The sequence below is a fragment of the Rhinichthys klamathensis genome, unplaced genomic scaffold, assembly GCF_029890125.1.
Source record: "Rhinichthys klamathensis goyatoka isolate OS25496 unplaced genomic scaffold, OSU_Roscu_1.1 h1tg000051l_1, whole genome shotgun sequence".
Taxonomy (NCBI): domain Eukaryota; kingdom Metazoa; phylum Chordata; class Actinopteri; order Cypriniformes; family Leuciscidae; genus Rhinichthys; species Rhinichthys klamathensis.
In genome coordinates this window covers 93,063-214,958 of record NW_026606597.1, presented here as the reverse complement: position 1 = coordinate 214,958, position 121,896 = coordinate 93,063, and the positions used below count along the sequence as shown (strand labels likewise).

At 38.8% G+C, this 121,896-nt stretch overlaps 2 protein-coding genes across 2 annotated transcripts; both read left to right on the top strand.

Moving 5' to 3' along the window:
• Window positions 1-1,813: 1,813 nt before the first annotated feature.
• On the top strand, window positions 1,814-78,248 carry glceb (glucuronic acid epimerase b). The gene is made up of 5 exons (XM_056247933.1): window positions 1,814-1,953; window positions 42,913-43,027; window positions 61,073-61,578; window positions 67,166-67,405; window positions 76,387-78,248. The coding sequence occupies exons 3-5, from the start codon at window positions 61,083-61,085 to the stop codon at window positions 77,409-77,411; spliced, it is 1,761 nt and encodes a 586-aa protein (XP_056103908.1). The 5' UTR covers window positions 1,814-1,953; window positions 42,913-43,027; window positions 61,073-61,082; the 3' UTR covers window positions 77,412-78,248.
• A 35,327-nt stretch (window positions 78,249-113,575) lies between these two features.
• On the top strand, window positions 113,576-120,523 carry paqr5b (progestin and adipoQ receptor family member Vb). Its single transcript, XM_056247932.1, is given in 8 exon segments — window positions 113,576-113,731; window positions 114,006-114,133; window positions 115,944-116,149; window positions 116,889-117,015; window positions 118,005-118,059; window positions 118,335-118,421; window positions 118,671-118,815; window positions 119,617-120,523. Coding segments are annotated over 8 exon segments (1,062 nt in total). The 5' UTR covers window positions 113,576-113,677; the 3' UTR covers window positions 119,877-120,523.
• Window positions 120,524-121,896: the final 1,373 nt, after the last annotated feature.

Below are 121,896 nucleotides of genomic sequence, written 5' to 3'. Positions count from 1 at the left end.
CGAATGGTTTATTGTCCTTTCCTGACACCACTTCTCTGGGTAGCAGAGCTTGCGAACAGTTTTCCCCTATAAGCAGGCCGATATCGCACTCTATCATGGGAGCGATCTCTTCAGCAAGGTTCTCTAGGTGAGGCCATGCTCTTGCTGTCTTAGGTGTGGGAAGATGACTTAAATTGGCAGGGATAAAGTCTCTTGTGTATGTCGTTGGGAGAGGGATTCTCTTGAATGTGTAGAAGCCTCTGACTTGTAGCCCAAATAGCTTTTGACTTGTAATGACTGTGTCCCTGGATGTCAGTGTGGAAAGTTTCAACTGCACTTGTTTCTTCTCTGTGACTAAAGCCTTTTCTTGAAGAACGAATGTGGTGTCGCTCTGACTGTTACTCCCCTCGAGTTTTAATAAAGGCCGCATGAACCCGAGAGGGTAAACTTAGGTGTATTCATCTTCACGCTTCACCGACAAAACTTATGGATAACTTTACCATCTTCTGGGGCTTTCAGACAACAGGCTCGTAAGCCGCAGCACATATCTCTCTGATCTTAGCGTGTGCACCCATACAGCGTCCTCATAGCAACAAAACTATAATTTCCACACGGAACAAAAAATAAGTTCCCTCCTTTTTTCACAAAGTTTTTAACAAAAAGAAATAAACATGAAATTATTATTTATTGGCCATAAGACATTATTTATTTCAATCATATGATTTTTAACCTCTTATATATTTATAGTTTAACTGTGAACCATATTGAACTGAAATATATATGTTGCCTTTGACGGCAGCTTCACACATCTTTATGTGATTCATAATCCATTTTTTGCTTGCAACATGCTTTTGAGGAATGTTTATTGTACATCTTACATTTGTAGCCTATTATTATTATTGTATTGAATTGCATTATATGTTTTGCCCTCGATTAAAATTACAGAGCTCTGCTAAGTCATATTATTGGGAGATATTGTGACAACTGATATGTATATGCATTGTAAGTAGACTGCTATATAGTGTTATAAAAAATCTCATTGATTTACAAGCTATCAGAATTCCATAATTTTGGCCACATACTGGTAAATAAAAACAACTGAACCAAATTGTATAGGCTTTTGTTCAGTTTCAGCCTCTGAATACAATTTTTACTTCTTGCGTGTGAGCTCCATATTTTCATAATATCATACTATATGAGCCATAAAAGCCTGATGTATAAAATATAGGCCTAAAAAATTTATATGCAAACTTTAAAAAAAAAAATACAATTTAGGGTGAATTCAGGTTGATAGGAAAACTTTTTTGCCATTGAGATGACTGGGGGAAAATGTCCCTATCAACCTCAATGCATATTCTATATTTTCTAAAGGTTCTATAAACTGTTCCTTAAAAAAAAGGAAAGGAGATTTTTCGGACAATTATTTCATTTAGTTAATTGTAATAGTATTAATGTAGTTAATAGAGTTGGGCTTGCACAACAACGCACTCTGGCCTGTCATACATGGTTGTAAAGTCTGCAAATTTGCTCATATTTGCTTTTCGGCATTCCTGTGTTTGGTTTGGCAAAACTCTTTGACAGGCTATTACACACTGCAGTTCCCTCAGAGTCTCCTCAATCCTGTAAACAAATTAACAGAAGATTGAGCTCTATAAATTACTCTCGATGTCGAGGATGTCAATCATATTGAACGGACCAATAATGCCGAACATGTCTCACCCTCCGCTTTCTTATTGGACGACGTTTCTTGAGTATGATTGGTCAGTTCAGCGCCGTCAGTAGTGTTGTGATATCGCGATATTTCAGGCATATGTTCTCTCGCTGCAGCGCTGTAGCGGGCTGAGTGTGGGTGCTTGACTGCCAGTGGAGCCACCGTCTCTCTCTCAAGCGAACTGCAACCTGAGACATTGACTGTTTACATTGCCTTTTAACTTTTGAAGGGCCCGAGGAACAGTGTGCTTGAATGTTTCAAAGGTAAGCGAATACTGCTTCTTGGCGAATAGGAGTGTTTTTGCTCATTTATTTGCAGTGCTAACATGTCGACAGTGCGGTGCCTTTCAGTTGAGCACCAGGACTGCTAGCAGCTAGTCTCAGTCATTCTAGTTCGTTAAACTCTTAATTGCTGAAAATCAATAAACGACCAACTCTAGTTCCCATAGCAACATCACTGTACTCGGTCCCTTTGACAGCATGTCCTTGCGACTCTCGGGGAATGTAAAGAAGTTCATGTACCCTTGCTAATCAGTGCTAGTTTGGAATAAACAGAGTTAAAGCTCACATTTGTGTGATGACAGCTCCGTAACATTGACAGAACAACAGAAATGAGCTCTTCTGTCTCTACACGGTCTGTCAGTGTTTGTCTTGCGTGTACGTGGCTTGTGCTCTACTATATCAGTGATCGGACACTGCTCTCTCACTGATAATGAATCCCTGCAGGATTACCTCGTTTTGGCATATGGTTTTGTTTACAAGATAGTATAGATACATTGATAAGTACGTTTTGTTTGACTATCTGCTTTTCACCGAGATGACAACGGTTATTTATGCTTTTATCAGCTGAAGTGGTCCTTGGCATAGTGCAGAGATTACATGTTGAATGAGCACATACCTGAAAATGGAATTACTATTATTATTTGATTACTATTGTATTATAAAGGTGTACACGGTACTGTTTTTATAATTAAAAAAAGTTTAGTCAAGAAATCTAATTAAACACAGGTGTACATATGTGATAAAGACTTTAGACCTAGACTATAGATTAGTCTTTTTTTACGCATTCGCCATGAGGGGACATCATATTACCAGCGCCAGTCGATAAGATCATAGCAACTACATTAATACTACTACGTCTTCTTTATTTATTATATTGGTCAATTGCGGTGAGATATTTTCCAATAGCTATCGTTCACGGTCTATTAATTAGACCACTCATCCAGGTAACTGAACCTGCTCAAGTGTTAACCTATTTTAGTATTATATATTGATAAACTATATTGCTATTTATTTTTAATTAACTATTAGTAGCTATTTTTATGTCCTCATTTCTATTAGTTTTTTAAAAATGTTCTATTATTAACTATTTAACTATAGATATTTTAGTACTTCAACTTGCACTTATTTCAGTTAGTTTTCTACATTTCCTACATCCTACAGGCAACATTTCTAATTTTCTTAAAATTTTTCCCATCTATATAATATTTATATTTTATTTTAATGAATTTCCGCAAAAATTTGCATCGTAAATAGAACAAATTTTTAAAATATATTTTCACAAAAAATATATATTTTATAAACGTAACACTATACTTTGTGTTATATTACTCTGGCATTAAATTACAAAAACAGTCAACACTGCTGCCGTGAGTTTTGTAAAACAGCTACTGAAGGAATGACTGTAAATTTGGCATGATTCTCCTATCTTCTCACGGGTATAACTCATCTCTCTCTATATTATTTACTTCCAAAGTAATGCAATGGCAACTTTTATAAAAAAAAAAAAAAAGTTTGCTTTTGGAGGGAATGGGAATAATAATAGGCTATTTGCTATAGTCTCCATTATAAATCTATAGAAGTTTAGACCTCTGTAGTTCTATACTTAAGCCTTTCAACCTGAAAATGTGAAAATGGTCCATAAAGTGCAAAACCATTCTGGTGAAAGGAGTCAGGTGTTGTAGTGAAGGACGTTTATAGCAAGAATGTTATGAATAGTTCTGTGTATTGTTTCAGATTGCCACTATAGCAGCTAGCACCCAATTTGTGAGTATGCATGCTGGGCTAACAGTATCATTTGTGCATGGCAGACACCTGGAGCTGTAACAAATTGGCTGTGGTATGGGCTTTACATTAGCTAAGTGCTATCTGAAATGGCTACATGGGTCGGTTATAGTTTCAGGGATCAAATGTTCAAACTGGACAGAACAGAGTCATCATTTTTGAGCTGTGTGGAATTGGCAAATTGTCCATCTGATAGCCTCACTTGCAGAAAAGAGTCCACAAAGGTAAGATTTGTGGAACTATTTTTTAGTTCTAGGTTGTGCCAGCTCTGCTGTCTCCAGAAATAAACAAATACATATTCTGTGCTGCTCTTCTTCAAGTAGAGAGCCTGGAGTCACCACTCGGGTGTCAGTGGGGCAGTAAAAAGTAGGTAAAGTCTTCATTTCACAAGTACCGTATGTGATGTAAACCTTGGGGTGGTTAATTTGTGATGTTGTTGTTTTTTTCAACGAACTTTGAAATGTTTCTCTAGAATAATGTCTGCATTTGTGTAGTAGTAGTAGTGTGTTAAAAAAAAAAAAAAATTATTTAGTGATAAAAATTGTGAGGGAAGAATAGCTCTGGGTTTGCTGTGTTTGTTTGTAGGGCTGCACAATTTGGCCAAAGATGGTTGGCGCAAGTTGCGTTCCCAATGTTCCCAGTTGCGTTAATTCACGTTATAAGCAACCCAAACTCAGAGCTGATGCAAAGATGGAGTTGCTCTGAGATGTTAAGAACACAGTACATTTATTTATTTATTAATTCACAGCCTTTGTTATTTGATAATCACACTAAGCCATATCACGATTTCGTTTTTATTTCGATTAATTGTGCAACACTAATAGGGAGGGAGAGTGTCCCTGACTTTAATAATGTGTCTGTACTGTAACCTGTAACTGAGGCAAACAATTCTCAATGGCTATGTCACGTTCCACTGTCTCTGATCAGCTTTATCACATGCAGCACAAAGAAATTAATTAAAACAATCTAAATCCATTTTCTCACATAAGCATAACAAGTTACTCCTCTGATAACAAAACACCACCTTAAATTTTCCTGATCTCTTGCCTTACTTGTCTTTTTTATCAACCTTTTATCACAACTTAACGAGATTACTTCAAACCCCCTATAGTTCAGTTTGATTAAGAGGCATATGATATTTTGTCACACTAATTATAGTGGAAGGTACATGGGAGAATTCTAGTTGATTTTGGCCAAGGGGGAAATTTGGAGCACAAAAGAGTGTAGTAAGAAAATAGGACAAGTAAATTGGCAAGAGCTTGAACTCATTATGAGTCCTGGTTTTCGAAAGGCCGCTGAGAGTATGTTGGTGTTCAGCTTCTGTGGCTGCATTGTTATGTGGGTGGAGGAAGAAGACCTTCAGCTGTTCATAACAATAAAGCACTGTCATAGTCATCATGTGGGGAAGTGTCTACATAATGTCACTGCAGAGAATGCTTTCAGGCTACTATTCAGTACTATTAGTATTTTGTGCTTATTCTCTATGCAAAGCACTTTGAATTGCCATAGTGTATGAAATGTGCTATATAAATTAACTTGCCTTGCCGTTAGTAGTATTCAGGCTTCTATTGAGAAAGCACTATTCACCTGTTATAAAAAAAAAGTGTGTTGATTTGGAAGGCATTGTCTGTGCCATACGACAGAGTCTGTTAATGTATGGTTCTCTGTGATACTGTTGTAAGCAAGCACATGGCCAGGGCCTCCTGTGGGGACTAATAACAGTCAAATGTGGGAAGGTGGTCCCACTTGGCCCATGGCTGGACACTTCCTGAGCCCTTGGACACAGGGGGTACTTGTAATTTGGATCACTTGGATGCTCTTGATGACTGGAGAGCTGGCCAAGGAGTAGTTCTGGTGCAGGCCCTCTGCCAGCATCGCTAATCCACCGCTGCCGCTCTCCCCCCACACAGGAAGGTTTAAAGGAAACTCGAGCGAAAGCTTGCTCTACCGAACTGGGACAGAAAACACTGAGTATGTAAAGGGCGCTAATGGATTTCAGGCATCCGAGATCAATAACACCAGGAGACAGAAAAGGTTTATGGCTTTCTTGTAACCAATATGCTAACTGTGTTGCTTGCTTTGAAATTGACATTTTTCTTAATTGAGGAATAGAAGGCTGTACTTCAGCAGTGTGTATGTTCTTCTGTTTGTTTCCTATGAAAGATAATAGCCATTATTTTTACAGGGTGTGTAAAAATTGAAGTAGGGGCCGCTTTTAAAAGATGAATTCACTTTCTTAATAGCTTTTTCATTTGCTGTATGTACAGATTGTGTGTTTTGTATAGTGAGATACTCAATTATTTTCTTTGTTTTGTATCTTTTGCACCAATAAGTGCCCTGTGTTTAGACTTTAAAAGTAAACATTGTCGGACGCAAGTAATTAGTCTTTTTGAGATTCAAATGATATAAGGCTGGAATACACTACACAACTTTTGCCCAGATTTTTTCTTCATTCTAGACAAGCTGCCTGACACTAGTTATTGCTGAAAGCCAGAGCCAGTGTGCAGATTTAGAGCACTTTTGAACGATTTTACTGAAAATAGCATAGTGTATGATGGGCAGTTGGGCACAGACTCTTGTTTCCGTCCAGTCACACGATATCAAACATGTTTACAGTCGCTAGGACACATTTCTCAATACTTAGGTCACTTTTTCAAAACTCTTCACACAGTGAGCACAACAGAAGTATATGTGGGCTAAACTGTGCATTTATCATTGCTTTGCCACAAAATGCATTCAATGACTACATCTTTCAAATTACATTAATTCTTTTCTCACTTCGACACAACAACCGCCAAAACTCTGTGTACCTACAGGTCAATTTTGCACATGCTTACATACTGTTTTCAAAACTGTTAAACTTAAGTTCAAACCAATAACATAATACAAAACTGAATAAGACAGCATTTTGCCACATTTCTACAGTAATATTGTAATGAAATATATTTCAAATCTAAAAATTAAATGGTATAAAAACAATTGGACATTTGGGCCAACCACAGCTGATTCCTATTGTATCTGAATCAGTGGATGGTGTGTATACAAATTTTTGTGTACTTTGGAATTACTCCAAAAACTCCATCATGTCTAATTCATTCTAGTAACATATATTGCAGTGATTTCTAAACAGTAGAGAGGTAGAAGAAAGAAGGCATTTACAGAGGAAAACATTGTATAAAGTTTCCTGTTGTTAGTGTTTTTTAGGTCATTGTTTTGTGGGTGACAAAGTGTGTTTGTTGGCTGTCAACCTTTGCTAGTGTTATAGAAGAATGTGTTGATTTGAGACATGTACGAAGTGATTCTGTAGTTTTAGTGCATTTTGAATGTGAAACGAACTGCTGTGCCGAGCCGAGCTGAAAGTTGGTTAGGAGAACTGTGTGAAGAGTTTTGAAAAAGTGACCTAAATATTGAGAAATGTGTCCTAGCGACTGTAAAAAACTGTAATATTTCAATATGGTTTTAGAACACATTGTTTTCATTTGCACATGTCTCCTAGCAATGAGACATATGTATGGAAGTAAAATAATGCCAAATGTTTTTGAAACAAAAAAGCCTTTTGAATTGCACTACTTGAAAAAAATAAATAGGCATTGCATTAATGCTTGCATTTTAATGCATTGTAGGCTATTTTTAGGGCTTGCATTTTTATGGGCTGAAATTCAACATGGTTGAATATTTAAGCTGGGAATATTTCAATTCAAAACATTTCAAACACATTTTCATTATTAAAAATGAAATAATCCATATTCACCTTTCATATTTCACTCCCAAAATATTCAAATTGTTTAAAATACAACCTATAATATTCAACGGGCAATTTTTGGTCCATTTTATCTCGCTTTGCAAATTCGCTTCCACAAATTCAGTGGTTCAAATTCGACAGTAAATTCAACATTGACGTCCAGGAACTGCAGGAAAAGCAGAATCTCGAATCTCGTTGACGAAGACCGAGCAACAGTTAGAGCAAGCCATTCATTTATAAAAACTCATTTACAGCAATTGAGCATGCATGCATTAAGTTTTTGTGATGATTATCTGGGTCAGTATATATGCGGAAAAGATGATAAAGACACAAAAGCTGTGTTTGTTTCATTCAATAACTTCATTGTTACTTTCCCTGTGTAGCCTACATGTTATCAGCTTTCTCTACCATCAACGGGATTATAATCGGTTACCCTCAATACCTCATCATACTCAAGGATTCCCCTTCCATCTAGATTAAACGCTTAACGTAGTTTAATGGGCTAATACAGTGGTACAAAAGACAAAACTTGCACCTTATTGGGGATGTAGGCTGTACTATATAGGCTACAGGCAAGCAGATGGACTCAGAATATGAATTTAAAGGTCCCGTTTTTCACGATTCCATTTTTCAAACTTTAGTTAGTGTGTATGTTGCTGTTAGAGCATAAATAATACCTCTAAAATTATAAAGCACAAAGTTCAATGCCTAGCGAAATATTTTATTTAACAGAAGTCCCCTTTCAAAGCATACAGCGAACGGCCGGTTTGGACTACATCCCTCTACTTCCTTTTTTAATGACGTAACTAGAACAGTTTTTTGACTAATCTCCGCCCACAGGAATGCACAAAAAAAGGGGTCGTGGTCTTGTTGCGCTCCTACGGAGAAGAAGCACTTCAGCAGTGCATGCATCTCCAATTGATCCTTCGCTAAGCCACGCCCGAAAACCGCCACTGGCCAATCGTGGCTTAGCAACCGTAACTAGGCGCGGGTGGTCTGTCAAGCTTTCGAGCGAGGGAAACATGCCGACGCGTTGTGCGTATGGATTGTGCAAATCTGATACCCGGTATTCTAAAAGTTTGGACGGTGGGGTGGCATTTTTTCTCTTCCCGAAACCTAAAAGCCAAAGGGGAGAAATCCTGGGCGTGGATCAAGCAGTGTGGAGACCCATTCATAACTAAATGTCGACAGAAAAAAAAAAAACGCCTATTGCTTGGAAATAATGGCGGTTCTTTGTTATTAATGCATATATTTGAACGTAAAATAAGACGATTAAAGGCAAGACGGAGGCTCACTGACATACTTTAAAATATATTTCAGCATTTTGTTAATCGACGGCCTACTAGCGTTACCCCTGTAACTTTACCCCAATCCGATCGCGGCTCTCCCGGTGTTAGATTGATGGATAAGCTGTTTGATTTGTAATTATTAGATTATTTTCACATTTCACTTACTCTGCTGTGCATGAACATAGCTGTTCAATTTGTGTGTTTCCCATGTGAATGGCCTGCTAAGGAGGCGGCTGCTGCTTGCGCTGGGACCTAACGTTATAGGCTTTAGCTTCAATTTTTGATGAAATTATTCTCTAATCGGTTGCATATTATGTCGTGGATATATCCCTCGAATGCATACTGCTGTCCCTTTTGTCTTGCTCTCTCAGATATTTCACCTGTTCGCCAAAAATGACTAATTATCTCCTTGGGAATGTCTGACACCGGTGCATTCACACTGTAATAGACGTGGCAGCCGCGAAAGCTTGACAGGCGTAGCAACAGTAACTAAGGAGGGCGGGGCTTAGCGAAGGGTCAATTTATGGTAAGAGGCGTGACCGTTCCGGGCAACGTGCGATAAGCTGCAGGGAGGGACTTCATAGAACAAGGAAGTCATCGGGCCGTTTTTTGGACAGTGAAAACAGCAGTATACACATAAGTAAATTGTGTGAAAAATACTGGTTTTTTTTTACACGCGAAACATGAACACATGTTATATTGCACACTGTAAACACAATCAAAGCTTCAAAAAAACATGAAGAACGGGACCTTTAACACGCATATTAAGTTTTCTCTTCTATTCTCTTATATATATATATATATATATCTTAACGTTTAATTGAAGTTTCTTGGTGGTTCTTCCTGCATCCACACACAGCAACAGTGTCTCACATAAATGTTATGTAATCATCCCCTTATACATCTTTAAACACGTAACAATATATATAGGCTATATATATATATATATATGTATATGTAGATAGATAGATGTATGCCTATATGTACTGCATTAGATTAAACTGGGAAGGGTTATAGCACTTGCATATTGTTGTCCTATTGTTAGTTTAACTGTGAGTCGCTTTGGATAAAAGCGTCTGCTAAATGACGAAATGTAAATGTAAAATTGGCTTGACATTGGACATCCGCACATTTAGGGACCGTCTCTATTGTACACGTTTCTAACTTCAATAGCAAACTTCAATTTATTTGAATAAATATCAAAAATCTAAAATGTGCACATTATGCCTGACACCTGAACACTTTACAGTTGGTTTTATGACTGTAAGTCGTTCTCTTCAAATGCTATTGAAGTTAGAAATGTGTACCAATGTCGTATGTAACTTTAGAGATGGTCCCTAAATGTGTGAATGTCCAATGTCAAGCCAACTTTATGCCAGTAGCCTATATCACTAGGAAACGCTCAGCATTAAATTTTGCAAGTTAAGTTCATATTTTGAGTCCATCTGCTTGCCTGCGAGTTTGGTCCTTTAGCTATATCACTGTATTAGTCGATTAAGCTACGTTAAGCGTTTTAAATGTCCAACAGGGGAATCCTGATGTATTGAGGGAAAGCTGATAACATGTAGGCTACACAGGGAAAGTAACAATGAAGTTATTGAATGAAACAAACACAGCTTTTGTGTCTTTATCATCTTTTCCGCATATATACTGACCCAGATAATCATCACAAAAACTTAATGCATGCATGCTCACAATTGCTGTAAATGAGTTTTTATGAATGAATGGCTTGCTCTAACTGTTGCTCGGTCTTCGTCAACAACACACACTTTTGCACCTCCTGCAGATGGAGATTCTGCTCGGTAATCTACTGCTTTTCCTGCAGTTCCTGGATGTCAATGTTGAATTTACTGTCGAATTTGAACCACTGAATTTGTGGAAGCGAATTTGCAAAGCGAGATAAAATGGACCAAAAATTGCCTGTTGAATATTATAGGTTGTATTTTTAAACAGTTTGAATATTTTGGAAGTGAAATATGAAAGGTGAATATGGATTATTGAATTTTTAATAATGCAAATGTGTTTGAAATGTTTTGAATTGAAATATTCCCAGCTTAAATATTCAACCATGTTGAATTTCAGCCCATAAAAATGCAAGCCTTAAAAATACAATGCATTAAAATGCAAACATGGTTAATGCAATGCATATTTTTTTCAAGTAGTGCAATTCAACAGGCTTCAAAAACGGCATTATTTTACTTCCATACATGTTTCTTGATCGTTTCTACATCTTGAAAGTCTGGTTGGTAGTGTGTGATACTCGCGTTTAGTGTATTATGCCCAGTTTTTCTTCGTAACAATTTACAAAGTCTGCAAAGACAAGTGAATGATGTGTAGGCCCAGATTTACAAAACAGGGCAAATTAGTGTGAGAGCGCAATCCCATAAAAGCGCAGATGGGAGTGCAAAGTTCTGCAAATGATCTACTGGCGACACGCAAATTAAAGAACACAGACGCAGCCGAATCATTTCCATAATGACAAATGCAATCTACCAAGAGCAGCGCAAATTAGCGTCTGGTTTAAGACGCTTTTTTGGGCGTTAAAGGGTCATGAAACCCTAAACCAAATTTTCTGAGATTTTAACAGAGGTATGTGTGTTGAACAACATTGAAGACAATGTTAGCATCTGTTAGATTTAATAGTAGAGCGAAAATGGTTAAATTTTAGTTTTTTCCAGCTATTTTCGTCTTCCGGGTTTAAAATCTTCATCGCAGGCTGTGACGTGGCAGTGCACAGTGTAGTGCGTTGATGACTCATCGGTCTCTCATAATTATTAATGAGACTGAGTTTTTATATCCTATGAGAAGACACGGTCTCTTAATTATTCATGACACCACGTGGATCTTTCCACAGACATGGCAAACTGTGATATCGCGTAGTAAAGGAGAGAGAGACCATCATGGGACGCAAGTGCCGCAAACATTTTACCCGAGAGAGCTTCGAGAATTGGAGAATGGTGGACTTCGGCCTTGTCGATGACCAATGCAAGTTACGTCTTGCGAGTAATGCGGTACCAAGTCCTGAGGACTTTTCTATCCCTTCAGAGTGTGTGTCTAAAATGTAACCCTGGTCATTTTACTTGCCTTTTGTTAAATAAGCGGTCGTTATGAACATTTTAGATATTTCGATAATATATCAATTGTATGCTTAATGCGGGAGACTTGTGAATGTGTAGTGTTGACGTGCGGGCCGGGCGATACCGTGTTGTGTGTGTGTGTGTGTGTGTGTGTACGTGCAGGCAGGCGAGCCTGCGAAATGAATCGGGGTCAGAGAGAGAAGCGGTAGGATGTGTGTTTGGACGAACGACTGAAAACTCTGAGATTATTGTTCATTATTGATCGTACATTGTACAGAGGTCAAAATTATTGTACAAATACGATAATTATCGTACATCTGGCAACACTGCTGGCTGATGACAGTTCCCCCTCTCCCCTGCCGTGCCACACCCACTCCCTCCCTTCTTCTCACAGCCATCCACGCCCATTTAAGTTGCATTTTTCAAAAAGATTATGAGCTAGACTTGAGCTGATAGAGGGGGGTTTCATGACCCTTTAAATAATGGCGCAAATACCAGTAAATTGACTTGCGCAAAACCTTAGTAAATCACCTTGCATGATTCATTTAAATACCCTTCTCCCATAAATTTTGCATCTAAAAGGGAAACTCCTACACATGCATATGCAATAAGGTCAGCTGCAAAAAAAAACCCTGTCCACACCTTTTCAGCATTGTTTTTTCTCTGCGTTTCTTAGTAAATCCTGACAGAAGTTTTTTTTAATGCCAAAAGGGTTTGTGCTAGCGCAAGCTGTTAGTAAATCTAGCTCATAGGCCTAGTGTGTTTAAAAACGGTTTTAATAGTCGTGTAGTCTATTCCAGCCTATGGTTGGACTGAAATTCTATCTGTTAATTTTTTGCGAATTTGGAATATCAGACCTAAATAATGGGACTGTAGTTTGGCTTCATCAGGCATGTATACACGACATGGGCTACAGTTGGCCTCGCCATTGAGAGCTTTTTTCTGATAGACACATTGTGTAATGTATTCTTAAACAGAAAGAACAATGCTGTTGCTTAATTAAAAGTGCATACTGTCACTGGGGGAACTGGGTTTCATTTCTTCTTTTACTCTGGTCAGCAAGAACAATAAACTTCGTCTTGACTATCCCTCACGTTCATGTCCCATTTTCAAATATGCATTGACAAGCCTTGATCTTAGTATTTCTCTTGGGTCGTCTTTCGTCCGTTTAGCTCTACAGCCAGTGTTAGCAGTCAATGCTGGATAATTTCCGTCTGTTTGGTAAATGACAGTCATCTCATACCTTAAGGTCTGTTCTTAAAAGTCTTTCAAACTCTGTATGTCAGAGGCCTTTAATGAAGCCGTTTTAGTGCAGTGCTGCATTGTTTTTTTTTCTTTCAGATCTGATTTGCTTCTCTTTGAAATGCTGTCTTCTGTAGACCACAAATTGAGTAGCAATTCCTGACTAAATTGCTACGTACTCAAGTGTAGAAAAAGTCCTTTTTTCTTTGTTTATTTTAAAATAAACATGCTCTGCAAGTTTTTCTTTTGGTTTTCTGCTTTGTAGGCTCTAAAAATAATAACAAAACGTTTGTGTTGTAAGCTGAACTCGCAGAGGGACTGTAGACTCATCTTTTGTGCTACATTACATCGTCATTCATTGTCCATGTGGATCATCAGAGGGGGTTTGTTTGTCCTGGCAGTTGAGCCCCTTGCTGTGTCACCCGGGGACCTCCAGCCCAGTTCGCTTCACAAACGCACCCATTCATATTTTAGTAATGCCAGACTGTCCTGACCTCAATAGTTCAAATCCCACCAGCCATGCAACAGAATTTGGGCCCTGTCTACTCATCAAGAAAAACAGTATTTTAATAACAATACAGCTGGTGTTGTTCTTTCTCTTATCTATTGTTTTAGCTGCTGAATGAACAAAGCAAACGGAGGGGGTGTCGGGGGTCCAGTCTAGCAATTTTTATTTGGCAAAGCAGCCACAAGCCAGACTTCATAAGTGCGTGCCAGCTTTGTGACGTTGTCAGAGTTATGGAAGTGATCAGACTGCACACACTGGGTTTTGATTGAGGAGTTCTTATTGGCCTGCTATATTTCCTGCTGTCCAATAAGCTGTCAAGCTATTGACATGACTGTTGGACATGTCACACCCCACCTGCCCTGCTCCGCCAGCCAGCTGAGATCAGATACAAGGGCCTGGATCCTTCCCAAGCTTCTAATTTTTCACTCTCTTTAGTGCTCCATATGGCTGGGCGATATGTAAAAAATATATAAGGGCTGTCACGACTCCTTGAGTAAATTCTAATACTGGATTTTTAAAAATCCTTGATTGCAATTAGTCGACTAATCACACGTTTATATTAATTTAATTACTTAAATATTTGAATATAGGCCTATGCCTTGCGCTCAAGCGCACTCATAAAGCTTGCCGCAAAGCACTGGGAAAAGTAATGATTATGAATGTGTCTGAAAAAATAGCAAGGAGACATTTTAATTGTATATTAATCTAGTGTTTTCTGAGTCAGCGTTGGCTGCAAGGATGCCGCTGACGATGCCTTTAGAGAGAAATGCACCTTTTATACGGTATAAACCTTACATAATCATAACGGATAATTTTTAGTAGGCCTATGCCCGGGAGCCGCCATCATTGCGGAACATAAACAGTGTGACGAATCGACGCATTCCACGTAAATCTACGCCATCGATTGTGTCGACTCATCGTTCTAGCCTAGATATAATTTATACAGCGAAGACTAGGCAGTGCTATTTTACATTTGATTATTAATTTTCTCTACCTGAAAAACTGAAAATCAGTGTTTATTTTATTTGTATGTTTGTTGTATTTGTGCTGTTGCTCATCATTTTTATGATTTGTTTTTATTTTATTACTGACCGTTTACTTTTCTTTAACTACCTCTTAGTTAGGCTAGTATTTTTGGTGTCACAACCTTATTTATTAAAGTTATGGGTCAAAAACAAACAAAGACAATAACTAGGCCTATTTTACTTATTTGTTACTTTATTACTTAATTTTATTTTGTGAGGAGAACTGTTGAAGAAAATTTAACCGAACCCAATGTTAAGTTCATGGTGAAGGTGGACATTCTGGTGGGGATTGTAAGAATGATTAATGCATGCTGATGCCACATAGCAATGTCTTGCATAAAAATAAAACACATTTCATGATAATACGTTTAATTTTCTTAATTATAACATTTGTAGCACTAGTTTTAAACTTGTAGTCAATCTATAATGTACCAGGGATTAAAAAACGAAATGGTTTGTTCTGAGCAAAAACGGATAAGGTTATTTTTTTTCTATCTGGTTCTAGAGTTCTAAGGTCTCCTGTAAAGACTGCTCATAATGAAAAAAAATAATACTTTATTTATTTAGAAATATAAGTAGCCTAATTAAAATGTTATTTGTGTATTTCCTTTTTTTTTATTAGGCTGCAGCAAAAGGATAACTAATTCATTCTGTAGACTAGCCTATTTAAAATCAATATTTACTGTACGTTCACACCGCCGCCGGCGAGAGCGGCAAAATTCGCTCTCGCCGCCCTGTCAGCGACGCCGTGGAAAGATTCGTGGACGCTCTGATGCTCTGACGTATCTTTTTTAAACTTTATTTAAAGGGGCCGCGAAGCAAACAAGCATGTCGATCGTTATGTTTGCAGAAAATTGATCGATGGAAAGAACTTAACAATTATAGTGACATGTTTGATAACGAAATAAACAAATTAAAAGCCATTTGTTTGGTGTGGCTTTTGTGTTCATGTTTAAATGCTATTCTAATTTGCATTCCTGCTGAAAAAGCGTTCTAGCACGAATATCTTGCCTATTAATAATGTTGCGCGCCTTATGAAATTCAAATGATCAACCTCTCCTCTATTTTGCTTGGGAACTAATGTGGTCGGAACCTTTGTTACTTGACTGCGTTCTCTGGAATCCTCTCAAACGGAGCACATCTACATTCCGATTGGTTGCCGCCGTTTGCCGCCGAACCGCGTCATAGCTCATTTCCCTAAAGTTGAGCTGATTTCAACTTCTTCTCGCCGCTCTCACCGTCCAAGACGCGCCGCGCCGCCCTCGCCGGAGCTCGCCGCCGGCTCTCATTAAAAGTGAATGACTTCCGGCCACTTTGACGCTCTCGCCGCCGGCGGTGTGAACGCACAGTGTAGAAACAGGTGCAGTTACATAGACTACTACCATTTATTTCTGTTTAGCCTAACTTTTATTAGACTGCAGATCAAAATAGAAGAATACTTGAATGGGAGAAAGCCTATGGCAAATTTATAGGATCCAGTTTCATTTTCTTTGTCTGCAGAACAAACATAAATTGCATAAAAATTGATAGCAATGTTAAAGGCCTAGCGATTTAAAAAAAAACCCAGCAAATCAAGATGTGTAATTATGAAGAAATATTTGACAAAATTACAAAAATAAGGATAAATGATACATTTAACAGGGAGCGCAGCGCGTCTCTAAAAGTCACATACAAAGACACACATTGTCGTTACAGCAGTCAGCGCCAAACAACGGGCAAATAAAATAAAGATTTGTCTAATTAAAATACAAAAGTTATTCACAGACAAATCTCTGAGTGATTTTCTTTTTCTTTTGTTTGTTTCATTAACATTAATGACAGGTGGCAGTGGGTATATTATAAAAAATATAGGCTTCTGTCAATGCAAGGATCCAATATAGGCTACTGTTACGTTACATATGCGCTTTCTTTCTCAGCTGTTTACGTTCACCTTAGACAAAGTCGGCTGTGTTTACGGTGATATTTTGATATAATTTTGTGTGTATTTGTCCGTTCCAGCACAAGAAGACTAAGTATTTGCGCACTTTATGAGAGGCGGCTCTCTCGATTCCCAACTAGATTTCGATTCCCAACTAGGACTATGACCGAATTGCCTCGATACCATTGAGTATCAAAACATCTCTTGTGGTTTACATTTACAGTACATTTACATTTATTCATCTACGCTTTTATCCAAAGCGACTTACAAATGAAAACAATAGAAGCAGTTAAACTAACAATAGGACAACAGTTCATTTGGTTCAGTACCAAATTTGGTGAGGCATCAAGGAAAACACTAGTTTACGCCGGTTACGCCCAGAGACGTTGCTCACATGTGAGGCTGTAGTGTTGTGTCGAATTCTGACCCCCCGCCAAATTCTGACCACCCTAGTATTGGTAGTTTTAGGATTAGTTGTGGGGGAGGGGTTAAGGATTAGGGGTGATCAGGCAATCAGGTACTGACTTCAACGAGGGGGGTAACAATTTGGCAGGGAGTCGAAATTTGGCACAACACCAGCAACACTACAAATCTGATGAACTAGCCTACTCAACAGTGCACGGAATAAACTATTCTTCGACTGCAATGATGAACTGGAGCGCGTCACAAATGAGACGAAACTTCTTGCCTCAAAGATATGAGAAATAGCCAGGCATATAAAAAGCTTGAAATGTCTACTTTTAAACGAACCAATTCGAATCGAAAACAAATTGTCTCTGATTATGTAATCCAAATGAAAGGTGCATTTATCTCTATAGGCGCGTGCGTGTGTTCACTATACTGCGGAGATGACGAGTCAGCAGCGTCGACTTCATCTTTGCAGCCAACACTGTCTCAGAAAACACTAGTTTATTAATAAACAATTAAAATGTCTCCTCGCTATTTTTTCCAGACGCATTCATAATCATTAGGTTACTTTTGCCAGTGCTTTGCGGCAAACTTTATGCGTGTATTACGCCCCCAGTGGCCTATATGAGGTTTTTTTTAGGTAATAATATTTAATATAATCTTGATAAAATGGATTTCATAAAATTGGTATCAAAAAAAGTATCATTCAGGAACCTGTATCGTAGTAAAGGTATTGATATCGAAAAAAGTTTAATGTTACCCAGCCCCATTCCCAACCATACTAATAACATTTAATTCATGCTCTTGCATGTGAATAGATGTGTATGGGAACAATTGGGCTATGTAAAATATATTTTGCAACTTCCTAGTTTTATTTATTTTTTTAAACTGTCTGTTATAATCGACATTGCGATACTTGGAAGACATCGACGATATAAGATAATTTCGCCGTATTGCCCAGCCCTAGAGCTCCAGTGAGTTTTTAATAGCGTATGTCTGATCGAGCTAGTCGAGGCATCACTGACGGTTGAGTTGAGGTCACACTCCTGCACAGCTGTTGCTGTTACAAAATTTGCTGTTTTGAAACCAAAGTATATCACCTAAAAGAGTCCTGAAGATTTGAAGAGGTTTTCTTTTCTTTAGAAAACATTGTACTTTTTCTTGTAATTTTCCAATTTTCAGCCAAGATATTTTGTCCTCGGACCTCCTACAAGGATCTACTTTCACGCCATGTCGCCTCTCAATAGTTTGCAGGTATGAAGAGAATAAGAATGTGAATGTCTATGAAAGACAAGGTGCAACTGTGTAGAGCTTTGCTTTGATCTTCAGCAAATATTGTGCTGGTGATTATCTTGAAGCTTCTTAAAATCCATCAAAGGCTTGTCACATGAGAGCTTTGGTGTCTATGACAAGCATGAACCCTTTGATTTCAGATAATACAAAGAAAGTTTCACAAATCTGTAGTGCAATTTTGATGTGCTAGATTTGACGTTGGCCTGTTTTGACTGAAAAGGCTGCATTTCTGAAAAGGACAGTTCTGTCCAGACATTGTCAATTCAATTTTGTTATTGCACCTTTCACAATGCATGTTTTCTGAAAGCAGATTTAGAAAGATCAATGCTTTAAACCCCCCAGTGACAAGAGCAAGAAAACTCCCTCCCTTCCTATATTATCTATCCTCTGGATGATACTTATTTGTCCTTTATAGTTCTAGCCATATAATTAACAGACTAAGGCAGTAAAGAGTACTGGAGGAAAGCTTTGAAGTCTTAGGCCATGTTTACACGGAAACGATCTGTAGAGAAAACGCAAAAGTGGCGTTTCGTTTTCACTTTTTATTCTGCGTTTAGACGAGCGTTATGGGGGGGACATCTGCGTGCATATGGAGACGCAAAAGTGTTAGAAATGCGATGTAGTATGCACTCCAGGCGGCTAGGTGGCAATGTGAAGCACTGCCACACAACAACAACAAGTCCGTGCGCCTGCGTACAACCTTCCTTCTACTTCTCTCCCTAGTAGCGCGAAATTGAAAAGACTCTTGGACGTTTATCAGAGCTGCTAGGGCAACTTGAAGGTCCGACGTATGGAAATAATCCGACATGTTGGTTGTTATTTTCCTGTACTAGCGCATGCCTGTGACGTAAATGCGTACGCGACGAGAGCCGCCATGAGCAGATTTGCGTTTTTACCCGTTTAGACGGAAACGCGACGGTGGAGCGTTTTTAAGATTTCCACTCTGGAGGGTGGTTTCACTTTTTTGCGTTTTTAAGCCCCAAAAACGCCGTCGCCGTGTAAACGAAAGGCACATCCGATAAAATATTATTACGTTTTCACCCGGAATCGTTTTCGTGTAAACAGGGCCTTATAGTGTTATTGAAGGAAGGGATGCAGAAAGTAGATGAAGTAGCTCCACACACTGTTTAGGTCTCACAAACACCTCTTGAACCAGTTCATTTAGAGAGTCAGTTAAATGAGTTTAGTTTCTATAAAAAAAAAACCTTTCCATTGTACATTTTTAACAGGCAAACTATTCAACCACAACTATATCAAGCAATTATGTTCTTGGCAACTTAAAAAAATGGCACCTAAATGTTTTAAAGTCTACAAGAACTGATGACATTATCCTGACATTATCCAAGATATTAGTGCATTAAATATACATAAGATCACATTTAGCAGAATAAAGATATTGATCTCAAAAATCTATTTATCATTGCCTGAGTCCCTCAGTGTTTGCAATAAGACTGTATTATGACAATTGATGTGTCCTTGTTTCCAAACTTCTATTTATAAAGTTTGGCAGTTAAACACACTTTTTCCACAGGGAGAAGTAATGCTTTTTTACAGTGCTTCACAGGGGCTTTCGGAAAAATCCCTTCAAAGTGCACAGCTCAATCGTATGCACTTATTTGCCCATCTCTCTGCATGCATAATAGCTCTTTTTTTAAGCGTCCTTTGTGCTGCTTTGTCTTCTTTGGCTGATGGAGTGCTTTGAGGTCAAGAGAACCACTAGGCCTATTTATCAGGCCTTCTTTAGTGAAACCTATAGGAGAGTTCTTGAAAAGGACATTTAGCTAGCATTTTGAAGCTATGCTTAAATGGATCCCTGAGCCTGCTGCCTGCCTAAAAGTAAGTCCTGTTTCATGAGGTCCAAGTATTAGCCTGCTTGCAGCCTTCAGTCTGTTGCAGAGAAGAGGAACAGTTAGGGTCTAAAGGGCGTTGGGCAATGTCGGGCCATTTTTGAGTGTCTTGTCGGCTTAGTGTTCTGCACCGTTGGCTGTAGTTGGATGAATCGGCAGTGAATCTTGTCAGTGAGAGAGATCACCTTGATTGGCTGTTCACCTTAACCGATCAGCGCGCGAGAAAAAAAAAGGAACTGACGAAAGCAAACAAACGACGGAGTAAAGAGAGAACACAGTACAAAATCTTGTCATTTCGTCTCATTTGAAAAGTGATTTTAATAATAACATGGCTTTTTGGAATCAAGATGTCGAAGCTACACGAATCCTTCTGTAATGAACGAGACATTGTAAACAATGGTAAAAACAAGCGCTGCTTGCTTCGTATATCCACAGTTCTAGCTCTTCCGGTTTCTCTTTTTGAATGCTGAATACAGACTACTGCCACCTGCTGATATGGGAGAGTTATGTCCTCTCGCATAGGCGCAGAATTTAGTTGGCCGTAGTCTGTGCAAGCTCAACTTTTTTGCCCTGACGCCGGTGACGCACGCGAGACAACGCCACAGTCGGCTTTCATCAGTGCTAGTTCTTTGGCGTCGGCTTGTTGTATCCCTAAGAGCAGTTCATATGAACTTTTACTCACTTGAATGCTTCAAACTAAAATAAAAATGATCCGAACTGACAATTTCAAGCAGTGGTCTGAGTATGGTTTGCTGTAAGTGAAGCGAAAGTGTGATTCACTTCTAACATGTTTTCTTAATGCAAAACCAAAGAGTAAAGCCACTTATTTCAATCTAACAAGATTGAATTTGCCTCTATATTAAAATATATTGTGTTTTATTTTAAGGCTTTCATTTTATCTTTTAGGTTTTAGAAAATAAAACGATAAAGATTATTTTGATGCCAAGCAACAATAAAAGATGGGCACCTGTGCTGGTGATCATTATTTAGGGTGCTGATTAACCAGCACCCTAAATGCTCAACCAGCATGAATAAAATTTTTTGTCTTTTTTTTTTTGACTGTCCTTATTTAACTCAAATAAAAAATAAAAGTAATCATCATCATAATTCACAAAAATGATGAAAGGAAAATTAACTGAGGCCCTGTCACAGCAAGTGAACAAAAATGAGATTTGAGGCAAGGTGTGGAACAGTGTGACTGTAATAAAAAACCTTTTTCATTTTGTTCACTTTTTGGTTCATTTCAGTTCAGTTCCTTTAAAATTTAAAGGAACTGAACTGAACTGAGTTTGATTCTTTTAAGACTTTGTGGGAAAACATCCTATATCACCTCTTTCTAAAAAAACAGCAACTCTCAAACAAGTTTGCAAAGTTACCAGCTGCGATAATGATCGGAAACGGAATTGTCTCTATTTGATGATTGCTTTCAAAATAAGACTGTTGTTTTTTTCTTTGGCAAGAAATAGAGTTGTTGAGAAAACAGAGTTTTCACCATGAAGTATTTTCCAAGCAGACAGCCTTGAAATAAACCCTGCTGTGCATCCTGTCTTCAGATATTTTGCAGAGAAACACACGGGCATGGAAATCGTAAACCTTGCAAATACGTTTTTGTGCTCGCTTTGAAGAGGAGCAACAGCTTAGAAATCTGTTAATGTGGTGAGTGCCCTGAAAGCCCTCTGACTGAAACATGTCATTTCCACAGGAAGTTTAGATTCAGTTCCAGCAGTCTACATCAAAGAACGCTCTGAAATCTGAAAAAGCTCTCTGTGGACGCAGGATGATATGACTCATATTGGTGGATGATTACTTTGCTGTGCTGTCCTTGTGCTCTCCCGTTAAGTGCCCTTAAAATACAGCTGAGATTTTTCAGGATTAGATTTCATCATGTCAGAATTGTTTTAATAATCAATAGAGCGTTTTATTGGCCCTGTCTTTCTAATTTGCCGTTAGGTGCAGACAAGAGTGAGTTTTTGTATTTTGTACCGTGCCAGTTTATTCCAGGTTCAGAGGGGTTAAAGCACATTTTCACCTTCAAATGACCCACGGTATTTCAGTCATGCACTAAAATTCTTCACTTTGCTCCTCATAGTGCTTTACTGCAGGCACACACACGCGTTCTCAGAAACCCATTGCACTAGTTAGTTGTCTCTCTCCCTGCAGGCCTGTGGAATATTTCAGCCTGTTTGGAGAGTGGGGGCTGGGGAGCCCATGTGGGCTCTCTCACTAGGGAACAGAGTTGTTCGCATGCTCAGTAAGAGGATTTTGCTCCCTGTTGACTGTCATGATGCCAGGTTGGGAGCTCAGCAATGGGGGGTGGGGTGGGGACCTTTTATCAGAAGGTTTAGAAGACAAGTATGGTTGAGAAGTCAAGCGGCTTCCTTAGATCACCTTTAGCTCATTGCTGCTCCAGAGACAAACAGAAAGAAGAAATCTGCATTCTGTTTTATGAATATTCAGGAATGTTTTAGCATCTCCTTGTTAATATCAAAACTAATATCAACTTTCATACCAAGGCCTGGTTGCAAAAACTTCCAAGACTAGTCTTACAAGTTAGTAGTCATAAAAAAAATATATATATATATGTTAGACTGTTCATAAACTTTTTAACTAGTCAGTTATATAAAAATGTAGATTGGTCTTATTTTATAGGCTACTTACTGTAAGACTGTTTGCCCCTTCCCTTGGCTTATTTCTAGTTGGTCAGACTAGTTCTTAGGACACAGTCTGTTTATGCAACTGGCCCCAGTTGACGGAGCTGTAGCTCAACTCACTGTACTTGCGTTCTTGTGTTCCTGTGATTTGTTAATCATTTACTGTGGTTTTTAGTCCTTGATAACCAAGACATCTGGAACACATGAAACACTTTTTAAATCGTTTTGTTGTAAGAAGTTAACATTATCTTCTAGACTGTCATCGTTTTTGTTTTTGAGCATGAGAATGAGTTGTAGTCATGCAAGTATCAGAAATATTTGATCATTATAAATGGGCCATTATTGGCACCACATAACGTATAGTTTTCCATCAAAGTATAGTTCTTAATTTTATAGCTGGCATGGAGTTTCATTTATGAGTGTGAAATAGCCTGTTGTTATTGCAAATTACAAATAAATGATTGTGTATATATAAAATATTCAATGTCTTAAAAAAATAGATAATTTATATTCCACTTTTTTTTCTTCTTTTTTTTAAATGTTGGCATGTCAAGTATAAATATCTGAAACACTAATCAAGCTCGCAGAAAGAAAACCTGAATAAATTGAATATTTATATACATTTCATGTAGGGAGTGTTTTTGAGAGAGTTTGATGAGATGGACCTAAGTATAATGCAGATTTAGCCTCCATGCGTTGATGTTTTTGCATTTGTGCTCATGGTTTCTGTCGCAGTCACTCATGTTCGGCCTGTGAGAACTTGCCATATGCTGCTGTCTGAGCGCATACCAAAGACTTTATATAGACTCTGATGTGTCAGCGCTGTTTAATTCTGTTTTGTTTGCTAGTTTGTCGTCTCTAATTAATGTTTTGAGTGGTTCTGACTAGTCATAATGGTTGTTTGAGTAAGCTCTGTGAAAACACTGGGAAAAGCTCTGAAACGGCTGGCTATAGTGTTGCAAGTCCCTGCTTTGGGATTAAAGATAATTCCTAAATGTCACCCTCTGTCACGCGCTTCATCTTATCCATCAGAAAGGACTTTCTTTGTTCAGTAGTTTTTCTTTTTGTCGCTGTTAGATAAGCTTGGCTAATCAAGCCGTGGCGGTCCTCTGAACGTCTGTGTCTGAACTCTTTCCTGATTCTACATCGGTTAAAAAAACGGAGTCTGAGCTGCCAATGATGAGAATTGGCTTTATGATGAGAATTGGGAATGATTTTAGTGACACATTCATCTCAACTCTGGGATTAATTTAAGATGATTTAAATGTCCATAGAAGGAAGGAGAAAATTAATAAAACGCAGTGAACCTATTATAAAATATTATACTTGACATTGTGCATTTTTGTTTCTGAATGTGTGAATTCTTGCATACCTAACCTCATATTAATGTGCAGTTATTACAGCCTCCTGTTACAGGGCTCCTTTCCACCTTCTTTCATTTGCCTTTTATTTGTGTTCTATATTATATAGGAATTTATCAGTATTGCTCTCTAAATGTGACTTTTATTGTTATCAGTGTCGGTCTAATATGTAAAATAAGCCGCCTATATTTAATCAAATTAATTTGCGCACATGATTGTAGGACCCTACATTTCTAAATGACCAACCTCTTTGTTCTTTTATTTTACAGATGCTATGTTATATTATTCTTTGTTATAGACTTAACAACAAAGACATATAATATAAACAAAGGCACTTACTAAAACCCCTATTTATGTTTTTTTCTACTGCATTTCTGTGTTTACTAATCTAGTTTATATTTTAACCTTGACATTGTGTAATTTTAGGTTTTGGTATCGATCAAAGTACTAGTGTTGTTCTATTGTAAATAGTGGATTAGGTGTAATGGTATTTGTCCCGAACCGTCACGGTATGGACTAATGGTTCTCTGTAAAAATTCTAACCGTACCGTTCTCCACTCACGGTTCGGTACGCATTTGCACCGCGGTTCATCTCAGATCTGATATGGTTTGTTGAAAATAACAAAGCCTATAACAGCCAGTTCTGCTAATGTATGTTTCTTTCGAATGGTGCACATGCTGGCTCCCCAATAATACATTACAACAGCGATAATCAAAAAAATGTGCACAAAGCAGTCACTCTTTGTAAACTTTGTTCAATGAGAGTGCCGTATGCTTGAAGATGACCAGTCATTTACGTCATCATCACCCGGGTGTTCATAGCGCGCGAACGCAGGCGAGACCTTCACAGCACATGTTTCTATCTGTGTTTAAAACTAAACTCATTTTTAAACCCTGCCAATTTAAACATTTAAGCGCACGACTTAAAGAGAACTCGCTCACGCTGTGTTTGTGTGTGTGCGTGTGTGTGTGTTTGTGTGCACACTCATCCGAAGCACGCAAATCTTAGACAGCGCGCAAGTAGGCTAGTTCTCTTTCAAGTGTTGTGCTAGAACAGACAAATTCACACAAAAAATGTGTCAACATGCCCGTCTCGATTATCCCATCAGACATAGTCCGTTATGCCATAAGTGAATTTATACAGTTGAGAAAGACAACACATATGTAACAGTAGGCTATCAGTATTTTGGATATGTGCGTTATGTCAGCAGCCTAATATTCCTGCTGTCTGTGTTTTTAATGGTAATCAAACAAAATACAAGGAAATCACTCACTGCTCTTGATTGAATTGGTTTTGTAACTTTAGTGAGGATTAATCTTTAATTTATACAGTCAAATATGTAATGTTATTTACATTTGATTACTTTTATTCAATTTATGTACCTGAAAACTAATGTTAGACCTACCTGAAAAACCTGAAATGCACAAAATTTAATTAGTATCTTTGCTCTATTTTATTTATTTGTGCTGTTACTTGTAGTTAGATTATTTGTTCTTATTTTCTTTATTTTTATTTGACAGTAGTCCTTTTTCCCCTGAACATAGCACATACCGAACCGTACCGAAACCGTGAACCTAAAACCGTGATACAAACCGAACCGTGAGCTATTTGAACCGTTACACACCTAGTATGGACGTCACAATTCGGTGCATACAGTCAGACAATGAATATGTAGTCAGTCACAGGTGAAGCGGGTCTGCACGGTAATGCAGCGCTGTTTGCTAACCGCCACAACAGGAAAAAGAGCAGAAGAAGAAGAGACAGTCTATGCACCAACCCAAAACAAGAGTTCAGATGGCATGCAAGAGCTTGCTAGTAGCCTATACACTGAGTTACGATTACTTTTTTGCGATGCGCTCCACTAACTTTAAAGTAAGGAATCTGGGCGGCAGAAAACGGCATCCTGTTTGTTTTCTTTATTGCACAAAGCCTCAAAGACCCTTTACCGTATCTGTATGACCATAAGGACAGAGTATTTTTAATTTGGCATTGTGCCATCAGGAATCAGAAATGTATCGAACCGTGACCCCAAAACTGAGGTACGTACCAAACCAAGACTTCTGTGTGCCGCCTTTTGCATAAAAACAGCATTAAGAAACTGACAAACAGTACAGACATGCTAGAAGACTTCCAGCTGTCGTTTGCAGCCTCTGTGCAGAGAAGCTTTGTCACAATGACAAGAATAAGAATTTTCGACAGTTCTTCTGTGCTTTTGGGGTTTTGTTTCAAGCATTTGATTTGTGTGATGTCAGCCCCAGGCTTGGTAACATCCATTTGCTGCACTGAAAAGACCTCAGGAGAGACTGATGGGAAGACTTGATTCCACATGCTCGCTGAAGATCATCATCATCTTTATCTATGAAACTGCTTCTTCCATTCTCTCTCTCTCTCTCTCTCTCTCTCTCTCTCTCTCTCTCTCTCTCTCTCTCTCTCTCTCTCTCTCTCTCTCTCCTCTCTCTCTCTCTCTCTTTCTTTCTTTCTTTCTTTCTTTCTTTCTTTCTTTCTTTCTTTCTTTCTTTCTTTCTTTCTTTCTTTCTTTCTTTCTTTCTCTCTCTCTCTCTCTCTCTCTCTCCTCTCTCTCTCTCTCTCTCTCTCTCTCTCTCTCTCTCTCTCTCTCTCTCTCTCTCTCTCTCTCTCTCTCTCTCTCTCTCTCTCTCTCTCTCTCCACTGTGACAGTCTCTTCCATGGAGTATGAATTATAAATCCTCTCTCTCTCTCTCTCTCTCTCTCTCTCTCTCTCTCTCTCTCTCTCTCTCCACTGTGACAGTCTCTTCCCATGGGGAGTATGAATTATAAATCCTGATATGAATACCAAGCCTTTGATTAGTAAATAATGCCTGGCGCTTATTCAAAGTTCAGATATGGATGAATAATCCTCTCCCTCTTCCTGTCTGCTCCTCAGAAGCTCTTTCTGCTGCAGTGCATTTTGTCCTTGCCCTCATATCACCCTTACAGAGATGCTGTGATATGGCCCTGGCTTTTTGAAGCACTCTTCGCTCAAAGGCTTTTGATTTCAAGCATCAGCTGATAAATATTCCATGAAAGTTCCTTTCATAAGCAAACAAGGTGCAGAGAATGCGGCGCTTATCTCTTTGTTGACAGCAGGAAGACGTAGCCTACTTCCGCTCTCAGGACTGACACAAGGGTTGGAGGTCATGAGATGCTCCTGTGCCTTTGTGTGTTTTCGGGTTTCGTATCTCTGTAATCGGCAGAAGGCTGCCATGAGTAACACTCTGCTCGGGCTGGTGGGTTGCGAGTGGGCCTGTTCGGTGCTGTCACTGAAGCATTAGCCCATCTGAACTCGTCATCAGTGAATAATCGCACATATATCCGGCAGCCAGGCACGAGCCCACGGCCGTCTGACCGAACGTCTGTTTGTTTTATTTGTGAGATCCCACGTCTTTGGTTTGTAAGGAGGATGAAACAGCCTCCCTTTAAACCAGAACTTTGAAATCTCAGCCTCAGTGCAACTGTTTAATATGTAAGGGATCGAGTCTGGACTTAAAAAGGTACTTATTTCTTTTTTCATTTGAGGGCTTTGGTGACTCTGATATGATAATTGTATTCTATTTAATTCTATTTAAAATGTTTAATGAATCTGAATGAATTATTAAAAAAAAAATTGGTTTGAATGAATGATTCAATGACTCACTCATAAATACTTCATTGTTCTCATTCAGTCAGTTCACTCAACACATGACTATGGATATCACATCCCATTCATCATGGATTTAACGTAGTAACGCTAACTGTAACCATTTACATTCAATTCAGGGTTCGTACATGTATCCTTTTGAGAGTGAAATTCAAGCACTTTTCAAGAACTTGCAAGTGCTACACAACTTTTTCCAGCCCTTCAAAGCTCTAAATGTGAATAATTTTGTTGCAGGTTGATATAAGGTGTGCCCCTACATTTTCAGTAAGGGGTTATAGCCTAGTGCTCGTAAAAAAATAAAAAGTTAGTCTGGAGCCCTGGCACTCTGTGTAGATAGTGTTACTAATGAGTTGTCACTTGTCAGCAATCCAAGTTTGCTTTTGGTGTGAGTAGCCTTTAAGCTTCCTTTTGAGCCATGTCTGCACTTGAGCACTCCAAGAGAGTTTCCTTCAAGGGTGTTATTTTTACATGGCAAGAGCTTTCTGGAGAATGCCTTGGGTCTTCAGTTCACAGTGGTGCTGCGGAAAAGGTCTCTTGTAATATCGAATGACTCTGCTTTGAATTGATTTGTACTTCAACTGAACTTGATTGTGACAGTGCGAGATGTCAAGAAACAAAAGGGAAAATGCTTTTCCATTGCCTTCTATGCCACACTTCTTCTCACTTGAAGTTGCCTAACTCTCACAGGGCCCTGAGATTTGATAATGAGTGGAAAGAGAGATCACAGTTATGAGAAACTAAGTTAAAACATCTACCACAAAATCTGCAGAAGGCGAGAATGATGGATGAATGAGAGGGGGAGGTTGTGAGAGAGAGTTGCTGAAAATCATGAGATATCTTTGAGACACTCGGCAGGGAAGCACTTATGAAGCAGCTGCTAAAGTGTCGCAGGCCTTCGATCCAGAGTGAGGATCTCCCTTCTCCATTTATGGAGAGATGGCAAGAGAGTAAGACCAGAGTCCAAAATTAACATTCGCAAGCTCAAAATGCAAGTTTCAAGTTTAATTTATTTATAAAGCACATTTAAAACAACCTTGGTTGACCAAAAGTGCTGTACAAAATTGCCTAGGTCTAAAACCAAAATTAAAATAAACATTCACACGACGTTAAAGGAGCATTTCACCCATGGGAACATTAATCTTTATAGAAAGTGGGTCATATATGTAGTCAATGTAGCGTAAATTTAGAATTTGGTGCCTTGACAGAGGAAAGACAGAAAGTAACTTAAGGGCGCATTTGTATGGAAAACAACAACTCCAACTAGTGTTGTCAAAATATTCGGTATTTCGGTACCAAGTCGGTACTAAAAAATTGTAAACGTCACGGTACCAAGTCCCGGTGGTACCGAGTACCCAGTCAAACCCGGTTCTGGATGCGCATGCATGCACGAAGGGCGTGAAGTTGCGTCCGCTTCATGAAAGCGCTGACATGGCGACCGGCGGCGCTGCTGATGTGGTGTCTGTGTATATTACACTGCAAAAAGACTATTTAAATATGAACCCTTCATCTTCTGCTTGTGTGAATGAACGGCGCAGACGCGCGGTTTCATTAAACGTTACCTCTCACACACACTGAAGCACGACGTGACGCTCGCGCTGTTTTCAGTCTCTGCTGCCTCACGATATGGTGACATGATTCATGATTAAATTCATCTCCGAGAGTCACTTAATAAGTATTTTACCGTTTCATTTGAGAAAAACTATCGTCATATCATACACGCACAGAAACTCAAAGGTCTTCACGGCAACCCGTCAAAATAAAAGTTTGGTTTAACTTAAAGAAATTGACAGAAATAATTATATTAGGCTACTGTACAATAGATTTGGCTACTGTACAATAGATTTAACTACGTCTCCATTAATTAAAGATACTACTACTAATAATAATAATAATGTGTGCATAGAAGGTTGCTTATTTTTCACTTGACTTTTTTTATAAGCAATATTTCTCAATATCATCAATATTTTCGTTTAAACAGCATGTAGCCTTCAATCCTTTCATAAATTTACCATCATAAATAATAAAGTCATTGAATTTAATTTAATAAATATATTTTTTCAAATAGTTAAATAAATTATTTAAAAAAAAAATAGTTCAAACTGATTTTGCTGTGGTACCGAAATTGGTACCGAGAACCGTAACATTTTAACGGTATCGGTACCGACTACTGGAATTTTGGTACCGTGACATCCCTAACTCCAACAATGCACCACATTGCACAGCTCCACAAGCCACTCCCACTAATCCAGAACACCGAGAAACTAGGATGGTTCACAACACAAACGTCCATGTCCTCGTCTGATTCAGAGATTTCGTCCAGGAGAAATTGGCATCGTTGAAATTCTTTGCAAAAGACCGACTCTATCTCTGTGTCCAGTCTGCCCCAGCTCGAGCCAGTCCGGGCTCCTCGTCCGCGACATGCAGGTGTTCTGCCTCAACTGCAGAAGTCGCAGCAGCCGCCTCCTGTTCCTCCATCAGCCTCAGCTGCTCTTAGCTATATTGCGGCTCGTAAAGGTAGCCACGAACATCTGACTCGAGCATCAGACTTTCGAAATCCTCTTCTTCCATATCATATTGAATACCTTCCGCCATTGTCGTAACTTTACATCTGCCTCCACAGCACCTGTTAGCTTAGCTTCCAAACAAGATGACGGATATTAGTTTTAGTTTCTTGCAAGTGAAGTCCCACCCACTTATCTGTAATAGGTCTGTAGCGTGAGTGGATTCCACCCCCTGTAAAAAAATGTTGTAGTCTCAACCCCTCTACAAAGATATGGGACTTCCTGTTTAGAATGACGCAAAATGACGATTTTTACATCATTATAAGCAGGAACTGCAACACTGAAATCCGTATTTCTCCCGTCTTAGGGTAAAATGAGGGAATAATGCACGACCATTCAAAAATATGACTGGGTTTCTAACGATGCAAAGCTTAATGCAAATGGATGGAGTGCTCCTTTAAAAGCACAAGAGTACAAATGGGTTATCAAAAGACTTTTAAAGTATAAGTCTGAAGTATAAAATCATTGGTTACCCTTAAGCCAATCACATAACGTTTGGTTATGACGTGTGTTATGCGCCAGCTCAGCCGCATCGAACTTCCACTGTCAAGTCAAGTCACCTTTATTTATATAGCGCTTTTTACAATACAAATTGTTTCAAAGCAGCTTCACAGAGATAACAGGAAAATAAACATGTATGATGCGAAAACGAAACCATCGAGCGAAATACCGGAGTGAACATGGATGTGAACGACTTTTGCAGAATATGTGAAGTAAATCTAACGTTACGCATCCATGGTACAATCAGGGCCTCTAAACTAATATTTGACAGTAGAGAGAAACAAGAAAATATTTGCAGCCAACTGTCAAAGTTAGGATTAGTTCTGTTAAACACAGCTCTTTGTTCATCTCGAGTCTGTCGGAAATGCTGCAACTTAATTGCAAGATTACAGCATGACATGGCAATATTTAAGAACTGGAAAAGAAAGGAGACACTGACCTGTCAAAAGGCTCCCCAGTTTCTCGCTGACGATGGGTAATAGTTGATAAATTAACTTTTCCCAAAGGGAGTAGGGCCACAACATCACCTCCATTCAAAATGTTTAACAAACACTCTTCTTGTTCGGGCTTCAGTTTGCAAATGCCGGGAATATTCTCCACAACAGAGCGAATTGCATCCCATGTCTCCATATTCACAGTTGTTTTCGATTTCCCTAACCTAAAATACAACCTTAAACTCGGCGCTTAGCGTCTATGCCACGGCTCTCAGCCCGCCCTCTGTTCGTTGATTGGCCGGCTGTTTTCAGGCCGGAGGAAAACTAAGAGATAGGTACTGAGTACAGAAGCGAACTGAAATTGAGCGGAAGTACGGAAGTCAGACTACAGTAAAATGGCAATATTGTGAAATATTTTTTAGATATAATAAATGTTTTTCTATTTAAATATATTTTAAAATCTAATTTATTCCTGTGATGGTAAAGTTGAATTTTCAACATGAGATGCATGACAGTGTCACATGACATGATCCTTCAGAAATCATTCTAATATGCTGATTTGAAGTTTTGGTGCTCAAAACATTTCCTATTATTACCACAGTTGAAAATGATTGTGATGCTTATTATTTTTGTGGAAACCGTGATGCATTTCAGGATTCTTTAAATAGAAAGTTCAAAAGAACAGTATTTATTTGAAATATAAATATTTTGTAAAATTATACATTTCTTTACTTTCACTTTTGATCAATGTAATGCATCCTTGCTGAATAAAAGTATAAATGTCTTTAAAAAATCTTATTGACAGTACTTTTTTTTTTTTAAAGACATTAATTCTTGACCCCACCCATTTAAACAGTAGTGTGTATTGTTAATTAAATCAATGTAAACTACATTTTCATAGCTGATAAGAGAGCCAGTTACCCGCTGTTAGCACGTGTGGCAAGAAGTTAATTTTGGACCCTGAGAAAGACTATGAGATGAGACTAAGAATCCCAGGAGGCAGTGCAGAGATAACGGGAGAATGTATGCAAAGCCTCTTCAAGAGCCATTGGAATTTTACAGATGAGCACCATATCCCTGAGAGACTATGACAGGCCCCACACATCTCCCCTATTGTGACACTCAAACTCCCAGCTTCTCTTTGTTCCCATAATCCACTGTGACGGTGAGGGTCGCATTTCCACTGCGAGAGGGCCTGACTGGAGGAGGGGCTGTCGGATCACACGGGCCATTTATAGGGCCACAAAAAAGTGCTGGGGCTCTGGTATGTGTCCACAGGGTCAAACAAAGAGGTCTTTCTCCTTTTTGAGACACTTGATGTTGCTTTTGTTGCTGTTGTTTTGGCTCGCTTAATGTTTTTAATGTTGTCCGTGGTATACATGGGGCAAGACGAAGTAAAGGGATGCTGGGCAATCTTCAAGGAGGGGTCGGTTTCTGACTGTTTTTGAAAGTGTTTATTCTCTTTTTCTATTTGAACAAAAGGCTGACCGCTTCCAGGCTCCTCCGATTTAGATATTAAGATGTTCTTGTCCAAACCATTCTCACAGGCCTCTGAATCTGCGAGCCTGCAGTAAGTTAAGAATGGGGTGCTTTCAAGTGCACATCTGATAACTGGCCATATTTTATCCTCCGCTCCTCTTTCAGCTTCTTTCTACCGCACTCCCACCTTCCCCGCTTTTATTCTTTCTATCATCTGAAGCTGAAACTTCCATTACTCTTGAACACAGTCTACGCAGACAGAGCTGGGGAGATGAAGTGTGAGATGATTTCCCCTGAATGTGGCCATGTGCTGACTCTCGTTACTCTCACTCTTAATGGATTCCACACTTCTGCACATTGTGAACGTACTTGACAAGGACTCCTGGATATGTCCTTGTTCTCAAGAACATCATAGTTGCTTTTATAGCGTAGACGTGTGTAGGTGTTTTTTGTTTTCATATTCAATGCATGTCTACCTCTCTATGAGAGCCATTGATTGAGTCTCTATTGCTATGTTTGGGAAATTTACCATATATTGCAGCTGGAAGTAGGGGTTTTGGCTTGGCGATATACCGGTAGACACGATTAACCGGTAGAGTTTTTGGACTATGGTCTCTATCGTGGTTAGGCTAACATGACGTTGCTGTGCTAAGCTGTCATGAAAGCTCATCTTTGCATGCATTTTTTAAGTATTGCGTTTTAAAAACAAGTGATTTTAAACCGTTGAAGCGCAGTAAGCAGCGAAAGACAACTTATTTCGCTCTATGCGCATGCTGAACATGAAGGTTCTGCTTATAAAGCGCGTGAGAACTGAACTGAGTGCTTTGAGCTTGAACTATTTAATGCACATACTTATGTGTCAAAGTGACCATGTCTTTGCAAGTAAACGCAGTCATTTATGTCTTAAGTAAACGTAAACAGTTGAGAAAGAAAGCGCACAAGTATCGGATCTGTGCAGTCGGTCTTAAAGTGGCAGCATCCAATTTACCTACTGTCATTATTAATGTTCATCAAACACCAAAAAGAGAAAATCTCTCAAGTGCCAAATCACTTTTGTAACTTTAATAAGAATAATTGTATAATTTACACAGTGAAGACTATGCAGTGTTTTTTTCCCATCTAATTACATTATACAATTTATGTTCTTATTTCTAGTTCTTGAAGTTTTTCAGGTAGGTCTATTTCATGTGTATTCTATTGTAGTTTGTTTTCCTATATGCTTGTAATTAGTTTATTTGCTCTTTCTTTATCACTGTTTACTTGTCTTCAGTAAGACTGAGATTTTTTTTTTTACTTAGACTAGTATTAGGGTGTATTCACACCTGCCTTGTTTGGTTCGATTGAATCGAACTCTAGTTCGTTTTCCCCCTTGGTGCGGACCTTTTGGGCAGGTGTGAATACAGCAATCGAACTCGGGTGCGGACCAAACAACCGAACCGAGACCCAGCTGAAGAGGTGGTCTCGGTACGGTTCCAAACGAACTCTGGTACGGTTCGTTTACGGTGTGAACATGAACCGACCCAATTGCAAGAAAGCACTGCGCTTTTGAGTTAACAGGCTTCCGTAGTCGGAGATTTTGGCATAATGGTTTGTTATTGTTGTTCAAGTGCGAAAGAGAATTCCATTCCGGCGCGCTGTCTGGCCACACGATACTGTTGCGCGTCTTTCTGCGCGTCGTGTGTGTGCATCATTGGAATGGAATGAATGAATGTGTGCATTCAGGACATTCACATACAGAGCGTTCTCTTTAGTCTAATCGCGCATAGATGCAAAACAAGCTTTTGCAGTTCATATAATGTAACGATAGTTACAATACAAGGATGATGCTGCGTTAAACTGGACAAACTTAATCGCAAACGTTAACATTGACAGCACTTGTTAGCAGTAAATACAATAAGAATCTCATTATTTGAATGTGTGAACATAGCCCCTCTCTATGAATGAAAACTTTATACCTTATCCGTCTTCTGCGCAGTTTCTTCATATTGCGTTTGTACAGAATAACACAAAATTAGTAAAAGAACAAATATTGCAGTACGAAATATCTCCATGCTGAGCCTTTTTTGCACTTCCTGATTTCCCTACTTGAGAATCCTTGTCCAATGAATGGACGACCTTAGCACACGTGTGGTTATGTTTACAAAATTTGGTTCACTTGCAAAAAGAGCAGTGTGAAAGTGAACCGTACCAAAAAACATAAAAAATAAATTATTTGGTCCGGACCAAAGCAAGTGAACTATCGGACTTTCCTGGTGTGAATACACCCTTAGTTTTTTGTGATATTGAAAATGGTGACAAGAATTATGAAATTTCAATGGTATCAAATAGGGCTGTAACGATACGCGATATAAAATCGAAATCGCGATACTCAGGTCCACGATCCTGTATCGCGATGTGAGAAGGCAGAATCGCGATCACACCCCTTCCAACTCCCAGAGTTATCCTTCCTGTCCAGAACCAGGGCTCGAATTTCGGCGCGGGTATTGCGCATAATTCTAATCATTCCCGCAGGTCTCCCATTTATAATGCGGGAAATTCCCGCAATCGTAATCCACACAGATAATAAAATCAAATCATTCTTTTAACAACTATCTTCCAGACGCAATTTCACAAACAGCGTGAGTGTTCAGCGGTGCCGCGCGCTCTTCTATCTCTTCTCATAATGTGTTGTGCAAGGCAAGCATCAAGCGCTGCGGCGATAATACACACTCGCGTTTTGGAGTCGGGACCATAGACTGTAAGGTCGGGGCACGACGGAATATTCACTTGCACAATCGGGCCAGCAGTGCATCGTGACTGAAGTCTTTTTAAGTCTTACCAAGTCTTACCAGTTTAAACATTCAAGCGATTTTAAACTAATCAGTGCTCGCGCGCTCTCTGAGATTATTTTCTATGCGCACATTCATAGAAAATCCGCCTCAAAAACAGCTGGCCAGTAACTATTTTTCGCGGATTATATTGCTTTAGCACGCAAAATTGTCAATTTCGGTCTTTGTGAGTAGGCTATACTCTAAATATAGTCGGTTTTGTCTTTAATAAGCATAAAACGCATGCCAGTATAATGAACAGGATCCGTGCACTAGCTCTTAAAGTGACGGCAGCCATATGTGCCTGTCATTAATTTTGTTGTCAAAACAACAAAAGATGGCTTTAAGTTAAAGGAATCAGAATTAATAGCCTATGTATTTAATTTATTCAGGACTAAAATACTACCCAGTGTTATTTTCCATTTGATTACTTTATTCAGTATCTGTATATGAATACTAGTGTTAGACCTATTCAAAAACTTTTCTCTTTAATTGTCTTTATTTGTATCTTTATTCTATTGTATTTATTTGTGCTACTTTTTTCAATTTAATTAAACAATTTAAATCAAGCTTCCTTGTGATGTGTAAATTCTTAACAACAATATTACCCCATTGTAAAAATGCAATGAGCGCAAACATTTAGGCAAGATAAATGTAATAATTTTGTTTGGAAAAAATGCCCCCCCTTTCTCCCCCTCAAACAAAAAAAAAATCCTCCCCATGAGAATCATCTAAAGGGGGGATTCCTCTATTAAATTAATCCTCAATTGACCGGCAACATGTCCAACATGCAGATGCATATCCTACGGCACCATCCCGAAATCAATTTAGTTGGAGTACAGAACACAGCCCAAAAGCAGCAGCCTACACTGCCTAGTATAGTTTAATAATTTGCATAGTTATTATTGTTCTTTGGTGTTTAGATTATACAGGTTTTTCCTAATGTTATTTAATAAAAATACCGGGTTTTTTCTTCTTCTCTCAAAATCTCTTTTTTTCACCACAAGCCCCGCCCCCTCAAGCCCCACCCCGTGATAGAATCGCGATACGAATCGAATCGTGGGTCAAAAATCGTGATACGAATCGAATCGTGGGTTTGGTGTATCGTTACAGCCCTAGTATCAAAACCTTATTTATAGCAAAAGTAACTGTATCATGATATATATCGTAAAAAATACAATTTCTCATATCGTGATGTAAGATTTTGTTTATATCGCCCACCCCTAATGTTGATGATAGTTTTTCCTGTCTCTACAAAAGGAGAATTGAAGAAGCTTGTTGTGTATTCTTCAGAATAAACTCTTCAACCTCACTCTTGTTTTCTCCCGCCCCCAACATCTCAACTCTTCAAAATCTCCTCCTCTCTTAGTCTTTTAAACTCCACTCTCTTCTTTTGAGATTTGTCTCAGACTAATTTCAGTTAGCTTTTTAATTGCCTTTTGTTCATAAGAGTGTGTATCTGTGCGTGCAGACGTGTGATGGTGGCTGGATTTAGAAGAACCTCAGTTCATTCTAGGGATAGACGTTACCTGAGGGAGCTGCCACGTAAATGAGTGCATCTCTCTCTCTCTTTTTCTCAAGCATATGGCATGTGCTCTGAACAGTAACTAACCCTCTAGGGCTTTTAGCTAAAGTACGTCCTTATTTGGTGTATGGAAAACATTAAACGCACCACATGGACAGGGTTGACAACCTGTATTTAAATGCATCATTCATTCACTTTGATATGTTTTTTCCCCCCTTCATATCTTGACAAACATGAATGAATAACAAGTTTGTGTGTGTAGATGAAACAATGGAGAAAGTTTGTCTATACTGTGTACTGCAAACCTAAGTTTTGGTTGCTTGGACTTTCAGAGGAGGGACAAAAATGATGAGAAAACGACTTGGGTGTGAATAATAACAGAATTTTCCTCTTTGGGTGAACTAACCCTTTAATGTCACCATGAAATCAAAATTGTCAATCTTCTTTTTTATGGAATATTGCAATTTATGACTTGTAGATTGGCGGGAGGGCTGGTCATAACAGTTGTCCAATAGCTCGACAAATTTCAATCCCTCCCTCCAACAACCTGTCTCTTACATGAAACGATCATAAAAATTTAAATATGACAATTCAATTGATTCCTGATGGACAAAATCCCACCCTACATTTTTTCTCGTTTGAGTGGTTTCACTCAGATGTGCCACAACAGGGAAGGAAACGGCATTCACAATTTCTTGTTTGTGCTGACTTGAAAGGCCTAGTATTGAGCTAATTAAATATGAGCTAAATAATTTTGAAATTTACTTGGAACCCTCTTTTCATTCCAAAATCATAATTTCTGTTTTCCAAATCTTCTGAAGTCATCTGATTGTTTTGTATGAGAAACAGAATGAAATTTAAGTTGTTATTCACTGAAGACTTATGATATTTGCACTATAGCCTTTCTATAAGTAATGTTTGATTCGTGAACTGATTTTTCAGACTGAATTTGTGAATGGGATAAACTGATTAATTGAAAAGATCATGCTCAAAAGAGTAAATCAGTAGCTAGAAGTGACCTGGCACATTGAGCTTAGCTCAAGGTACTCATTGATACGTGAGGTCACACTTCTTTTGTTTGTAGCCCCCCTCCTTGTCCATCAGAGTATGACCTGAAGGAATTTCTAAATTGCGGGGATTTCATCTTTCAGCTTCTGTGATTTAGGTGCAGGCATGAAAGACGAGGCTTTTAATAGTAACCGTCGACAATGCCCAGCAGGCAGCCGCACGTAAATTAGGTGTTAACTAGCAGTGATATGCTGAGATTTTTCTGCTGTGACTCCAAGACACCCCCCCTGAAGATCAGCATCTGTGATGTGCAATGAGAAGCATTAAATGCATTTTACCTTGAAAATGTGTGTTGCTTGCTTATGTAGCCTTTTAAAACCCTACTTGGCTGAATCGTCATGAATTATCTACATCATGTCTAATCATTCCTGGTATCTAATCTATTTTTTTTTTATATTCCATAACATTGTTACATTGTGACGGATGGGAGCCCTGCCAATGAGCCTTGTATACAACAGAATGTTATAAACTAGAAAATATCTGATTTAAGTGCTTCGTCAATATTCCCATTTTATAAAAAATGATCACTACCTTCTTTTACGGTGTGATTTACTGCAGTTTTTAATTTAACAAGCCTCTCCTCGGGTGCCGGAAAACTGTTATGGCGGAGATTAATTGTGGGGTGAAGTTACAGTCACTATCCACTCACTGTGGTTGATGGATCGTCACTACATTAACGACCAGGCTGTCGACAAGCCTGTAAATTCATCATGAATGCAATTACTAATATGTATTTGTTTCTTCTCCATCATTTATGGTCTATTTAAAGACTGTAACTCAGTGTTCCTTGACGTGAAAGTGTACTTAACGCCTAGGCCAAATGTGCTGTGCCAGTTTAATTTTCACTCACAACAGATTTCATTTATGGATAACTGGCCAATTAGCTTGGAGTTGATCTCCTCTGAACATTTTTTTTTTGTTTTTTTTACAGAATAGTCAACAAACAACCGCCAACACCATCTATATTTGATAGTACATTTAATCTAGCTGTTTGCAATCAGATGTTTATTCCAGGAAGTGGATATGCCATCGACGTAAATGGACAACCAGTAAACATAAGCACACAGTGATAACTTAGTCTTCAGGTTGCAGAAAATGTTTTAGTGAGCTCCTTCGTTAAGTTAGGTTAGGGCACTTTATTTGTACCCGCAGGTAAATTTGTTTTGGAGTAAAATGACATGATGATAATAGCATCCATTCTTGACACACAATTTTCAAAAACACATAAAAATCATAATATATCACAACAAAATAACAATAACATGATACATGTGCTCAAGACTCCATCACTCGCTCAAGACTCCATCACTCACTCAAGGCGTACTGTATCATAAAATATAGTTATATACATGCAGGTCTATATACATATACATATACAAATATACACACATAATACCCCTACCGCTTATTCAACAAGGTTAAAACGGAAGGAACAAAGCTGTTTTTATACCTCTTTGTTCTGCACCTTGGGACTAAAAACCTCCATCCAGAGGGAAGAAGCTGAAACTCACTGTGCAAAGATGGGAGACATCATTTAATGGGAGACATCATTTAAAATAGAAGCAGCCATCGTCTGTAACTGTCTAGTATACAGGGATGCTGGATACAACTGTGACTCACCAACCAATCGACTAGACCATTTAAAATGTGGTTTAACCGATTCAATAAAAGTATGATAAAACATGTTCATTATCATTTGGTCAATATGAAAGTGTGATAGTTTCCTTAAACAATTTAAGTTCTGGTGACCCTTTTTGCACACGGCTGCAAGATTTTTAGCTTCAAGATTGTTTTTTCTTCATCCTACTCCTGTTCTTCTTGTCATGGAATGTATTTTTGTTGTGTTTGTTGGATTTGTTAAATTGCTGTTGTGGCATTTCGTGTTGCATTACCATGAAAAGAGAATAAATAAATAAATTAAATTAAAGTTAAAGTTAAATTTTGCATCAATAATAGTCCCAAGGTTTGCACATACTCAATGGTCTGACCTTTCAGTAGCTTCATGCATGCAATTGTTCCTACTAAAATCAATGACCATATACAGTATTTAGTTTTTGATATATTCAGCTGGAGGTAAGATTCCTCACACCAGTGTACACAATCATCAATAAGTGGGCAGTGGCTGATCTCATTCTCTGGAAGCAGACTAACAATAACCGAATCATCTGCATATTTTATGATGGTTCCATTGTCATAACTGCTCTGACACATATTTGTGTAGGGAATAAATATTAAAGGTGACAACACACACCCTTGAGGTACAAAATACCATTGACCCTCACTCTCTGTGTCCTATTGGTTAAAAAGTCAAGAATCCAACCCACCAGATTATTACTTAACTCAAACTGTTGTAAGAGCCTTCTGGTTAAAATGTGGGGTTGGATTGTATTAAAAGCCGACGAAAAGTCTATAAATAGAAGTCTGGCATGTGTCCCATTTCCATCCAAATGTCTAAAAAGCAAATTAAGCAATGTTACTGCATCTTCCACTCCTCTGTGGCCTTTATGCGAACTGCAAGGGGTCCAGTGCATGTTCAGTCTGCCTCAAGATCTCGGACCTGACCAATTTCTCAAAAATCTTCATTAAAACTGAAGTCAACATGACTGGACTGAAATACAACCACAGTATCTTCCCAGAGGTTAGGTACATGTTGTGTCTGTAATATAGCCCAAATCATGAAAACAGGACTTTTGAACATGATTTAAGTAACCGGCCACAGATATTATCAGGACCAGGGCTTTTGTTCACATTTACTGAATTAAAAGCATTGATACTGAAGATCAATGTTGATCAATGTATCCATAAGTTTAAGACTCAATTCCTGAATTTCTTTGCTAAAATCCAAAATTATCAAAAACAACAATAAAAACTATTTAGAGCATTTGCAAATGCAATATCCGAGTTAAAACCATCTAACATAACTGTGAACAGTGCTGCTGTTTAAATTGTGAAGGCCTGCTATAATTTTCATACTTGCCCAAGCTGAACCAGAATTTTCTTTTTCTCCAATTCTACTTTGTAGTTTTGTTTAGTTTTTTTCAATCTTCAACTCTTTTGTAATTCGTTACATTTATATATCGCTTTTCTAGGTACTCAAAGTGCTTCACAAAAGGAAGGGGGAATCTCCTCAACCACCACCAATTTGCAGCATCCACCTGGATGATGCGACGGCAGCCCTATTGCGCCAGAACGCCCACCCCACACCAGCTTATTGGTGGAGAGTAGACGAGTGATGAAGCCAATCAGTATATATGGGGATGATTAGGAGGCTATGATGGACAGAGGCCAAGGGGCAAATTTGGCCAGGATGCGGGGGTTAAACTCCTACTCTTTTTCCGAATGACATCCTGTGAGTTTTAATGACCACAGAGAGTCAGGACCTCGGTTTAACGTCTCATCCGAAGGACGGTGCTCTTTGATAGTTTTAGGGGCTTTCGCACCGGATAGTTCTGGGAACTAACCACCAGGATGGTTCCCTGAGAACTAATGGTTCCCCTAGGAACGTTTTCTGGTTGCATTCGCACCGCCAAGTAGGAACTCTGAAGTGACGTTAGGCGCGCTTGTTGTTGTGACTTTTATTTTGACGGCGTGACAGACCTTTATTTTGATGGGGCTGAGAACGCCAGATCCTGAGCAAACAAACAATGCTTGCATTCTCCGTGTTCATTAGTTTACGATCTGTCTAACAGTCCTGTCTAATATCTTATTCGATAGAACTATTATAGAAATTAGACAGTAATGAAAAGTTAGTAGAGTATGCCGTGTGGTTGATGTCCAATGATGCTAGCTGAGCAGAAATACATAATCATGTTTCGCATGGTCTGCTCAAAGTTGCGTTGGATTTTCTCCTCAACGTAAAGGTTAAGAGGCCCATCTATCACTGTTTTGCGTACACTAATGTGACGGATAGTTCCTATAGCGCTGGTTTAGACCCTACTCTGAATTAGGAGCTAAATTAGTTCCTTCAAAAGAGTTCCTAGAACTAAAATAGTTCCTAGTTCCTGCGGTGTGAACGCGGCAAAATCCGGGTGCTTCCGCCAATAGTTCTAGAAACTATGAAAAGGCTCCTCCGGTGCGAAAGCGTCCCCATCACTTTACTGGGACATTAGGACCCACACAGACCATAGGGTGAGCACCCCCTGCTGGCTTCACTAACACCTCTTCCAGCAGCAACATGGTTTTCTCAGAAGGTCTCCCATCCATGTACTGACCAGGCTCAATGCTGCTTTAGCTTCAGTGGGCAACCAGTCCTGGGCTACAGGGTGACATGGCTGCTGGCAACTATTTTGTAGCCATATGCAATCGGAGGCTGCTCCCTGTTTAAAGGCTAATATATTTTATTTTTTTTATTTTTAAATTTGTAAGCAGGACTTAACAGATTTAGTAACCCGTGGTTTGTTATTAGAATGTAATTTAACATGTTTACAGGGAATTTTCATGTCCCTGCAAAAAGCAACATATGAGCATGTTACATCCACCAGTGAATCCAAATCATCACCACAGGACTGTGTAAAAATGTCCCAATCAGTATACAGCTGTAACATTCGTGCAAGCAGGACAGAGTTTATTCTGACCATACTCTTTTGTCCTTGATCTTTGATATTTGATCAAGAGTATGATCAGAAGAAACTGTGTCCTGCTTGCAGGAATGTTCATGGATTAGGCAACGAGTTTCTTGAGTAAAAGGTCAAATTATTCTGTAAAGATTTTCTTATTTTTCTATTTCCACAGCTCACCTTATTTCTGTTTCTATTTCATCTGTTTCAGGTATGACAAACTGTTCTGTGAAGCAGATCCCTAAATGAATCGGAGCAGAGTATCCTAGCTGTGGCATAGAGCACAATGACGGCACAGTCAGACGTTCACTGATGATTGGAGCTGGGTAAGAAACAAGAAACAGTATTGCCATTTACAAACCTGTTAGCAACTGGCTAAATCACTATTGTGTTATCCATTCACTTTTGTTAGACACTGCTTATGATCAGTTATTCACTCTAGTGTTGTGCCATATGAAATGGTTGAAATCACTAAATAGTTTCAGTGCACTATTGTTCAATAGCTTGGGGTCAGTCATTTTTCTAAAAAAAAATCTAGTTTTTTGTTTTGTTTGTTTCTTATACTCAGCAAGGCTCAATTTATTTGATTCTAAAGTATTTGAATGTATTTGATTCCTTTGATAAACTGTGATACATTTTTTCCATTATAAATTTATTTAATGCATCCTTGCTGAATAAAACTATTAATTTCTTACAAAAATTGTACTGACTCCAGACTTTAGAACAGTAGTGTACTTGCAGGGCTCCAGACTAACTTTTTGCCTTGGTTGCACTGGTGCACCAGCACAAAATTTAGGTACACCCAAATTTTTCCTCTGCTCACGTTGCCTTTAACGCTACAATTTCAAGGTCACCTTTTTATCACGCTCCATATACATTCATATACACTCACCTAAAGGATTATTAGGAACACCTGTTCAATTTCTCATTAATGCAATTATCTAATCAACCAATCACATGGCAGTTGCTTCAATGCATTTAGGGGTGTGGTCCTGGTCAAGACAATCTCCTGAACTCCAAACTGAATGTCAGAATGGGAAAGAAAGGTGATTTAAGCAATTTTGAGCGTGGCATGGTTGTTGGTGCCAGACGGGCTGGTCTGAGTATTTCACAATCTGCTCAGTTACTGGGATTTTCACGCACAACCATTTCTAGGGTTTACAAAGAATGGTGTGAAAAGGGAAAAACATCCAGTATGCGGCAGTCCTGTGGGCGAAAATGCCTTGTTGATGCTAGAGGTCAGAGGAGAATGGGCCGACTGATTCAATCTGATAGAAGAGTAACTTTGACTGAAATAACCACTAGTTACAACCGAGGTATGCAGCAAAGCATTTGTGAAGCCACAACACGCACAACCTTGAGGCGGATGGGCTACAACAGCAGAAGACCCCACCGGGTACCACTCATCTCCACTACAAATAGGAAAAAGAGGCTACAATTTGCAAGAGCTCACCAAAATTGGACAGTTGAAGACTGGAAAAATGTTGCCTGGTCTGATGAGTCTCGATTTCTGTTGAGACATTCAGATGGTAGAGTCAGAATTTGGCGTAAACAGAATGAGAACATGGACCCATCATGCCTTGTTACCACTGTGCAGGCTGGTGGTGGTGGTGTAATGGTGTGGGGGATGTTTTCTTGGCACACTTTAGGCCCCCTTAGTGCCAATTGGGCATCGTTTTAATGCCACAGCCTACCTGAGCATTGTTTCAGACCATGTCCATCCCTTTATGGCCACCATGTACCCATCCTCTGATGGCTACTTCCAGCAGGATAATGCACGTCACAAAGCTCGAATCATTTCAAATTGGTTTCTTGAACATGACAATGAGTTCACTGTACTAAAATGGCCCCCACAGTCACCAGATCTCAACCCAATAGAGCATCTTTGGGATGTGGTGGAACGGGAGCTTCGTGCCCTGGATGTGCATCCCACAAATCTCCATCAACTGCAAGATGCTATCCTATCAATATGGGCCAAAATTTCTAAAGAATGCTTTCAGCACCTTGTTGAATTAATGCCACATAGAATTAAGGCAGTTCTGAAGGCGAAAGGGGGTCAAACACAGTATTAGTATGGTGTTCCTAATAATCCTTTAGGTGAGTGTATATTATGTAAATGATTTTAAACAAGAATAAGGTGTAGGTAAATACTTTTTTCTTTTCTTTTTTGAAGCACAATTATACTGTATATAAAAATAAAGATCTTTTTTTTAAAATAAAAACATTTTAAGCGTTTCAAAATAGAAATAGAAAGTGGTTCTGTTTAAAAGTGCTTCCCTCAACTGATGGCTGAAATAGCTCCATGTCTGGGCTGTTGTCGGAGCATTGACCGGGGAGAGTGTTGGGGGGAACAGGCCTACTTTTCTTAAAGAAAAAACTCTGTGTCTATTTCTTTTCATTGTTTGTTGTCTGTTTTCTTGCGTTTATTTTGCTGATGCTGATTGCCGTGGTCTCGTTTACACTGGAGGTCTTGATGCCCAATTCTGATTTGTTGCCTGTATCCGATTTTTTTCAACCGTCCGTTTACACGTTCTTTAAATTGTGACCAATATCTGATTCATGTGTTTACACTTGACATAGATCTGAAACATCGCGCATGTTTAAAGGGGGTCCTTCTTGCACAGATGGACGAACGCACAGCGAGAGAGATCTCGGGACTGGTGGGAACATACAACACGATCTCATGAAAGTGCGTATCTATAGCACGAATTTGATCTCTCGTGCCATTTATACGGCAAAAATAATTTTTAGCTCACTGCCTCACTGTGAACGTGCGTATTAAACGCCATAAAGTGCGTATCATATGCAATCAAAAACAATTTTTGGCGTAAATGGCACGATAAATAAAATTCGTGCTATAGACGCACTTTCATGAGATCGTGGCGGGCTTTAACAAGGAGCAGTGGGTCCGAAATTTTAGGATGAGTAAGCCAACCTTTGATATGTTGTCAACGTGTGTCCACATTTCCTCTCCTACGACGACACAGCGTTTCGTCGGGACATCCGTCCCTTTGCAGATGCGATTGCTCTCGTCATTAAACCGCGGAGACGTAGCCTAATGCCTCAGAAAATCCGATCTGCCTGTTTACATGACAGTCGCATTGGCACATATCTGATTTATTTCCACATATGAACGAGGCCTGAAACTGATCTCGAAATATCTGAATGCATGCGTTTTTTTCCTGTTTACACGGTCTTAGAACGCATCCGATCTGTCACATAGCAAAAAATCGGAATTGGGTCACATTTCACTGACAGTTTAAACGAGGCCTGATTCTCTGGTGCTCAGGTTGCAATTTCAATCACACAGCATGGAGCACGAGCAGCAGTGTAGGCCTACAGGAATATCTGGACCACAGCCAATCAGAGGCAAAGACCCGTCCCATCTCTGTCTCTGATTGGTTTAGACCACGATATGATCTAAACATGAGTGTGAGTTTCGTCAAAGGAGAACAAGCGCTTCGTTCGTGGAGAGGCAGCGGATGCGAGGATGTTAGGTGCACCGGTGCGACCTAGGAAAATTTTTAGTTGCATCCTTACATATTTTGATCGCACTCTAGAGCCCTGACTTGTATTGTACACTACTTTGTTGTATTGTACACTACTTTGTTGTAAATATAGACAAAGCCCACATTTAATTTACATATTACAGATCTAAGCTACATAACAAGGTACTTTGCACAAATGAAGCAGAAGTGGATTTAGCACGGAGTCAGTGGAGAAAAGGACTTTTAAACCTCCTCAGTCAGTCAGTACAACACACAATTAAGTGTGTGTAAATGTGGGGTGGTCTGATGTAAATTTAAGCCTTTCTACCCATAAAGTCTCGTTCACACCAACAGTGATTAAATCACTGGAGGTTGCTGTCTCTGTACTAATAGATGTAAGCAGGATATATCTAGCCTGTGTCCAGTCTGCAATCTTGGTCGTTTATTGTGAGATGCTGCAAAAGACACAAGATGTGAGTACAACAGTTAAAGATGCCCGTCTAGCGCATTTACATTGAAAAACAATGGAAAAGTAGTCCAGTGGAATGGAAAAACACATTCTGTGTGAACAGCCCCTAAAAGTGATTGCAGTCTGTTTGCTAGTGCTGTTTGTGTATGGGGTCATAATGACTCGGTCAGATGGTTTGCTTCTCCTGTCTTCATTTTATGAGAAGTGTTTAATCCCTCCGTTGGCCGTAAGATCGTAAGCTTTTTGGTAATATAACGGTATAATCCCCTGACTGCTGATGAATTTGATGAGGGGCATTACCTCCAAAGCAATTTCTCTGCTCACCCACTGCAAGAAGAGATATGCCTTGAAACACTGGTTTATCACACAGACTAGTTTAAAGACCATTGACTAGTGCATTTGGTTTGGTGAGGGCATTTGTTTTATTTTAGTTTTTTGTAAAAAAAAATTAAAGATACCAAATAATGTGCAGTCATAATATACCAAAATACTGTCATCCTGGAAATGTCCTTAATAACCCTGTTTTTTTTCAGTTCCCCCAAACAAGAATAGATGGATTTTGGGATGTACAGAACTTTCTTCCCATAAAGTGATGTATAGACCAGTGGTTCTGAACTTTTTTGATTAGAACTTAGAAGGCCCCCTATTGTCCAACACTTAGGCCCTGTTTACACCTCGCATTGCGATGCGTTTTGGACAATCGGCTCACAAGTGGATGACCTACTCTCCGCCTACTGATATAATCTGTAAACATTATGAGAAGCGCACTAGCCAGAAGGGATTTAAGCTTTGTCGGCTGAAGACGCAAGTTTGATTTGAAGACGAAAAATGTAACAAACACTTTATCTCACCATTCCTAATTTCTAACACGCACTGAAGGCCCTGATATACTTCAAGCAAAACTGAAGAACAAAACTGCTGTGACGTCATTTCGAACAAAATCAGGCCAAAGCGAAGTTTGTTTTGAGAGTTCGAAACCCCTTGCCTAAGCGAACTTCCCAGAAAAGTTTGTTACGGCTGGTGAATAATACCTTTGTACTACCATTGGTCTATAGCGGTTAGATTCATAGCTAGCATTTAAAGAAGCATGTGCAGTTATAGTATATATCGCTGGTCATGTATTTCGAACTTCATTTTACCCCTAAGCGAAGAAAACGGAAAATAACTTTGCAGTGACGGGGTGTTCACCGTGTTCGCCGTGGTCTTGCAGCTATCAGAGCAGAAACGAAAGCTGCTTGTAACGAGCTTAGTTGTCCAGGGGAAGAAGGATGCTGGAAACAGTGAACATTTAAAGACTTTAATTATTATAAAATAAACAAACACAAAACAAAAGTAAAAATGGCAGCCCCTCACGGATGACTGCCACACACTCATAAACAAAACATAACATAAAATAGTTTTACTCTCTTATCCTTTATTATCGTCACTCCTCTTCCTATGCTTTCGAAGCTCCTCCGTGAGAGATAGGAGACCAGTGTAGCGCGCAGGTGGCACTTTTCATCAATCAGGCCAGGCCACCAGCCTCGCGCCTCTCTCTCACGGTTCTGCACTGCCCTGCTTGCCACACTGCTGCTCTGGGTGTTTTTCTGTCGGATCAGGTCGCGTTCATATGTAAATTGGTTGAGCTAATTTCTACCATTAGAAAGATCTGAAAAAACCTATACATTTACCCGCCCATAGACCCCTACCCTCAAAGAAATCAGGACAGAAGTGGTTGAAAGTGGACTATTGTCCACAAAATACAAAAGAGACTGATTAAAGGATAATTCCGGTATTTAACACTTTGAGTCTATTTTGTAGTTTGTTTTGGATGAACTAGAATGGTGGACTTAGAAATTTTGACGATGGGTCCTGTCTCGACTTTTTGACTATTTTAGAATCGCCTCTGAGTGCTTCAGAGTGGATGTCTATGGGCATGCTCAAACATGTCCTTAAAACAACCCTTAACGTTCGTTTTCAAAACTGTGCAACTCACCGAGTGGTTAGTGGTGTTCGTTGATGTTCCAAAACAAGTAGCGTAGCGAAATACAGTTTCTGTCGTGTTTTATTTGCCATTTTTTAAAATCGCATTGATGTCTGCTGGAGGTCTCAGTGCTCGTTGATATTACTGCGCTACCGGAAACGGAAAGGGGTCTGTTTACATTTGGTTGTAGTCTTTTCGCTCGGTTCTCCGTCTCTCAGAAGGCTAGCGTGAGCTGAGCAACTGCGGCAAAGTGGTTGTCGCCATCAAGTGGCCGGGAGTGTGCTAACGCTTCAGACTCAAATATCGAGCGGAAGTTTATATGCGGTTGTGAGGTATCTGAAAAAATAGTTCCACTATAGCAAATAACACGGATTGAAAGCATACATTGCGCCGATATATTTGTTTCTAATCATCAACAAACACCACTAACCACTCAGTGAGTTGCACAGTTTTGAAAACGAACGTTAAGGGTTGTTTTAAGGACATGTTTGAGCATGCCCATAGACATCCACTCTGAAGCGGTCAGAGGCAATTCTAAAATAGTCAAAAAGTCGAGACAGGACCCATCGTCAAAATTTCTAAGTCCACCACTCTAGTTCATCCAAAACAAACTACAAAATAGACTCAAAGTGTTAAATACCGGAATTATCCTTTAAAACACCAGGTGTAAACGAGGATGTGTCTCCCTCATCTATTTATGACCCGATAAACACATCTTGATACCAGGTGTAAACAGGGCCTTACTTAAACCCCAATATAAGGTAAGACATATCCTCCAGTATTTCTGCTATAATTATGAGCTTTGTCATAATTATAGCAGAAATACTGGAGGATATGTCTTACCTTATTTTGGAGTTTAAGTAAGGCCCTTGGCCCTTGTTTTAAATCATTTTTTAAAATGGCAACTGGAAATTAAATGGAAATAATAGTTATTTAGGGGAAAAGCCTGTTCATACAATTGAGATATACTCCTCAGGATCTCATTGGCTTCATTAGCACACACTTTGCAAAAAATACTGGTTTTAGGGTCCTCAGAGACACTGCAACAAACAGTTTTCCTCCAGGGATGAACAGGAGTATAGTCCTTGGAGTGTTCTTTTTCACAACAATCGCCTCCATTTCACAGTATGTGGACCACAAGAGAAGCTGCATATTTTAAAGGGATACTTCACCTCTGGAAAGATGAATGTGTATTTAAAATGGGTCATTTATGTAGAAGAAATGTGAAATTATTTTTGAATTTGGAGCTTTCTAGACTGAGAAAAGCCAGAAAATGTAGTTTTGGCTTATGTGGATGAAAGACAACAACTCCCAGAATGCACTTGCTTCGCTGCCCTAGGAGGCCACGCCTACCGGTAACAGAGTGTTTAGCATTCATGTAAACACTACATTCAGTTTCACCAATCGGAATGAATTCAGTTAGATTGAAACAAAAGGTGTGCATGTAAACAATGAATGGCGACTGCAGAAAGCAAAAGCTGAATCCCGGACATCGACAGCCGGACATGTCCGGGAAAAAGAGGATGGTAACCCCTACTACTCAGCTTTCTCCACAGAACAAGAGCCTGCCAGCTTAGCTTCCAAAAAAAGATGGCTGACACTATGTGTACATTCTGTGAGTGAGATCCCACCCTCTATGGGCGGGTTGAAAACATGCGGGACAGCCCCCACTGCTGACTGTAGTCTTTAGCCTCTGGCCAAAAAATCCTCAGAAGATGCAAAATGATGATTTTTGCGTCATCGGAGGATTTTTTCCAGACAAAAAATACATAAATCTCTCGTCTCAGGGGGATATGAGGGTGGAAAGCACGGTAATACGAAAATACTACAGGTTGTCTACTAATACAAAGCTTAATGCTAAATCCTGAAGTATCCTTTTAAGTTTGAATATTAAGCTCAAGCTTAAAGGGGTCATATAATGCCATTTTTGTACAAGCTAATATGATTCTTTAGGGTCTAAATTAAAAGTTTGTAATACACTTTAATTAAAAATTCTCATTAGTATTGTAAGAAAACACTTATTTTACCTGGTCAAAAACAGCTCTGTTTTCAGCACGCCGTTTCAGTGCATATGACTTTAAATGAAATAGAGCTTTGCTCACTCCACCCCTCTGTTCTGCGCATACACCGTTTGTAACACAATAACCACGCGTTGTTCATTATAAACGTGGGATTATGAATTATATTGAGAACGTTGTACATAGAAAACATGCTGTAATGTACCCTGAGTGTAAACCGACGCATTCATCGTGAAGCGTGCAGCTGGCGATTTGCAAAGATTATATAAATATTAATATAAAGATTAATCAAACGTTACACTCACTTTAGTTCTTCTGAAGGTTCAGCAGGAAGACGAATAGGTAACTACCGATCCTTTATTCAGGTGCAGCTTCTCAGCAAAACCAGCTTTACACTGATCCTCGTTTATAACGCAGTCCACTGAGAAATGATTCGGCAAACATGAGAGCATTGACGTTGCTCGTGGGGAATATTCCCTTCGAAAACAAACTCAGCCACTGCGTCTTCAGCGGTTCGGATTTAGGAACATTAAAATGACTGCTGGGTTCGTTATTACACCCAAGAACAGAACACCACAATCGCTTAGACGCCATTCTGCTCATAGACAGTGCTCCAGCATATCAACAATGACCGCGCCGATCCGCGCGGACTATGATTGACAGGACGAGCGAGGGCGGGTCCGTGTTGAATTACTGCTGTCAATCAACAATCGCGGGAGGGGCGTCCGTTTTATTGACGTCACAAAAACGAACGGCTCAATTTGAGGCAGGGGAAAACATATAAGGAGATTAAAACAAAAACACTGGATGGATTTTTATCATTATATGATGGTTGTGTACAGGCACTGCCAACACACATTTCAGTACAATCAACTTGTAAAAGTGCATGTACCATTATATGACCCCTTTAAGCTCTTAAAAAAAAAAAAAAAATGTATACGGCATACATAAGATGCGATTCATAAAAATTGTCCATGACCCCATCTGCATTTCTGGTGTCTCAAGGGTTAAAACAGAGTAAACAAGGGGAATAATAGTTTTTGAGCCATCTCTCTTGTCTGTCAGGTATCTTCATGAGTTGCACACCTCAGCTCTTTCAAGCTGTCTTTAGTGTTGCTCTTAATTGCATTCACGTAGAAACCAGTGTTAATTGACTTCATGTACTTACTACTAGCCAAAGTTGTTTTTCTCAGGGCCTTCATGGTGCTGATGAACAGGTGTGTTGATTAGATCATGAATCACAGCCAGAAGGAGATCTTTGCAACATCTGCTCTTTGATCATCTTGCATTTCCAGCTATAAACTCTAGATTTGCACCGTAGCAGGATAGTAAATGGCACTGTACCTTTGTCTAATATCAGATCAAACCTGCAATGAGGTTCAGTCCTAGTGCCTCTGATTGGCTGCGCTTGAGCCTTACTCTCCTGATATTACACCAATGTGAAGGTGTAATTTTAAGACTTGATCCCAGATGCCGTGTGTGTGTGTGTGTACGTTTATGTGTGCATGTCCTCTACAACTGCCGGGAGTTCTTCCATGCTCCCTTTCTAATGAGAATTAGACTAAATTACATCCAGTGCATTATTATTAGCCTGTCAACTGTGCTTATTATGGGCTGCATCTGTTACACAGGGGGGAATCCCTGTGATGTCCCTCTGGCAGTATTTTTTTCTCTAATGAGCCTAATAATGTACTGTAGCTGTTTCACACTGGAACAAAGGGGATCGGTGTGTTTTCGTTTCATTGGTTTACTTCTTTCATTTATTTTCACCCATCCTTTAAATGCCAGGTCTGGTATCAGTAATAAGCTCCTTTTGAAGCTGCTGATTGCCCTTGATTCGTCCCCAGGCTGATCAGCAGTTCAGAGGAGTTGAAATGTCCAGAGTTGGATCTGACACACCTGAGCTCAAACACATGACTCGCTTCTCAGTGCTGGCCAGAGGGCAACACATTGGCATTGGCATTGGACTTGTACTATTTCTGCTGTTGTTGGCAGATCAGACTATGTCCTCGACTAGGAGCACGCCAACACTTTACCCTGACCATTGTGCCATGAAGTAAGTTTTGCAGGAAATTATTCAAGAACATTACAGAATATTCTTATTTTACAGTAAAGTGTAAGCAAATTTCGCTACGCTTTTTAAAATTTCCTTAAAGATAAGATGAACGTTTGATCTTATTGACTTTAAACATTATTGTGTACAATTCATCAGTGCGCATTATTCTGAAATGGTTTTATAATTTTTTCATCAAAATGTGTTAACGTCGTTAACCACCTCTAAATTGACACGTGGATGGGGAAAAACTAATCAACAAAAATATTAAATCAAATCCTGATGGATAAAATCTGGCTGTTTTGCCAAAATAAATTACTCAAATGCATACAATCTAAATTTTTTAGAGCTAAATGCATTAAATAAATATGTAGATTTGTGTTGTCTTAAAGGGAATAATGATGGTTTGTGTATACTGAAAAAAAACATCAGCTAACATTTTTCTAGTTCTCAGTCAGTGGCGTGCACAGACCTCCTCAGGGGCAGAGGGACCAAAAAGGGAACTAAACGTTTTTGTTTTTATTCTTTCTTTCCTTGGCATTCTAAGAAAATATGTTGATACAATTAGAATGCATAACACATCAAATGAAAATAGGGAAATGATGATAATATTACTAAATATTATTTACTTTACCAAACAAAACAGTGAGAATCAAGAAGGTAATTATGGAAAATTCATTTTTTTGTTTTGTTGATGTTAGCTATCATGAATCAGTAACACTTTACAATAAGGTTTCATTAGTTAAATAAGTTAACATTAACTAATAATGAACTGCACTTCTAGCATTTATTAATCTTAGTTAATATTAATTTCAGCATTTACTAAAACATTAAAATCAAAAGTTGTATTTGTTATCATTAGTTAATGCACTGACTGTGACATAACATGAATAAACAATTAACAGTTGTATTAACTAAAATTAAAGTGTAAATTGCAGGTTAAATTTTTCACGAAGATAATGCAATGTGCTTACTAAACATAAAGATAAGAACCGCCCACAATTGTTTTTTATGTTTTTTTTATACCAAAATGCTGCATATAATATGAAAAGTTGGTACGTTTTACAGTGGTTTTAAGCACGCCTTCCACTAGGCTGGGCGTGACGTCATAAAAGGGACTTCAAGCTTTTACTGTCTATACCTGGTCTATGCTCCAAGCCTAGAGTTACCGTTAGTCTAAACGGCAAGTAGGCTAGCAGTTATATTGGAGACCTAGCTAGCAAAAATGGTTAACTATTGTGTTTGTGCGGGATGTACGAATACATCAAAAACGGGGGAGAGGCTCCACAAGTTCCCCAAGGACAAACGACTGATTCGTGCCTGTAAGGTAGATCTCGGGTATGCAAGCCCGACCCTACCCGAGCACGTTGTGTCCGAGCCCAGCCCGGCCCGACACATTAACTGTAATTATGAGCCCGAGCCCGATTTAAACCCGACCATTTTTTAATACGTGGGTCATTATTATAACTGACGTTCTCAACTACTTACTATGTTACTTTCTCCCGCCCGCAACATTTGTTTTGTCCCGCTCCCGCCAGCAAAAATACTTTTTTTCTGTACCTCCAAAGACTTTCAAGTTAGCCTACGTGTCGTCACCATACACATCAGCAGAAATACTCCTGATAAATTATTTGTTATTAAAGCAATGCATTAACACACAAACCACACTGTTATAACATAAAAACAAGCAGGCTAACTTAGTCATGCATGGTTTGGCATGACTGCGCGCAAAGTGCGCTCCCATAATAATTCCTAAAAAGCTGACATCAGTTCATTGCGATCTCACACATCTCTGTTATTATCAACGAATCTTTCATAATATATACATAATATATACTTTGTTTGTTATAATTCGAGGATTTGCCAGCATACAGAATTCATCACTGAACAAAAAGTCCGTTTTGAGTGGTGAGGGAAGTCTATCGTAAATGCTTCTGATTGGCCATTGCGTTCAAGAAATCAACACATATGTCTGTGATTGGCTACATCGCTCAATGCTGCAAACATGTTATAAATGGAAAGTCTGGCCTGTAAATCGTTTCTATTTTGTTTTAGTTGTTCTTGTTGCTTTTCTGCAACAGATGAATAAAAATGTATTAGTTTTTATGTTTTATTCATAGATATTTCTAGTTTGCGGGAGTCCCGTGAATCGTTTTATTCTCCCTCAACCGGCACACACAGAGTGAGTGCATTACCGCCCGCGCTTCCTCTTATAACGTCATCACCCAGTTACTGTAAAAAACATGCTACCTTTGAAGAAACCGCAATAAATATTATTTTAACGCATTTTAAGACAGAAATGTTTAAATATATACATATCGAGCACTTTAATTTACACATTAATTGGTTGTGGTGGTTAACCTGCAATTTACACTTTAACAAATACAGTAACAAATGTGTTGCTCATGGTTAGTTCATGTTAGTTCATACATGAAAAATGAACAAATGAACCTTATTGTAAAGCGTTACTATGAAATCAAAGATATAAATTCCTTACAATTTAGAGTTGGACATGGACTTAAGATTTCATTTAATTAGATGTATTTCCCCAAGCTAATAACACTTGCTATGGCTTGGATAAAAACGAATGACATTATCACTCATAATGCGTCTGAAATCGAGTTATACTTTTATTATAGTTAAGTATAACTTGCATGCTGCCGCAACTTTTAGAGTAGCATGGTAGGATAAATGTAATTTTCTGTATTAGCTTTAACGTTACCTGCTGCTCGTTTGAAGACTCGCGCGAACTGCTGCGTAGTGCGTAACAGAACCGTTAAATGCGTACAAGGCGCTGTAAAGGAAACTCCGCCCACCACTTCTCCGCCAAATTTTTTTTATGTATAATATTTGTTTGTATTATTATTGTTAGTGGCAAGGGTGTGTAAGTGTATTGTTATTTATTATAATATTTATAATAATAATTATTATTATTTACAATTATCAGAAAAGGGCACAATACATTTTAAGACAAAAGGGGCAGGGGCTTGAGCACCCCCCCCACCCCTCCCTGTGCACGCCACTGTTCTTAGTTGTAAAGACAGAATTCGGTCATTAAGCGCTCACCTCTTAGCCTGGCAAGCCAGACCTACATCAAGATGTTAGGTCTGGGAACTCACAATTGGCATACCTCAATCCAAAGGGGCGGGATAAACGGTTGTCTTTCAATATCCCTCTGCACGAAATAGGATAGCGCTACAAGCAACCAGAGCAACGAACGGCTGTGGCTGACTGAGTCCCATGCGTTTTCCCACCAGCGGAGCTAGTTGATATATTAAACTTTTGCCGTATCTGGTCGTCAACTCCAAACACATCTTCCTTTTTTAAGAATGACTTAAGTGACGTTCTCTTAACTCCAAGTCCTCCAGAGTCGCGGCCAAAGCCGATTCGAAAGACCACTGTTCGCCAGCAGCATCTTGTTTGTTTTCAAGTAGCAGGGAAATCACGGCGCAGAACCGTCACATCTCTGCCGTCATTGTGTTAAGCCCGCCCACCAACTCTATACACGATGTGATTGGCCTGACCAGAGTTTGGTTTTTCCACTTCGAAAGCCAACGGAGAGTTGCTAGACCACACTGGCTGCAAAATAATTTTTGCTGCCGTTAGGGTGCGTCTAGATTTCTAGGCTACTCACCTCTAGTTAGGTTGCCATGATCCAGGGCTGAATTCTGACTGCCAATTTAGCCAGGGATTTCTGTTATGCTAACAATTTTGTGCAGCTGTTTGCAGGCAGTTGGCAAATTGTAGACTACAGCTCCAACCAGCCAATGAATGACAAAAGACGTCAACATGGGTGTAACAGCCCATCTGAGTCTTGCTCTTCTTTTCCAGAAGCCATATTGGGTATGATCAAAATCTTACCTCAGGAGACTTGAGGTAATTTCTTTCCTGTGTTTGGTTTGAGATGTACGAGCCAGCACAATGGCTCATATTTGAGGTATTCTGTGATTAATATGTTGTGTAATAGAGCAGGAAATCCTATTCCCTGTGGCATTTCAAAATGCGGTTGGATACCATTTAACCCTTATTAAGTTTCCTTAAATAGGTCTTAGATTCGCTATCTGTTTCTTTCACTGCCAAACCCTTGTCACAAAACCTTTCAGTTTTGAAAGAAGTTTCATAGTGGATTAAACATGCACATTAGTAAATACCCTGTGGTTAGATTTGTCACATTGTTCCCCATTGTAAGATTTTCTAATTCTAAAGCCAACATTTAAAGCTTTCATTCTCTTTAGTACAATTGATTGTGATTACCATAACTTACTCATTATAACATGTAGTATAAATGTAAAAAAAAATAATAATAATAATCAGTGGGGCTCCAGCTCCTCTTTGCATTGTCTGGTGTTGCATGAAGAGCCTGTGGCAGGCCGGAGTAGGGAGGACAGGCGTGCAGTCTCAGGAGCAGGTCTGTGTGGGTTGTGGTGACAAATGAGCTGAAAGCTTGGTATTCATTGCACCCAGCTCTCCTGTGCCAGCCCTGTCCCCCCTTCACTGATGGCCTTTCATGTGTCAACAATACCTCCCACTGTTCCTGAGCTCAAGGTGCCAGCAGAGGACAGCAGCCTGGGATGGTGCGGCCTAAGGCCGTGTGTCCACCAAAGCGTTTTTAGCCAGCTGAAAACGCTAGACGCTCTGCTGAAGACGCCTAGCTTTGGGCGCTTGAGAGCGTTCTGGCAGCGCAGCGTTTTTTCCATTGAGACGTTTCGTTGATACAGAATATCCGCAGCACAGTTTACTTGTAACTGATTTCGCAGATAATTTGTTTCATACTAAAAAAATATTTTTCATCCATTTTGTTCGGTTAGCTCTGCTGGTTGATGTCTTTGTACAGAAAGAATGTTGTGACAGTTGGTCAGTGTGGTTTAGTCCCGCCCCTCCTCCACTGTGATTGGACGGCTGGGACAAAAGTGACAGTGATGAGCGCTGCGTTTTACCCAAAGTTGAACATTTTTCAATCTCGGCAACCAGTAAAAAACGCCGGGCGCTCAGCGGTTCAGCGTGAAAAAACTGCTCAGCGCCTCGTTACGCTCATGGCGTTTAGAAAACGCGGCGCTCCCATTGATAACAAATGAAAACATACGCCAGGCGCGTGGAAAAACGCTTTGGTGGACACACGGCCTAAGGCTGTATATACCATGCGATCGTAGACATGTCAACCAGTAGAGATTTCACTGTCTTTCACACCGTGGTAGATATATTATCAGTGGGCTAGACTGCTACATATGAAACAAAGTAATTTTGAAACAGATCAAGACAAGGAAGACTTTGTTATTAAAGTTTCTTGCACACTGAGTCTGAATTTTTCATATGCGTTTTTCTCATTCGTGATACTAAGAATTTGTCTCACACAGAAACCTTGCACACTGAGCCAGATGCATATTAATTAATCCGTTGCGGAAAAAAATCGCAAAACAGTGCAAAATGGAGTCTTCAAGCAGTGAGGATGATTTTGTTGTCCTCTCTCTTCTTAAAATGAGAAAAAGAAAGAGGAAATATTGGGTCTGTCCAATCTTGAGATTTCATAGAGAGGAAGAAGAGTATCAAGAACAACGAGCTGTGGGATTATCCCGAGCGATTCTAAGTTTACTTCAGGATGTCAGTGGTACAGTTTGATGCTTTGCTCGCTATACTGGAGCCACATATTAAAAAGAAGACCACCAATTTCCGTGAACCAATTGATCCTGATCAGTTCTGGATTTTGGCGTTCGCTTGTTTAAAATATTACTTAATATAACTATTTGGGTTTTTTTTTTTTTGGTAACTCAAATTTTACATCATCTGAAGATACTTTTGCACTAATTAATACCATTATATTGATTAATTATAAGATTACAGTTATACTGCTGTTTTTGGATTGACCAGGGCAGCTGTGTGTGTCAAGGTCGTGATCCAGGTAGCAGGAAACAACTGAAGATGCGGAGAATCGATAGCAGCCTGCATTAGATGAAAGAGCAGCTCATGAATCAACATGTGGATTCAGAGGGGGCGTGATCAGCGTCAGGTAGTCGCTGCGACTGAGACAGCGCTAAGCGCATTCTAATGGGGACTGCTCTGCTGAGATGGATGTGCTTGTTTTGAATTCTGTTTTTAAGAGCACTGCGTTTAATAAGTCAGCTCAGCTCTATTCTCCTAGAAGGAGCCGATCGGCCACAGCTGTGGCTATGGGGATGGCACATTGTTAAACCGCATTCATCCCTGACTCCTATTACCAGCTGTAAGCCCCTCAACGAAAAGCCATTTTCTTAAATCTAGCGTGGTATGATGCTCTCTAGGACGTGGTGTACTCTTCCTTTAAGTCCGCTATGCCACTTGTTCAGAGAAGGGATTACAACCATGTTCCTCCTGTTTTTAGTTTGATCTCTGGATTATACAGAGCTCAGCCATATCTCCAGCATATTAGTGGATTTGAATGCAAATTATCCTTGTACACAGATGCACCCTGCACTGCGTTGGGCCGCCTGATCCAGATGCTCCATCAGGCAGGCTTGATCAGGTGCTTTGCGGTAGGATTCAGACAGCACTTTCTGAGTATGTCCCTGAATCTCAGAGTAACGGCATGTGAACTCTGCCTGTGAAAGCCAAAAAGATCAAATTATTTATAGCCTCAGCAAACAAGATGAGCTGCTTATCTTTCACGATGCAGTCAGACGCTGCTCTGCTCTGCATGCTCTGAACAGAGGGTGCGGAGACGACGTGGGGAAGACGAAGTAAAGGGGAAAGAGATTAGAAAGAGATGGAGCGCAGGTCTGTGAAACAAGTGCAAACTCTGCAAAGAGGATTAAACGGGAAGATTGGAAGACAGAATGATTCAGTTGCTCTGATCTTCCATAGCAGTGAATTTTTCAGAACTATGAAATAAGGTTTCCACCTAATACACATGTAGGCCAGGATGAAGGCCTGTATGTACGGCTACCATTCATCACGTCTGGGTCCTTTTTGCTCGGTTCATTAAATATGGAGTGTGTAGCAATATTTGGCACTTCGTTTGGGTTGATGGATTGATGCGTTTTCGTTCTCGGTTGACCTTAGTCTTAGCTGTAGTTTGACAGTGGTGTGGACTGCTAATGATGGCATTGGCGTGTTGTCCATGCTAAACCCAGCACAGTAATTAGCTGTGGTGAGAGGCAGTGCTGTTCTGCGTATTGATTTTTATTGCCAAAGAGAGAAGAGATGATATGAGTGAGAGGCTGCTGATTTGCGTTATGAGCTACGTTTACGAAGTAATGTGATTCTCTCCCTAGTACAGAAACCGCAGAAGCACAATATGGTTTGTGAAAGAGGAAAGATGTGTAGAGAATATTGAATTCTTTCTTTCCTGTTATACTTGTCACTATTGCAAGAACAGTAGACACAATAAACTACCTTTTGGCTTTGCATCCTTATATTTTTATGCAGATTTTGGGATATTACATAAAAAATGATGGAACCAAAATGTGAAAAGTATCTAAAAAGAAAAAAAACTTCTATGCTTTCATGATATGGAATGGATACCTTTTTTTATTTTGTAATAACACATAAACTAAAGTGGAAACACATATAAGTTTCTAGATTTGCATTTTTTAAAAAGGCATGTGACTTTTCCTTAACAGGTTATATGAATGAATAATCTATACTTAAATTAAAATATTATCAGACCAGTATCATTATATATCATCTCATGAGCTTTATTCAGATTATTTTTGTGTGATTACGATTTTCTTGAATGGAAATTGTTGACTGACTCGAATGCAGAGTTGTTATTGTTAACCAAACTTAAAATAATTTTTGTTCATTTAAATGAAGGCTAAAATAAAATATAAATATTACGTTAACTTTATGAATGACGTTAAATATAACGTTAACTTACAATACTTAAATTTTGCCTAGGTACTGTAACTACCTGAAATTAAATTTTTTTTTTAATTTACTAAAAAAACTAAATTGAAACTAAAAACTTATTGTGCCTTTGAACAGGCACTTGAACAGTCTCCATTGTGCATGTTTTTTGACGAAGGCTACACATTATACCCATAACAATAAACAAACATAGAACAAAAAATAAATACTTTTCCCCTGCTGCTATGAATTTTAAAAGCAATATGCAAAACCGTGTACACAGTCATCCAGACAGATATTGAATTGCTCTAATGCTGCATTTGATTATTCATGCAGAGGGAAAAATATTGATTGGACCTTTTAAACTCTGATTAATTCCATGTAGGTATGCATAAAATTTCCTCTGACTGGATTACTGATTACTCGATAGCTTAAATCTAAAATGTCACTGGTGTAGTGGGGGGAGTGTAACTATTTTATTGCATGTTTGCCTGTCATTGCAGTTCAGGCTATGGGTTTTCCATAGAATGTGTGTTAATGTACGTTTGTGTTTACATTGTAGGTAAGCAGTGATGATGCGTTGTCTGGCAGCCCGTGTTCACTACAAGACCCTGATAGTGATCTGCGCTCTCCTCTCTCTGCTCACGGTCGTTCTGTGGAACAAGTGTACGAGTGAGAAAGCGCTGCGCTTTCTGCCCCGGCACCCCCAGCCCCCTCCCAGCCCGAAAGTAGACAGCCATCCGCAGCAGGCCCAGCCCCCCGAACCTCCACCTGTGGTCGGCGGAGTACGCTACGAAGAGATTGACTGCCTGATCAACGACGATGTCACCATTAAGGGCCGTCGAGAAGGTAGTGAGGTATACCTGCCGTTCAGCTGGATGGAGAAGTACTTTGAGGTCTACGGGAAGGTGGTGCAGTACGATGGCTACGATCGATTTGAGTTTTCGCACAGTTACTCTAAAGTATACACCCAGAGAGAGCAGTACCACCCCAACGGAGTCTTCATGTCATTTGAGGGGTATAACGTGGAGGTGCGTGACAGAGTCAAGTGCATTAGTGGAGTTGAAGGTGAGTTTTGTTTTAATAGTGATACCTTTTCACATTTGATCGGTCTTATCTGATAATGGTTGCTTAGAATTGCTATGCTGAGGTGTCTATTAACATTTGTCAAATGTGGCCCTATGCATGACCTAGGCACTGTTTACAACTGTATTTAATAGTGATGCATCAATTTTGGCAGCTGAAAATATTTGACTAAAACAGCAGAAACATAAATATTCTGTTTCGGATGAAAGTTTTGGAGCACCAAAATCATATAATTAATTGATGTTTAATTAGCACTTCTGTGATGATGAATGTTGACTGTTTTATTATCTATTTCATGCACACAACTTAAGCGACAAGAAGTAAACCATGTCAACAGTGTGAACGCACTTCACCAAAAATTATGGTAGAGTAGCAATTTAAAAGTACAATTTTGTAAAAAAAAATTTGGATGAAATATCAGAGTTCCTGAAGAACTTCACTTTGACTGGTTTAATTTATAACGTTAGAAAACAAAACCCTGAACAGCATACTGGGTTCAATTACCCAAATGTAATTACCAAAACTTTATTTTTTGATTAGTACTTAAGAATGCTCCCATGTGATCTCACCACCTGAGATGGATCTTAAATGAGTAGTTCACTTTCAAATAGAAATTTCCTGATAATTTACTCACCCCCATGTCATCCAAGATGTCCATGTCTTTCTTTCTTCAGTTTATAAGAAATTAAGGTGTTTGAGGAAAACATTCCAGAATTTGTCTCCATATAATGGACTTCAATGGCAACCAACAGTTTGAAGGTTCAAATGTCAGTCTCAATGCAGCTTCAAAGGCTCGACACGATCCCAGTCGAGAAATAAGGGTCTTATCTAGCGAAATGATCGGTCATCTTCTAAAAAAAATACAAATTATATACTTTTTAACCACAAATGCCCGTCTTGCAACGTCTTCACGTTGGAAAGGTCATACGTGACGTAGTCAGAAGTACCGACCCAGTGTTTACAAGTTTGGAGTAGGAGGACCGTTCACAGTTATTGTATGTTGAATGACACACATTTATTTGTGTCAGTTTATTGTTTAAAATGGTCCTTACGCGTGCATATCCTGGATGTTTAACGATGTCACGTGTGACCTTTCCAACATGATGACGTAATCTGGCGCATCTCAGAGATGTGGGCTAGGTTGCCATCGGTTGTTTGGGCTATAGGTGATGATACACAGGGCAACTTTTTGGGCAATGTTGCCGTCAACGGGCATCCAGGTGAGACACAGTACCAACGACCGATCTAAAATATCCAGGTAGAAATTTGTTGCCCATTCTCAATGGGAAAGTGCCCGAGCAACATTGCCTGGCAACATTGCTCAAAAAAGTTGCCCTGTGTATCATCACCTTATACATTCGGTCATTAGTATGTATTCAGCTGCCAATAAAAGTATAGTATTCTCAGCATACCCGTTTTACCATGTTTAAATCTGTTCTGCTGGTTTTACCCTTCATAATTAGAGCAGAAAATGTGAGAAATGTCAGCATATTCTGCCTGGGCCTACTCTTAACTGGCTCTCCTAATGTGTCTCTGTAAAATCACAGTTACTTTCTCTCTCATCATCAAGATTCACCTAAATGCATGTCACATTAAAGCAGCACTTAATTGTGGCACACTGGGAGAAGTGAGAGGCAAAGCGACCTGCCTCAGTTCTAACACAACTTGTTAGTGGCCATTAATAGTCATTTAGTGCAGTCCAAGAGGAGTTTCCTGGAAGCCAGGCTTGAATGATCTACGTCTGGTTCTTAGTGAGTAATGCACCCTCAATGGACTTTACATTAAGCAAATGAAAGTGGGATTGATTCGGCCAAGAACTGAATCACAAGAGCTGATTTGATGACCTTAGACGTAATGGAGAATAATTTTGCACTCAGACTCCCATGTGTCTTCTAGTGAATCTCAATGAGAAAAAGCAAAATCAAATTAAAGCAGAATATATATATTTTTTTGTAAAAGAACCTAAATGACAAGCATTTTAAAATGAACTGAGAGATGACACTCCTTGATGAGAAAAAGCTGATTATGGTGGTCTGGGTTTTGTCCTTCAGAGGCGTTTTACTGTCCAGGAACCACATTTGTCTCTCCGCTGTGTCAGTGATCCATCACTGTTTCTCTGCCCTGACAGATTACTTTCAACCATTTCCTGCTGGCTCACTCTTCTCTCCATCTCTCTATCTCTTCGTAAGGACTGTCCTTCAGCAGACAGGGTTAAGTGCCCTGTTCAAGGCATCACAGTGATAGAGCTAACCTCAGTCTCACTGCATTTCTTGGATCACCTGGAATAGCTGGGTTTCAGTCACGTGATTATGATGACGCGCGAAATTCAGATGGAGGGCAGGGAGTGAAGAGCGCAATTGACGAGATGGAGGAAAGTCCGTACTGTACTACTTTACACGCTATTACAAGAGAAAGATATAAACAAAAAATCAAACATATGTTGGACGTGATCCTTACGTTATGAAGAGGAGCGATTTTTCAACTGAATTGAAAGATTTTCCTGCCATCGAGACGGTAGATATCAGCAACTACCTCGTCTTACAGACATACTTTGACTTTACAAAGTTCGGAAACGTTACACAAACATAGCCACTTAAGTTGTATTAACTCACCTTTGACGAAGTGATCACTGCACACACGGGCATTTTCCCATTCGGCTCCTCCCGACCGCAGACGTAGGTTTGCAAGCCGTTTTCCCAGAGTTTTTCGGTCAATTTCTTGCATTTCCCCCCTTATGAACAACAACTTTTGGTACACAATAAAAACTCCTCGTGGTTTGATTGATTTAAGTAACCATAAACGACGCAAAACATAGGCATTTTGAGATTGTTATAGTGCTTTCTAAATATAGCAAATCACTTCCTGCCCTCCATTTGCATTTCGCGCCATGGCAACGCAGTGGCGTGACGTCATATGAAAACAAGCTATTGAACCTGCAGGCTTTGTGTTAAGAGCTCAGATCTCTGACCATCAGGCTACCACCACCATCATATCAAAGCTATTAACACAAAGTTTGTAATGCTTTCTGAAGAGAATAGAGATTCATTCGGTGCCTTTCACTCTTCTGTGTTCCTTTTATAATGAGACTGGGTAATGAAAAAATCACTTCTTAAGGAAGTATTGAAAATGAGGTCGGTCTGATCAATACTGGACTATAAAGAATGCCCTCCATCCAAACCACAACATTTCTATTCACTAAAGACGGTGAAGTCTCTCGCAGTGCTTCACAGGATGGAAAACAAAGTGGGAGAATTTTCTAAGAAATGGAAATTAATCAAATAAAAAGCAGACTGAGTCTGTTTGTTTGCATATGCGAGAGTACGTCGATGTAACCAATGACAAGCTTGTGAACAAACCATTGCACACTTGCTTAAAAAAATAAATAAAGCATTCTACAGTACTTAAAATACTGAAAGTTTAGATCAGCTAAAAGTTATTGATCAGCATTCAAGATTAAACCACTGTCAACTCTTCTGATGAAAGCTTTTAAAACATGTGGACCTTGTTCCATGTGCGCATTCTAAGAACCCCCTTTTTTGTAGCATCACAAAGAAGCACATTCATACCATATTCCTGTGTGTCAGGTGGAAAAATTGGGTTGTCTGTAAGTAGAGATGAAATCTTCAATGTCTGTGGCAGTTCAAAAACGATGGAGTTTGTACCAGTCCCCTTTTGTTTTCTTTCTAGGCTCCTCTCCTCCATAACCAAGAGCCTGTCCATTACTCAGAGGCTGTTTACATGGAACCGCTCTCTGTTCTGCACGCTACAAAGAAGCTCTGTAGCAGTAATGACTATGTTGGAATGAAGGTGCCTGTAGGGAATCATCTGAGGTTTAAAGCATTGCCTCTGAATCTCCTCTGGTATCCATGGAAAATTAAAGCGAGAGCAGCCTTAAAGTGCAAGTGTGACATTTAAGCTCAGGCTTGAGTCCAGTGTATAAGGATTGTTAAGGTGCCGGTGAGAAGGTTGTGCGACCTGCTCTGTCTGTCATTTTTTGATCTCACTAAGGTAATCTGTTAGCATGTATTTTTAACAGTGTCCGGCACCAAATTATTACGGCAACAGAAAGAGGTATTGATCTCCTCGGCAGATTTAATCCACTGTAGTATGAAATATGTTCATTTTTTAAAGGTGTTGCAAATGCACAAAACAAAGATTAATTAGAGGTTCTGTTCCCCTCGTTCTAATCCCGGGCATCAGAGACAGAAAAACAGTGTGTTGAGCTCCGAGGTAATAACCCACATGAGCCTGCGGCAGTGTGTTAGAGCAGAGCCTATTATCAGAGACAGCAGACAGACTCATCAGTCTCTACTGAAGGAGAGAGAGAGAGAATAAAAAGGAATGAAAAGGAGATGAGTACGGATGGTGACAGTGAAAGAGAGATCCTTTTTCCTCCTCCTTCAGTTTGAGGGATGGCGTCTCCTTTAGCTGAGGATCAGAGTGCTCTGAATAGTATCTAGGCCAGAGAGCGCCTCCAGAGTGCCCAATTGCCTCCTGATACAGGTCCCACTTAGAGCCAGTGTGTGTGCATCCTGGAAAGCAGGAGGCAGTCTCATTGGTGTGTTTGTCATCTATATTGCCTTGTTATGTCTGTGTTTAACCCTGCATGTGGTTTTTTATGTGTATGTTTGTGAATAGACGCTTTAAGGCCAGCAATAAACCAGCAGTGCGGTCGCAGTGTTTTGCCTGTGGCTTGATTATTGTCATGTCAGGATGTAGAATAGATGAGCTGTGGTTAAATGGAAAAATAAAGGGAGAGAGAGAGAGTTAATGAAAGCCCGCTGACCTATAACTCTGACAGAACAACTTCATGCTTGAGATCAAGGTAACTGATACTAACTGAAGACTGTTTGCCTCAGTGGCTTTGTCCTTCCTGTGTTCACCGCTCTTTTGTATATCTCTGGCTAATTGAAGGGTTTATGTTTTCACTTGTCAGTACTTGCCAGTAAAATTGTTTAGAAGCCATGAAACCAGAAACAAGATTATTTATAATGAATGAAGATGGCATCTCAGTGCAGAAACCACTGCTTCACATTATCAGACTTGAGTTAAAAAGAAAGACTCAACAGTAAAGCTATTATTATAAAACGGTTAACATCTTATACCAACTGTTTAGCTTGACCATTTTAGGCTTAATATTTGTCTTATGTACACTTGTGAATGTTGAATTTTGTGTTAATAAGGCAAGTTGCTAATGTTGCTTGGCAACCGAAAAAGAAGTCTAAAGGCTAATAACCTATGTTACTCAGAGAAATCATTATTTATGTTGGTTTTTGTTGGAGTCCAATGCTGTATTTGGGTCTATATTGCGGTTGTCATTTTTTAAGGGGACTTTTAGGCACTTTGCTTTATTATGTGCATCACATTATACTTCTGAGTCTGATACTCTGTTTGTTGGCAATATCAATGTGAGTACCACTGTGATTACTAGCAGCAGATGTTTAAAAGTAAAAAGGTAAAACGGTTGTAAAAACCCTGTAAAAAGTGTATATAAATTTGCTACTTTTCTCTCATCTCAGTTTAACACCCAGTTATCTCTCATATCTCTACTTCTGTTTCTTCCCTATAGGAGTTCCTTTATCCACCCAATGGGGCCCTCAAGGGTATTTCTATGCTATCCAGATAGCTCAGTATGGCCTGAGTCATTACAGTAAAAACCTGACTGAGCGGCCGCCCCACATGGAGGTATATGACACAGTGGAGGAGAGAGACAGCAGGTCTAGCACATGGACAGTCTCTAAAGGCTGCTCTCTTACCAGAGTCTACGACAAGACCAGAGCCACATCAGTACGACAGTTTAGCGCTCCAGGTAAAGAAACAGATATTGAACTACATGTTTGCAATTTATTTCATTGATCTAGTAAACTTATGTTCTTCATACACTGCGTTCTATTTTTTTATTTCTGTAGGATTCTCTGTCCTCCAGCTTCACACTTAGTATGTTTACAATTCAATTTCAGTATCTTTTTTAAATGCCATGTAAATACTTTAGTCTGATGAAATCAAACCAGTACAGTTTTTGCATCCCTACCTGTTTCCTTATCTCTTCTGTATTCTTCTATCAGCATCTTTGCATGGCCTCTTACAGTCCTGCTCCAATGGGTATGCACATAAACACCCTCAAAATGTCAAAACTAGGGCTGTCAAAATAACGCGTTAATTTCGATTAATTAATCTGAGAAGAAATAACGCGTTAAAAAAAATAACGCAGATTAATCCATTCCGTTTTGACCTTTGCGGAGCCGTTCTAGCCGTAGCCACCATTCGTGTAAAAAGGAGGGAGACAAGAACGCGCTGCTTGGATCATTGTTTGACGGAGTTCGTCAACTCTAAGTACCACATCAATGCAAAGCATCCAGGAGTGTGTGCGTGAGTCGGTGAGTGTGTCTGAGAGAAAGCGCGCTTGTGCGTGTGTGTGTGTGTGTGTGTGTGTGTGTTGTAACTTTTCACGCGCTCTCACGTCACACAACCATTTTCTCACGCACAGAAAAATCGCGCACCAAAGAGAGGACACGGAAACAGACAAGACAGACGTTATTATGCTTTAAAAAAATCTCAGCTCTCAGATTCTGTCAATTTTATTACGAAAATCAAACAATAAATACCGTTGGCGCTTGTAAATGTGACATGACAGATCCCTATAGCGGCACGTGAACCGATCATCTCTAGCTAATAGTAAATAAACACGAATGAACAATGTTGAAAGATGAAGTAGGGCAGCCTAAAACTTACCGAAATGTATATTCCTCGATCAATCAGTGTTTTTCAACCACGAAAAGAGGTCAATAAAACAGCTGGAGAACAATTATGTCACATAACATTTAGCCTAAGTTACCTCAGGAAAGCCATTTCATGACCATATGATAGCACGTTATAGTTGGCTATAAAAAAGAGCTATAGAGAGTGTTTTTCTAAATTTATGTAGCCTACTACTATATTACCTATGTATTACATTTTTACTTATATCAAATTTGTTATTTGTAATAAACACACATTATATTTAATTTGAGCTATTTTTAACCTTAAATATTACCAGCTGATATGGCTCTCTGTATTTTTACAGCATTGGGTGAGATTTTTTGTTTCTTGAGAAAAATGAATGCCTATCTTGTATATTTATCCAAATGAGTCAATATTGCATCAAATCACAAGAATTAAATTAAATTGAAATCGTGAAATTTGTGTCAAGCAATAATAATAAAAACGTAGCTTACCAGAAATTGTACCTTGTAAACATTGTAAGATTGTGTATGCGATTAATTTAGATTAATTAATTACAGAGTATGTAATTAATTAGATTAAAAATTTTAATCGATTGACAGCCCTAGTCAAAACACATTCAACTAATGGTGCCTCATGCACTGCTATTCAAACTTTTGGGATCGGTAATATATATATATATATATATATATATATATATATAATTTAATTTAAACTTTTATTCAGAAAGGAGGCATTCAGTTGAGCAAAAGTGACAGTCAATGCATTTATGAAATGAAATGACAAAAAAATTAAATGCTTGAGGGAGAAGGGACAAGGGCCTCGCATTGATCAGTACTTCTTACGAAGTCAGTCAAGTCAGTCGAATGAAATCCAGCGACAGGAAGCAAACCACAGCTCGCAGGATATCAGCACCCCTGTCATTGACGAAAGGAGGGCTTGCACAGTTAGTGATGAACATATTCATACTTGCGAACCCGGTCAGGCTAACCAGCATAAGAGAGAAAAGAACCTCAACGGGCATAGGCCTGGAGTTAGATGGCCAAGAGCTTGTGAGAAAACTGCATGGGACACGGTAAACACAGATCTATGCTTTGCATTGGAAAGATTAACTGGTACAGTTGAAAAGAAGCTGGATAAATTTGGGGACATCATTTACGCATATGGAAGTGAGAGGTTTGGTGTGGAAAAAAGGAAGGAAAAAGTACAAACTACTCCTGGAATGTCTAGACGGCAGCAGAAAATTGAAGGGTTAGTTAGAGAAAGGAGACAGCTGAGGAAGCAATGGAAAAGAGCAGAACAAAGTCAGAAGGAGGGACTCAATCTCTTACAAAGGGCCATAAAAGATAAGCTGGCAACATTACGCAGAGCTGAGCGCCTACAGAAACGCTACAAAAAGAAGGAACGTGCGAGGGCTAATTTCTATAAAGACCCATTCAAATTCGTAAAGAAGTTATTCACCAGTGAGAAGAATGGCACTTTAAAAACATCTAGGATTGAGCTAGAGAGATATTTGGAGGACACGCATACAGATGCAAAAAGGCATGAGCCTATGTCAATTCCATCAGACATACCACCTATCAACCCACCAGAATACCAAATGGAGGTCTGTGCACCTAAGTGGAAAGAGGTAGAGCAGGCTGTGAGAAAGGCAAGGGCTTCATCATCTCCAGGGCCTAATGGAGTTCCGTACAGAGTGTACAAGAGTGCTTCAGGAGTTCTGCGAATTCTGTGGAAATTGATAAAAGTGGCATGGGAAAAACAGGTTGTACCTAGAGCATGGCGCAGAGCAGGTGGAGTCTTTATACCTAAAGAAAAAGATGCTACAAGCATCAGTCAGTTTCGTCCTATTTCACTATTAAACGTTGAGGGTAAGATTTTCTTCAGCATTATTGCCCAGAGATTGTCCACCTACCTGTTAAAGAATGGCTTCATTGACACCTCAGTTCAAAAAGCGGGTATTCCAGGGTTTTCAGGATGCTTAGAACACATCAATGTTATCTGGCAACGAATTCAGTCAGCTAAAAAGGAGAGGAAGGAGCTCCATGTGACATTCCTGGATTTGGCTAATGCATATGGTTCAGTGCCACATGAGCTTCTTTGGGCAGAGTACCAATGTCAATAACAAATTTAGTGAAAGCCTATTTTGGAGATTTGCAATTCAGTTTCTCAACTCCAAAATTCAGCACTGCATGGCAATGCCTAGAGGTTGGAATAATGGCAGGATGCACCATTTCTCCACTGGCTTTTACCATGGCGATGGAAGTAATCATGAGGGCATCAAGATGGGTAGTAGGAGGAGAGCGCTTGGCTTCTGGGATGCGACTACCACCAATCAGAGCATACATGGATGACATGACAACCATGACTACAACAGTAGCCTGCACTAATCGGTTATTGGGGAAGTTAACAGATAATATTGAATGGGCACGAATGAAATTTAAGCCCTCTAAATCAAGGAGCATCTCGATAGTTAAAGGAAAGGTAGTAGAAAAAACATTCTTCATTAATGGTGAGGCAATACCAACAGTTTCTGAGAAGCCAGTGAAGAGTCTTGGGAGATGGTACGATGGGGATCTAAAGGACACAGTTCGGGTGGGAGAAGTTAGACGACAAGCAGTGGAAGGGTTGAAGAGCATAAACAGCTGTGCTCTACCTGGTAAACTAAAACTCTGGTGCTTTCAGTTTGGTGCCGAGGTTGCTGTGGCCACTGACCGTGTACGAGGTTTCTTTGACAACAGTGGATAAGCTGGAAGCGTTGGTAAGTTCATACATCAGGAAATGGTTGGGAGTTCCACGCTGCCACAGCAGACTAGGACTTTATAGTAAAGGAATATTGCAGCTGCCAGTCTCTGCTTTAACCGAGGAGTTCAAGTGTGCCAAGGTCAGACTGGAAATGACCTTAGTAGAGTCACGCGACAAATGTGTAAGGGAGGCAGCCCCTGTGTTAAAAACTGGTAGAAAGTGGTCAGCAAAGAAATCTGTAGTAGAGGCAAAGGCTGCCCTTCAAATTAGGGATATCGTGGGACAGGTACAGCATGGAAGAGGGGGTTTTGGGCTCAGTTTAGCTCCTCCTAAATGGCACAAGGCAGGCCCAGCTCAAAGGAGGAAGCTGGTAGTCAACGAGGTGCGACAGCAGGAGGAGAGGATGAGGTGTATAAAGGCCATTTCACAGGCCAAGCAGGGAGAGTGGATGAGATGGGAGAGTGTGGAACAACGTAAGATGGGCTGGCAAGACCTTTGGTCAATGGAAGAGAGTAGGATCAGTTTCCTTATTAGGTCAACATATGATGTTCTCCCATCACCGCAGAACCTAAACCTCTGGGTAGGAGAGGATCCCTCTTGTCCTTTGTGTTCATCACCTGCCACATTAAGGCACATTTTGACAGGATGTAAGGTGGCTCTTAGCCAAGGTCGGTTTACTTGGCGCCATGACCAAGTACTGCGATGTTTGGCTTTAGCATTAGAAGGCAAGCGTAACATGACCAATGAGTTGCCACCTGTTCTAGCAAAACATTACACGCAGAAGACAATATTCCTCCTCCCAGGCGAGCAACCACCAAGAAAAGGTGTTAACACCAATTCTCGCCCAGGACAACTGGAAGCTGCTAGGGACTGGAAGATGCTGGCTGATCTTGACCAACGGCTTATTTTTCCACCTGAGATTGCCACCACTAACCTACGACCAGATATTGTTTTGTGGTCTGGATCAGCACGCATTGTTCAACTGATAGAGTTAACAGTGCCATGGGAGGATGCGGTAGATGAGGCATATGAGAGGAAGAAACTGCGGTATGCTCATCTGGCCACTGAAGTAGAACAGCGAGGATGGAGAGTCCAGGTTTATCCAGTGGAAGTGGGTTGTCGAGGTTTTGTGGCACACTCTACAACCCGGTTCCTCAGAGACGTCGGATTCAGTGGCCAAGAGTTGCGTCGCACAGTAAAGAACTTATCTGAAGCAGCAGAAAGGAGCAGCAACTGGCTGTGGTTGAGACGGAAAGATTCAAGCTGGCTGTGTACAGGCCGCCACGCTACGGTTTCGTAGAGTTCTTGAAAACTTAAAGAGTCTGTTGGTTTGTTTGTATACGTTCCTGTGGATATTGCGTGAATGACAGGTGGTTGGTAGATATTGTGTTTTGCGGTAGGTGGTATGCCATACGGAACCGTTGTCCACTGAAACTGCATATTAACGCACCAGTGGGGCTCGACAGCCTTAGTCAACGGGTTGGCGCGTATGGTTGGGTCGGGGAGAGATTGTGATATTGTGGTTAGGTCTCAGCAGCAGGAGGGATGTAGAGGTCAGTAAGCTGGGCTGAGTTGAGTTGGGGACGGAGGGGGGTGACTCTGGGACGCCAGAGTCACTGTCGAGCCCTCTTGAGGTGTCGTGGGCTAGTCGACGAAACACTGAGGACGGAAGGTGCCCACTTGAAGACCCTAGGGATGTCCCCTACTCGGTTCAATCCAGACGGTTGTCGTGCTGGTCCTGTAGTTGCAGCCGTCGCGTGCGCTAATGCGCCAAGTACACTGCTGCCGTTAACGCCGGACAGAAGGGGAGTCACACTACCTTATGGAAAGAAGCGTAAATGGATGGAGAAGCATAGTTTACTGTTAAAGCTACGTCTTAGTTTTGCTTATCTTGGCGAAAGCCGAGTACAAATCAGCATGAAGTTTTAACATCTACTCTCGTGTAATGGAAATCATGTTATGCAAAAATTACCTTTTTCTTTTTCAAATAAATGTTTTGAATTTTCTATTCATCAAAGAATCCTGAAAAAAATATCACAATTTCCACGAAACAGTTTTTAACATTGATGATAAGAAATGTTTCTTGAGAACCAAATTGAATGTTAGAATGGATCATTAGAATTTCTCAAGGATCATGTTGAAAATTCAGCTTTGCCATCACAGGAATAAATTACACTTTAACCCTTTTTTGGAGCACCTGCACCGCCTGTTCTTTTCTTTGTTTTTATAACCCATTATAGCAGTCAGCATCAAGTGCCATATATCATTTTAAACAGGAGAACTTGAAGTTTCAATCTATCTCATTTAAATAATCCAATTTTAATTTTTTTTATCTTAGAATGGATGAATTTACCAGATTTAAGACAAACGGCAGCATATTTTTAGTGATTTTTTTTTTTTTTACTCAACTCAAACAAATCCTCCTGAAGTTAGTTTTTTCTTTTCTTTAGAAGCTGTACTTGGACATTCTACATTTCCAGATGTAATTTTGACTACATGTAACAATCTCTAAGCAAGTTATAGACATTTATTACAACATTATTATAGGCGATTTCAGTGGTATTATAGGCTGGTATTTTTTATTTACTGACAATTTAGATGTGTCCAAAAAAGTTCAGGAAGTAAAATAATAGACTAATTGTAATAGAACACTGAAGCAAAATAAACTTTATATATATATATACTTTATTTGATTCCACATTACAAGTTAATTTCATTTGGAATCAAATTTTTTGAATAATCCAACAGATTAAAACAAATCAGCACATTGTTATGAATTACTAAGGGTTAAGAGTTCTAAGGGTACAGGAAACATCGTCTTTTCCAAATAAACATGCTTCCTATAGTTGCTGAACACACACACATATACACACACACACACACACACACACATATATACATACATATATGAACTACTTTCACTTTACCTCCGTGCCTCAGTTAAAATTTACAAAGAAAGATGCTAATTGGTCGGGCAAAAGACCAAAAACTATATTTATTGGTTGAGTAGATGATAGTTTTAACCAATCTGGGCATGGGGTTGGACTAAGCATCAACAATCATTCATGATTGGCTCAGAGGAACAACCCGCACAGGTTTCTTTGACGAATCAATGCTGATCAAAACTTGATGACGCAATCACATTCACTACAGAGCTTCTGAATGTCCAGTCGCGATTAACCCGATATCAGAAAAGCTGTGAATCTCCTCTTTATGGGACTTTTTAAAGCATACGGATTAGAGTAGCGGTTCAAAAGTTCTTAAACATTTAAGAACAACAGTTATTTTTTGCCGCCGGCGGCCGTATAGGTCTTTAAGGGTTAAGATATATTCAAGCGCCACTGTCATCTTTTAAAACTAACAAAGAGGCTATTTAATGACTACAATGCTTGTTTGTCTGTAAAAATAGAATCATATGCCAAAAAAAAACCTTCTTTCATCAGAAAACATATTTCTTTCAACATTTGTTTGCCAAATTGCACACACGTGATTATAGGGTATCGCAGGTAGTGAAGGAGACATCTATGCTGCCTTCAGAAATCTACCAGATGGAGGCATCGCACGCAGTAGACAGTACATTCTGTTCCTCCCTCAGGATACCGCATGAAAAGGCAGCATTTCTGAGGTCTTGGACACACCGTGCTGCTTTTTAGCATTGAGCTAATCAATAGCCATTAGAATTAGCAGGGCTGTCACGCTGGCAGGCAGTAATTGGTGTCATCACCCAGAGCATTGATTAGAGTGGAGCCAACTAGGACACACTGGGTCCAGGGCTCCAGCAGGGTGCTGCCTTCCTCCCGCTCTCTCCGTCCTCCACATCACTGCTATTGATGCGAGGGTAATCAGAGCAGGACAGTACAAATCCACTTAGTCTCTGCATTGCCTTAAGTAATGGATTTATGAGTGCATTAAATAGTGATAGGGGCTGTTTGAGGCAAAATGCCCTCTACTGCCTTTTTTCTTTTCCTTTGATTGACTTTTGTCCTTTATCCCTCTCCTGTCCCATTATCTGTCTTGCTTTAATGTTGTTGATATTACTCCGTCTTGGGTGTTTACTCTTGCTTAAGTCTTCAACCTTATTCTTTTTCTCTTGCTCTTTCATGCCTCCTTTTCTCCTCTCAGTAGAGGGTATGAATAGGTTTCCTTTTTTGTTCTGCATAACCTTGTCAGAAGGCAACACAGACAGAGGCAGCGAGAGGGATTTGACACTAACAATGAGAGATGACTTTAGGATGAAGTGTTGAATGTGCATTTCTGTAAAAAGAGAGATAAAGTACTTTGATTGAGAGTTGGGTCACTGATCTGCTCGCTTTGCAGTGAGTTGCACTGCAGTGTGTACCAAACAGTCTGCTGGAGGAGAAATGAGTTTTAGCACTGTCCAATGTCAGATAGATTGTTTTAAAGTTATTTCACGGTTATTTCACTTTCTGCCTCTGACACCAATGTGTCTGTTTAATTAACCCCAAGAGAAAGTGACAAATGAAACCTTGTGGTTTCAAGACAACCTGTACCATCACTATTCCCAAGTACTATCTCTTAGTGTGTGTGAATCTGTATGAACAAGTGTGTCTATGCATATGATACTGTAAAGAAACGGGAGAAAGTTTCTGTAGGCGTTATACCGATAATAATACTGCGATGCAAACATTTTAAATGATGTGATATCAATATTGCACAAATTTTGTTACCAGACAACAGTTTGTTAGTTTACATGGTGTGAAGTGCAGCACATGGTGATAACGTGAAAAATAGAATTTTTGTGCACAGACAAAACTAAAATGGCGAACCAAATTGCAGCAGTCTGCAAACAATACCATGTCATGCCAATGTGCTGCTATACACAGGTTGACATTCATCAACAAATGAACACTTCCCTAATAATTTCAGAAAACTTTTTTAGTTTGAGCTGCATGTTTTTATATTAATAATTAATTAATCTAAAAATGAAAATTCTGTCAACAATTAATCACCCTTGTTGCATTTTATAATCAATTTTAAAAAATCTTCATTAAAAAAATTTTTTTTGTCAAATCAAAAACAACGGAAAACAAAGTTTAAGGGTTATTGAAATTAAAATGCTTGGAAAAACATGAAACAAACCTTTGTACTTGCAATGGTTTATACTGTGCGGTTACTTAAATAATTTTCAGTTTAATCTTAATAGTCATTAAGGTTGATTATTTGTTGTTTATGGCATCGATTTAGTATCAGTACCATGAGTTTTTTTGTTGTACCAAAGCCAACATTTTGCTATGGATCCAAGCCTAGTAGACATCCTGTTAAATGTGTTGTAACATTTCCTTTTTTCTATTCCTTGTGTTTTAGAAAACTCAGAGGGCGTCTCACTTCCTCTTGGCAACACTAAAGATTTCATCATCTCTTTTGACCTGAAGTTCACATCTAATGGTAGCGTCTCTGTCATCTTGGAGACCACAGAGAAAGGGCCTCCGTTTGTTATCCACTATGTCACCACTACCCAGCTCATTTCTTTTAAGGACCGTGACATCACCTATGGGATCGGCCCTCGGACAGCATGGACCACGGTCACCCGTGACCTTCTCACTGACCTCCGCAAAGGCATTGGCCTCTCCAACACCAAAGCGGTCAAAGCCACCAAGACCATGCCCCGACGTGTCGTAAAGTTATTGTTGCACGGCCACGGGATGATAGACAATATCACAATCTCCACCACTTCACATATGGCGGCTTTTTTCGCCGCCAGCAACTGGTTGGTGCGCAACCAGGACGAGCGTGGTGGTTGGCCAATCATGGTGACTCGTAAACTTGGGGAAGGTTTCCATGCGCTGGAGCCGGGTTGGTATTCGGCCATGGCGCAGGGGCAGGCCATGTCCACTCTAGTGCGTGCCTACCTGATGACAAAAGATGACATGTACTTAAAGGCTGCCCTGCGTGCCACCGGACCTTTCAAACTGCCATCGGAGCAGCACGGCGTCAAAGCCGTGTTTATGAATAAGTATGACTGGTATGAGGAGTATCCCACAATCCCTAGCTCCTTCGTTCTGAACGGGTTCATCTATTCCCTCGTAGGCCTGTATGACCTGGCGCAAACCGCAGGTGAGAAACTCGGTCGGGATGCAGGTCAGCTGTACAGCAAGGGAATGGAGTCTCTGAAAGTTATGCTGCCCCTATATGACACGGGGTCGGGCACCATCTATGACCTGCGCCACTTTATACTGGGCATGGCGCCCAACCTGGCCCGTTGGGACTATCATACAACGCACATCAACCAGCTACAGCTGCTGGGTACTATTGACAACTCGCCCATCTTCAGGGACTTCGTCAAACGCTGGAAAAGCTACCTGAAAGGAGGCAGGGCAAAGCACAACTAGAGCGGAGCACACCTCGAAGATCTCTTTAAAACCCTCACGTCCTCTTCCTGACTGCCTCTGTGAGGGCCACTGTGTCTAGCATGGAGGAAAAAATGGCTGAACACTTCGGTAGTCCTCTGATTTTTCAGTTTGAGACGGTAATTGCAGTGCTTCTGGTGTCTGTGCTGAGGTTTTAATTAGGTACAAACGCAGCTGCTTGCAGCGTGTGTCTGGATGAGGAAGAGGGAGGGCTTAGGTATTTAATATTCAAAGCTCCAGATCTGCAGGTTTTTTGAGTGAGAAACACGTCTGCTGAGATTTGCCACATTTGGGCATAGTTCAGTCAAGATGTGGGATCGAAAAGAAGCTTTCAGAACCTTCTTCCAAAGTAAAGCTCAGAAAATAGTCAGTCACCAGACAGGCAAAAACATTGAAAATAAATTGTAGAGAACAAACTAAAGTTTGCTGCAACAGTCATTTAAGTTTGTAGCCTGTGAGCTTAACACTAATGCATACAAGCTATGGAGAAAAATGCTGAAAATGTCCTCAAGTGTAGCATTATTATGTTTCAGTGAAGGTTTACTAAATCGGTTTGACATTAGAAGGAAACACAACGCCTTTTGTTCAACCTACTGTCCAGCCTTCAACCTGCATTTCATGATCCTTTGCTCTGTCAAAACCTCGCCACAATCAGATTGAGCTGTCACTAATGCGGCCCAGTCCTGCCCATAATGCACTTAAAGCTTTAGAGAGTAGGTCGTAGGTCCCTTGCTTCATGTTTACAACAGATTTCAGGAAACATTGCTATAGGTATTAAGACACCACTATGGTAGATTATCAAACACAAAGCCTAGAATATAACAGAATATAACCTGTGTTCATCCCAGTAAGAAGTCAAACCTCAGTTGAATTGTGCTACATGTAGACTGGTCATGCACTTTACTTGTGTGGCATGCGTGTGTGGTGAGGATGCCTTTATACAACCATGTGATGAATTGTGAATTAATTTCTGACATCAATCAAGTTTTTTTTTCTTTCTCATGCCTTGTTGGCAGTGAATCATTTCATAAGGGAATTTCCACCTTTTGTTTGCCGATTGCAAGGTTATTGTAGCCGTATTGTAGCCATTTCCTCAATTTTCCCTCAATTTGAATTATTTTGATATACAAATTGTTTTTGGACAACTGTATTAGTTCTTGTAATATTATTATTTTTAGGTAACATCTAATTCCCTTAGTTTTGAGTGTCAAAAACACCGTTGCCATTTATGTAGAGCAAAAGCAGTTCAATAATTAGCATCTTAGCCAAGCAAAAGATGCAGTTTCATGTATTAAAATAAACACATTATAAGTACTTCCTCATTAAAATAGTGAAATGATTTGCATGTAAGACTATAGCATCTGTTTTTTTTTATCCAAAAGCGTCTCCTCACATCAATATAATACTACACAGCCCTCTGACTAGTGCAGCCAAGTGTTTGAGACTGCAGATGGGAATATTTTCTTGAGTTCAAGAGTTTTGGCCGTGTCACTTCCTAACGTTTCTCAGAGCGTTCAGCCTCTTGACCTCAGCAGTAAAACCTCCACCTGGCTGAATCCTGTCGATCTTAATCTCACATAACTACAGCCGACAAGATGGCGAGATATCCCATTATCTGACAACCTGCTGTTCAGAACAGATGTTCACATTCTAGTGTGGGCTTTTGGCTTCAGATTATCAGAAGGTAAATGTCAGAGAAGAAAAATGTGACATTTCTAAATGTTTTATTTCAAAGCTTCTGGTTTGTTTAGCAGAGATAGCTTTTAGAGACTATGGGTGCTTTAGCCTGGTGGCATACATTTGTGTTGACCTTTTTGGTTTAAAAATCATGTTTTTCCATTAAAATCTGGTTGCTTGTAGTTTCACCGACAGGGATCTCACATATAATACTATGCACATTTCATACTTGTCGCTTAATGGGCAGACAGATGTATGTTTAAAGGCAGAGAGCTATTTAATTTATACTGTACCAAAGTCTCTAAAGTTTGCGTTATTGTTATCTTAAACTTTGGAATATGGAAGGCCATGGAGCATTTGTCTTTTTTTCTTCTTTTTTTTTAGTTTGGAAAGATGGTGTGATTAATGGAACATTTTGTGGTGGTATATACATGCCTTCCTCATCTGAAGAAATGCCTTTTGATAATTTTTTTTTTTTTTTTTACCTCCAGTCTAGATTTTTATAATATAGAGTGAATATAGAAGGAAACTGGGAATTTAATTAATCACTGCTATCTATGGGCATGTGTGCAAATCTTGATGTAGAGCTAACGCTCAGCGCTACATATTTCTAAAGGGAAAAGAGAGACTAGGAACAGCATGTCTGATCTTGAAAGCCTGGTTTCAAAGCAGCCTCCTTTTTGAGTTGTGTTTACCAAACGTTGTTTGCATTTGAGTGAACTCCTTTAAGTAAGCAATGTTAAAGCACAACTATAGTTTCTTGAATTAATTTATTCTCATCTCTCTCTCTCTCTCTCTCTCTCTCTCTCTCTCTCTCTCTCTCTCTCTCTCTCTCTCTCTCTCTCTCTCTCTCTCTCTCTCTCTCTCTCTCTCTCTCTCTCTCTCTCTCTCTCTCTCTCTCTTAATATATATTTCCAGTCTGGACAATGTGCAAAGCCTTCCTCTGCAAGCTGCTGCATTTTAGAATTGTAAAACGGTAGAAGTGTGGTTGATCTTTTTCCCTCTTCTTTTTTGACCCTTATTTTTCATTCTTGAGTTATAAATTGACGTGTATTTCATGTGTATGCAATAAATGGTTGAACTGGATCGCAACAGCTGCACACCCAGAGGTTGTACAGACTTTGCAAAGGAAGCACAATATGCGATCATTTTTATGCAGGACAAAATGTTTATTAAAGTCTTTGTGCTTTAAATTGCTTTTTTAAAGTTGTATAAATAAAGGCATTTCGTTTTATACATAAATTTGTCTACTGTGTTTATTTTAATAAAACAGCATTTTTGACTTTAGCTCATTTATTTAGAAAGGATGTGGTTTATAATCAACTTTAAATGTATTTAGTCCCATATCTCATTTTGAAGTCCTATCCGGTCACTCATACATACTCCCTCACTAGCTGAGAAGAAATGACCGGTGTTGTACACTGCCTTAGGTGTCTACTGCATCACCCTCCAAAAACATTTATCTCGGATGTCCCCGATCACTATAATCCCTGTGACATTCTCTCTATCTCAGTCACACATATGGTCACTGTGGTTTAATTACTAGCTGCAGCCTGGGGTCTGATCATTCTCATTCTTCTGTCCCGCCTCTGCCTCTGCCTCTCTCAGTAGTCCGTATGTTGTTTTAGCCAGCGTTAGCTGAGCTCATACCACTGCTAGACTGGGTGAAGGCGCCCCATGGAGCTCATCTTTTAATGACTGTCTGATCAGATTATCACTGTTTTTACCCAGACTCAGCCAGCTGACGCTTGTGGTCTGTGGTTTATACAAGATCTCAATTAATAGGTAAATGGATATCTTTCCCCCCAACCCTAGAGTTTAGTCTTTTAAGGCAAGACACTACAGGCAAAACCATAGGTTTAATCTAAAATTGGCATGTGTTTTTTTTTTTTTTTTTACACTTTTTCTATTTGCATCTGTAGATTCCCTAGTGAAAAAAACGTATTTGAAAACGTATGTATTTAAAATACATTTATTTCATAATAAGTATACTACAAATCCATTAACATATTGGTAACACTTTACAATAAGGTTAATTTATTAAACATTAGTTAATGTATTAACTATTTTTATTTTATTTTTTATTTGTAGAAAAAAAGACAAAAGGGACAATACATATTAATGAACATTTTTTACAAATGTAAAAATGCCAGATTATAGCCATATAGGCTAATTTCCATCTGCAGACCCCCAAGCAGGTAGATGTTACACATAAAAACATATAGACACAGTGGCCCTCATTTATCATTCTTGCGTAGAAACGGGCGTATATGTTGGCGTAAGATTATGCTTACACTCCTCTCACCGCCTGATTTATGAAGCTGTGCGTACCTTTGAAATCCAGGTGTACGGAATACCTGCCCTTGATAAATCCCGCGGCTGAAAACGATCGTCATTAGAATAACACGCCCCTATATATTCAAGTCTCCGCTTCCCCCACGCCCTCATTTTACGCCATGGACACACGGAAGACGGCAAAGAAGAGAAACTTCTCTGACGTGGAGCCGAAATGACCTATCACAATGCAATATTTTACAGCACGTCTTTTGAATTAGCATTCAATTTCGAATCACGTTACATGTATTGGGGTGTACAATAGTGATGATGATGATGTGATGTGGAGTACCATTCATTCACATTAATAATTGCATGACAATTTGTAATATTCTTATTATTATTAGTATGATTTGTATTATTAATGACGCTTATTGTTATTTAGAAGAAGAATGTCATTATTATTATTTGTATTATTATTATTATTTAAAAGAAGAAGAATGTATTTTTTATTATTTTGTCAGTCTGAATTATTTTTTGGTCATGAAAGCCTTTCGTTACCGAACCCAGTCCGTGCGCACCTGCCGGGCCTAACCCTGAAACGTCAGGGTAAAGCGCACAGGCTCGCAACTGAAGGAATACATATGCTTACAAATCAAATGCTTTGGTAAAGTCACACAAATTAAACATTGAAGTCCATGTTGCACAAAAATAAACACTGAAGTTTATAATTACTATGTTGTTGTTTTTTTGTTTTACAGTGGGTCATAATATATAATATCTTTTAGTTTGTCAGTGCATTTTGTGGTGTTAGGAATTGTTTTTCTGCGCATTTCCGCACTAACTCAAAACGTGCGTACATGTACACCACCTCCTGAGCTGGCGTAGGATTTGAGCGTGCCGTACGCCAACGTCCATATTGATAAATCTCAAAGTCACCGTGGTTTTGGGTGTACGCTGGAAATTTGGTGTACGCACTTTTGATAAATGAGGGCCACTATGCACAGGCTATATGCAGAGAAGCAAGGACAATAACAGTGATAACAACATACAAGCCCATATTACACTGACCCCTTTTACACAACCCATGCTATACTAACTCCTATTACACAACCCATATCACACTGATAATTCTATCCCCTTTATTTTTGTATAACACTCACTAACTCTATTTTACATCTGATATATATACTAATGATTACTAAACATGCTCACATATTTGTGTGTCCCTCAACCATAATTTTAAACGACTCCTAAAAATAGGAAAACTTGTGCTTTCCCTCACTGACTGAGGAATACTATTCCAGGAGCTCACCCCCTGATATGATAGAGCGTTCTGTGAAAAGGCGGTCCGCCTAAACGCCAAGTCACAGTCACCTCTCATAGTGGCTCTAGTCACTCGAGACCCGGCAGCACTGATAGACTTTTGTTTAATAAAATCACTTAATGGTGGAGGTGCCAGACCATGTATAACTTTATAGATTAGACAGGCTGATTTAAATAATTTGAAATTCGCAAAATTTAAAAACTTATATTTATCTAGAATATTACAATGATGATATGACGAAGGTTTCTTATCTAATATTTTCAATGCTCTTTTGTAGCATACTTCAATTGGCCCAATAGCAGCATAACTCGTATAAGACCAACTTGTGATACAGTACTCAATATGAGCCAGTATAGTGCAAGAACGTAATCGCTGCTGTATCCGTTAATGATGTACGAATCTGTTTAAAGTTCCGTGAATTAACATTTACAGTTTTCACAACTTTTTTGACATGTTTTTTAAAAGATAATTTCGAGTATATCAGAACTCCTAGATACCTAAATTCCTCAACATTAGTTAATTCTTGTCCACCCAAGCAAACTTTTACTGTGGCCACAGTTGTTTTAGGTTTACTAAAAAACATTGATACAGTCTTTTTAACATTAAGACACAAGCATGAATCATTCAGCCATTTTTGCAGATCATTTAAAGCAAATGAAAGCTGATGGGCTGCATCATCAGCACTTTTGGCATGTGTAAAAATTACCGTATCATCAGCATACATAATCGTGTCAACATTTTTGCATACATTGGGCAAACTATTCACATGCAGTGAAAATAGCAGAGGTCCCAAGATTGATCCCTGAGGAACACCCTGTGTATATTGAAGATAGGGTGACTTACAATTCTTTATTTGCAGACATTGTTTTCTATCCGATAAATAAGACTGTATCCATTTAACTGTTTGATTACTAAAGCCAAATGTTAACAGTCTAGACAAAAGCTTAAAGTGATTCACAGTATCAAACGCATGCTTAAAATCAACAAAAACAGCAGCAACATAACTGTTTTTATCTAAATAAAACTTCACCTTCTCGACAAAAACACAAACAGCCGTTTCAGTCGAGTGAAGAGATCGAAATCCAAATTGCATAGGGTGCAGACCCGGATTGGAATCATTAAGATGTACAATGATAGAGTTGGCGACCCACTTCTCTGCTATCTTAGAAAAGATAGGAAATATGCTAATAGGTCGATAATTAGCAGGGTCTAATTTATCACCCGATTTATATATTGGTATGACATTTGCAACCTTCCAACTCAAGGGGACGACTGCCTGCGTAATTGACAAATTAATAAGATGGGTCACAGGCACCAAAATACAAGATTTAAAAAGCTTCAGAAGATTGGTATCAAATCCAAACACATCCCTTGCTTTAGAATTTTTTAATTTAGAGATGATCATTTTCTGTAATTATTTGAATATAATAATTATCAAGAGCTAGAAAACAATTGAGCGATCTCATCAATGGTATTTTGAAAATAATCATTTAATTTAGTTGCTAGGTTGAGAGGCTCTGATACCAATTCATTAGCAAATTTGAGTTCAAAGTCTTTATCAGCAATATGCTTACTTTTACCAAGGAGTTTGTTAATATTTTCCCAAATCAACTTACAATTTCCTTTGGCACAGACATGAAGAAATTTGCTTTTGCCATTCTCAAAGTTTGTGTGACTTTATTTCTTGCGGATACAAAATGTAATCGATCAGTAGTTAATCCAGATTGTAATGTTTTTTTTTTAGTAATTTATCTCTGAGTGTCATAAGCTGTTTACACTCACTATTGATCCAAGGCAAGGAATAAACTCGTTTCTTTAAATGACCCACTTTCTGGGACAGAACTTTTTTAATAGAAGAATATATTAAATCACAACATTGATTAGTGTCATCACATAATACTATACTAGACCAATCAAAAGTATTTAGAGCTGCAATTAAACATTGTTCTAGGCTCTGTGGAATCTACGTTTGTTTTATATTAATGTTTTTACTGACACTTCTCAATCGTTTTTTAGTCAGCTTTCTAGAAAAGAATGTGGCATTGTGGTCAGACAAGCCAGTCAGGAAATTGTACGTTTTTATTATTCTATCTGGTTTGTTAGAGAACACCAGGGGCCTGTTTCAGAAAGGAGGTTAAGTGAAAACTCTGAGTATGTTACCCCTGAAATGAGGGAAACTCTGGGTTTTCTGTTTCAGAATGGGAGGTAAGTCAAACCTGAGAAAGCAGGGTAAGTCAAGCCCGTTTCTGAAAGAGAGGTAACTTATACTCAGAGTCAGTTACCATGGTAACTTACTCTGTGAACCTAACCTGGTCGGGAGCAGGTTTACTTCCGTAAACCCAGAGTTTATTTCGGTCTCCTCCCCTTTTTTAAAGAGGAAGCGGTGTTTAAACACCTCATTCATTCTTTCGGTACATTTATTCATTGCTGTTTTTTTTTTTTTTTTTTTTTTTTTTAACAAGATGAAGTCAATATAACTTCTTAACTGGCAACTGAAAATACAGTAGATTAGACTTACATCATGTAGTTCTAAACACATTCTACAGAATTAAACTGTGGCATTCACTGAAAATCACTGAACTGTGTTTGTCTGTGCACCAGAAGTTGATGGACCTTCCTCCTGCTGTTCTTCCACACCCTGGGGACAGGGGGAGAGATAAGAATATCCGTTTATACTTAGAAATAAACTTAGATTATATAGGCTACTCTACATAAATAATGTGAAGAAATTTGAATGTGTAGATTGTTTGATGTGTAGACAATATTAACATTTCCTAGTAGGCCTCTCTGTGGCAGCAGAAACTGTTTCTTCATCCCCATCGTCCTGTGAAGATGAGCATTTGATTGAGCACATTTTATAATACTATTTGTCATAATTTTTGGTGTATTGAGTATTTACAACTGCCGGGGGTTCTGTTGGGACAGGAGACTCCAAAAGACAGATATTACCATCAGAATCGGTTGGGAGCAACAAAAAACCCAACCCAAAGTAAAATATATGGAAATATCAAAAACAGCCTATATAAAAAATAACACATATGTAGACCTCTTATAGATTTTATGAAGGCGCTTGAATCTTGGGGAGTGACTGGCTCTGATGAAGTCCCTCCAGGAATTCCCTCAGCCATTGGCCTTCTAGTATTCAGGCTCAGGGCCATCTCCATCTCCTCTGCATCTTCATCTCAATCTCCTCTCCATCTTCATCTCCATCTCCTCTGCATCTTCATCTCAATCTCCTCTCCATCTTCATCTCCATCTCCTCTGCATCTTCATCTCAATCTCCTCTGTATCTTCATCTCCATCTCCTGTCTGCATCTTAATCTCCATCTCCATCTCCTCTGCATCTTCATCTCAATCTCCTCTGCATCTTCATCTCCATCTCCATCTTCTCTTCATCTCAATCTCCTCTGCATCTTCATCTCAATCTCCTCTGCATCTTCATCTCCATCTTCTCTTCATCTCAATCTCCTCTGCATCTTCATCTCAATCTCCTCTGCATCTTCATCTCCATCTCCATCTTCTCTTCATCTCCATCTCCTCTGCATCTTCATCTCAATCTCCTCTGCATCTTCATCCCCCATCTCCTCTGCATCTTCATCTCAATCTCCTCTGCATCTTCATCTCCATCTCCTGTCTGCATCTTAATCTCCATCTCAATCTCCTCTGCATCTTCATCTCAATCTCCTCTGCATCTTCATCTCCATCTCCATCTTCTCTTCATCTCCATCTCCTCTGCATCTTCATCTCCATCTTTGTGAGCCTCTTCCTTCTTTCTGTTGGCTGAGTAGAAGTCAAATGAGAATGAACATTTAATTGTGTTAATTAGACCTATGTCAAAAATGCTTTTGCACTGCTAAACACTGGATGCTATTTAGTTATTTAATATGTCAAATGTTTGTAAAGTCAGGTACCCTACATCCATATGCTCAAGGCTTACCTGATTGAATTATGTTTTTATATTTCATTTTCAGCTGCTGCCATGTTCTTTTAATGCCTGCAGGATTGCACCTAGGCTACATGAAAATTAAAATTAGGTTGAATAGCATACTGTTCTTCCAGTTTCACCTCTGATATTATAACAGTTGGGTAAGTTACTCTAAAATAGTTATTAATTACTAACTACAAATTACATCTTCAACAGTGTAATTAGATTAATGTAATAATTACTATCTCTAGAAAGTATTGGTCTACTAATTACTTTCTAAATCCCATATCAACCTCAACCACTTGAACAATACAAAAAGAGACACAACTGCACGTTTAATGCTTTCAAATTAACAATATACAATTGCATGAATTATTCTTGAATTGACCAAAGTGTGTAGAGAGTGAAGGTTACATTAAAAATATACCTTTTAAAAATGTTATGTTAAATCCACTATTGTTTTAAACAGAATTGTTCTATAGTCTATGCAGTATTTAATGCAATGACATCATATTTTACTTTATATTACAGAAGAATTAAGAGTAATCCCTTTACCTTAGATTACTTGGTAATTACACCCAACACTGTATAACAGTAATTAAAATGTAAACTTACGCATTGATTCGAGCAACTATTTTCTCCCAAACTAACTCTCTCGATCGCCGCTGCTGCCGTGTTGCTTAAAAAAAAAAAAAATGCGTACTGCTGGTGAGAAATATGCAGACCTCTTTTTGTCTGGCGCTGTTACCATGGTGACTCATAATATCTGCTCTCCATTGATAATGGCTTTTTATAGTTGTGGTGCACGTGCTTAACTCAGAGTCAGTCAACTTAGAGTTGATTGAACTTACTCATTTCAGCTGTTCTGTAACTGAAAACTCAAGAGTTTCCCATCTCAGAGTAATGCCGAGTTCAGACTGCACGATTTTCAAAATAATCGGGTCACTGTTGTTTTCACACTGCATGACTATCTGGGGTAACATTCAGTTGCTGCTGTGTTCACACTGCACGATGGATCGGCGACAGGAGGTTTCACACTGCATGAATTTACAAAAGAAAGAATCGCCGACAACTTCTGCCTGGTCCGCAAACTACGTTTCACAACCAAACAAACGCGAGAAGTGATAGGAAATAACGGAAGATCACGCGTGCGTGAGACCGGAGTTCTCGCGCGACACTGAATTTGTAATTAAAAATGATAGTCTACAAATTGTCTGTGCACTGATTTGTAGCGAAAATGAAAAAAAAAATAAACAGTTTATGCAGGAAATGGTTGGGAAGACGAGGGGAGCAAGGACTGTGTTTTGCAAAGAGAGTTGGGGGTAAATAAATAATTTTGCAAATGTCCTGCTGTTGCTGCTGGTCATGCAAATGTTTGTGCTTTGTTTCTGTTTGATATAATTGTAAATATAGGCCTATCTATTAAAATACTGATATTCTGGTCTATAACTCCTCCTCCTCCTCCTCCTCCCTGTATCTTGCTCTCTCATTGGCTGTCGGTCATCGCCGATGTAGTTTTCAGTCAGAACACATTCACACAGCAGGATTGTGAATCGCCGACAGGTCCAGATATTTAGCATGCCAAATATCTCACGGGCGTCGGCGACTCGTCGGCGATTCTCTCAGATCGCGTCTTTGCTCATTCACACTGCGTGATTGACACTCGCGTGAACGAGCACCGATTTGTAGAGTTGTGACGTTCGCGAACGAACCGATTCTTTTGAACGGCTCATAAACATGAACGATGGGAGCCGAGTCGCGGCTGGAGGGGAGCCGTTCTTTCTGTCGTTCTTTTTTCATGCGTGTTTCACACAGATGCACACAAATTAGCTCCTCAGTTATAGGGGAAGGGGCGCACCCAGCGCAGGGGTGCTACTGCCTAACAGCATGATGATAGTTGTGCACGCGCGCGCATCCTTTACGTGAGTACTCCAGTGGGAAAAAACCCTACGTGCTGTCATTGGGTAGGAGCAGAGCCAATGACTTATGCCGTCACATGGTTACTCCAGTAAAAAAAAAAAAAAAAAAAACCACTAAAGTAACACTAAGTTCCTTTGTAAATAAATACAAAGGAACTGCTTTGTATTTATTTACATTGCATTTTGTGTTCATGTTATTGTATCTACAGTATATATTTACAACTTTAAATAGTTTTTGTTTTTTATCAAAATGTTCTTGTGGTATTGTATGAATAACATAAGTCAACATAGCTTTACACATACACATACTTTGTACTAAAGGTAAATCCAAAATAGTGATATCACTTTCTAAGCAGAGGGATGTTGTGCAACCCTATGGAATATAGTCCACACATGACAAATGAGGTAATAATCAATATTTCAGAATAATTCAAACTCAGATATTGGTGTGTGATATCTGAGTTTTAATTAATTGACTACAAATCTCACCTCATCATTCCTCCCAGTGATTATTTCCAGGATAAACTGAGATTCCCCCAAGCTGGCTTCTTTAAACTGACTAAATATTTAAAAAGAGCCAAAAGAGCCGTTCTTTTGAACGGCTCTTTGAAAGGAACGGATCGCAAAGATCCGGATCTCCTCAAAGAGCCATAAATCCCATCTCTACCGATTTGCCTGTGATTTCGGGCATTTGTCGCCGATTTCTCAAAACCTGTCGGCGAGCCAAAATCGGGGCTAAAATCGTGCAGTCTGAACTCGGCATTAGTCAACTCAGAGTTCAAGTTTTAACTCAGAGTTGGTTGAACCTCCTTATTGAAACGGGCCCCAGGTCTATCAAAGTTTTAGAACGATTTGTTATTCTAGTGGGATCACTGATCATTTGTTTTAATCCAAAATTATCTGTAATTTCTTTCAGTTTCTTTCTGTCACTTTTGTTGTCCCAATTTACATTTAAGTCTCCCATTAGTATAACCTCATTATTAAAGTCACAACAACTCAGAAGTGCTTTAAATTGATCATGAAAATCTACTTTTCCTGACGGCGGACGATAAAGACATAGAATAGTAAATGACATTTCTGTTGAAAGTGACACTTTAACTCCAACACATTCAATTGATATTTCATTAGGCCAAATTATTTGTGTACATTTTAAAGAGTCCTTCATATACATTAACACCCCTCCTCCCTTCCCTTGATGCCTATCCTTTCTAAAGACATTGTAGCCCTGTAATGATATACCACTGCTTGTGGGGAAGAGGGTTTAAGCCAAGTTTCTGAAAGTCCAAAGAAATCCACATTTGAGTTAAAGAGAAGATGCTCTAATTGTTCCCTCTTAGGGGCCATACTGCGTATATTCAGATGGCCACCTAAGAGCCCTTTATTTTTACACTGTGGATCCCATATAGTCCTGGCTTGATTAAGAGTCTGAAATAACTTACATGATTGATGTTTTTTAAATACTGGGTTCCTTTGTGTGATACGTTGTGAAGACATACTGGACTTAGTTGTAACAGAATCCTGTAGTGGTGGTATTAGCCCAGATATCTGCTGTAACCCAGGCTGCAGAGCTGGTATTAGCCCAGGTAGCTGCTGTAAACCAGGTAGCAGTGATGGTAATAGCCCAGGAGGCTGCTGTAACCCAGGTAACGGAGATTGAATTAGCCCGGAAAACTGCTGTAATCCAGGTAGCAGTGATGGTATTAGCCCAGGTAGCTGCTGTAACCCAGGTAGCAGAGGTTGAATTTGCCCAGGGAAGTGCTGTAACCCAGGTAGCAATGGTGGTATTAGCCCAGGTAGCTGCTGCAACCCAGGTAGAAAAGAAGGTATTGGCCCAGGTATCTGCTGTAACCCAGGTAGCAGAGATGGTATTAACCCAGGGAGCTGGTGTAATCCAGGTAGCTGGTGTAAAGTGTTACCAACACATTTACTGACATATCGCTTGACACTGACATAAATATTATAATTAAACTTTATTTAGAGTGCTTATTTATTGCACATTTCTTAATATTAAGCCTAAAATGTGTTTTAATATCACTACCAGTAAGGATAGTATGATCTCTGTATAATATCAGTCTTTAAATGCAAGATTTTTAAAGTATATTTCAAATAGTTCCACTTTAGCACGATCAAATATACTTCAGTATATCTTTAGTTGGACCTCAGCACTATTTCTCTCTCTCAGTAGTCCGTATGTTGTTTTAGCCAGCGTTAGCTGAGCTCATACCACTGCTAGACTGGGTGAAGGCGCCCCATGGAGCTCATCTTTTAATGACTGTCTGATCAGATTATCACTGTTTTTACCCAGACTCAGCCAGCTGACGCTTGTGGTCTGTGGTTTATACAAGATCTCAATTAATAGGTAAATGGATATCTTTCCCCCCAACCCTAGAGTTTAGTCTTTTAAGGCAAGACACTACAGGCAAAACCATAGGTTTAATCTAAAATTGGCATGTTTTTTTTTTTTTTTTTTTACACTTTTTCTATTTGCATCTGTAGATTCCCTAGTGAAAAAAACGTATTTGAAAACGTATGTATTTAAAATACATTTATTTCATAATAAGTATACTACAAATCCATTAACATATTGGTAACACTTTACAATAAGGTTAATTTATTAAACATTAGTTAATGTATTAACTATTTTTATTTTATTTTTTATTTGTAGAAAAAAAGACAAAAGGGACAATACATATTAATGAACATTTTTTACAAATGTAAAAATGCCAGATTATAGCCATATAGGCTAATTTCCATCTGCAGACCCCCAAGCAGGTAGATGTTACACATAAAAACATATAGACACAGTGGCCCTCATTTATCATTCTTGCGTAGAAACGGGCGTATATGTTGGCGTAAGATTATGCTTACACTCCTCTCACCGCCTGATTTATGAAGCTGTGCGTACCTTTGAAATCCAGGTGTACGGAATACCTGCCCTTGATAAATCCCGCGGCTGAAAACGATCGTCATTAGAATAACACGCCCCTATATATTCAAGTCTCCGCTTCCCCCACGCCCTCATTTTACGCCATGGACACACGGAAGACGGCAAAGAAGAGAAACTTCTCTGACGTGGAGCCGAAATGACCTATCACAATGCAATATTTTACAGCACGTCTTTTGAATTAGCATTCAATTTCGAATCACGTTACATGTATTGGGGTGTACAATAGTGATGATGATGATGTGATGTGGAGTACCATTCATTCACATTAATAATTGCATGACAATTTGTAATATTCTTATTATTATTAGTATGATTTGTATTATTAATGACGCTTATTGTTATTTAGAAGAAGAATGTCATTATTATTATTTGTATTATTATTATTATTTAAAAGAAGAAGAATGTATTTTTTATTATTTTGTCAGTCTGAATTATTTTTTGGTCATGAAAGCCTTTCGTTACCGAACCCAGTCCGTGCGCACCTGCCGGGCCTAACCCTGAAACGTCAGGGTAAAGCGCACAGGCTCGCAACTGAAGGAATACATATGCTTACAAATCAAATGCTTTGGTAAAGTCACACAAATTAAACATTGAAGTCCATGTTGCACAAAAATAAACACTGAAGTTTATAATTACTATGTTGTTGTTTTTTTGTTTTACAGTGGGTCATAATATATAATATCTTTTAGTTTGTCAGTGCATTTTGTGGTGTTAGGAATTGTTTTTCTGCGCATTTCCGCACTAACTCAAAACGTGCGTACATGTACACCACCTCCTGAGCTGGCGTAGGATTTGAGCGTGCCGTACGCCAACGTCCATATTGATAAATCTCAAAGTCACCGTGGTTTTGGGTGTACGCTGGAAATTTGGTGTACGCACTTTTGATAAATGAGGGCCACTATGCACAGGCTATATGCAGAGAAGCAAGGACAATAACAGTGATAACAACATACAAGCCCATATTACACTGACCCCTTTTACACAACCCATGCTATACTAACTCCTATTACACAACCCATATCACACTGATAATTCTATCCCCTTTATTTTTGTATAACACTCACTAACTCTATTTTACATCTGATATATATACTAATGATTACTAAACATGCTCACATATTTGTGTGTCCCTCAACCATAATTTTAAACGACTCCTAAAAATAGGAAAACTTGTGCTTTCCCTCACTGACTGAGGAATACTATTCCAGGAGCTCACCCCCTGATATGATAGAGCGTTCTGTGAAAAGGCGGTCCGCCTAAACGCCAAGTCACAGTCACCTCTCATAGTGGCTCTAGTCACTCGAGACCCGGCAGCACTAATAGACTTTTGTTTAATAAAATCACTTAATGGTGGAGGTGCCAGACCATGTATAACTTTATAGATTAGACAGGCTGATTTAAATAATTTGAAATTCGCAAAATTTAAAAACTTATATTTATCTAGAATATTACAATGATGATATGACGAAGGTTTCTTATCTAATATTTTCAATGCTCTTTTGTAGCATACTTCAATTGGCCCAATAGCAGCATAACTCGTATAAGACCAACTTGTGATACAGTACTCAATATGAGCCAGTATAGTGCAAGAACGTAATCGCTGCTGTATCCGTTAATGATGTACGAATCTGTTTAAAGTTCCGTGAATTAACATTTACAGTTTTCACAACTTTTTTGACATGTTTTTTAAAAGATAATTTCGAGTATATCAGAACTCCTAGATACCTAAATTCCTCAACATTAGTTAATTCTTGTCCACCCAAGCAAACTTTTACTGTGGCCACAGTTGTTTTAGGTTTACTAAAAAACATTGATACAGTCTTTTTAACATTAAGACACAAGCATGAATCATTCAGCCATTTTTGCAGATCATTTAAAGCAAATGAAAGCTGATGGGCTGCATCATCAGCACTTTTGGCATGTGTAAAAATTACCGTATCATCAGCATACATAATCGTGTCAACATTTTTGCATACATTGGGCAAACTATTCACATGCAGTGAAAATAGCAGAGGTCCCAAGATTGATCCCTGAGGAACACCCTGTGTATATTGAAGATAGGGTGACTTACAATTCTTTATTTGCAGACATTGTTTTCTATCCGATAAATAAGACTGTATCCATTTAACTGTTTGATTACTAAAGCCAAATGTTAACAGTCTAGACAAAAGCTTAAAGTGATTCACAGTATCAAACGCACGCTTAAAATCAACAAAAACAGCAGCAACATAACTGTTTTTATCTAAATAAAACTTCACCTTCTCGACAAAAACACAAACAGCCGTTTCAGTCGAGTGAAGAGATCGAAATCCAAATTGCATAGGGTGCAGACCCGGATTGGAATCATTAAGATGTACAATGATAGAGTTGGCGACCCACTTCTCTGCTATCTTAGAAAAGATAGGAAATATGCTAATAGGTCGATAATTAGCAGGGTCTAATTTATCACCCGATTTATATATTGGTATGACATTTGCAACCTTCCAACTCAAGGGGACGACTGCCTGCGTAATTGACAAATTAATAAGATGGGTCACAGGCACCAAAATACAAGATTTAAAAAGCTTCAGAAGATTGGTATCAAATCCAAACACATCCCTTGCTTTAGAATTTTTTAATTTAGAGATGATCATTTTCTGTAATTATTTGAATATAATAATTATCAAGAGCTAGAAAACAATTGAGCGATCTCATCAATGGTATTTTGAAAATAATCATTTAATTTAGTTGCTAGGTTGAGAGGCTCTGATACCAATTCATTAGCAAATTTGAGTTCAAAGTCTTTATCAGCAATATGCTTACTTTTACCAAGGAGTTTGTTAATATTTTCCCAAATCAACTTACAATTTCCTTTGGCACAGACATGAAGAAATTTGCTTTTGCCATTCTCAAAGTTTGTGTGACTTTATTTCTTGCGGATACAAAATGTAATCGATCAGTAGTTAATCCAGATTGTAATGTTTTTTTTTTAGTAATTTATCTCTGAGTGTCATAAGCTGTTTACACTCACTATTGATCCAAGGCAAGGAATAAACTCGTTTCTTTAAATGACCCACTTTCTGGGACAGAACTTTTTTAATAGAAGAATATATTAAATCACAACATTGATTAGTGTCATCACATAATACTATACTAGACCAATCAAAAGTATTTAGAGCTGCAATTAAACATTGTTCTAGGCTCTGTGGAATCTACGTTTGTTTTATATTAATGTTTTTACTGACACTTCTCAATCGTTTTTTAGTCAGCTTTCTAGAAAAGAATGTGGCATTGTGGTCAGACAAGCCAGTCAGGAAATTGTACGTTTTTATTATTCTATCTGGTTTGTTAGAGAACACCAGGGGCCTGTTTCAGAAAGGAGGTTAAGTGAAAACTCTGAGTATGTTACCCCTGAAATGAGGGAAACTCTGGGTTTTCTGTTTCAGAATGGGAGGTAAGTCAAACCTGAGAAAGCAGGGTAAGTCAAGCCCGTTTCTGAAAGAGAGGTAACTTATACTCAGAGTCAGTTACCATGGTAACTTACTCTGTGAACCTAACCTGGTCGGGAGCAGGTTTACTTCCGTAAACCCAGAGTTTATTTCGGTCTCCTCCCCTTTTTTAAAGAGGAAGCGGTGTTTAAACACCTCATTCATTCTTTCGGTACATTTATTCATTGCTGTTTTTTTTTTTTTTTTTTTTTTTTTTAACAAGATGAAGTCAATATAACTTCTTAACTGGCAACTGAAAATACAGTAGATTAGACTTACATCATGTAGTTCTAAACACATTCTACAGAATTAAACTGTGGCATTCACTGAAAATCACTGAACTGTGTTTGTCTGTGCACCAGAAGTTGATGGACCTTCCTCCTGCTGTTCTTCCACACCCTGGGGACAGGGGGAGAGATAAGAATATCCGTTTATACTTAGAAATAAACTTAGATTATATAGGCTACTCTACATAAATAATGTGAAGAAATTTGAATGTGTAGATTGTTTGATGTGTAGACAATATTAACATTTCCTAGTAGGCCTCTCTGTGGCAGCAGAAACTGTTTCTTCATCCCCATCGTCCTGTGAAGATGAGCATTTGATTGAGCACATTTTATAATACTATTTGTCATAATTTTTGGTGTATTGAGTATTTACAACTGCCGGGGGTTCTGTTGGGACAGGAGACTCCAAAAGACAGATATTACCATCAGAATCGGTTGGGAGCAACAAAAAACCCAACCCAAAGTAAAATATATGGAAATATCAAAAACAGCCTATATAAAAAATAACACATATGTAGACCTCTTATAGATTTTATGAAGGCGCTTGAATCTTGGGGAGTGACTGGCTCTGATGAAGTCCCTCCAGGAATTCCCTCAGCCATTGGCCTTCTAGTATTCAGGCTCAGGGCCATCTCCATCTCCTCTGCATCTTCATCTCAATCTCCTCTCCATCTTCATCTCCATCTCCTCTGCATCTTCATCTCAATCTCCTCTCCATCTTCATCTCCATCTCCTCTGCATCTTCATCTCAATCTCCTCTGTATCTTCATCTCCATCTCCTGTCTGCATCTTAATCTCCATCTCCATCTCCTCTGCATCTTAATCTCCATCTCCATCTCCTCTGCATCTTCATCTCAATCTCCTCTGCATCTTCATCTCCATCTCCATCTTCTCTTCATCTCAATCTCCTCTGCATCTTCATCTCAATCTCCTCTGCATCTTCATCTCCATCTTCTCTTCATCTCAATCTCCTCTGCATCTTCATCTCAATCTCCTCTGCATCTTCATCTCCATCTCCATCTTCTCTTCATCTCCATCTCCTCTGCATCTTCATCTCAATCTCCTCTGCATCTTCATCCCCCATCTCCTCTGCATCTTCATCTCAATCTCCTCTGCATCTTCATCTCCATCTCCTGTCTGCATCTTAATCTCCATCTCAATCTCCTCTGCATCTTCATCTCAATCTCCTCTGCATCTTCATCTCCATCTCCATCTTCTCTTCATCTCCATCTCCTCTGCATCTTCATCTCCATCTTTGTGAGCCTCTTCCTTCTTTCTGTTGGCTGAGTAGAAGTCAAATGAGAATGAACATTTAATTGTGTTAATTAGACCTATGTCAAAAATGCTTTTGCACTGCTAAACACTGGATGCTATTTAGTTATTTAATATGTCAAATGTTTGTAAAGTCAGGTACCCCACATCCATATGCTCAAGGCTTACCTGATTGAATTATGTTTTTATATTTCATTTTCAGCTGCTGCCATGTTCTTTTAATGCCTGCAGGATTGCACCTAGGCTACATGAAAATTAAAATTAGGTTGAATAGCATACTGTTCTTCCAGTTTCACCTCTGATATTATAACAGTTGGGTAAGTTACTCTAAAATAGTTATTAATTACTAACTACAAATTACATCTTCAACAGTGTAATTAGATTAATGTAATAATTACTATCTCTAGAAAGTATTGGTCTACTAATTACTTTCTAAATCCCATATCAACCTCAACCACTTGAACAATACAAAAAGAGACACAACTGCACGTTTAATGCTTTCAAATTAACAATATACAATTGCATGAATTATTCTTGAATTGACCAAAGTGTGTAGAGAGTGAAGGTTACATTAAAAATATACCTTTTAAAAATGTTATGTTAAATCCACTATTGTTTTAAACAGAATTGTTCTATAGTCTATGCAGTATTTAATGCAATGACATCATATTTTACTTTATATTACAGAAGAATTAAGAGTAATCCCTTTACCTTAGATTACTTGGTAATTACACCCAACACTGTATAACAGTAATTAAAATGTAAACTTACGCATTGATTCGAGCAACTATTTTCTCCCAAACTAACTCTCTCGATCGCCGCTGCTGCCGTGTTGCTTAAAAAAAAAAAAAATGCGTACTGCTGGTGAGAAATATGCAGACCTCTTTTTGTCTGGCGCTGTTACCATGGTGACTCATAATATCTGCTCTCCATTGATAATGGCTTTTTATAGTTGTGGTGCACGTGCTTAACTCAGAGTCAGTCAACTTAGAGTTGATTGAACTTACTCATTTCAGCTGTTCTGTAACTGAAAACTCAAGAGTTTCCCATCTCAGAGTAATGCCGAGTTCAGACTGCACGATTTTCAAAATAATCGGGTCACTGTTGTTTTCACACTGCATGACTATCTGGGGTAACATTCAGTTGCTGCTGTGTTCACACTGCACGATGGATCGGCGACAGGAGGTTTCACACTGCATGAATTTACAAAAGAAAGAATCGCCGACAACTTCTGCCTGGTCCGCAAACTACGTTTCACAACCAAACAAACGCGAGAAGTGATAGGAAATAACGGAAGATCACGCGTGCGTGAGACCGGAGTTCTCGCGCGACACTGAATTTGTAATTAAAAATGATAGTCTACAAATTGTCTGTGCACTGATTTGTAGCGAAAATGAAAAAAAAAATAAACAGTTTATGCAGGAAATGGTTGGGAAGACGAGGGGAGCAAGGACTGTGTTTTGCAAAGAGAGTTGGGGGTAAATAAATAATTTTGCAAATGTCCTGCTGTTGCTGCTGGTCATGCAAATGTTTGTGCTTTGTTTCTGTTTGATATAATTGTAAATATAGGCCTATCTATTAAAATACTGATATTCTGGTCTATAACTCCTCCTCCTCCTCCTCCTCCCTGTATCTTGCTCTCTCATTGGCTGTCGGTCATCGCCGATGTAGTTTTCAGTCAGAACACATTCACACAGCAGGATTGTGAATCGCCGACAGGTCCAGATATTTAGCATGCCAAATATCTCACGGGCGTCGGCGACTCGTCAGCGATTCTCTCAGATCGCGTCTTTGCTCATTCACACTGCGTGATTGACACTCGCGTGAACGAGCACCGATTTGCCTGTGATTTCGGGCATTTGTCGCCGATTTCTCAAAACCTGTCGGCGAGCCAAAATCGGGGCTAAAATCGTGCAGTCTGAACTCGGCATTAGTCAACTCAGAGTTCAAGTTTTAACTCAGAGTTGGTTGAACCTCCTTATTGAAACGGGCCCCAGGTCTATCAAAGTTTTAGAACGATTTGTTATTCTAGTGGGATCACTGATCATTTGTTTTAATCCAAAATTATCTGTAATTTCTTTCAGTTTCTTTCTGTCACTTTTGTTGTCCCAATTTACATTTAAGTCTCCCATTAGTATAACCTCATTATTAAAGTCACAACAACTCAGAAGTGCTTTAAATTGATCATGAAAATCTACTTTTCCTGACGGCGGACGATAAAGACATAGAATAGTAAATGACATTTCTGTTGAAAGTGACACTTTAACTCCAACACATTCAATTGATATTTCATTAGGCCAAATTATTTGTGTACATTTTAAAGAGTCCTTCATATACATTAACACCCCTCCTCCCTTCCCTTGATGCCTATCCTTTCTAAAGACATTGTAGCCCTGTAATGATATACCACTGCTTGTGGGGAAGAGGGTTTAAGCCAAGTTTCTGAAAGTCCAAAGAAATCCACATTTGAGTTAAAGAGAAGATGCTCTAATTGTTCCCTCTTAGGGGCCATACTGCGTATATTCAGATGGCCACCTAAGAGCCCTTTATTTTTACACTGTGGATCCCATATAGTCCTGGCTTGATTAAGAGTCTGAAATAACTTACATGATTGATGTTTTTTAAATACTGGGTTCCTTTGTGTGATACGTTGTGAAGACATACTGGACTTAGTTGTAACAGAATCCTGTAGTGGTGGTATTAGCCCAGATATCTGCTGTAACCCAGGCTGCAGAGCTGGTATTAGCCCAGGTAGCTGCTGTAAACCAGGTAGCAGTGATGGTAATAGCCCAGGAGGCTGCTGTAACCCAGGTAACGGAGATTGAATTAGCCCGGAAAACTGCTGTAATCCAGGTAGCAGTGATGGTATTAGCCCAGGTAGCTGCTGTAACCCAGGTAGCAGAGGTTGAATTTGCCCAGGGAAGTGCTGTAACCCAGGTAGCAATGGTGGTATTAGCCCAGGTAGCTGCTGCAACCCAGGTAGAAAAGAAGGTATTGGCCCAGGTATCTGCTGTAACCCAGGTAGCAGAGATGGTATTAACCCAGGGAGCTGGTGTAATCCAGGTAGCTGGTGTAAAGTGTTACCAACACATTTACTGACATATCGCTTGACACTGACATAAATATTATAATTAAACTTTATTTAGAGTGCTTATTTATTGCACATTTCTTAATATTAAGCCTAAAATGTGTTTTAATATCACTACCAGTAAGGATAGTATGATCTCTGTATAATATCAGTCTTTAAATGCAAGATTTTTAAAGTATATTTCAAATAGTTCCACTTTAGCACGATCAAATATACTTCAGTATATCTTTAGTTGGACCTCAGCACTATTTCTCTCTCTCAGTAGTCCGTATGTTGTTTTAGCCAGCGTTAGCTGAGCTCATACCACTGCTAGACTGGGTGAAGGCGCCCCATGGAGCTCATCTTTTAATGACTGTCTGATCAGATTATCACTGTTTTTACCCAGACTCAGCCAGCTGACGCTTGTGGTCTGTGGTTTATACAAGATCTCAATTAATAGGTAAATGGATATCTTTCCCCCCAACCCTAGAGTTTAGTCTTTTAAGGCAAGACACTACAGGCAAAACCATAGGTTTAATCTAAAATTGGCATGTTTTTTTTTTTTTTTTTTTACACTTTTTCTATTTGCATCTGTAGATTCCCTAGTGAAAAAAACGTATTTGAAAACGTATGTATTTAAAATACATTTATTTCATAATAAGTATACTACAAATCCATTAACATATTGGTAACACTTTACAATAAGGTTAATTTATTAAACATTAGTTAATGTATTAACTATTTTTATTTTATTTTTTATTTGTAGAAAAAAAGACAAAAGGGACAATACATATTAATGAACATTTTTTACAAATGTAAAAATGCCAGATTATAGCCATATAGGCTAATTTCCATCTGCAGACCCCCAAGCAGGTAGATGTTACACATAAAAACATATAGACACAGTGGCCCTCATTTATCATTCTTGCGTAGAAACGGGCGTATATGTTGGCGTAAGATTATGCTTACACTCCTCTCACCGCCTGATTTATGAAGCTGTGCGTACCTTTGAAATCCAGGTGTACGGAATACCTGCCCTTGATAAATCCCGCGGCTGAAAACGATCGTCATTAGAATAACACGCCCCTATATATTCAAGTCTCCGCTTCCCCCACGCCCTCATTTTACGCCATGGACACACGGAAGACGGCAAAGAAGAGAAACTTCTCTGACGTGGAGCCGAAATGACCTATCACAATGCAATATTTTACAGCACGTCTTTTGAATTAGCATTCAATTTCGAATCACGTTACATGTATTGGGGTGTACAATAGTGATGATGATGATGTGATGTGGAGTACCATTCATTCACATTAATAATTGCATGACAATTTGTAATATTCTTATTATTATTAGTATGATTTGTATTATTAATGACGCTTATTGTTATTTAGAAGAAGAATGTCATTATTATTATTTGTATTATTATTATTATTTAAAAGAAGAAGAATGTATTTTTTATTATTTTGTCAGTCTGAATTATTTTTTGGTCATGAAAGCCTTTCGTTACCGAACCCAGTCCGTGCGCACCTGCCGGGCCTAACCCTGAAACGTCAGGGTAAAGCGCACAGGCTCGCAACTGAAGGAATACATATGCTTACAAATCAAATGCTTTGGTAAAGTCACACAAATTAAACATTGAAGTCCATGTTGCACAAAAATAAACACTGAAGTTTATAATTACTATGTTGTTGTTTTTTTGTTTTACAGTGGGTCATAATATATAATATCTTTTAGTTTGTCAGTGCATTTTGTGGTGTTAGGAATTGTTTTTCTGCGCATTTCCGCACTAACTCAAAACGTGCGTACATGTACACCACCTCCTGAGCTGGCGTAGGATTTGAGCGTGCCGTACGCCAACGTCCATATTGATAAATCTCAAAGTCACCGTGGTTTTGGGTGTACGCTGGAAATTTGGTGTACGCACTTTTGATAAATGAGGGCCACTATGCACAGGCTATATGCAGAGAAGCAAGGACAATAACAGTGATAACAACATACAAGCCCATATTACACTGACCCCTTTTACACAACCCATGCTATACTAACTCCTATTACACAACCCATATCACACTGATAATTCTATCCCCTTTATTTTTGTATAACACTCACTAACTCTATTTTACATCTGATATATATACTAATGATTACTAAACATGCTCACATATTTGTGTGTCCCTCAACCATAATTTTAAACGACTCCTAAAAATAGGAAAACTTGTGCTTTCCCTCACTGACTGAGGAATACTATTCCAGGAGCTCACCCCCTGATATGATAGAGCGTTCTGTGAAAAGGCGGTCCGCCTAAACGCCAAGTCACAGTCACCTCTCATAGTGGCTCTAGTCACTCGAGACCCGGCAGCACTAATAGACTTTTGTTTAATAAAATCACTTAATGGTGGAGGTGCCAGACCATGTATAACTTTATAGATTAGACAGGCTGATTTAAATAATTTGAAATTCGCAAAATTTAAAAACTTATATTTATCTAGAATATTACAATGATGATATGACGAAGGTTTCTTATCTAATATTTTCAATGCTCTTTTGTAGCATACTTCAATTGGCCCAATAGCAGCATAACTCGTATAAGACCAACTTGTGATACAGTACTCAATATGAGCCAGTATAGTGCAAGAACGTAATCGCTGCTGTATCCGTTAATGATGTACGAATCTGTTTAAAGTTCCGTGAATTAACATTTACAGTTTTCACAACTTTTTTGACATGTTTTTTAAAAGATAATTTCGAGTATATCAGAACTCCTAGATACCTAAATTCCTCAACATTAGTTAATTCTTGTCCACCCAAGCAAACTTTTACTGTGGCCACAGTTGTTTTAGGTTTACTAAAAAACATTGATACAGTCTTTTTAACATTAAGACACAAGCATGAATCATTCAGCCATTTTTGCAGATCATTTAAAGCAAATGAAAGCTGATGGGCTGCATCATCAGCACTTTTGGCATGTGTAAAAATTACCGTATCATCAGCATACATAATCGTGTCAACATTTTTGCATACATTGGGCAAACTATTCACATGCAGTGAAAATAGCAGAGGTCCCAAGATTGATCCCTGAGGAACACCCTGTGTATATTGAAGATAGGGTGACTTACAATTCTTTATTTGCAGACATTGTTTTCTATCCGATAAATAAGACTGTATCCATTTAACTGTTTGATTACTAAAGCCAAATGTTAACAGTCTAGACAAAAGCTTAAAGTGATTCACAGTATCAAACGCACGCTTAAAATCAACAAAAACAGCAGCAACATAACTGTTTTTATCTAAATAAAACTTCACCTTCTCGACAAAAACACAAACAGCCGTTTCAGTCGAGTGAAGAGATCGAAATCCAAATTGCATAGGGTGCAGACCCGGATTGGAATCATTAAGATGTACAATGATAGAGTTGGCGACCCACTTCTCTGCTATCTTAGAAAAGATAGGAAATATGCTAATAGGTCGATAATTAGCAGGGTCTAATTTATCACCCGATTTATATATTGGTATGACATTTGCAACCTTCCAACTCAAGGGGACGACTGCCTGCGTAATTGACAAATTAATAAGATGGGTCACAGGCACCAAAATACAAGATTTAAAAAGCTTCAGAAGATTGGTATCAAATCCAAACACATCCCTTGCTTTAGAATTTTTTAATTTAGAGATGATCATTTTCTGTAATTATTTGAATATAATAATTATCAAGAGCTAGAAAACAATTGAGCGATCTCATCAATGGTATTTTGAAAATAATCATTTAATTTAGTTGCTAGGTTGAGAGGCTCTGATACCAATTCATTAGCAAATTTGAGTTCAAAGTCTTTATCAGCAATATGCTTACTTTTACCAAGGAGTTTGTTAATATTTTCCCAAATCAACTTACAATTTCCTTTGGCACAGACATGAAGAAATTTGCTTTTGCCATTCTCAAAGTTTGTGTGACTTTATTTCTTGCGGATACAAAATGTAATCGATCAGTAGTTAATCCAGATTGTAATGTTTTTTTTTTAGTAATTTATCTCTGAGTGTCATAAGCTGTTTACACTCACTATTGATCCAAGGCAAGGAATAAACTCGTTTCTTTAAATGACCCACTTTCTGGGACAGAACTTTTTTAATAGAAGAATATATTAAATCACAACATTGATTAGTGTCATCACATAATACTATACTAGACCAATCAAAAGTATTTAGAGCTGCAATTAAACATTGTTCTAGGCTCTGTGGAATCTACGTTTGTTTTATATTAATGTTTTTACTGACACTTCTCAATCGTTTTTTAGTCAGCTTTCTAGAAAAGAATGTGGCATTGTGGTCAGACAAGCCAGTCAGGAAATTGTACGTTTTTATTATTCTATCTGGTTTGTTAGAGAACACCAGGGGCCTGTTTCAGAAAGGAGGTTAAGTGAAAACTCTGAGTATGTTACCCCTGAAATGAGGGAAACTCTGGGTTTTCTGTTTCAGAATGGGAGGTAAGTCAAACCTGAGAAAGCAGGGTAAGTCAAGCCCGTTTCTGAAAGAGAGGTAACTTATACTCAGAGTCAGTTACCATGGTAACTTACTCTGTGAACCTAACCTGGTCGGGAGCAGGTTTACTTCCGTAAACCCAGAGTTTATTTCGGTCTCCTCCCCTTTTTTAAAGAGGAAGCGGTGTTTAAACACCTCATTCATTCTTTCGGTACATTTATTCATTGCTGTTTTTTTTTTTTTTTTTTTTTTTTTTAACAAGATGAAGTCAATATAACTTCTTAACTGGCAACTGAAAATACAGTAGATTAGACTTACATCATGTAGTTCTAAACACATTCTACAGAATTAAACTGTGGCATTCACTGAAAATCACTGAACTGTGTTTGTCTGTGCACCAGAAGTTGATGGACCTTCCTCCTGCTGTTCTTCCACACCCTGGGGACAGGGGGAGAGATAAGAATATCCGTTTATACTTAGAAATAAACTTAGATTATATAGGCTACTCTACATAAATAATGTGAAGAAATTTGAATGTGTAGATTGTTTGATGTGTAGACAATATTAACATTTCCTAGTAGGCCTCTCTGTGGCAGCAGAAACTGTTTCTTCATCCCCATCGTCCTGTGAAGATGAGCATTTGATTGAGCACATTTTATAATACTATTTGTCATAATTTTTGGTGTATTGAGTATTTACAACTGCCGGGGGTTCTGTTGGGACAGGAGACTCCAAAAGACAGATATTACCATCAGAATCGGTTGGGAGCAACAAAAAACCCAACCCAAAGTAAAATATATGGAAATATCAAAAACAGCCTATATAAAAAATAACACATATGTAGACCTCTTATAGATTTTATGAAGGCGCTTGAATCTTGGGGAGTGACTGGCTCTGATGAAGTCCCTCCAGGAATTCCCTCAGCCATTGGCCTTCTAGTATTCAGGCTCAGGGCCATCTCCATCTCCTCTGCATCTTCATCTCAATCTCCTCTCCATCTTCATCTCCATCTCCTCTGCATCTTCATCTCAATCTCCTCTCCATCTTCATCTCCATCTCCTCTGCATCTTCATCTCAATCTCCTCTGTATCTTCATCTCCATCTCCTGTCTGCATCTTAATCTCCATCTCCATCTCCTCTGCATCTTAATCTCCATCTCCATCTCCTCTGCATCTTCATCTCAATCTCCTCTGCATCTTCATCTCCATCTCCATCTTCTCTTCATCTCAATCTCCTCTGCATCTTCATCTCAATCTCCTCTGCATCTTCATCTCCATCTTCTCTTCATCTCAATCTCCTCTGCATCTTCATCTCAATCTCCTCTGCATCTTCATCTCCATCTCCATCTTCTCTTCATCTCCATCTCCTCTGCATCTTCATCTCAATCTCCTCTGCATCTTCATCCCCCATCTCCTCTGCATCTTCATCTCAATCTCCTCTGCATCTTCATCTCCATCTCCTGTCTGCATCTTAATCTCCATCTCAATCTCCTCTGCATCTTCATCTCAATCTCCTCTGCATCTTCATCTCCATCTCCATCTTCTCTTCATCTCCATCTCCTCTGCATCTTCATCTCCATCTTTGTGAGCCTCTTCCTTCTTTCTGTTGGCTGAGTAGAAGTCAAATGAGAATGAACATTTAATTGTGTTAATTAGACCTATGTCAAAAATGCTTTTGCACTGCTAAACACTGGATGCTATTTAGTTATTTAATATGTCAAATGTTTGTAAAGTCAGGTACCCCACATCCATATGCTCAAGGCTTACCTGATTGAATTATGTTTTTATATTTCATTTTCAGCTGCTGCCATGTTCTTTTAATGCCTGCAGGATTGCACCTAGGCTACATGAAAATTAAAATTAGGTTGAATAGCATACTGTTCTTCCAGTTTCACCTCTGATATTATAACAGTTGGGTAAGTTACTCTAAAATAGTTATTAATTACTAACTACAAATTACATCTTCAACAGTGTAATTAGATTAATGTAATAATTACTATCTCTAGAAAGTATTGGTCTACTAATTACTTTCTAAATCCCATATCAACCTCAACCACTTGAACAATACAAAAAGAGACACAACTGCACGTTTAATGCTTTCAAATTAACAATATACAATTGCATGAATTATTCTTGAATTGACCAAAGTGTGTAGAGAGTGAAGGTTACATTAAAAATATACCTTTTAAAAATGTTATGTTAAATCCACTATTGTTTTAAACAGAATTGTTCTATAGTCTATGCAGTATTTAATGCAATGACATCATATTTTACTTTATATTACAGAAGAATTAAGAGTAATCCCTTTACCTTAGATTACTTGGTAATTACACCCAACACTGTATAACAGTAATTAAAATGTAAACTTACGCATTGATTCGAGCAACTATTTTCTCCCAAACTAACTCTCTCGATCGCCGCTGCTGCCGTGTTGCTTAAAAAAAAAAAAAATGCGTACTGCTGGTGAGAAATATGCAGACCTCTTTTTGTCTGGCGCTGTTACCATGGTGACTCATAATATCTGCTCTCCATTGATAATGGCTTTTTATAGTTGTGGTGCACGTGCTTAACTCAGAGTCAGTCAACTTAGAGTTGATTGAACTTACTCATTTCAGCTGTTCTGTAACTGAAAACTCAAGAGTTTCCCATCTCAGAGTAATGCCGAGTTCAGACTGCACGATTTTCAAAATAATCGGGTCACTGTTGTTTTCACACTGCATGACTATCTGGGGTAACATTCAGTTGCTGCTGTGTTCACACTGCACGATGGATCGGCGACAGGAGGTTTCACACTGCATGAATTTACAAAAGAAAGAATCGCCGACAACTTCTGCCTGGTCCGCAAACTACGTTTCACAACCAAACAAACGCGAGAAGTGATAGGAAATAACGGAAGATCACGCGTGCGTGAGACCGGAGTTCTCGCGCGACACTGAATTTGTAATTAAAAATGATAGTCTACAAATTGTCTGTGCACTGATTTGTAGCGAAAATGAAAAAAAAAATAAACAGTTTATGCAGGAAATGGTTGGGAAGACGAGGGGAGCAAGGACTGTGTTTTGCAAAGAGAGTTGGGGGTAAATAAATAATTTTGCAAATGTCCTGCTGTTGCTGCTGGTCATGCAAATGTTTGTGCTTTGTTTCTGTTTGATATAATTGTAAATATAGGCCTATCTATTAAAATACTGATATTCTGGTCTATAACTCCTCCTCCTCCTCCTCCTCCCTGTATCTTGCTCTCTCATTGGCTGTCGGTCATCGCCGATGTAGTTTTCAGTCAGAACACATTCACACAGCAGGATTGTGAATCGCCGACAGGTCCAGATATTTAGCATGCCAAATATCTCACGGGCGTCGGCGACTCGTCAGCGATTCTCTCAGATCGCGTCTTTGCTCATTCACACTGCGTGATTGACACTCGCGTGAACGAGCACCGATTTGCCTGTGATTTCGGGCATTTGTCGCCGATTTCTCAAAACCTGTCGGCGAGCCAAAATCGGGGCTAAAATCGTGCAGTCTGAACTCGGCATTAGTCAACTCAGAGTTCAAGTTTTAACTCAGAGTTGGTTGAACCTCCTTATTGAAACGGGCCCCAGGTCTATCAAAGTTTTAGAACGATTTGTTATTCTAGTGGGATCACTGATCATTTGTTTTAATCCAAAATTATCTGTAATTTCTTTCAGTTTCTTTCTGTCACTTTTGTTGTCCCAATTTACATTTAAGTCTCCCATTAGTATAACCTCATTATTAAAGTCACAACAACTCAGAAGTGCTTTAAATTGATCATGAAAATCTACTTTTCCTGACGGCGGACGATAAAGACATAGAATAGTAAATGACATTTCTGTTGAAAGTGACACTTTAACTCCAACACATTCAATTGATATTTCATTAGGCCAAATTATTTGTGTACATTTTAAAGAGTCCTTCATATACATTAACACCCCTCCTCCCTTCCCTTGATGCCTATCCTTTCTAAAGACATTGTAGCCCTGTAATGATATACCACTGCTTGTGGGGAAGAGGGTTTAAGCCAAGTTTCTGAAAGTCCAAAGAAATCCACATTTGAGTTAAAGAGAAGATGCTCTAATTGTTCCCTCTTAGGGGCCATACTGCGTATATTCAGATGGCCACCTAAGAGCCCTTTATTTTTACACTGTGGATCCCATATAGTCCTGGCTTGATTAAGAGTCTGAAATAACTTACATGATTGATGTTTTTTAAATACTGGGTTCCTTTGTGTGATACGTTGTGAAGACATACTGGACTTAGTTGTAACAGAATCCTGTAGTGGTGGTATTAGCCCAGATATCTGCTGTAACCCAGGCTGCAGAGCTGGTATTAGCCCAGGTAGCTGCTGTAAACCAGGTAGCAGTGATGGTAATAGCCCAGGAGGCTGCTGTAACCCAGGTAACGGAGATTGAATTAGCCCGGAAAACTGCTGTAATCCAGGTAGCAGTGATGGTATTAGCCCAGGTAGCTGCTGTAACCCAGGTAGCAGAGGTTGAATTTGCCCAGGGAAGTGCTGTAACCCAGGTAGCAATGGTGGTATTAGCCCAGGTAGCTGCTGCAACCCAGGTAGAAAAGAAGGTATTGGCCCAGGTATCTGCTGTAACCCAGGTAGCAGAGATGGTATTAACCCAGGGAGCTGGTGTAATCCAGGTAGCTGGTGTAATCCAGGTAGCTGTGATGGTGTTAGCACAAAGAACTGCTGTAGCCCTGGTAGCAAAGGTGGTGTTAGCCAAGAAAACAGCTGTAGTTGTGACACAGGACTTAAAACAGGACCAGGATTTTGCTCAACATCACCAGCCAGAAGTAGTATCATCAGAAGATTCACAACCCCAGGGAATGATCTAGATCTAGATGCTGTTTGATCAAGTTTACCTGGGCGGTCTAGCATGTCCACAATCCAGGATTCTTGCATACAAAAGATGTTGGCTCCTCTTTGCTGGATAGAGAGTTAAGTTATCCATTTTCCTTGGACATGTTAAACTCAAGAGGAGGTAAAAGGACAGGAGAAGACCAGACAAACATAGCAAAATCCAAGGGTTTTTGATGTACTTTTGTGGCAAACAAACAGGACCTGCCAAACCATGTGGCTGCACCCTGGCGGCCATCTTGCAATTCCAACTAACATGAACTAACCATGAGCAATACATTTGTTACTGTTTTTGTTAATCTTTGTTAACGTTAGTTAATACAAATACAGCTGTTCATTGTTAGTTCATGTTAGTTCACAGTGCATTAACTAATGTTTACAAGATTTTAATAAAGTATTAGTAAATGTTGAAATTAACATTAACAAAGATTAACAAATGCTGAAGAAGCATTCTTAGTTAATGTTAACTAATGTAGTTAACTAATGTACCTTATTGTAAAGTGTTACCAACACATTTACTGACATATCGCTTGACACTGACATAAATATTATAATTAAACTTTATTTAGAGTGCTTATTTATTGCACATTTCTTAATATTAAGCCTAAAATGTGTTTTAATATCACTACCAGTAAGGATAGTATGATCTCTGTATAATATCAGTCTTTAAATGCAAGATTTTTAAAGTATATTTCAAATAGTTCCACTTTAGCACGATCAAATATACTTCAGTATATCTTTAGTTGGACCTCAGCACTATTTCCAGATAACTAAAGTGCATTAAGTACAGAATTAGGTGTTCCAATTTAGCAGACTTTAAGTATATCAATTCAGTACAATTAGAGGGTATTTATATTAAGTACATAAATATGTACATATATTTGTAGCATACTTAGCATAAAATAAATGTATTTCAAATACATTTTGGTATATTTGCACTGAGCCAGAATTCTCCACTTCAGTAGCACTTACACCAGACTTTCCAGTTTTATTCTCATCTATTCTGAAGGTTTTTACAGAGTGATTTTTTTTTTTCATATATCATTCGCCTGATTTATTTATTAATAACAACATGATGTTTTTTTTTTCTGGCTTTATAATTCCAATGTATGGGGTGATAAAAAAAGAGAAATCAAAAATCCTCTCTGTAAAAACCTTTAACTCTGATATGTTAACTAAATGAAAAAAAAAAAAATTTGAAGAAAGTGTCTTAATTCAATGTTCATAATTTATATAACTTCTGGAAAGTTATGCACATTAGTGCATATGACTCATTTGCTTATTTAACCACAATAGTTCAATAAAATTCAAATGTCTAATTCAAAACAATTATCTTAATGTTCTGTGGTGGTTAATCGACTGTCTATTAGTTTTTTTGGGGGGGGGGGTTGTTGTTGTTTTTACCTGTGGTGTCTTGCCTTGAAGTGTCTTTTTAAAACTCCACTTGTTCAGAGAAACACTCGCTCACCCAAACCTGCAATGCACAGGAAAAACAATTGCCAGACTAACACCGAGCTGTCAAATATCAGTTTATTCTTGAGTGTTTCATTACATTCAGCTCATGTCTGCCTCCCCGATGTCTGCTTGGTTTGCCATTGTAACGGGACACAGTGAGTGATGTGTGCTTTGTGTCTGTGAGAGATTCCCACACACGCTTGTGTCATTTCCCATTTATGACCTAATACCTCAGCTATGCAGAGTTCAGACTCTTCTCATCTGAGATGTTCAAATATATTTTACCCTTGGTTCAATTACTGTGTCCGAGGCGACAGAAATATCCCTGCTGCACAGCGAGACAGACAGATGTGGAGGCAGGAGTTGACGCTTGCATATTGTGCCAGTCTGAGGGGTCGTATAGGCCGTGCCCTCTGCCGCACTGTTTGATTCGGTCTGCATCTGGCCTCCACACCGCTGCTGCTGCTGATGTTTAATTATGCAGCAAGCAAGGACACACACACACACACACACACACACATAGCCCTGCTTACTCCCACAAACATCATCTCATGTTTGCCCTCCAGACGATACACACACAAACACACACACACAGACACACTTAATGAAGCAGAAGAAAAGTGTTTGAGCTGAATAGAGAGAGAGGGGTAATGGGAGAGCTGCTGCAGTGATAAAGCAAATGTCCTTCTCTGGTAATCTAGGAAGACTGGACAAGTGCCAGTGTTATGGCGGATATGTTTCTTAAATAGCCTTTTGCATCTTGATTCATGTGCAACCCACTTCTTAAAAGATGAACTCCTGATGGGTTCAATCTAGACTGGTTGCACTTTATTTTACAGTACATGCACTTTCAATGTACTTACAGTGTATTACCCACAAAAGTATAGTAGTGTAAACAACTACATGCATGGGCTAAGTCAAGGTTTAAGTGTAGGTTCAGGGTTAGTACCCAGTATTAAGTACGACAGTCTTATAACATTAAATTGCAACATTCTTAAAAAACAAAATATCATAGCATTACTGACGTCATATCAGTAAACATTCAGTTCTGCTCCTACCAGTCTATATTCTTCTTTGGAGAATATAGAAAGAGACTTATTTAATTACTAATGATGCTGTTCACTTCATTTAAACTGTTCAGTTTAGCTGTTTAGTTCATCCCACATGAAGTATTTGAGTGGAGATAATATCGGTTTCATGTGGAACCACTGTCCATGATTGAGTCAAGTTCAATCAGAGTTATATATATATATATATATGTGTGTGTGTGTGTGTGTGTGTGTGTGTGTGTCTGTGTGTGTTTTATTTTTGAGTGAGGGCTAATGGAGCTTAAAATAATAGCTCACGTCAGTGGTGGAACAGGGAGCAATAATTCTTACCTCTTTGCACACGTTACCCTTATATATCTGGGTTTAGACCTTGTATTTATTTTATTTTATATTACTTTATTTAATTTGTATTTACAGCATACTATCTCTCTGACTTTTAGTTGTACTGTGTTACATTTCTTTCATGCAGAGCAAGGTTGAGGAAAGTTCAGGGAGATATTCAGAGAGGATTTAAGAAACATAAATCGAACAAAGCCGAAAACAAAACTTCACAACTAGAGGAATACGAATTGGCACAATGTTGACGAGAGATGTGATGAATAATTTTAAATGAGAAAATGCTGCCATCATGGGGTGACATTTGGCATTACCGTTTAACTGTTGCATAACCACCAAACCTACTTCACCCACACCTTCACTAACTGTGATATTTAAACATATTGTGCAATGTCTGTCATCCAGTTTACAGTCCTCCATCCTTTCATTTCAAACTCTGCACACCAAAATCACAACATGCCCTCGTTGATATGTTTTTAAATGGAAACACATTTCCATACTCGTTTGACAGGATGGTTGATAGTATACCAAATATCACACTTGATTCTCTGTAATTGTGTTATTATTCTTGGGAGGTATAGCAAATAAAAAAGCAGACAACATTTGTTATTATTCTAGGGATGGAGCAAATAAAAAAAGCAGACAACAAAAGATAGAAATACATATAGGATGTTAATGATAGCTACTGACCCACCCCCCCTCTCTTCTTTATCTGCTTTCTAAGCCAAGTTCCTTTTAGTTTACCACACTAACATAGGCCTACTTTTCACTTCTGCCAAGGTAAGAGGTAAAAAATTTCTTTCCAACAATTACAGTTTGCTTAAGATACGTGTTCTTGATTGGAAATGAAACAAAAAAATGAAAAATGGTTCTGCATTGTCATTGGATTAGTACAGACAGAAGAGTGATATTAGCTCTGTTTTAGCATGTTATAATTAGCACTGTAAATATAAGTTATTTCACACCCTCCATTCATTACACACCTTCACCTGCACTGACTGAAACTGCCTAAAACACCCCACCCTGAATGAGCTGGGCCTGTCCCAGAACAGCACAACAAGCTCAGTTTTCCATGTATAGACTGGAGCAATCCAGTGACATTGTTTGAAATATAATAATGCAAATCTTTGTTATTTTGTGCCAATTATGCATGAGTTCAAAACCTGTTTAACCTGCAGAGAAAAGGGGAAAATAAGATTTTTGTTGACATAATTGTTAAATATTTGTATTTGTCCTTAAAATGATCTTATATGCTGCATTTATTGAGAAATATTATTACAATAAAAAAAAAACTGTTTATTCCTGTAATCAGTGTATTCAGTGTCACATGATCCTTCAGAAATCATTCTATTATGCTGATTTGCTGCTCCAGACACGTCTTCTTATTATCAATGGTGAAAAAACGTTGTGTTGCTTTATATTTTTGTGGAAACCGTGACATATTTTTTTCCAGGATTCTTTGATGAACAGTTGATTTAAAATAGATTATTTTTGTTAGAACTTTTGATTTATTTAATGTGCCCTAAATACTAGTACTACATTTCTTTCAAAACATCTTACTGATCCCAAACCTTTGAACGAACTTCTATGCGAGACTGTTGTGTATATTATGTGTATGTTTGGAGTTAAACTCTCTGATTCTAAAACAATGCGCTTCTGAATAGTTCTTGTGAGCGTTCTCACTTAGCCGGTGTGTCAGGTATGTGTGTGGGTTTGTGTTAGAGGTTGATGTCTGTAGGTGTGATGACAAGGGCAGGGCTAACCGGGCCAGTCTCTGGTCAGGTGGAGTGGAAGAGTGTCTGTATGTGCATTTGTCTCTGTACCTGCCGGTGTGTTTTTGTATCTGCCTCTCTCTCCTGGGTCAGGCACTGAGGACCATTCGTCTGGGAAACATGTTCAGCTTGATCAAACTACGGCGTGTCTTCACCGTCCACCAGGTGCCCAAAGTAAGCTCATTCATTTAACAAAATACATAACTGATATTGTGAGATTAAAGGTATTCTTTAATGATAAACAGAAGGAAAGAATCACTGGATTTGTATTTTCTTTTATTACTGTGCAACCTGATGTGCAACAGTTTGAAGGTCTGTAGCCAAACACATCATCATTCATATTAATGCTTTGCGTTATTTTGTTGGCTTGACATTTTACCTGTAGAAAGAGCTGTTTTGTCTTTATCTTACTAAATAAGTTTTTTCTGTGACCCTTTCCCCATGGTAGGCATTTCATGAGGACAGTATAATCTCTGGATATCGACACCCTCGTAGTTCGGCCACAGACTGTGTGTTGAGTCTTTTTCAGCTGACCAATGAGACCCTCAATGTCTGGACACACTTTCTACCAACATGGTATGTTATCTCTCGTGTTTGCTTTCTCTCTATGCATATCGTCCTCTGTTTGCCACTTTCTCAGTATGGCTTTTACAAAAAAACTTATCTTATAACTCAGAGACAATAGTATAAACTTACACAACTACAGTGACACAACCCTGGGTTCCATGGCAACAGTGTGCGGCGTGCTGAGACAGTAGTTTGAATTGAGTAGTTTCCCTCACGAGAGTTAACCCAGCTGAGTCGTTCTTAGGAGAGCTCACCTTGCTGGATGAACACAGAAGGTTTACCATCACTGTTAATGAGCTCCCGGCGTGATTCTCACCAGAGCTTTCTCCAGACGTAAACATGTCGAGAGCTGCTTGTCACCTTTGATTCTTTAACCTGTGGCAGTCTATGTGTCTTTGTTGTAAACATTTGGGAAATTTACTAAATTAGCTGTAATGGGCTGTCATAAGCTGTTATAAGTGAATTTTTTAAGATACATGTCTGCTTGTTGTCATTGCATTGCTTATTCTTCCAGACAACTTCCATCCAGGTCTGTAAACGGAACTGAGATCCTTCAAAACCTTATTCACTGAGATCTTTCAGTTATTACATAATGCCTCAATCCTGCCTCATGTTAACCAATGCTCCACAAAAAGTCACAGACATGCAAATGCTAACTTTTTCTTGGGCATGTAATAAATGGAACACATTTAATAATGAATATGATATTATTTTTATATAATAAAAATGATATATCTTATAAACATGTATACAATAAGATATTAGATCGTTTAATTATTATTTTTTAAATAACTACTCCGTATTGGCAAATTCCTGCATGATAAACTGCTTTAAATCTTTTTCTTGCTTTGAATAAAAGCATCTGCTAAATTATTAAATGTACTGTAAATGTAGTTCATAGCAAAAATACATTGCCATTACTCGTCTATTTAAAGTATGCCATATCTCAAAGCTAACACATCCTCTGATCCCACACAATGGTTAAATACACAGTCAACCAACAGTAAATCAATAGGACAAAACTTGGAATCTGTAACTTGACTCCGTGTTAATGTTTGGTTATATTAAACTCTGATCCCTCTAGCAAACAAGAGTAACCCAGACCTGTGAAATTCATCACTTAAGAATCCTGAGATTTAAAAAAAAATATATATATATATTTAGGACACCTTTTTAGGGCAGGGCTGACATTGCTAACCCATAAAATTCTTTCATAAAAAAAAAACGTCTTTGTGACTGCAATCAATATTTATTCATTTTTAATCTCTAATGACTGCAAGACAAAAGTTGACCGGGGTGCATGGGAACACTGAATGTAAGGAATCTGTGGCATCTGTATTAATTCTTATCTTTACTGTACATACTGTATAGCTTAGAAACAAGCTTTACCGGTGCTCTTTAGAGATTAAACACAGACCTATAGAAACTGATAAGTCTGTTTGTTTCTACATCCACCTGTTAGATACATCCCTAGTAACAAACTCTGCGAGCAAGTCAGGGCAAGTTAAATATTTCAATACAATCTTCTTACTGGCCTTTGTCCTCTAATCTTTTGTTCACTTGCTAAGATATAGATTCTGTAGTTTCAATATCAGCTATCTGGTGTGGAAACCATGCAAGGAATTGTCCGTCCAGTCTTTCTGTGGAAAAGGGAGGAAAAAGTCAAAGGACTGAAAATGTATATTTTTAAATCTCATGCGTAGAATGTTGATTTCCGCAGCGGAAATGATTGTTTCACTGTATAACTTTTTTGTTGTGAGTTGCAGCATTGCAGAGCTGTCTGCCATCATTGTCTGCCATCATCCCATCTCTCCATCAGGTATTTTCTCTGGAAGTTGATGACAGTGTTGTTGATGGAGGATGTGTGGTATAATGAGTATACATGGCCTCTGCTGGTCTTCTTGTTCTCCTGCTGTGTGTATCCACTGGCCTCCAGCTGTGCCCACACCTTCAGTACCATGTCTCCCTGCTCTCGCCATATCTGTTACTTCTTTGACTATGGAGCACTCAGCCTGTACAGTCTCGGTAAGAGTTGAACACACAGACACATTCACTTAAACACTATTAGTTCCTTGGCTTGTTACGGGAAATATTGCCATAAAGACGAAGTTCAAACTTCAAGGTTGTGCACTGCATATATTTAAAAGACACAATGGATTTCTGACATTAACGCAAATACAATTTACATTACACAAAGTACATCAATTCTGTACATTATTTTCAGGAATGACCTGATAATAAAAATCCATCCAACACAGATAAACTAATAATTATTTAAATTTTTGGCCAATAATTGATAAATGTCCGAAATAACAACATTATAATGAACAGTATGGAAAAATAGATGGTTATCATCTAAAGCTCACTTAAATTTAAACTTTAAAAACTAATAATTTAATATAATTTTCAATATATCAATTTAAATTTAAGCGAGCTTTAGATGATGGCAAAATGATAAATGATCTAAATGATAAAATGAGAATACACAATTAAATATAGAGATCAATTTAGAAATCTCTAATATCAGCCAATAACTGGTATGATATACTGTATTTTTTACAGTACATACAGTAAGTACAATACAGACAACTTGTGACTGTACTATTTGGAAGTTATTAACTAATAAGTAGTATTTATGAGTATTAATAAACAAGAAAAATCGTACAGAATCACACTACAAATGAAACACATTTTCACACGTCATTACCAAATCATCCCCACCACACTGAGATGTATTTATGTGACTGATTGTATGTTGATGCAGGTTCAGCGATCAGTTACTCTGCATATGTTTTTCCTGACTCGTGGGTGAACAGCACATTTCATTCCTACTACATTCCTGTAGCTTTACTCAACACCATCTTATCAACCAGCATGGCCTGTTACTCCAGGTAAGGCTCCTCGTTGCTAACAAACACGCCACAAGTTACACTGGTTACAGAAATGCAGTTTACATAATTGCGGGTTACGTATAGGTGTGGAACAAGCTCTAATAACCATTACATCAATTAGGGTGACATTATCAAATTTGAACAGGTCAATGTATACTAAATACTACAAAAACACCTTGATTTGTATAACATAATTTACATATACAATTCAAAAACTTTATATATAGTGCAGGGACTAGGAACCATTTTTGTCAATATGTTTATTTATTTGAGTTGTTTGCACTTCCAAGTGCAATGACTGCGTCCGGAAGAATGTTCACTTTCTGAGCAGGTACTTTTCGTAAGTACGCTGTCATTATCATGTGACCTACCAGCATCAGTTGCATCGCTTCACTGCTTTTCACAACTCCTCTCCCGTGGCCTCATGGGATAGTAAAAAATCCACTGGATGCGCACTTTAAAATCTCGACCCGAAGTATTAGGTCATTCGGGTACTGTTTGTTTACTGTTTAAGGAACATGAATTTGGACATCCTACTCTTTCCACATATTTTTCACCTACTGCAGTATGCAGTACTGTATGCATGTCTGCATGCAGCCTATATATTAGAGAGGACTGTTTCCCTAAAATGAATTGACCTGGACAGAGGACCATTTAGATGAGTGTTTTACTGTTTCCTCAGATCAGATATTAGCAATGTAGCGCTTTATCATGCATTGGTACTCGTTGGATAAAGTTGTTAATAGAAAAAGTTAAACTAACATGAAAATAGCTTAATCATGCTACTGAAAAATTTTGTTAACCCTACTTTTTAGTAACTCCCCAACACTAACGCAAATAGCACCATGAAAGAAAATGTTCTACATTTTAAATAACGACATATTATGTCTGTGCCACAGTAGTGTGTGAATACAAGGCTTGTTATAAACATGATACAGCATGGCAGCTTCACAGATTAATACAATTTTACTTTCCGCTTTTTTGTTAAGGCTTGGCCTACCATTCCTACACTATAACCATGACATCGGTGAAAGGTAACATAATGTGTCAGAATTATCTGATGCTCGCTAATCCATTTTCTTAATCCTGCTCTTTCTTTAAATGCCTTCAAACCCAATAAACAAATGCTCTATAATATTATCAATGGAAAACACTTCCACCACATTGTGTTAATAATGTGGTTATGTGTTATTCTGATATGAACAATCACCCACTTCTGTCTGCTACTAACAATTACATAACACCTCACCTCTGCCACTGAAACTGATGTTAGCATTAGTGAACATAAAAATATGTCTTTCACTAGATTCTCTGAGGAGAAACCGAGCCCAAGGCTGAGTAAAGTGTTTCGAATTCTTGCCTTTGCCTACCCTTACCTGTTTGACAACATTCCTCTCTTCTACAGGGTAAGTTTCAGCATTCTGCACACTGTGCACAGTACAAGTATACAGACTGTAAGTTTCAGCATACTGAAACTTTTTTTATCGGTTAAAGTACAGAATTCTGCGTATCATTTTTTCATATATATACGTATATTTTTAGACATACTACAGTGCAAGGGATGTTTATGCATGTTACATATTTATAGTTTAAAGTGAATATGTATACACTTCACGGTGTGACCTGTAATTATTTTTTGTGTTGCCTCTTTCCAGTTGTTTCTGTGTGTAGGTGAGGGTTGCACTGATAATGAAGCAAACTCCATTCATGTTCCCCATATATTGTTTGCATTTCTAACCGCCTTCCTGTTTGCAACCCACTTACCTGAGAGACTGGCACCTGGACGCTTTGACTACATAGGTAAGTGATGACAACATAAATATTTTGTACAGCGTATATCTGTGCTGTGTATTTGTGTATATTTCATATATTATCTCTTTTAAGAAGACCATATGGGTGTGAACAAGTTGATTACCGAGGGTTTTTAGAATACAGACAGTATCTGAATTATAGTGAATGTTAAATTATAAAGTTTACAAAGAAAATTCAGAAACCATACTTAAAGCTGCAGTATGGAACTTTTGCTTCTCTATCGCCATCTCTGTTTGAAACATCAAATTGCAAGTTGTCGGAATGATCAGCCCTGGTTGTTGCAATCCAGTCAAAAACCATGCCAAAATTTACTCTCATTTTAGCACGGGCTCTGTCGCTTTCCCTTTTTGACTGCAGGCTCTCTGCAGTACGCGGTTTGCTGGTTTTGACAACAGAGGATTAACCAGATGTCAACAATGATTATTGTTTAGACCTTTCTATTAAAAGCAGCCATCTAGATGACAAGTTTATATCTGAAACGGATGTGACTTAACCACACAAAGGCATCAAACTGACATTTCCTGCAAAATCAGACCCGACAGCTTAAATTATAAATCATTTTTATAAGCTCACCGTTGTGAATCAGGGTAGGCTAGAGACAGTTTTGAACACTTATGTCGTATGTACTTGCTCAATAACTGATTTTCTTTATTTGTTAACCAAAAAAAGTTGCATATTGCAGCTTTATTTCAAGAAAATTACTCTTTAACACAGGTCCACACAGGTATTTCTTCAGTATTTCTTCATTCAGTGTTTCTCATGTGAATGGCTCTCTTCTGACCCCTACAGGCCACAGCCATCAGCTGTTCCACATATGTGGAATAATTGGAACACTCTTTCAGATGAAGGCCCTTAGAACTGACATGGTGCTTAGACAGTCACAGCTGCTGGTCACTGCTCCACCTATTACCTTTAACAACTCAATTGGAACAGCTCTGGTCTGTGTGTGCATCAGTCTGGGGATCATATGTCTTCATATTCTACCTCTACTGAACAGCCAACCAGATACACACCCAACAAAGAATGAAGGAAAGAAATGCAAGCACTAAAAAGCTCCTTAAAACAAGGAGTCTCTGAAAGATGCATTGCAGTCTTGCACAAGTTACCAAAGTTATTATAAAAGATATCTAGGACACTCTTACTAGATATTACATAATTAAAATCCTCAAGAGGTGTTAGTATGTTTACTGAAGCTATCCAACCTGAGATCAGAAAGAGTAATGCATGTGTTAACTGCATGAACACTATTCTCAGGGGAGAGCAAAAAAGGCACTGAATCTCGGGACAATATAAGTCATGGGAAAATGTCATAATGGTCTAATTTTTTATGGTGTATAGAAATACACTCACTGAATAAGTGAACAATCATGATTAGGTTTACAGTATCGAACTTGAAAATGTAAATGTATAAATTCAACAGAAACATTCTAATGTATGTAAATGATTCAATAACCTATACGGTAATACATGGACTCAAATTGTTGAATTGTAGTGAATCGGTTCATTTATGAATTGTCCGTCCGACTAAGCTGCATATGAAAGAGAGGATCGGTTGGGATGACCTGATTCACTAGAATGAAACAAACTCCTATGAGACATATGAGAGAGGAACATTTGGAATGAACAGATTTCACTAATGAATCAGACTTAGGAATGAGAGAGAAGGAACATTTAGATGGGTGCGTTTTATTTGATTTTCTTTAGACATTAAAAAACAGTAATGAAGTTTTAGGTCGTAATCTCTGGACATGCAGTATATTAGGTCAATGGGAGGCTGTGTTCAACCTGGTCCCATTTCTTTTATGATGTACAGACAAACACACTCGTATACCCAGATCACAGACATCAACAAATGAACTAACACTGTTGTAAGAAAAAGAAAAAACCAGTGACAACCATGATTTATCATACTTATTTCTTTTTTGTAAAACTGCATAATACTTTACGTGGTATCAACAACAAAAAAAGAAAAAAGTGTGGGGTGTATTACATATTTTCATAGCATAAGGTCACACCTTGTGTAGCCAAATCAAAACTATTTATTGTTTCCAGGATTCTTTATAATAAAATATTTATTTCTTATCAGCCTAGTCCTGTTTGTATTCCTAATTGAGATCTAGCTATTTTTATAAAGGCGATGCAAAGAGAAGTATATTTTGTATACACTGCCCTCTACAGCCTGCAATCAGCAATAAACATGTTCTGAGTTAAAAAGGGAGATATATGACAGAAAGTGTGACGGACTTGTCAGGGTAAGTTTCTGTATACATCTGCTCAAAGCCCGAAATGCCCACATGTTCGACGGAGGAGTGGTGGCAGTAAAGTATTTGTATTGGAATTAACAAAGGCCTATTTGTTTATCATGTCATACTGTTTTTGCTTATCAATGGGGACACATTTGATAATGAAAAGCCCTTCTCAGTACATATCTGAAATTTACTAGGTTAAAGTACACAATGTAGTCCGTCATTTGACATTTTTTTTCACTTTTTCATAAAATGAGACAGAGGGGCAGCCTAGACCATGCAATGCCTTATATGCAAGCATACAAATTTTAAAATCAACATGGAACCTGACCAGGGGCCAGTGCAAGGACTTCAAAATGGAGTGATATGCGCATTTGTCCTGACTCCAGCCAGGATCATAGCTGCTGAATTTTGCACACATGGCGATTTGTTAAGTGTTGTTTTAGGGACCCCTGCAAGAAGTGCGTTGTAGTAGTCAATGCTAGAAAAAATGTCTTGGTTACGTATGTAACCCTCGTTCCCTGAGTAGGGAACGGAGACGTTACGTCGGATGACGACGAATGGGGTTTCGCTTAGAAAGCCTATCGACTTCGAGTATTACAAAACGAGCCAATAGCAAAGAAATGCCATGGGTCTGCGGAATTTGCATAGTGCAACTCCGCCCCACCTCGTGGGTATAAAAGGAGGGGGAGGGGGAGGGGAGGAGGAGGGGGGAGGGGAGGAGGAGGGGGGGGGGGGGGGTGGCACACTGGAGGCACCTAGCCAACGTACAGGCAATAGACACTGGCGTCGACGTCAGCATGCTGGAGAAACTCAGGGCTTG

What these genes read in the sequence shown, in the direction of transcription:
- glceb (XM_056247933.1), top strand. Translation starts at nt 61,083, where the DNA reads ATGATGCGTTGTCTGGCAGCCCGTGTTCACTACAAGACCCTGATAGTG. An exon ending in GTGCATTAGTGGAGTTGAAG is followed by an intron (nt 61,579 to 67,165) that starts GTGAGTTTTGTT and finishes TCTTCCCTATAG; the next exon opens with GAGTTCCTTTATCCACCCAA. An exon ending in ACGACAGTTTAGCGCTCCAG is followed by an intron (nt 67,406 to 76,386) that starts GTAAAGAAACAG and finishes CTTGTGTTTTAG; the next exon opens with AAAACTCAGAGGGCGTCTCA.